This window comes from Oreochromis aureus, linkage group 4 (genome assembly GCF_013358895.1).
Source record: "Oreochromis aureus strain Israel breed Guangdong linkage group 4, ZZ_aureus, whole genome shotgun sequence".
Classification (NCBI taxonomy): domain Eukaryota; kingdom Metazoa; phylum Chordata; class Actinopteri; order Cichliformes; family Cichlidae; genus Oreochromis; species Oreochromis aureus.
In genome coordinates this window covers 13,218,339-13,334,905 of record NC_052945.1, presented here as the reverse complement: position 1 = coordinate 13,334,905, position 116,567 = coordinate 13,218,339, and the positions used below count along the sequence as shown (strand labels likewise).

Sequence of the window (116,567 nt, the reverse complement as noted above, 5' to 3'; positions counted from 1 at the left end):
TGTATGGTCTTCTGCTACTGTAGCCCATCTGCTTCAAGGTGTTGTGTGCTTTTCTGCTTACCTTGGTTCTAAAGAGTGGTTCTTTTTCAGCTCAAAGCAGTCTGGCCATTCTCACCTGAGAACTCCAGAGAACTTCCACTTATTTTGTCCTTTTCACATTCTCTGGTACTGTTGGAAAAGTTTTTGAAACAAGCCAACAATCATGCTTCCTTAAAAGTCATTTAAATCACCTTTGTTCCCCATTCTGATGCTTTGTTTGAACGTAAATGCCTAAATGCACCGAGGGGCTGCCATCTGATTGGCTGTTAAAACATTTGTTTTAATTCGGCCTATTAATGACCGAATTTCCCAAATCTATCTAATAATGTACTTTTGTATGAATTCATTTATTTCCTTTCAATTTTAACCGTACCTCTGATGACATAAATTTCAGCTCGATTACTAAAGTTCCCCATCAATAACCTGACAGGCTGCAGCTGTTTCTTTTGTGGGTGACAGCCCACTCATTTGCACAGTAAAGCAGAAATACATTAGTAGGAACTACATTGGGTGAAAAAAAGCATATTTATGGAGGTAAATGCTAAGATAAAACGATACATCCGTACAGTTATTTATAGTTTTATTTATAATTGCATTAAATTGCATATTATTGAATTAAATTACTACTTTCTTTATTAGTTTGTTATCACAAGTATATACATATTTAGATTTTGGTAGTTTCAGATATTCATAACCTCTTTGAAGTCATGTAAGTCAAACTCACGTACATCACTCTTGCATATGAAGAAAATCTGCATGCACAGACTATATATACAGGAGACCAGCAGTTTTGATTGTTAGTGCTTATTATGGCGGTCTTAAAGTTGAAAACTTTACTTTTTTCTGTTTTTGGTTAGAAGGTTTAACCAACTTCTGACCTCTATCTTCAAATTTCTGAACACACTTTGGACACATGAAATAACCAAAGTTCACCTCAAACAGTATTCAGACACAAAGGAGGAACCTCATGTGGCAAGTAAGACGTACTATTTGTTATCTTGACATTCCAGTCTGTGTTTTGTGTCTTATGTGTGTTTACATTCACTAAGGTATGCATGAATGAGGCAAGTTAGAACGACTCAAAGTCTCCCGAATGCCTTGATCTGGACTCAAGGTCTAGTGTATCAGTTTTCCCTCCTGGAAAGTATGCGGGAGTAACGCCTTTGTCTTGTGTCTGGGACCATTCGGGCACAAGGACATACATTATCCAACCAGTGCTAATGATCTGACCTTCAAGGTTTCTGGCAACATATGCTCCAAGAAAAGCTTTAGCCCATTCTCTCGTGCGAAAGGGAAATTATTGACACAAAGTTTCTCGAAGACATCACCACATATTTACCATCTTTTTCCCACGTGTGCCATATAATTCTTTGACATCTCAAACGTGTAATTTATGAATGCATGTTAGGTCAACTGGTGATTCTAAATAGGTCGGTGTAGGAATAAAGCGTTATATGGTGGTTTAAAAAGTGCTTTGAGTGGTCAGTAATACTGGGAAAGTGCTGTATAAATGCCAGTCCATTTCCATTTCCATAAAGAAGCTTTTCATATTCCCTTCACATTTAACAGAGCTGTGGTTCTGTGTACTGCTTGTGATTCACAGGTTCAGAGGAGGGGAGGTTGTGGCTGGGAGGACTGTAACCACCCTTAGTATGAATTATTCCTTGGGACAAATTTTCCAGCAACTCTATAGGGGAAGTACAGCTTCCAGTGTTTTTTTTTCTTCCTCTTTCTCTCTCTCACTTTACTATTTTTCCCTCCTGCATGGGATCATGCCAAACACAGAGCAGAATAACAACTTCTTTAACACCTGCACAAAATGCTTCACTGTTTGTCTTTAAAGTTTACACCCATGCGAGCATGCAAATGATATACCAACTCCAAACAGAACCCAAGAATTACCTCAGCGAGAAGCAACGCAGCATATCCCCTCCAGTACATCTGGTTCACTTTAGCCTTAGCATCAACAAGTGCTTCGACCGGCACAGTGCCGCTGCATGCTTTCTCTCCCTCATACGAAGAGAGAGGGAGAGAAAGCATGTATGAATCATGAAGGATGATGTGCTACAAAGCTCTGAAAGCACTTCAACTAATGTATATTTCATGAGGTATTAGATGCCGTATTATTCATGATGCTCTGCTTTGCTGTTGTGTTTGGGAGACAGAGAGCTTAACAATGGATTCATGGCATGGCGGTGGAGCATTAGAATATATATGGTCCACAAAAGCCCACAGCCACCTTTTATTCCCCACAGGAATCCATTCATAGTTGTTCTGAGCAATTTTCCGTGGAGGAATTTGTGTTAATCACTCTGTGGAATTTCTCGATCTCAAAAAGTTACTCAGGTTCAAGAGAAAGACAAAACTGAGGCGAGGAGATGAGAAAGAATTGGAAACAGTGGGTGTAGTTGTGTTCTCTTGAAGATGCTGTAGCAGGATAAAACTTTATACGTGGCGGAGAGGAATCAAACCTCCTCCAGAGGCCACGATGTGTTGTGGATTATTATCTTTCAACATCAAATATGAGTCTGGAACTTGGTATAGACAAACCTTGCCCAGATGCTTTATACGTTCATGAAGAAAAAAAAAAAACACACTCACTGAACCACCTTAACATTGACCTAAGCCCATCTATAAAACTATGCTCTCTGTGTCGTGAACAACGCTCCCATTGTTCCCCATGTGAAGACTGGAAAATGAAGGCGACCGCAGTCTCTTGCTGTAAATCATTAGAAACAGACGGGGGTCACAGGTTTTGGCTGTAGTTTATAACAGCTATGCTTACTTAGTAACACCCCTTGAGCGAACTCTTTTAAGCTGGCTGGTGATTTCCGCAGAGCTGAGCGCAGGTAGCTCGGCATGTCAAAGGTATTTAAGCTTGCAAATAGCTCTCTGTGGAGGATTCAAAACCATGCTGCCACACAACTTCTGACTATTTTAGGAGAAAATCTGCTTGAGGAAGGTATTTCTGGAATATGTTAACATTTTTAAAACATCTGCACAATTCTACCATCGCTTCTCTCCCGTTGTCTCAGGAATTCTTTATAGAAGTTTCTCTAAATTAGGCCTGAATTGGATTCAAGAATGAATCAAAAGTCTATGATTGAAGGTCGAGGCCAGTGAGACCAGACAAAATTAGATGCCTTCTATGACTAAATATATACATTAAAGAATTCACACAAATATCTAACAGGAAACCACAACGTCAGTGACGCAGTAGCTCATCCGCCTCGTGCTGCTACTGCTTACAGGTGATTGTTATGTGTGACGCACAAAAAAAAAGGTGATACATTTCCTTGTAAATGCTTGGCTGCATTTGCACCAACTAATGAAAATGAAAATGTGTTGAGAACAACCAATGTGACCTTGACCTTGATTAAATTTAGACTCGTGCAGGAGGAGTAGCGATTCTGGCAAATTGTGGACTTAAGGAAAAAGGTCACTTCGCCATGGCATGAGCTCACTGGTCGTTTAGCTTGATGATCTAAAAATAAAAAAGTGCTATTTTTATGCAGCAGGATACCAATTTTAACTGGCACGAAAAAAATATGACCCTATTACTTCAGTACTGGCAGATCTAAAGCATTTAATGGCCACGCTCCGAGTTATTAACCCCTCATGTGCCTGGGAGCTTGGTTAGATTGCTGTATGGGACTCTGCTGGGTATCCTGTGATATCACATGGTAAATAATGGGCAGCAGACCTTTGCCATCAGAACTCTTAAACTGTAATTAAGGGTAGAATGAATGAATGAATGAATGAATGAATGAATGAATGAATGAATGAATGAATGAATGAATGAATGAAACTAGAGTGAGGTGATGATAACAATCCCTTAAAAATTTGCTGTAGATCCACCAAGGTCTTTAAAGTCAACTTAATTCTTTATTGGTTCAAAAATGACAAAAAGTCTTATACTTTAAAAGCATGATTATTACAAGTGGGGTGTACATTGTCAACATATGGAAAGTATCAGAGAATGATTGAAATATCATGTCACATTCGACCTCTGACCTCTGCTTGATATTCAATAGATTGATCTTAAGGTCAACGTGATAATAGCACTATATAGAGCAATTTAAAACTTGTTTCTTACAGCCATTATTTATTTTGACAACATATAGCCATAGAGGGAACAATTTATGGGAATTCTAAGTATCTTCATTATTACTTTGGATGTCTGTCCTCTTCTTAAAGGTCAGATAAGGTCAAACTTTCATAAAATATCTCTTTTAGCTTTAAAACTATGCTTAAAAGTCTAGTTCCTTTGTTTGTATCCAATATGAGGACACTAGTTATCACATTATAGTTTACATCCAAATGTCATGCCACATTTGACCTCTGACCTCGCTGCAACTTTTTAAATCTTTAATCTTCTGCAGAAAATACACTACTATACCCTTCGAGAGAGTGACAGTGAGCTGTCGTGGTGAGGTTTGTGCTCTCGGAGTGCTTCTTGTATTTTTATATTTTTTTAAACTATGTTGTGGATTTCTTAAATGTCTTTCTGTGAAGCCCTTTGTAACTTTTCTAAAGTAAGTTCTCGGGTACACACGACTGGTTGGAGGAGGCATAAAATCGCTAGAGGGGGGTAACTGAGGTTTCGAGGCTTAATTCTCTTTAAATAAGCTGAAATATGTTTTCCTAAATTAACATCAATAATAGGCCCACTTGTATGTGACCAAGATTCCCTACAGAGAATTATTACCCAACTGCAGTTATGCAAAGCGCGATAGCATCTTTTCAGCTCAGTTTTTCATTTTCTAGCCCACAACTTTACAGTTTTCTTTGAGTCCCACTGCTCAGCGAGTGTTGTTTTTGGCCCCAGTCAGGCAGTTACTCTGGCAAAAAAAAAAAAAAAGCTTTACAAGTGCATTGCACACACAGTGCCATGCACCAAAAGGCTGAAAAAGTCAGGTGAAATACGTGACAACCAAAAACACTCCTAAAGAGAAAATTATTGGAAATGCAGTGATGCTGATAAATTATTTGCATTTGTACTTGCAAAGATCTGCAGTGATACAATGAAACCTGAGACAGAAATATATGTAAACTCACCTCAGTCTATTGGTGCGTATTAATCTAAATAAATTTACACTTGCATTATTCTTTTATTTTAAAACAGTCATTCCCAGTACTCTCAGTAAACATTTAACTATTGTTTCAGGGAGTTTTATATCTAATAAGATGTGAAGGAGACAGAACAGATCTTCACATATAAATACTTTCCTTTTTTATCATCCTGTTATTTAGTGTATCTGTGTTAAAATATGGCAAGTACTTGTGAGAGCCATCTTTTTAAAGTAGACAGTTGGGAGATTAACATCCAGAATGAGGAAAATAAATGAGGTTCACAGGATGGCACAGGAGGGAAAAGTAACATTAAGGGGAGCAAGAGGCAGTGGCAGAAAGAGAAATAATAAAAGTGAGCGGGTAGACAAAGTGAGCAAATCCAATTTAGCCATATGTGAGCCCATCTCCACAGCAACCCTTTGTGTTTGCAGCGAGCAGTTTGTGAGCTTTGGCACCGGTCGACTCTTCTCCCCATGTCAGCCCCTTGCTAACGACCATCCCTGAAAAGGCGAGCGGACAGACAGAGGGACACGGCGAAGGAAAGAGATAAAAATGGGGGGAAATGTGGGGAGAGGAGGACAACGGAGAGCCAGTGCAGGAGAGGAGGAGAGGAGGGAAATAATAAAGAGCGAGTGGGGGACAAGGAGGTGATGAAGTGAGTGGAGACTTGAGAGGACATTCCTGAGCCAGCTGTGGGTTGGAGGGGGAATTCTCACTGAATGCCTGACAAATAAAACAAGACACAGGCTATTTCAGTATTCCAAAAACCCACTGGCACATCGCGGAGCAATGAAGGGGAAAGAGAGATTTTGGAAGGAAAAAGAGGGAGGCTAATGAGAGAACCAGCAGTCTGCATGGTCCGTCAGGCAGGCCTAAAACCACAGCAGTCCAGCGGTTAATCTCTCCCTCCCTCTCCTGTCTCCACCAAAATGGAAGCAGAAACTGGCAGCAGCAGCGGCGGAGGTGGTGGTGATGGTGGTTGTTGGGCCCTGACGGCACTTACATTCCTCTTGCACAGACAGGTGGTGGGGTTGTTTAATAAATACAGGATTTGGAGGGGGTCAGCGAAGGAGGGGAGAGTCAAAGGGCATCACAGACTGTAAACAGCAGAGCTGAACAGCCATAATGCTGCTACTGCTTTTCTGGGGAAACAAAAGCCGACTCTACTCATAACTCCTTGTTAATGACTAACCCTATCTAAACACTTCTGTGGAATGACTGACTACACATGGTTCGCTTTATTAAGTGTTGCTCAAGGTCTAATAATAAGCAGTTTAAAAAGTAAACTTCACAGTGGAGTGACTCAAAAGTAGTTTCTACAGAAGCTGAGCATTTTGGCTGTCATCTTTAGAAGAGTTTCATCTCTGTCTCCTCTTACTTTATACTAGTTTAACTAGTTATTCAGCACTTGATACAGTTTCAGGTGTTGCTAAAATTGCCTTCAGCACCCGTATGTAAATTACTTCTGATTTAGCATTTCACCAATCCAGCAATTTTTAACAAGAGGCCAGCACTGTTGCCTCTCAGCAAGAAGAGTACTGCACTGGCAGCCTATTGAATGTTATAAATACAGATAATATTACTGTTAATGTTATTTGTGATAGAATAACATCAATCTATAATCCCGTTTGATTGTGAAATTACTGGAGGTGGAAAGGCTGGGCCTATTAATTATACTGGAGTGGGATAGAAACTGATGCCTTGTTCTTGCTTTCTTGTCATGTTTTTTCCTCATAAATAAGCTTTTCAGTGTCACCTTCAGCTGATGGAAACTTTTGATAAGGTCTGTGAATAACTGGTGGCTGTGCTGTTAAAAACAATATAACAGAGGCGTCCACGTAGGAAGCAAATAGCTTATCGTGCATCTCTTTGAGCTGAAGTTGACGGGTGGTAGCAGTCATTCCAGGCTCTGGTTGCCTAAGTAACCCCCTAATGCATTTGCGACCCCGTCATATCTCAGTCAAAGGGTGCCTGTGCTCTCATTGGCAGTAGTTTCAGTCAACTCTGGGCCCGCCCACTTCAAGTCGCCAGCAGTTATTTTTGCCTGCATTCAGTGGAAGTTGCTGAATGTCTTTGACTTTAGTGTGTGTGCAGCTTCTAACAGGCTTCACAATTACTTGCATGTGGGTGGGGTGGTGGCCACCCCTGACCTCTCTGTGGTTCAGTCCCTGTATGTAACACAAATAAGTAGAGCTCTACAGCTGGACAACACAGCTGGGCTCGATCATATCTCTACTATAAGATAACTATAATTCTTATGATACATTTACTTATTTTCATGTTTTTAAAAAACAATGCATCCTGCTTCTCTGATGTTATTTCATTTCTCAGAGGAGAAAAGCTTTGGTTAACATGCCGTGATGCCCGCTCAATCATCCAGGTACAGAAAATTCCAGGTTGATTCCGTTCATTCTGTACGCGTTTTCAGTGGAAGAAACGTGTCATCACTAACCCAGGTTCCTTCTTCAGTCTCAGCTGACTGCAGGTTTATCCAGCTCATTATGCAGTAGAGTTGCATGAAGACCAAAACTAGAACCACTGAACAACTAGAACAATGAGGAGTGGGCTCCGTTTTTTGATCATCAGAGAACGTCATTCCTTTTTCCCATAAATGACTCCCTCCTTAAACCAGCGTTCCTTCCCTGTCCCGGATCAGCTTAACAGTTAAAGGTTGGTTTCCATTTTTGAAAGTTTTTTTTCAGAATTTCAAGGCTTTTATTGATTATTTACCTTCTTATTTTTTATTTTTTTTTCCAACTCTCACTATAGATTAGCCACACATATACAATGTCTATTCATTTTTATTTGTTAGACAGACATTTTATCTGCTCTGGTGTGGTCAGTGTTGATCCATACAAACATTGTTCTTGTCTTCATTTTTATGAAATGTGTGCTGGCTGTTGTGCAACAAAAAACGCTGCTTAAAGCCACATCTAACCACAAAGATAAAAGCTATAACTTTACAAGAAAAAAAAAAGGCCTCACTAAGAACAATATAGCGGTAAAAACTCCCTCCTTCCTTTCTTGTAACCTTTTATCTCACCTGCACTTTGGTGACTTTCACACTTATTCACAGTTAAGAATCAGTTGGCGGTTTCCCATCCATTACTGCATCAGTAGCAGTTAAAGCTTTGTGATGCTTTCGGTGCACCCACATTCATGAGCCAACTGCACCTCAGGTGAACTTGTACCTTAACCTCAAACTTTCAGGATGTCAGTTGGTGTTCTTGCATGTCAAAAGTTTTTTTTTTCAGGCTGCTGTAGGTGGCAAGCAGAGCATGCAGAGGTTTAAAGTAAAAGAGGACCTCACAGGAGTTCGAGTGTTTGTTTACCCTCTTGCTATCATGATAAACACTGCTAACATGGCTACTGTTTCATCCGCGTGCAGAGACTTGTCTTTCCACCGCAACTAATGCAGAGTGTGTCAGAGGGCGCACTGGTAGGATAGGTTAAGCTGTCAGACAATAATAAAACAAGAAAATCAAAACATCATGTGACCGCTTGACTGCACCTTTAACGTCAGCGATGACTCCGTGATTACGGGACTCGGTGAATCTTCTGGTTTTTCCAACATCAGCGTTAACGACACAAAGATTTAGTCCAATTAACGTAAATCGGACTCAATCCTCTAAACACAAAGTTGCTAAGGCTGCTTTGAACCAGCAGCTCTGAGGTGGAGAAAACTTTGAGCCAGTGCTTTTTGATTGTGTGTGTGTGTGTGTGTGTGTGTGTGTGTGTGTGTGTGTGTGTGTGTGTGTGTGACGGATCAGAAAGACTGGGGCTTTCCGGTGAGCAGTACTCCACTGTTGCCATTTACGACCAGAATGGTGCCCATGTGTATCAGAGGGCCGCCACATCACAGCCACCCTCCTGCCCAAGTCTTTGTGATCTTCGCCGCAGCGTGCGAGCTCGCCTGTGTTTCTGCACGCGCTTTTTCCTTCCTCTGAACCCCCCCCCCACCCCATAGATGACAGGACAAGCGGGAAGAGGGATGATTATTTCATATGGAGCAGGAGGGGAATCCCACATCCTGCAATTTTATCTTCTTGTCTCTCTGAGGGACCTCAGAAAAATATGATAAGACCACTACAAACAGAAAGAAAAGAGAAAAAAAAACCAAGGGGGGCCAAGAAGCCATAAGTGACAACACTGCTTCTTTGACACCGGGCACATGCGGCTAAATGTGAAGGATGAAAGCGAAAAAAAGCTGATAAACTGTTGATCAGACTACGGCACACTTGTGCACACTTCCTTTACTCTAGACTGTATGTCAAAAGTCACTTCCTAGAGTTGAGTCACTCATTTAGGATGACAGCTGCTGGTAGACCGCTGCGACCGCGTCCACTGCCCTTTCTTTTGCATCGCCAAATCTCTTGCTATCGCTCTTCCTCAGCACTGCAGTTCCTCTGCGCACACTCCTCGGTTAAAGCAGGCGTGACGCACATCATTGACAATTTCAAAAGCTTCTGTGCAAGTAGTAGCTGCGCAGCGATCTCTCCACTTAATTCATCCAGGACATTTATGTGTACAGTGAATATGTCTCTTGGAAACAGCCCCGGAGGAGCAGGGCTTTTGTATCCCACATCACTGATGGAAATGATTAAGTATACTGGAGTGTAATTCCACCCCCCTTGGTCTGGCTCTTAAAATAGTGGAATAGAGGGGAGGGCGGCTGGCCTGCGCACATGTTCGAATTCCTCTGATTGGAGCAGAGAAGCAATTTCTTATTAGGCTGCTGATGTTGGCTCGTGACTCCAGCAGCAGGCCTTCCTTGTGGGGGGAGAGAGAAGCATGGCATCGTTGACTCAAGAGGCCCCTCGGTTTAAAACCCTCTTTGCTACTTGTGCTGCCAGTCTGTGGTTTCTCAGCACATGACTGATTTCAAAAGCATTCCTTGCTCTGAAATTTAAACATAAACATGTGAAAATATGCCTGCAAACTCATATCACACAACAAAAGAGGTGCTGACTTCAAGCTCTATGTTTTGATCGGCTCAGCGTCTCTGAAGTTTAATTTTACACTTCGAGTTTATATAAAGTATACAACAATGCTGCAACTAATGTGATATTTATCATGCTAATAAGCCACACATGTCTGGAACACTGCAGCACCCCCGGATGTTGTTTTCCCTGAAGGCTGGCAGGAAATGATGCATGAACAGGTGAAACACTTTAAGAGAAGCAGGGGTTACGCACAGAACATATACATCAACACACTATGACTTCCAGCACTGTAATTAGGTCTTCTGCAGGAAGACGAGGTGTTAAAGCAAAAACGACAGAAAAGGCTATAATAAAAACAAATGCTTCTCTGCCATTTTTGACTGTGGAAGCTGCTAACAAACAGAGATGCAGAGAGCTTTTCAACACGAGAAACTAATCTGTCCCACTGAGGTTAACCAGACAAGACAAAATTGGCCATAACCACACTGCAAATGTTAAAACTCTTATTTTTTCACTTCCAAGCAAATAAGACCGAATTGAGAACTGAGTGAAGGTGCAGAAAACCTAAAAAACTATATCTAATACCTTTAAAAAATTAAAAATGACAAAAAATCCCACCAGCAGATAAAACTAGATCATCACAGGGCTCTGAGTTTTTGATGCTGCCTCTAATACTACGTTTCAGCAGATCCACATAACCACAAAAGCTGTTTGTTTCTGAAGTGGCCTGGATCTGCCCTTGAGATCCACGAAGATGAGCAATAATTCTCGCAACCCTGTTCTTACCAAGACTGTGTCACCGATTTCAAAAGACTTGACCTCTGTTGCAACTATAAAGTAACGGCAGCTTACATTCTATAACTTCCGATCAGAGGATACAGCTGCTGCTGAAATAAGGCGCAGCCTGAATATTTACAGCATCACGTGACAGGAAGATAAATAAACTGCAGAAAGGCTTGTCAACATAATGCAAAAAAGAAAAAGAAAAAAAAAAAAAGCACACCGGCTACCATGTCATCTGATTTAAGAGTCCTGTGATGATCTTTGGGGCCCCGCGGCTGTGAATTGTCAGACTAGCTGCATGTCACAAGTTCAAGACCAGCTATGCTTCATAAACTACCCCGAGAGAGACCAAATCGGTTGCACTGTCATTAGGATTTAATCACATGCTTCAACAGCAAACAAGTGACTGCCTTTGACTGAGGTCACACTCCAAATTGGTAACTCTTAAATTTGCCAGGAAAATAATAGTAAGAACTATCTTTTGCTGCATGCACACACATTAAAAAAAATAACTGAGTCCAACAGATGTGCTCATAGATAAGGGGGAAAATGACTCATTAACTGAAACTAATAACGCATGAAACGGCGTTATCTGATGTGATTCATATGTTTTTTAACTAATGAAAAATCCTCACAAGTTCATTAGTGCATGGGAGTGCATCTTGTATTGCATCAGTTGAAGTCCTCTTTAGCCAAAACTTTTAACTTTATTAGACTTTTTTAAAATGAATTTGCTTAACCAAATAAATGTATCTGGACAGAAGGGTTGTGTAAATGCTGGCTGCCATCAGGGTTTTCTTTATCCTCACGCCACGTGCATATTTGAATAACGGGTAAAGTTTTCATCAACTGTGAAAAGAGAAACAGAATGCAAATCCAGATTTGAGCCAAGTATCTGTAATTAAAGTTAGAGCTGTCAAACACAGTTTCAGAAATGGGTGATGAACTCAATTTGACCAGGTGCACTTTTGGAGGGATGGTCTGCTGAGAATGTAACACCAAGTGTGTCTGGCCTCTGTGCTGAGCAGCACCGCTGCCAAACTTGAATTACAATTAAACTGAGTCCAGAGTTGACCCCCCGAGTTCAGAATAAGCTCGCCGCTGTGTGACAGATGTTTTTGATAGCTTTCTTTTGCAAACCGCAGCCTTAACGTACCCCAGATGAACACCTCTCCCCCACTCTCTTCTCCAACATATTGCAAATCCCACCTCCAAAACTGCTAACTTTAAAAAAACTCATGGATTTCGCTCACACTATGTGAGCACACTATGTATGTATGTACACTAGGATTTGCTCCCAGCTCTGGATGAGCACCAGTCTGCCTGCAGTCTTCGCCCTGCCAACGGCTGATCCCAGAGAACAGCCGTTAATCTGAGAGAGAACATCGAGAACGTCTCCTTTTAATTATCAGAAAACTCCAGCCGGGTTGGATAATGGATTCCAAATGGTGAGCTAAGGCAGAAGTGGGTGAAGCATTGGAGGAGGTGGCCACGGATGGAGAAGTGGATCAGAAGGAAGGGGGGGGGGATGGGTGACTCCTTCTCAGGTTCTGACCTTTGGCTGGCCCCCCTCCTGCTCGTGTGCTCTGCTACAGATTGAGACCAGATTGACTGTGTTAGGCCAGGAGATGACTGAGTGACAGAGCCCAGCACACAGTCCAGTGCAGCTATCTTCCTCCCAGGGGATATCTTTCAGGCCTGCTGATACCTTATCCGCTCCAGAGATTTCTAACTCATGCTGATATTATGCAGCGCCATCAAAAGAAAGTGTAGCATGAGTAGCAGCGCTGGAACTAGCAATTCTCTGTGTCCCCTAACTGACAAAAGCTTCCTTCAGGATCCGCACCCCTTCAGCATTTATCTTCATAGAAATAGCTGAATGAATTAGAAGCGTAATCTCTTATGTGCTGTTCCTCCTCGCTATTCCCAGGACATGTTGGGGGGTTCGACAAAGACAAAGAGAGATCTTACGGCCCGAGAGCTTAAAACCAAAGGAAAAAATAACAGAATCACACAAAAACAAAACACAAGCTAATCATCGTGGCTCCAAACACATCGCACATACATTCGCACGCATGGACTACAAGACCACCCCTGAGAGCTGACCTGGCCTTGCCCCCAACCGCTCAGCGCTGGCGTGTGTCCAGAACAAACTGGGCCTCTCCGTAGGGAACAGTGGAGGCCTGAGGCCGCGCTGCTTAGCAGGCGCCGAGGGGGCGGCAGGCTGCCAGTGGTCAGTCCCTGGCGGAGCTTCTGGGAACCGTGTCACACTCGCACCACCTCACGGCGTCGTTGCCGGGTGAGGAGGTCAAGGAAGAACAGCACTCCTACGACCAAGCAGCTGGAAGCACTGTCATGGATGAGCTCATTTTGGCCGGCGTCCAAACAAGAGGCGAGCCAGACCCCTGAAGTTTGAGCTGTCTCCATGAAGTCACTCTTCAAGAGCACAGAGCAGCAGCAGCAGGACAACCTCTGAAGACAGGCTCACAAACACAGAGAATAACTGAGGTTCATTCAAGGCCAGAACGATAACAGGAAGAGGAGTTACATCTGAACTGGAGCGGGGTTGAAACTGCTTGCCTCAAGACCAAGAACCACATGGAAGGCTGACATCGGTGAGATGGAAAGGACTGGCAAAGAGAACCCCCAAAACAACAAAAAAAACCCAGCTTCAACAGATGTGATCAGAATAAAGAGCAGAGACAGAGTTAAGATTTGTGGCACAGCTTCACCAACTTCCATGTTGCAGGAAGATGATAAGATCTCAAGAAGTTAAAGCTCTAGCAGCACATGCAGTATATATAACAACTTCACTGCCCTACCAGTGCACTTCAGCTTGCGGCCAGGAACAATGACCGACTCTAAACCGCAAGATCAAAGCCCATCCTTGTTAGTGCGTCAATGACCAATGTGCATGTTGGTCTTTGTGATTGTCTGTTTTGTATTTTTTCGGCCCTGTAATTATCCTACTTAAAATGCTGCCTGTAATATGTTTTATGGTTGTGATGAAGGCCATAAGCCGAAACTTTTTGGCCAGCCAATAAAACTGTTGTATGCACTAAATGTGTTAATGGGTCTTTAGCTTCAATACAGAGTGAGAGAGCAAAAAAGCTTTTCTTTCAAGGCTAAATTTAGTCTTGTCTTCATACTCATAACCAAGCAACTATGAATACACAACAAATCTTATCTGACAGAAAAACCTTGACAATTCTAAGTGACGTTAAGTAAGCAAGCCTGAACTTCTTTCATTAAACAAACAGTGGATGGAGGACATCGCTCAGAAGGCAACAAGAAGCTCTCAGCAGTCTCTTGATATCATTTTAACCCAAACAACATATGTGACTTACAAGCTCCTGACTTGCACTTTTAGCCAATAAGAGAAGAACAGTAACTGTCCTTCACTGCTCACAGGTCAGATAAGTACATTTGAACAATAAACACAGTTCTTTGTGAGGATGCAAGCGCGCAGAAAAGCTGCACACGCACTACAAATGGTGAATGTGGAATCTGGAAGGTGCTGGAGCCGATAACAGCTGTCAGCCTCCTCCAGGTCAGCAGCGATAAGGAAGGAAGGCTAATTGGATGGTGCATGCTCTAACAAGGGCGGTCAGTATTCAGAAGACACGAGCCTGGGGAACTCTTTCACATGCTACTGAATAAGCTGGTCACACTTTAAAAAAACCAAGAGTCCATTATTCAAGCAAATAAATGAAAATTATATGGAAAAAAATCTATAAGATAATGTTTTCTAACTAACAACTGAGGAAATTAAAAATACCGCCTTTCCGTTCCATTAGCCAAATTATCTACAAGCACATGTAAGCATTGTCGATATAAAAACACACACCACCCATTAACCTGTGGTCTACAAAAAGGACACAGGCTTAGCAATTAAGCCACATTCCCAAACGTATCCAACTGCCTCCATGTCCAAATGACTATAATTCCAAACAACGTGGTAATTTCCTCGGCAGAGAGCGCATGCCTGGTGTGCTGCTGATTATGGCTTTTTGAAAACGTATAAAGACGGTGGTTTCCTGGAGGGAGACCGCATCAGCTGTCATATTCATAATTATAGCATTTCTGCTATTTCTATCAATCTTATGATTATCGTATATCTGCTATTTCTATCAGTCATATAATTAGGTCTTCTGTCATTTCTACCTAAACTTTACTTCTGTAGTTTACTAAAGTTTTCTTAAAGTTCACGATCCATGGCTTTTATGACATTTGGGACAGTGCTTCTCTTTTTTTTTTTCCACAAGCAAGAACAGAATTTTTCTGATTGTGCAGGACGACGTGGCTGAGCACACAGTTTGGAGGATATTGCTGAACAGAAAGCAAAAATAAAGGAAGAAAAGCATTTTTGTTTTTTAGTCTACAATTTAGACTTGTGCGCATGGGGGATTGTGGATATACCGGACAAAGGATGTTGACTATGGAGTTGCCAGGCAGGAGGAAAATAAGAAGTCCACAGAGGAGGTTCATGGATGAGGTGAAAGAAGACATGCGGTGGGTTGGGTTGATAGAAAAGGATGTTAGGGATAAGACAATCCAATGTGGCGACCCTTAAAGGAAGCAAGCGAAAGAAGAAGCAGCTTAGAAAATAAAAGAACTATCACTTCTAGTTAAGCAAATTCCATCTCAATGTATGTATTTATAATATATTAAAGGTTGTTCTGGAGGCTTGAACTTAAAGGAACACTACTTGCGACAGTGGCTTCATGAATTTAGGCCCTTTACAGCCTGCCCTTCACTAATGAAGCTGACTAACAAGCAGGAGGAGGATTGTTGCTCCCTCACCAGGTGTTAAGGCCATATACACAAGGACCCAGCAGGAAAAACACCTGGGAATAATAAACTTTAGCACCATCTCAGGGCTGGGACACACTGAAAGCACAGTAAAAGCTTTATCCATAGAACATATAATATAGTAGATAGTTAAACTGCATAAATGCCAAAATTAGAGCCATGAATCTCCAGATTAAATGGCTTCTGCCGCATGGTGGTTATGTGGTTATTAGGCCACTGATGGCAATAGTATAAATCAATAAGCAGAACTGTTTTATGGGATTACTGGATTTACAAGATTTTTTTTAAAACCATTAAATATGACATTTAATATTCTATGTATTGTACTGCAGTAGTAATATAAAATCAATTACCCGTACTATGATGTCAGGTTCAATCCACGCTGCGATGGCTAAGAGAAGTACATGCTTGTACTGAAAGACATTTATATGCCGTCCAGTTCCTTTTACCCCAGAAAAGTACTGAGCAGGTCAAGAAACCAAATGAATAAACAAAAGGTTATCCAGAGGGCAATTAGTGCAACACTCGCCTCTGTGTTCACCACAGTTGAGTCATTGATTGTGAGAGGGGAAGTGAATTTTGATTATACATGCTTCTGTGATGTTGATAGCAATCACTGGATCATGAGGTAAATTAGAAACACACTGTTTTCTTTAAGCAATAACAAGTGTTCAAACAGAGCCTGACATTACTGATGAGAAAAAAAAAGCGCACAACGCCCTCACACTGTCCTCCCGCAGGGAACAGCGACATGACACACAGAAAGAGAAAAGAAGGGGGCTGAGGAGTGATCGAATTCTTATCTACGTTAGGGAAATTCTGCGATGATCTGGTGATGTTTATATTTAATCATTTATGAGTAACTCAGGGAGACTTTCAGGCAGACTACCAAGCCACGTTACATATAGACACACCTAAAAACTGCTATCCTGTCCACTTCATAATCATTACTCTAAGCAAACTGCTTTGGATAAAACCTCATGATAACCTGAACAGCGGAAAGTGCACAGGAGCTCTTTCTTAATGTCGCACCAAACTGAATCGACGAGGAAGACGCCTCCCTCCCCTCTCCACTCCTCTAAAAAAAGGCCACCATTGTATGTGAAGAATTACCATGGATACTGCCGGTGCACTGTAAGCCTTTTAGAATTATTAGCATTCCTCTCTACCCTGAGCACTGTAGCAAAGCCGCTCGCTTTACGGTCAATCCGCCTTGAGAGAAACAACATTTCTTTCATTAGCAACTACAGGAATTTCCATCTGGCTGGGAATTAATTAAAGTCGAATTATGGCTGCGGCAATATTGGCCTACTCAGACAAACTCAACAACGCCCGTGGAGGGTAAGAATGAATGTGGCCTTGTTAATGAGCAAGATAGGAGGCACGGCCACTTGTCAGAGACACTAATTCAGAAGTTATTACTCAGTCGTGATGAGACAAATCATGTCATATTTAATAGACCCATTTATAAATGAGCCGAAGTGACTGAATGGCTTTGGCATCGTTATTGCTGATTCAAGAAACATATAAAACTAATGGAAACAGCTGAAGCATGGCTTTCATATAAAATAACCTCAAACTTCATGTTATATTTCCTGATTTTGTCATGTTGATTTTCGATTACATAAACCACCACGAGGGGATTTTTTTTTTTTCCAGTCATGGTTTTGTGCCGTGGAACTGCTGTTTAGAATATTATAGAGTTCATCTGTGAAAGAATAGATGGAAAAAATATGTCACTAATGATCTGGCAGCACATGTAGCCTTGCTGAAACACAAGAAGCCAAGCAAATCATAAAAAACGTTTTTCTCTATCCATTTTAAACAGGTCAAAATACAGATCAGTTTCCACGAGAAAGGATAAATCTAGTTACATTAATCATATTATACACAGCGCAAAAAAAAAATGTAATGCAATATAGTGATTACCAGCTTAGGGAGTTTCTACACTGAGTGACTCGCAATCAGAACCACGTAATTTGAAAATAATGCAACAATTCTATCTTTGTGAAGGAAGCTGTCGCACACAATGTGGCTACTATCAGCCTCTGATGACAAAGGCTCTGTACCACAGAGCACCAGGGAGGCTCCGCTATCAGGCCCTGAGACTCCTCTAGCCCTTGGCACTTCCACCGATGCAGAAAAAGTAGGTCTGCGTAGGCCTCAGTGAGATTCCATGGTGTGTGCCAACATGGCTAAATGAAAACATCCCCCTGGAGTGTACGCAAACTACAGTTTAGGTTTCACCTATCTGTGTCATTCCAGGTGCAGGTTACAAGTAAACAGCTCTACTGAAACCAAAGTGACATTAGACTGTAAGCAGAACGCACACAAAGTGATAGAGCTATAGTCTTTATGCAGGTATGTCTTAGTAATAACAACACAACAAATCAAGTAATTTCGTTTATACATTTATTGTATTTTGACTGTTTCCAGCTGTTTCCATGTGTTTTATTGGCAAATGGAAGGGCTACCTGACACGGGATGTTCTTCATTTCCTGTGAGTGATCAGGAAACCTGGACAGGGCCCTGCTGATTAAAGACAGCAGTTAGGATCAACTTGATTCAATTTGTTTGCCTTGTGCTCTAAACTCTCAATAATTATGCTAAATGGTTACCTTTGTAACTGGTTGTGGCCTGGGGACTCCTAACCAGTCGCAAAGCTGATTCCTGTGTGGCCGAACTGTGGCAAGGTCGCTTTCCCTGGAAAGGAGCATGGCAACGTTTTACATACTGCTTATAGTCAGTTTATTTAACAGCTGCCTCCAGTATGACCACTTACCAGTTAGTGTCACTTAGCAAAGTCATGGCATCATCCAACACCTCTGGATCAACAACATCATCGTAGGTCAGAAGCATCTCATACATCTGGCTGGCTGTGGTCTTTCTTAACTACAGTTGTGAGAAAGACAAATTAGAACAAGAGTCAAGAGCTATTCCAGCAGCTCTCTGAGGCTAATTAATCAATCAGCTATGCTTGATCAGCACATATAAACTGAGGATCGGATATGTTGTGACCTGATCACAATAATCATCATCCTGCAGGTGTCCAAAGCCACATTCATATCAATTCATCCATTCATTATAAGCGAGCACGTTATGCTCACTTTTATTTTTATTCTTGGACTCTACTTGAGTATCTTTGCATGAATAACAGTTCAAAAGGATTCATATATCTAATACTGGCTTCAGTGCAGCCCCCTCTGTTGATACACTGTCTGGAAAAAAAGCTGTTTTAGCTCCTCATGCTTTGAGGCCCCTTTCTTCTGATAGGTTGCCTCTCACAAACAAAAGTTTTGATCAGCAGGTGGGTGGGGCTTATGTGCTCACTGCCAGGGCTTTTCAGAGCAGAAGAAACTAGAAACTGTGGTTAGAGAAGTCTGAAAGCCAATTGTGCACTCTGTAACAGCGTGACAAAATAAGGAAAAGCACAATAGGTCCCCTTTAGTCCACTCAAAAATACAACGTGATGGGGCTCTAGTTTTCCTTAGAGCTGGCTATAAATATACAAAAAATCTAAACAAAGCTGAATGTACTGTAATTAGGTGTTGAGATCTTTCCACCTGGATGAAACTGTTGATCAAAAAAACCTAGCTGTGCACTTTCCAAGTAAACCTACCACAGGAAATGAATGGCAGAGCAGCAGCAGCAGCTGGGACAAAACCTTCTTTCTCACCTCACCTTGGAACTGGATCAGCCCACATAAACTGGGAAACACAAACCGGCATAGTCAACATACATTTAGCTTTACCGATGTGCATCATGTGTGTATTTATCAGTGAGACAGAGACTTACACTGATATACATGCTCGCAGCTTGGAAATGTCTTTGGACTTCTTAAATTCTTTGCAAAGGGCCAAAAGGTCCACACAGAACGGATGACTTAGAAAACACAGGCAGAAAAAGTTGAGCTCTGACAAATATCCACATTTAGTTTAACACAAAGAAAGAAAAACAAATGACAGCACTCACTTCTCTTGCGTGGTGAATATTTCGAAGCAGTTGTTAGCAAGAATCTGATTGAGCATCTTAAGAAAGGAAATGGACACTCTAAAAAAAAAAAGGAAAAGAAAAGAGAATATATGCAGCTTTTACAAGTGTAATATACTGAAAACCTAAGGACAGATAAAAAAGCCTTACAAGGATGAGATTAAACACATAACTTTAAATAGACACATTAAATTGTATAAAATGGGCTTGAAAATCTAGCGTCATCACGTACCTGTCATTGTGAAGATTGTCTCTGAAGATCCTCAGCAAAGTTTCTCCAAATTGTCCCAGAGCAGCACTATCGCTCTGAATCAATTTCAGATGGTCAAACAGAGACTGGGAAGAGAAATGCACCTAAACAGAAACAGAAGAAACCAGTAAATATATATAAAAAATAAATAAAGTGTTATTGTAAAATAATATGATGTCACACTGAAGATGAAGTCTGAGCTTTTTGTATACAAAAATTTTAACTGATCATACATAATAACATCTAAGTTTTGGCCACTGAAAGGTCCATTGTTCTGGGAATCTACCCTACCTGACAAACCATTGTTTGGTAGAAACAATGACAAACTGTCCTATCTTTGTGAATGTGACCTACAAGGATACTTTAACAGCTAAAATTAAGTGGCAAATCATCCTACCCTTGTTAATGAGAGCTAGAAACATACTCTGACGGGTAAAATTAAGTGCCAAACCATGCTACCTTTGTGAATGTGACCTACAAGCATACTTTAACGGGTAAAATTAAGTGGCAAACCGTCCTGGCTTTATGAATATGAGCTACAAGCATACTCTGATGGGCAAAGTTATGTGCCAAACCGTTATACCTACTTAAATTTGTGCTGGAATTACTCTGTGACAGCAGAAATGTGCATAAACTACTTACGGTAGGACATTTTGCCAAAGTAGGATGGTTTGTCAGAACACCGTGTCTATAGTTTAATGCTTGTTCCAAATGGGGAAAAAAGTGTCTCACGGTGTTTAAGAGACAATAAATTCAATAAGACAGGACAGATTGACAACCCAAGAGTACGTGTACATGCAGTACAAAAACACTGCCATGTTACGACTCTTTTCCTGTCATTCAAAGGCAAAGGTAGGCAATGTTAATACAAAAAAACTGAGAAAAAACAGAAACCTGGACCGAAACATTCAAATTACTGTGAAGTTATTGCTGAGCGAGTGCAAACTTGAGGACCCTGGGAAAGAAAAACATCAGATATTATCAGACCACAGCGAAGAAAGTGTCAAACCTTGACATTTGCAAGATAGCAACATAATATAGTTACAAAATGTCCTATAAACAGAGTTACTTAGAAACTCTTTGGCTGAAAATCTCATCCACATTAATGCACATAAAAACTGTTATTATTTTATGTATATATGTTTCAGTGGTTAATTTTCTGTTTTACGCCTCCAACTTTTTCTGTTGCGTGGCTGCTCTTTTTCAGGGTCATGTGGTCCATCTACGTCCACACAATTCCTGGAAAGTTGGTAGATGCTTCATGTCTCTCTGGCCTGTGCGAATATGTGCCTGTGGTGTGAGAACAGTATTCTTGGCCCATGGATTGATGCAGTCTTGGCTCAGTTTTCTAAATGCAACCCTGTGCAAACATATCACTACTTCTCATCTCTGAGGATGTATCTGCAGTAAAAACCGCTGGAAGACCAGGACGAGAGCTTGATTGTCTCTTGGGGAATATATTTAGGCCACCACTGGAAGACAAGTTTGACTTTACTGGCCTCACTGCTGCTATTACAAGCATTAAACTTATTTTCTTTAGTACATCTATAAACACTAAAAGCTAAGAAATAACCTAACCGGCTCCGATTTTTGTGTGCAAGTTCTCTTCCGAGTGATTGGTTTTAACAGGTTAGGTCATAACAGACGAGGGGGGGAAACTTGATCAACCCCAGCTGAGCCTCCCGACTGATGTTGAGTAAAATATAGGGACAGGAAAATAGCTAAACTCCAGATACAACCTATGGGATGTTCCCATTTGGAACCTGTCGGTAAGTCTGACTCAACGCTTGGCCATAAAAAGACAAGGCGTAATCAGGTGGAGATGAGTAACACAACTGGTATCTATGATTCGATGGACTGCCGTAAAGGCAGGTGTTATAAGTCAGACACGAGATCAGAGTACATCAGACACATAGCTCCCCCTGCTGGTCTAAACTCAACCTGAGTATCAACACACAAATCAAAAGTCTGGACTTATTGTGTGATGTTTAATGCTGAAAAGTAAATTTCTATAATAAGCCACTGCTTTATTCTACGCACAGATATCATTAAACATCTACTGGACTTTATTAAAAACACAAAAGCCCACAATAAGAGGTGCTAAATTTGTCCCTCTTTTCTGAGACGACTGAGTTCTTTAACATCTACCGGATGATGTCTTATGAGTCTGTGTTAGCCAGTGCGATCCCCTTTGCCGTGGGAGCAGACTCAGGGTAGTGGACAGCAACATAAGCAGGAAATCATTCCTACAGGTGATCAAACTTTACAGCTCAATAGGTGAAAAACTCCACAACCCTAAATCACTCACTGCCAACCTTTTAGACGTTTATAGATTAAAACTATCACCCATCTGCACATAATAATGTAAAGATTTTACAATATTCAACTTCTCCACCTACTGTGGACTCTGTGATTCCTCCCACAGACACTGTGAGCCCCAGCAGGGTGTGGTACTGATACTCGGGCAATCCCAGCAGCTGGGCGATATACTTGAAAGCGTGAGATGGAGCATTCCAGTTCAGAGTGGTTGTGGTCTCACTGAAACACAGAGCAAATGGGTCACAAATCAGCATATAAAGCTGTCATCTATGAAACACTGTTACATTGCATGTACATGTGCCAAAACCAACCAAACACAAAAGACTGGTTAAAATCATGGCAATTATTAAAGCTCCTAAAACTACTGGTTAACTGCGGGAGTGACTCACACAGGGAAAATGCCCAACAACTCCTCTCGGTGGGGAATGTTAGGTACTACAGGCTCTGTGCTGTGAAGGAGGTGAAGGAAGATGGTGCCAGCGTGGGCTCTGTAGCGATCAATCTTCTCTGCAGATTGCTGGGCCAGGCAGCACATCATACATTTCACCCTGCATACATTAGTGTGAAATAAAGACAGTGAGCGCTAGTGTCATATCACAAACACTATCACTATTCTCTCACAGTTGTGTTTATACAAGTTTTGCTGCCATCAAGACTTCAGAAAAAGATCTTGAACAATAAGAAGATAAAAAGGCAACATTGGATATCATATATAGCACAACAATAAACAGTAAAAGTAAAGTTGGAGAGGCTAGAACATACACAAATAACAGAACATATTTAAATAATTTAAAAAAATAAAGATTCATACTCACATGTCTGGTGAAAGGATTTCTGGAGCACTGCTAGCCACCAGCATAGTCACATCCTTCAGACTAGTCATTGCCGCCTCTCTGACCCTGAGCAAGCGACACACAGAGTATATTTAAATGGCATGGGCTTGAATAAACCCCATCACTTTCTATTAAATCTATCAATCTATTACTTTTTTTAAGGTAATCTAAATGGACTGGTACCTATATAGTTGTTTTCTACTCCATTTGGGCACTCAAAGTGCTTTATACTACATGCCTGATTCACCCATTCACTCTTATTCATTCAAGCACTTTTTTCTATGCTTAAGTGCTTTCTATCTAATGTTACACACATTCACACTCTGATGGATTCATCAGAGAGCAATTTTGGGTAAGTATCTTGTCCAAGGGATCAAACCAGGGGATCAAACCACCAACCTTCCAGTCAGTATATGAACTGCTCTACCTCCTGAGCTACAGCCACATAAACACAACAGAAGACCGTTGCAGTTTTGCAGGATTCGGCAGTTTTATAGTCAAATTAGTTTCATGGCTAAAGGGCACAATTTGTTTATGTGAAATGATGATCACGGTGTTTATTCAAAACTCAAACAACTTGTGAATTCTTGATAATATGTGATGAGAACAAGGGAAGGACTGTCTTCATTTAGTGTTATTACGAAAGCAAAAAAAAAAAAAGATCGCAGGTAAACAAGGAAGAAAAGCGATTCAAGAGAAGGAAAGAAGGAAACAACAAGATTACTAGACAGTGTAAAGCAAGCAGCCCATCCCTTGTTGGAGACAAGTGACAAGCCTGGTGACATTCCAGGCGTGTCGGTAACCGTGGCCTGGAGCTACCTGTGAGACGGGCACGTCCCTTTGTGGAGGGACAGAAGAAGACCAAACGTCTCAATGGGGAAGAATTCTTCTTCCCTGAGGCGGTTAGAAGAACATATGTGCCTTTGAGGAGCAATTTCACTCACCAGGCTCCGACATCCCCTCTGCTGTCCGTTGTGTAATCAATCATACTGGAGAGGAGAGTGCCATACACCTCATCTACATTCGAAGAGCACAGGGTAGAGTCCGGAGAGCCTTCAGCACAAGCGCCTGCTTTCACACTCACTCTGGTGGAAAAAATGAAAAACAGTTTGCAAATCAAAACGTAATTTAAAACACAACTAGAAATATACATGAACCACAGCAAAGAAATTACATTTGAATTTTGAGGAAACACGCTATCAGAGAAATGGCCAGACATGCCCTTCAGGTCCTGCAGGTATAGTCGGCCGATTGTTTATTTTAGCACCACTGTCTAAATATACACATGTTTAAACTAGCAGTCAAAAAGCCGAGGACGCACAAGCAAAACATAACAGTGCACAAATAGTGAATGAATACTCACTGAGCTATTGATGTGATTGCATCTCTCCTCGCCTCTGTAAAAGCCCCTTCCTTCTGGGTTTCAGCGCACATCTGCCGGAGGCCTTCAATGATCTATCACAAACACACAAACCAATTTATAGAGACAGCTAAATGGAAAACAGCTTGAAAATGAAAGTGTGGACACACTTCAAACACACCTGCTTCAATTTGCCATGGATCATAAATTTTGGCAGACAGCCAAGGGCCAGGGCAGATCCGCAACGAGTGAGCATCTGTGGATTGTTAAGCCCTTCAGTGTACTGAGACACCAGAGCATCTAAACATGTAAGGACACGGACATGTTACAGACATTAACCAAATCATACAGATGAAATCCATATTTGGTTACAGAATAATGAGAAAACCATAGCTAAGCTACCTTGCATTTGTGGGTCAGCCTGGCCTGGACTGGCCTGGTAGTACTCCTCACACAAGGCAGACAAGGCTGATACAAGTGCAGCCTGCAGACATAGGAAAGGGAAGGCCAGAGAGTAGTAAACAGAAAATAGTCCACAAATAAACAAATGGTGACATTTTTGATTCCACAGCTTTGAAAATGAACAAATTACTACACACTCTGGTGGAGCAGCCACTTGAACTTCTACTACTGTGTTTTGCTCTATTGGCTGGTTACAATACACGGATATAACTGACGTATAAAAATGAGCATCATGCTTTCCTTTTTACCACTGGAAAAACTTAAATACAAGGTTTTCTCATCACAACAAAAATTCTCTGCGACTTGGAATCCATTTATTGACTATATAAAAATCTATTTTCCAGATGTGTGACGTACCGGATGTGGAATAAACTTTTGAAGAATGTTTTTTTTTCTTTTTTCCTATCTTTGTGCTTTATTTCTATTTATATTCACAATGTTCTCATTTTATTGTGACCACGATTTGTGTAAAGCGAATAAATAAAGTTTAAAAAAAAAAAAATGAGTATTATCATTCTCACTGGTTCCTGGAATGACCTCAACGTTAGAGAAGAATGGAAAGGCATTAAGCTTACCAAAATGCCATCCTTTGCTCCACTGGAAACAAGATGAAGAGTCTTTATGGTGTCGTCTATAATCCACTGCCAGCCAGCTATAACATAATACATACTGTTAGCTGTGATGCTGGGGAAAAAAAAGAAAGCAAAACCTCAGTGCTGTAAAGAACTGGCTTACTAATGATGGGGTCGTTCTTGAAAGGCATTTTGGACAGGGACAGCTTTTCTATAAGACTACAAACTGTGGAAAAATAAAACATGGAACAATCAGGAATCATCAGCATTTCATACAACTATTTTTTTTAAATTTCAACTTTGCATTTAAACTTACTTGCTGGTCTCATCAGCTCTCCACCAAACCCCCTATGTAACAAAACAAACATAATTTTAATATGAGTAATATATTACTGATCTGCCATACTGCAAAGTTAAACAGATTATTTCAGCATACCTGTACTGTTTTCGGTCGTGTAGCTGAAAGTGGGTCAACAAATTTAAATGAGCAAAAAGAACAACGTTTTTTTAACTTGAAGTTAATCTTGAAACTACTTGTAAGTTTATGCACTTACCATTTGGTAAATGTTCTTTAAGGAATCCACACATTCTGGAGAAATCATGTCCACCACAGTCCTATGGGACATACAAGCCCAATTTTAATAGTGCCATCATTTAATTTGGCACGAGGACGCAGGTGAAATTTGTGCCAAAGGCTTACAGGGCATTGTCAAAGCACACTGCTCAAAAAAAATTTAAATGGACACTTTGAAAACACATCAAATCGCTATGGGTAAAAAAAAAAAAATATATCATGCTGGATATCTATATTGATTAGACTCGGTAATGTGTTAGGAACAAAAAGATGCCACGTTCATGGAGTCAATTTTACTGAAATTTTGTATGGACCTATGTGCTTCCATGCATGCCTGACAACATCGGGGCATGCTTCTAATGAGAAGACGGATAGAGTCCTGGGGGAATCTTTTCCCTGATTTGAACCAGGGCATTACTGAGATCAGATGGCATCATATGGACAAAAATATAATGTGCCAAAGGTGCTCTACTGGATTTAGGTCAGTTGATTGTGGGGGAGAGTCAAGGGTATCATCATCATCCTGCCGGCATACTCTTGCCACATGAGGTCGGACAATCTTGTCCTCCAGGAGGATGCCAAGACCCAAAGCACCGGTATAGGGTCTGGCAATGAGTCAAGGATTTCATCCTGATACTTAATGGCAGTCAGTCAGTGTGCTGTTGCTTAGCCCAGCGGTCCCCAACCTTTTTTGCACCACAGACCGGTTTATGTCCGACAATATTTTCACAGACCTGCCTTTAAGGTGTTGCGGATAAATACAACAAAATAAAACCAGTACCGGTACCAAAAAAAGGAGATTTATTCATAACACATGGGAAAAGACTCAGGGAAACGGAGTTGACGATAAAAACGATTTAAAAAATAACGTTAGAAACCCTGAAAACCACAAATTTTACACCCGAGCCTCAACTCTCGCGGTCCTGTATCAAACATCCGGTCCGTGGCCTGGCGGTTGAGGACCGCTGGCCTAGCCTATAGAGGTCTGTGCATCCATCCGTAGATATGTCTCCCCAGGCCATCACTGACACACCACCATATGCTAGATGATGTTACAGGAACCATAATGTTTTCCTTGGCTTCTCCAGATCTGTTCACATTTGTCACATGTGCTCAGGGTGAACCTGCTCTAATCTGTGAAAAGCACACAGGGGTGATCCTGCCAAATCTGGTACTTTATGGCAAATGCTAATTGGGCAATGAGCACGGGGTGCTACAGGATGTCAGGCCCTTAGGCCACCCTCTGACCAAACAATCAGAAAAGGATTCTGATTGTTTGGTCAGAGATATTCACACTAGTGGCCTGCTGGAGGTCATTTAATAGGGCTCTGGTTGTGCTCATTTTCTTCCTGGTTACACAAAGAAGCAGATATCAGTCCTGCTGATGGGTTAACGACCTTCTATGGCCCTGTCCAGCTCTCTTAGAGTAACTGTCTGCCTCCTGGAAACTCCTCCATGCTCCTGAGACTGTGCTGGGTGATATAGTAAATCCTCCGCCAGTGGCATATATTGATGCGCCATCCTGGAGGACTACCAGTGAAACCTGTGAAAGGTCCAGTGAGGTATGGCCTCATGCTTACAGTAGTGACACTGAAGCTAGCAAAATTTAAAAGTGGCCTCCACCTGTAAAACCCTAGTGCACCTGTTGTTAATTAACACCAAAGCATGAGAATCAAACCAACAACCCCCTCTGCTACTTAAATGACCACTTTAATTTGCCAGAAGTTTAACTGACTTAATGTTTTACTCTGATTAAAAAGTGTTTTTAACCAGTGTATATTAAGGATATATTATATAAAAAGAAGTTACAGTTCTAGACTAGCCCTACTTTATGCTACTTTTATTGTGTATATAAAGCCTACCTGTTGGTTTGAAGGCCCACTTTGTACAGAGCATGTGTGATCTGCCCACAAGCCAGGATGGCTCCATGCCGGCCATGGAGATCAATACCCACGGCCATTTTCAACAGCTGTGGCAAAACTGAAACCGAGCAGGGAGGGGGAGTATAAAATTTCCACTCATTATTTTTAATTGAAGGTTTCATTCAGTTTCATAAAGCATTTATCTTAAGCAGTTGAACTAAAAGACAAACATTGGCTGAGGAACAGGTAGGGTGACATTGTTTACCTGTTGCTGCCATATAATCAGGCACTTGAGGCGTCAAGTTGTGGAGAGCTTTAGTGGCAAGCTCTCGAATCATACTGCAAAATACATACACAAAGATAAATAGATAAATAAATAAGTGAAAACAAAACATTTTCTTTTTCACATTTGGCGGCATTATTAATGCAAGGACTTACCCATCCCAGTGGTTGATCTTCATAGCTACTAAATGGTCGATCATGGATTTGGTGTACTCTGGGAAACCTGCTATATAGACACTTTGAGAACAGTAATAAAAAAAAAAATTAGCAACACACATAACAGTTTTATGCATGTTTTGATAACCAATCAAATGCAAACATCAATTTAGCCACACTTAAATCACATCTGCTATCACTGTGCTATGCTCCTTCCTCGTTCTGTATTCAGTCATGCCCTGAGGCTAGCATCTTTCTTCGTTTTCACCGCTTAAATGTTTACTCTGTTGGTGACACATTCCTGCCAAAGATGCAGATTCTTGTAAGGGTTAAAGTTTTTCTACACTGGCTTCAATATACACTTCATCAAATGCGTATGTGTATATACTGGGTTATAAAATTACGATTTTTGGTCCCATTACAACTTAGTTACCTTAACCCCAGGTCATGTAATGATGTGATGATGGACCGTACACTTTACGTAAAGGTGAGCGTGGACCCTCTGGTTCATTTGAAGCGAGTGAGGAGTTGAGCCCATTGACATAGCAAAGATGAAGTATGCTCGTGTTATGGCAACTTGTCAATCACAAGGTAGCCACTCCCTGAACCTGAAGCATACCGTGGTTTACTCTCTATTTCACTCTGAATAAGACTGCAGTGCACACAAAGACCAGTTTGCTGTATTGAATAGGTCTTGAAACTAATAACCAAGAAATAAGGAAAATGTTTACTATAGTATAAAAGTGAAAAAAGTGTAATTTCCTTGTAGACATAATAAAATGTGACCTTATTTTGTCATCAGTCACAGAAGAATCCAGGATTATGACATTTCTGGGCAAGTTTCTCTTTTTAGAGTGGGAGGTAGAGTCTATCTTTAAAGAGGGAGTACACCGCACACTTTTGGCCTGAATGACTTTTTTTCTTGCTGTCACTTATAGTGAAATAAGATATTTTTAACCAGGGACAACACACATAAACAGCAATGTTAGAAAAAACTGAGATTTAATTGTCTGTTGTGCCAATGAGAAAAGAAAACGTATTACCTGTTTCTAATATTTATTATTTAGGCTACTGTGATTTGTGCAGTTTCTTACCTGATGTTCAGGTAGCAGTTGTTGAGATTACCAACTGCATAGTAGTCAGCTGCTGTTAAGATGTCAATACCATGAGGAAATGTCCCCTATTGAGACACAAGGAACCAAAAAAGTGCTGAGATGTTTCTACTGTATTTCATTAATTAAAGGTTGCTCATATTATTAAACACTGAGCTCATGATTATGAGATGGAAAACACACGGTTAGGTTCTAAATTCAAGAAACGATCTCACAGAGTTATGGCTCGAGGTCTACTTGCCAATCAAGCTTTTGCTGGTGCCCTGCAGCCATACTGGGAGGCTATTTCTTTATTTGCAATGATTCTCACTAACAAGGCAAGTTTGAGCATGAGCTAGATATTTGGCAACAAATAAGCTTCAAATCACAGCGATTCTGTTAGTCACAATGTTCATGTAGTCAATACTGAGGTCACAAACCTGTCTGCCGACATTCTCCTGGAAGGCAGCCTGGGACAAAAAGAGACAAAATGAACTCCTGTCCTGTAACTGTATGTCTTAGTTAGGAAAGCATGGGATGTTGAAAAGAGAACTTACAGACGCAGCTCTGCGGCAGTTAACATTTCGATCAAACACCGCTGTGATCAGCAAACCACTGCAGAAAGACACAAAGTATGTGTTAAATATATTCAACCGCCACCAAATGTGTTGGAGAAGGTAATAACTTTTTCTTGTCACAGGGCGTTAATTAAAGATGAATCAGATTGTATACAATGTAAAAAATAAAAATAAAAAATAAACCAACATGGCTGTTTTTCTTTTTTCTATAATTCACACACAAAATTCTGTAGTTAACGCTTAAATACAGGTTTTATGCATATGCATTAAAAATATACTAATATAAATGTCAGACTGCCCCATTCCTGTGAAATTAACCTCAATCTTCACCAACAGTGTACAGATTCTTATGAGCGCACAGATGAGTCAGATGCTAGGTTTCAATTACATCATTTTTACAAGCTGTGATTGTGAACCACAGGTTCTCAGCACAGACGGTAAACCATAATATGATTAAGCATGACTGCCTTCTGACCTAAATATCCCCACACCACGTTTAAGTGGGGGCCAACCTGTGACAGCCTGAGACTGACTGCTGTTGTCATTTTGTGCTTTCCCTTCATGTACCCAGCTTCAGCAAGATCCCAGCAAGGAGATTTACCAACTGCCCAATTTGGCTATGCTAACTGCCCTCACCCTGAGGGTTTAGAAAACAAACTTCCTGGCTGAACTCTAGACATAAAGGTTACTCCAAATTACTTTTACCACTGCTACAATTAGTATATAGTTTATTTATTTAAGTTAGTAAGAATACAAGTGCATGAGTGTGCCCCCAAGCCACTTAGCCTCACACTGACAAAAGTGAGTTTTCTGTAAATGTCATCAAGCTTTGATGAATAGAGCAGGAACCAGCTTGTCTTAGCGCTACTGGCAAACGGCGACCGAAACCTACAACAGCAGGCGAAACCTGGCAGTCCTGTAGGCTAGAGAAAGGGAGGGTGTTGTCGCGACTGCTGATGATAATTTGCAGGGGTTCAAACTGACACTGCAGAGCTGGTCTGCACAGTCACAGGCCACAGGTTCATACATGCACACCAAGAAAAAGAGCTCAAGGATGAGACAAACCGTTACTATTAACAAAGACTGAACGCACGTCACTGGGTGATGTCGTACTTCTCTGCATGGTGCTTCTCTTGCTCATTAGATTTGAAAATCTTCCGATCTTGGTTTTTATTTTTAGAGCTAGTTCTGATTTAAAGTGAGGCATATAAAACATTTTACTCAACAAGTACCGTCTGTTAATGTTCATGTAAAAACAAACAAACAAACAAACAAAGATTTCAGTACTTCTTGCCATGCCAGTATAAGCATGCTGCATGCAAATGAAGTCTTAACTAAATGCCTGCAGTTTAACATAGCGGCTGCTGCAGCAACATGAGGGGAAAACATGCAGAAAGAAATGCAAATCTAACAGACTTATTGCACTCTAAGGTAACAGAACATAAAAATCAGTTTTATAAATTTGATGAGGACTGTAAGAAAAGACCAGATTTCGGTTCCTTGTCTTTCTAACATAAATTTCCCTTCATGCTGCACCAGGGTTAAAAAACACTGAGATAAACCTTTCTGCACCAAACCTATAAACCTTCTGTTTTTCAGTCAAACACTAAAACAGAGCAAAACATGCTCTTTAGCAGATATGCTAGATAATGAAAATGCTCCAAATCTCAAAGTCTGGCAAACCAGGAATGCAGATCTTTAGATACTGGATCCCATTTCAAAACTGCAATGTAATATAAAAAGTTCTATGTACAAAAAAGGACTACAGCCTTTATTTAGCATATAAAGCCATTTGCCATTTTATCTTTACATGTGCATCCTTTCTGCACATCCCTGCTCTGTTATACACACAACTATACAAGATTTTTTTGTTTTGTTGTTTTTTTATGCAAAACTGCATTTTACATACTCAAAACTCAAAATTAGCTTTCTGTTTTACACTCACCTAATTACTAATTTACTTAAAGTAAGTACTTTTCCCATCCACTGCCTCAGATAATTGGAGCTTTATTGAATCTATTTGATTTTTACAACATTAAAAGCCAAACTTGTAGCCTATTCCAAATTGAACACATGAAAACATTACCAAATGGGGATGTATGTTGCCTGTGTGAGGACATGCAAGACTGATATGACACAGAAAAACTGGTTTGAGGCAGTAAAAACACCTTGCAGTTTCTATGCAAATTGTAATGATAATGTCACTTCTAACAGCTGCAATCAAATGATTTGACTGATTACTTGACGTGTCACATTATGTGCCAGTCTCTATATTTCAGCTGGTTCTTTACAAAATTTCTATTTTCCAATTTGAACTATATTATATTTGTTTGAATATTAATTGAAATTAAGTCATTATTTAGCATTTTCCTAGTGGAAGACTGATAATAGTTTTCCTCTGGGGAAATGAGATTTGTTATACATTTCTATAACAAGTGAAATTGCCCCTTTGGTCCACAGATAGGCTTAAGATTCACTACACTATGTGTAGCAGTGTGTAGCATGTGTGTAAGGGAAGGTTACCTGGCAATCTGAGTGACAAAAGGTTCGAGCTCCTTGGGTTCATAAGCCCTCGCAAAAGACCAGCAGACGTAGCAGGCAGCATCACGCACATTGGAACCAACACTGCACGCTCCTCTCTTTTCCTCGTAGATTAGGGACTTGATAATAACTGGCACAACTGCAAGCAGACACCGCAGTGAGATGAGTTGCCAGAAATGTCCAAAATATATATATTACATAAACTGCATGCAATGTTTTTGGTAAGCAAAGATCACTACTTTATCTTCACAAAGCTTGACTTTTGACTGTGCAATTCCAGATTAAAGGAGAGTAATACAACATGAATATTCATAATAACAGAACATTTGTTTGAACAGAACATAAAAGGACTAATAGGAGAATGAATGGCCCGCCTGCTATTAAACTTTATTTAAAACTTCATATACATTTTTTGTTCAGTTGGAACCAGAAAGAGGAAGAAGGATTGCAAGCCCCCCCCACATGTAAATCATTGCTTGAGGCTTGACTAATACCAGGTACATCAGTGTTGCCTGAGGGCCTTGCTGTTTAGATGAAAGCTCCACCCACAGGTGAGACAACTCCTCAGAGAGAGAAACTCACCACACAACAAATATCAAACACATTCACGATCACACACACGCTCACCCACTCTGAACTCTGAGCACGCACCGACGCAAGTGTCCTGACCAGAAAGTGCCGTGCGGCGTGAAGCGTGGAGCAGCCAACTGGAGGCCGAATACAGAGGAAAAGATACTGACCCTGTGGCTAGAGAAGGTAGGGGTTGTTTGTTTTTTCTTTTTTTGTCTGTCTTTTAGTAACACTAAAATTTTCGGGACTCTATCAAAGCGTTTCTGTGCCAATGGATAAGACTGACTGTGATTTGTAATGGTGTTTCTAACCATTTTTATTGGCTGCGTTCAAGGGTAGGGATAACTGTGCACCTGCTACCTCTTGATCTTAATTAGTCCCTGCACAGGCTGCAGTAACTGAGCCACAGGTAAATATCTGGGCTCTGCAGGCAACCTTTTAATCAGGTCTAGAATACTTATTTAGACAGCAGACAGATGGCCTTCTTTTAAGAATATCATCTTTAAAAAACTAAACTTACCTGATCTCACTCCATCCAGATTTATTTAAAAAAACAAGTAAGTTTAGATCCTTTATTTTGGTTTTTTTGTTTTGTTTTTTTAAAGCTGTATTACAATAAAGACTTGTTATAAGAAGACTTTCGAAAGACTTTTACTTCTTAAGAAGGGAGTGGTTTTGCATGCTACCACAGTTGGACAGAAACTCGAGTGGCAACTTCTTGCGACAGCGCATGACAAGCAGGTTCCTCTGAGTCCGCCCAGCAACACTGAACTTACAGCTTTAGGTGATGATTCGTTTCAGAAGCGTGCTACAGATGCCATCCTCGTTTGCAGGCTTACTAATTGCTGATATTGTTCAGCTAGCGTGAGCGCCGTATCACAAGAAAAACTATTAAACAATTACTTCCCATACTCGTGCGTCTCCTGAGCTGGTGAGCTCATCAAGTGATAAATTCATCCCGCAGGTGTAGTCATGGGAAGCAGGTGGCTGGTGGTTCCCACGCCGACAGCGCAGAGTTTAGTAAGATTGAGAGAGAGAGAGAGAGGGAGCGAGCTTGTCTCTACATGCCCTCGAGGTTTGTGCTAGAAAGTGTGTAGTCTAACTGTCTAGTGGATTAGTGGATTAGTGACTCTCTAATATTAGAGGCGTGATGAGCAAAGCAATCGCAAAACGGAGTGCCAGGTGAAAGTGCGAAACATGTGGAGGTGTTTGCGGGCTGCTGTCAATCAACCAAAACGAAACTAGGACACAACTGCATCTATGCAAACGTGTGGTAACATTTTTGCATATTGTAGGCTACTTTACATATTTGAGTATATTTCTGTTCTGTGTCCAAAGCACTGTGAAGTAACAGCTACAGAAATACATTAGCCCGAGGGCTCGGTGTTTTGTGCAGCTAGAGATTTTCTGGCTGAGCAGCTGAAGAAACACTCAGCAAAAAATCAACCACTTTTACGGTAACCAGTCAAACAACTTCAGCAGCTTGACAGCAAGCTTGAGAATCTGGTACAGAGTAGGGTTGGGCATTTGGATGGATTTACTGGCCATCGGCAACTGGCCTAGTCCATTGGCAGTTGTGATTTTTTTTCTAAGAGGGGTGTGTTTTGTTTTTTTTGCCGATTTATTGGCATGTTTACTTTAGAATAGAGGTACTTCAGTAAAATCTAAACCATTACTAAATCCCCAACTGTGGCACGCTATACTCTTCTTTCAGAATCGAGATGGAGACTCTTCAAGAACGCAAGCCAAAAAGACCCCACTATATTCCCCGACCACCAGGCAAGCCTTTCAAGTACCAGTGCTTCCAGTGCCCATTCACCTGCAACGAAAAGTCCCATCTTTTCAACCATATGAAATACAACTTGTGTGAAAACTCCATCTCCCTCGTGTCACAGAAAAGTGGGCAAACAGCTAGACAGATGAAGGCAATGGCAAAAGCAATCCCTCCTAAAACTAGGGATTTAACAAATGCCCAACCAGCAGTTCAGAACAACACTCCGGAGCAGCAGGGAGCCGAAGAGAACAAAGCTGAGAGCACAGATGACACAGAAAAAGTCGATGTGGGGTGTGACAGTCCAGTCATCAAGGACAGTCAGAGTGCAGCAAAGCCAAATACGGTTTCAGAGACAGAGAGCACGGAAAGCAACGAGGAAAAGGATCAGACGCGCCCATCTGCCTTCTCCCCTGTCACACCCAACCGTGACGGAGCAGAAGCTTTCAAGGCACCTGTGAAGCAGACCGAGGATTTGCAAGCTCCTGTTCCCACTTTCAACCACCCACGCTTCCAATGGGGCACGGTTTCATCATCCATTCCCTTAAAACCATTCACGCCTCTCTTGGTTCCTGAATATTCTCCTTATCTCCTGCCTGATCGACCCCTATATCCACCTTACTATCTTCCAGGAAATCACCATGTGAATGAGCCAAACTCTCCTTCCTTCCAGGCAGATTTTCTGGATCCCCAGAGGCCTATGGTACAACAACCAGTGACCCCAGCTAACACTTCCCCATTTCCCTCTTTCCCATACAGGTACTGCCATCCTCTTCACCCAGGGCACCCACTGCCTTACACTCTGTACAGACCCCACGAGCTTTCTATGCCAATTGCAGGACACAGATATATTCCTTTGGATATGTATGGCCCAACTTTTGGCCATAAAGACTATGACTTGTACATACATTCACGTGCCAGTCTGAACCACCCACACACTTCTACACAAGCAGAGAGCCACCACGGGCAAAGTGGAGACAAGGCAACAAGGCTGAGTCCCAAAGAGGGCAGCTCAGCTCTGGGATCCCCTGACAGACCCAGCCAAGCTCACATCATCCAGCGAGACATAGAGGCGCTGCAGTACACCAACATCAGTGAGTCACAGATCGGCCGACAACTAGGAAACGCGTCTACAGCGGTCCAACCCATCAAAAATGACTTAAGACCAGAGGAGTGTGCAGACATGTCAGCTCAGCACGTAGGCAGAGGGTAAGCAAAATTCAAAATTTTGGATGTATTAATTTAACAATTTGTTTCTACTATTGTATTGTTATGTTGTGTACTTTATGGTTTTGGCCTTTCTGTTTCAGATTAGCTGAGAACAGCAGATTTTCCTTCATGCCTGATTCTGATCCACATCCTGAAACTTCATCAGAGCATCACCAAGTCGACAGTGCAGATGATGTGGCTCCCCTCAACCTCTCAACAAGAAACCAAGACAAGGAAAAAATTCAGTCTGTCGACAGATTGAGCTGCTCAGACACGGTAAAATCAGCAGAGCATGAGTCGCCCCTGAACCTCAGCCTCAGAACTTCTCAGACCAGCCCTGTATGCAGCTCTCCAACAAGCACTTTAGAAGATCTTCAGCAGAGCTCCATTGAAAAGCTGGATGAAGAGCCTTGTGACCAGAGGCAGACTGCAGCTCTGGCACTCTGTCAGCTAGCCATTGCAAGCTCTGCAGCGTCTTCACGTGACTTCAGTACTATAGATGAGCCCTTGACAGATTCCACAGAAGCTAAAAGTCCTGTTTCTCAAGAGAAGAGCAAACAAACGACCAGGGCCAAGGCAACAGCCATGAAAAGACCACACAGTGGCAAGGCTGAAAACAAATGCCATAAACCAAAGAGAGTAAAAGCGCCCGGACGGGTACTGAGGAGGAGATCTCGTTGCTGCTAACAACTAATCTCTGACTATAATAAGGACTATCGCTGATCTAAAGTCTAAAAGCCTCATTGATAATGGACTTCTTATTGTATTGCTTTAGCACTGAAAGATTTGACTGTTTTAGCCAATAGCACTGCTACAAGGTTAAAAATGTAAAATGTTACACTTTTCTTTTTTTTAATCTCAGAAATGACTTGAAAAAGTGATGAGCAAATTTTGCAAGTTTTCTAAAAGTTGAACGATTTTGTAATGCAGACAACTGTAAATGTTTTATGTCATGTGTATAAAGATGCTTAATAAAATAATAAAAGTTAACTTGTTTACAGTAGTCTGTGTATCATACATTAAGTATTGAAATATTAAATCACCTACCATCTGTCAGTCTGGAAGGCAGCAGCAGTCCTCTTCTACCCAGTTCAGCAAGTGCCAGGCAGCCTCCATGCCAAGCGTTGTCTGTTTCCTGGAAGCTTCAGGATCAAAAGACATGCAAAGCATATCAAAACGCAGAACATTGGCCCTCCATGATGCTTGGCAGGATAAGTAACAGAGAGAGCCGAAATGCCCCAAGCATGAATGTACCTGAAGCAGTCCAGCACTGATCCAACCACCTCATCTGCCAGCTCCTTGGGAAGCCGCCCAGTCACCCTCCCAATGCTGAGGAGTTAAACAACATAGATTACTGTAACAACTCTTTCTCATGATCTGCTTTTGACATGTCAAAATACCAAAGACAAGTAGCAACATGGATACTTTTTAATAAACAGTTCAGGTTTTTCAAGTGTCATATGAAAGTTTTGTTACCCCTTTGCTGCAGACCAGCGCACGATAGTTTCCTTATCTTTCAGTCCCAACAGCAGATGTTCTGTAGAATAACATGCAAATCAGATTTTTGTTAATTTTATTATTATTTTTTTGTAATGACAAACATTTTAAGTTAATTGGAGGCAGAAACTTACCAATGACGGTCTCCACTTCCTCGGCAATGTCGTAGTCCTCCTCCTGTTCTTTTGTCTCCACTTCAGAGGTCGCACCAGTACTGGCTCCAGCTGACTGGGACATGGAAAGGTTTGCTGCTAAGGATCGGCTGCCTCTCTGATACCTGAAAATTTTGCATATTAAAAAAAGCACACACAACAAACGCATTTCTGCATATTTTAAAAACTAGCTGGTACTAAATCTGACCTCCAAGCGGCCAGACGGGGCTTTAAGAAGGTAAGGCCGAGCCTCTGGGTTAATTTGACACCAAGCTTCCTCAGCATGGCCTCGCTGCTCTCTGACAGATGCTTCTTTTCCAGACACTGTAGAACTGCAGGAGCTGAGGAAATTTATCACATGAGCGAACACGCAGGAATATATAAAGTTTGTGGAAATTAATACTTAAGAGTGAAATATTTTCCAGGTAGTGAAGCTATTAAACAATTAGTTAAACAACAATCACATGCCAGTTATACAAGAGAGCATGTCAGTGATATACTGAGAGGTATTTTCATATATAGGAAGGCTCAGTTATCAATGACTATAGAGAGGTAACAGTTAAAATGTAAGTACGTCCTTAATCCACAAAAAGCTGGGATGCAGTATAAAATGCAAATAAAAGAGAATTCAATGCTTTATAATTCTCATAAACCCATATTTTATTCACAGCAGAACATAGAAAATGTAACAAATGTTTAAAATGAGACATTTTACCATTTCTAGAAAAATAAAATGTTATTTCATTTTCAATTTAATGGCAGCGACATGTCTCAAAAAAGTTGATATGGGGCCAAGGTAGCTGGAAAAGTAAGTGGTACTAAAGAAAACAGCTGGAGGAACATTTTACATCTAATTATGTTTTAGAGAGGCAGTTTCTAAGAAGTAAAGATGGGCCGAGGTTCACCAGTCTACCGAAGACTTCATCTGCAAAATGTGGAACAATTTCGGAATAATGTTCCTTAACGTAAAATTTCAAAAGCTTTGAATATCTCATCATCTACAGTCTACATAATATCGTCAAAACATTCACAAAATCTGGACAAATCTCTGTGCATAAAGTTCAAGGCTGACAAAAGAAAAGGATGCTCATGATCTTCAGACCATGAGGTGACACTAATACCAGAATCATGATTAAAAACAGGTGTGATTCAGGCATGGAAATCCCTTCACAGGCTCAGGACGCTTCCAAATGATTATCTGAAAACAGTTCATAGAAGAGTCTGGGTGCTGAACTGACCCGCTTGATCTTTCACCAGTTGAAAACAGTTGGTGGATCATGAAACAAAAGATACCACAAAGAAGGCCCAGGACCAGCTAGAATCCTATACCAGACAAGGATGGAGAAACATTCCTCTCCTAAAACTCCAGCAACTGGGCTCGTTAATTCCAAGACATTTAAAAAAGGGGATGCCACAGAGTGGTAAACATCATCCTGTTCCAAACTTTTAGAGGAGTGTTGATACCATCAAATTCAAAATTTCTTCATTGTGAACAAAACACAGGTTTATGAATCATTGCATTCTGTTTTTGTTTACATGTTTCACAGTGTTCCACACTTTTGGGAATTGAGGTTGCCAATTCCCCAAAGTGTGGAAATGCATCACAATAATGAACTACAAAGCGCTATATGAAATCCAATCCATTATTAGTATTATTATTATTAAATGTTTAAAAAAAAATCTCAAGCTCCAGTGATTCGTTTTATTTATTTATTTTTGTCCCCAAAATGAGACTGTAGAGCAAAGTCTTGCTTTTTTACTTTGTGGATGAACAGAGAAAAGGAACCTACCATACGGCAAGAGGTCATCTCGTTTTCCATGTTTGAAGAGCTTTGCCTGTAACATAGTTTTTTTTTAATGCAGCTGGTACATGACATAAGTCTCAATGCACTTTTAAGCATCTCCAATTAACCACAAGAACATGTAAGCTTGAGTTCTGAAGTCTTGAGACTAAATGCACAGAGCCAGTTTTGAACGCCCTAAGCAACACCTTGGCTCCAGGTTCATTTAGCAAACATTAAGTGCAAAGCAACGCTTTTTAAAACATGCTATACAAGTTTATGCGCCAATTATACAACATTCATGTGCATGCTTGTGGGATCCATTAGATCACCTTAGATTAGACAAAGTGATCTAAACGTAGCTTATCAATGAAGGTGTAACATGGGAAAAAACGTCTGTTGTCTTCAAAAAAAAACAACAAACGTCTTGCTTAAATCATTAGATGAAATTGAATTAAGTCACTTGAAGCAAGAGATCCCACACACGCAGCAGGTGCATAACACACCTGCTAAAACCACACAGGCTATTGTGTGAAGCATACCAGTCATGTCAGCTCTTGTAAGTCCCCCTCGACAGGTTTTTATACACACAGACTAAACTGTCTTCAAGCATACATACACACACAGACAAGTATGCACACAACATACAGGCTTGAGTGTGAGTGCGCATGTTTACCAGAGACTGCAGAGCACCATCCAACACCACAATGTTTCTTAATGAATGATCATTGGTCTGGGATATAGTGGCTAGATTCCAGTCCAAAAAGTCTCCGAGGCGCTTCTGTTTCACATCAGGGCGAGTCATGAACCTGCAGAGTCATATAAAATAAGACAACACCATGAAAGACCGAATCGCTGATACTAAATATAACAAGAGCAATCTTGCCCTCTACTGGTTAAAGACCTGATTACAGATCAATAGTTTTAAATTGTTTGTTGGAATTTACTTAGAACGAATTTACTTAGAATCTGAGATATATTTGTAACCATAGGCAAAAATGCTTTAGTAATGATTTTGTATGGTTTTCAATTAAAAACATATTTTCACAAACATAAAGGTGCAAAATTAAAAACATCATAACTCTGTTTTTTAGCTTCGCTTTGAAGCAACACACTGTCACACAGTAATTATTTAAAATAATTAAGATTATGGTCATTTGAAAAATATCCTGGTTTCCACAGGGATCACACAACTGTTTTATCAGCAACCTTTGATCATCCCAGAAATAAGAAGAACACCCGACAGGGTGCAGGCTGCTCGGCCGACCGGAAGTGCTCAAAGGCGGCGCAGAGACCGTAAACAAAGGCGTGGGAAACGCGGAGGGCTAACAACTAAGCTAAGGCTAACACAGCACCAGGGTGTTCTGGCCCCACCTCACAAACCATCCTACCGGTTGTTTCTGCGCATTCGCACAACACAAACTTAAGTGTCAAACTGTCCTGTCTTTATGAATATGAGCTGGAAGCATACTCTGATGGGTAAAGTTAAGTGGCAAACCGTCCTACATACTTAAATTTATGCTGGAATTATTTTGTGACAGCAGAAATGTACGTACGGTAGGACAGTTTGCCAAAGGAGGACGGGCTTTCTCTACCCGGCATTTTCCTCGCTAACGTGCGGTCCCTGGTGAATAAAATGGATGAGTTACGACTGTGGATCAACGACAACAGGACACTTATGGATTGTAATGTCATGATACTCACGGAAACATGGCTACACAGTGGAATAGCAGGCAACGCTATCGAGCTAATCGAACGCAACGCTCCACGGGCGGACAGAACAGCTGATGATCATTTGTGTCAACAAGGCTTGGTGTATGAACTTTGTCATTGTTGGAAAGTGCTGCTCAGCTGACCTAGAGTATCTCATTGTTAAGTGTAGACCGTTCTATCTGCCAAGGGAGTTCACCTCCACCATAATAACAGGTGCATATATCCCACCCAGTGCTAATGATAAGCTTGCTACGAGCGAAATCCATGCGGCCATTAGCAAACAACAACCTGCACACCCTGAGGCTGCATTTATTGTAGCGGGTGACTTCAACCTAAAGACAGTATTAGCTAAATTTTATCAACATGTCTCCTGCCACACAAGAGGGGACAAAACCCTGGACCATGTGTATACAAGTACCATTCTTTTTCTGATAACGTATTTTATTTTATTGTATATAGTATTTTATTCTATTCTATAATATATAGTATCTTATTCTTATTATCTTATCCTACTCCAGTGTTTTTCTTAATTTTTGCTACTGTAACTTTACACTGTTCACTTTCTGCTGTGGTACAACAAATTTCGCACGTGTGGAACTAATAAAGATTATCTTATCCTACAAACATTGTTGGAGCCTACACGGTAACGCCCCTCCCCCACCTGGGACAGCCTGATCACCTTTCTTTGTTTCTCTTCCAAATATTCACCGCTCATCAACCGTTTGAAACCATCAGTGAAGGCAATCAAAGTGTGGCCAATGGGAGTAGGTTATGTACTCCACGACAGGTTTAAAAACATGGACTGGAGCATGCTTACCTCTCAGGCATGTTACTAAGAACACTGTTTAACTTTAAGTTTCTGTGTGGTATTTGTCCACTTACTTGGATACCAATACAGATGCAGCATTTCTTGCACTGTCGCTCACAACTAGATAAGACTGTGGAAGAAAAATAGTGCGATTATTCATACTGTTTAAAAATACATTATTTTTATTATGCAAATTCGAACAAAGTGACAAAAATCTTAAATAACAAAATTAAATCTAGTGCCAATATCATGCTGCTGGATTTTCTTGTTAAGGATTCTCTGGTGGATCAGTTTGTACAGGAAGGCATATATATCATCAAAAATCAAGCCGCAACCACTACATAGCGATTCCCAAAGTGTGGGCCGGGACCCCCTGGCAGGATGCAAAGGTACTGTAGTAATAGAAATTCACTTTAAAGTTACTCACAGGTATGTACAGTTACATATTTCTATAAATTAGTTTATTTGTATAAAAACAACATTAAAACTGGTAATATGAGATGGTTTACTCCTTATTCTGACCTAAATTTACTACTCTTGCACTGAGGTTTGTATCTCAGTGGAAGATGGGTCACACATTGGCCTTAGCACTTTACATATGACTGAGTAGCATTAGCTATCTATAACCAACAGCCTTTGTTATGTTTCTTTAAATAATTTTTTCAAGGAAACACATCACTTTCTTTTTTATTTTGATTTGAGTTAAAATTTAAGACTAAGTGGGCCCCATGCGATTTTCTTTTTTAAGTAGGCCACAGCACTCTTGACTTTGGCAATGGCTGTGCCAAAACATAAAAACATATCACATTGGTACAACTAACCTTGGCAATAGCTAGAATGCGATCCATGATAGGCTCCCTAGCCTTACCACCATCTGACTCGAGGTGGCCATCCAGACGAGAAAGATCGAAGGGTATGAGGCAGGTCATAGACAGCCATAACAACAACATGTACCGGGTTTCCCAAGTCTGGAACGAGTACATAAATAAAGATCAAAACAATATACACTATTGCCTATAGGTATATGTAACTGATGCATCAGTGTGAAGCTATTATTTTTCCCTTTAAACTAAAGCCTTACCTCAGAGTCACTGGGATCCTGTCTGGACATCAGGTCCAGAACTGGCTGGACATTGGCCACCTCATGAGGAAAAAGCTGCATGAAAATTTTGTAGCCTCTGACCTAACCAGAAATAAACAAACAACGTGCAGGATTAGTGAATTTGCTGCATAAGAGATGTGAGAGTGCAATCACCATTGCGGCTTTCATTCAGTGCAGTCAGGAGGTTTTTAATGAGAAAACTGACCTTGCAGATTATGTAGAGGAACTTGAAACTCAAATGAACCAGTGAAGGTGGAGACTTTTCACTCCTTATAAAGTCCAGTATCATATTTAACATCCATTCTAAAATAAAAAAAAAAGGAAAGAAAAAAAAATAAGGAAATAAGTGTTTTTATAAGCTGAGTGATTCTACTTGTAAATACGCTGTTGTAGTGTACCTAGATGAGGGTCCAGCAGATGAGGCTGCTCTTGATATCTGTTCATTATTACTGCAGGGAGAAATTAGCAGACCATCACGTCTCCAAACCAATCACTTTAAATTGCTTATCTTGGGGAAGCTGATTTATTTGTGACCGTCTCACCTAGGAACCTCTCTGTAGTAGACTCCCTTGGCCCCAGGTCTCCGTGGACCTCCGACAGGCTGGAGATGAGGGCTGTGGTCTCGCCTCTCTCACTGAAGCTGCCCAGCACACAAGTCTGGACAATAGCGTCCGCCTCTCCTCCTCCTTCACCACCGGAAAACCCATTCTCCGTCTCCGATAGAGCCATTCTCGCAGACCTTTAGCACGAGTATCTGTTGCAAGTTATGACAGGTTAGCTAGCTAATATTAGCACTTGTGCCAGCAAATAAAAGTGGAAAGGTGGAAATTATTCCAGGAAACTGGTGAATTACTGATGATTAATTATCATATACTGATAAGATGCGTAGGAGGTTCAGAGAGTATACGCGCGAAATATGGCAGCTCTCAAAATTACATAAACTTCAGTGGACACAGCTATTGTTGATGTCGTTGAAGACGCAGCTAGCTGTTGTACTCCCACCCCGCCCCGGTACGGCAAGTGAGATGGCTCACGTGGTTCACAGGGGCGGAAAGAAAAGTCGCAGGTCACGTGTTCTCTAGACCGTATCAATGCAGGATATGTTTACTAATCATTTACTAAACAGTTATTTGGGCTGCTGTGAAGCTGATCTAATGATGAAACATTTCCATCCAAATGGGAGTGTTTTTCTTTTCCATGCCTCCATTCACAGGGAATTAGGTGTGTAAAGGTTTTCACACTAGATAAATAACAAATTCAGCAGGTCTGGATAAACACAGTGGATTCACTTAGGATTTAATACTGGTTATACCATGCACAACAAGGGCTTGCAATGACTCATTGTTATACAGTGATATTTTGTAGGTGTAGTTAGTATGCCAACCTTTATTCCATTCGTAGCCATTCTACTATAATGTAGATAAAATATAAAACATTGCATCCATAGTGAAAGTCAGATTCTGGTTTGTTCAACCTGCTTATAAAGGATTCCTAAATATTAACATAAATAAACAAAAAACATTAATTTTTAAGTTGAATCATGGGTGTGTTGTACAGTCTTCTGATTTGCAAGTTTTGTTTAATGTATGTCTGTACACAAACTACACTTAATTCACTGTAACACCTTGTGCAAAATACAGTATTTATTTGCAGATTCTGTTATAAATATTAGGAAGCCGGACAGTGTCAGATGAGCTGGCAGGATGCAACAGTTTTTGCTATGTTAGGTCAGCATTTTCTACACAGTACAGAAGACATTAAAGTGTTAGATGTGTTGTTTAGTGTCTTCACATACTGTTTTTGGTCAAATAAGCAAAATCGCATAATACTTCAATTTAAGACTGCAATGCTTTCTAAGAGTGCCTGTGAGTGTGTTTATTTCAGCAGGGTCTTCATAACTCTTATGGAAGAACCTTTGTAACCACCACCAAAGTGGTTCCAGTGATTCAGGTAGTGGAAGAGTTGGTAAAGCTGGTTCCTCTTTGCAAATCCTGGTGCTTGGGGAATCTTGCTGTGGTATGCAGAGTAAAAAGCGCTGTTGAAGCCACCAAACATCCCAGCAATACCCAACTCAAACTCAGAGTGGCCGTAGAAGGAAGCAGGATCGAAGATGACTGGGCCGTCTGCACACTCTGCCACGTTTCCTCCCCATAAATCTCCATGTAGGAGAGCGGGGACTATCTCCACATCTTTGAAGAACTGGGGGATCTTCAGCTGGAAATAAGAGACACAACATGCACATTACAATGCTGAAACAATCATAATGTCTTGTGCAAAATATGTTTAATTTCAAACAGAATCAAAGGGAGGTTGCACCTGTAACTCAGCCCATAGTTCTCTGGTCTCCCTGTCTCCATACGATTTCTCCACCACGTTAAGCTGGTGCTGTAGCCTCTGCTGGGTGTAGAATAGCACCCAATCACTCTGCCATTGATTGTCCTGGAGAGGTAAGAAAGAGAAGAAACTGTGATGCTGCTGAAATTCACTTTAACATCTTGAAGATTTGGAGACCAAACATTTGTAACACAACTTAGAGACATCAATACTGTACACCTTCCCCTAGAATGCAGACACAGTATATCGACACGTATACATTGGCTTTACCTGTGGCAGATATCCACAGCATGTAGTTACATGGAAGCCAAATTTTTCAACAGCAGCCACATCTGACTGACCCGCTCCTTTTCCTGCATATATAGCCGCAATATTAATAAACAGTCATCACAAACGTTTTACCTAAAATATGACACAGTTCATTATTATTATTCATTGGTGTGTGTGTGTGTTCTTGTCTAGCTATCTTTGTGAGGACCGAAATCTGCATTCTACTATACTTGTGAGAACCAGCAGTCACTTGTGAGGACACACAACCCGGTCCTCACATTTTTGAAGGCATTTAAAGCCATTTTTGAGGCTTAAAACGTGGTTTTAGTGTCAGGGTTACAATTAGGTTATGGTTAGGTTTAGGGTAAGGGTTAGGGTTAGGCATTCATTTTTAATGGTTAGGGTTAGGGTAAGGGGCTAGGGAAACCATTATGTCAATGAGGGTCCTCACTAAGATAGCTGAACGGGTTGTGTGTGTGTGTGTGTGTGTGTGTGTGTGTGTGTGTGTGTGTGTGTGTGTGTGTGTGTGTGTGTATTATCCACATTGTGGCATCCTAAAATTAAGTTAAACTGAATTACCCACTGTCTGTTGCTCTTTATTTAATTTTTCCAGTTGTTTCTTGTTGTGAAGATGCAGATCTGCCATCTTCTCTCCTAGCTGTTTTGAGTACCTGCTCATTGCATTTAAAAATAAAGTATGTCATTGAAAAAATATTTTGCTCAGTGTTTCTAAAACTAAATTCATCTGCCCAAATTCTGCTTTAAACTGCACTAAAGAAAAAAATGTAGTCAAGAGCTCTCTTACTTGCTAAGACTGTTCATGTCCAGATGTTCCATCACAAATACAGAGCCTCCCGTGTCAAGCTCAATCACCTTTATGGGCTTGGGGACTTTCACGGTTTCTGTCTTTACAATAGCCTCCAAACTGGCCACTTCTCCATCAAACATCAGTTTGGCCTGGATAAATTAAAGACAGGACAACACGGTCTGGTAAACACAAGCTTCAGTAACTGTAAATATTTGCATCGTTCTCCACTCCACAACACCTGCACAAAGTCCACGGACAGTAGTGTGGTGCAGCTGCTGGATCATGTCCTATTCACTTAAGTCCCGAGTTGAGCACACGCCGAAAGCCGACCATGAACTAACTGAATGACACAACAGTTAAAGAAAATGAAAAACTAACAATGGCAGATACCTCACTCTTGTGATTTGTCTTTACAAACACTTTCCCAGTGTCAGTATGATAACTCTGTCCCTCGCTGATGCATCCACCTCCAGCATGACCAGCTGATTTCAGCATGGTTGTCCCCAACTCCTTCTTTAACTTAGCTTCCATGATTATTTATCATCAGTTCCAGGACAGTTACAGCAGGACTAAAACCAACTGCGCATTGCAAATGCGGGTATGAAAGTCTTTCTGACAGTTTCCGTTGTGGCAGCCAACCAGGACTTTGTCCCGAAGCAGGATTTTGTTTTGCTTCCGGTATGTAAATAATGATAGAGTAGTAGCCAATCATAAACAAGTCTGGGTTGATTGATTTCTACTTTGTCCAATAGTTGCGACGTCTGTCCAGTCACGTGAACGTCGCCATGGTGCCAAGTGAGGCTACAGCTATACGCTACGAGTTTAACTATGGTTCTGCAGAAAAACCGGCATGACCAGCAAAGAAATGTGTTTACTCCTCGGAGCGACCGGTGTTGGTAAGACGTTGTTGCTCAAACGTCTACAAAATATCCTTTGTGGCCATGTGAATTTCTTTGACGTAAAAGGAAATACTACCAAATAGCTTAATTAGCTAACTAATTTAGCCTATGAGCTTGTGTAGTACTTAAGTTGCTAAGTAATGGACGACCAGGGTCTGTATATCGCCTTTCCCAATTGCCAAATGTCGATACCCAGTGTTATTTTATTTTGCATCGGTATGTGTACAAATTCATTTTCATAATAAGACCTCTAAGAGAGATTATTATTACAATATAGAAGCTATGATAGCCCTTATTAGTTTGGAAATTCGCATTACAGCAGAAATTAGTGCTGTACTGTAATGTGAAATTGTCAATGGTCAGAAAGTGGATAATAACAATAATAATTATAATTATATAAAACAATAGGAAACATGTACAAGGTAGAAGTATAATTTAAATGTGTGTACATATATGGCGCAGTGATAAAATATAACATCTTTAGATGCCTAGAAGCAACAAAACAGAACCCCCAGATGATGCTAATAGGAGATGGAGTGTTGAAAACAGTTGCACACTGTTATTTATCAGTCCCTAATGTGTGCATGTGTAAATATACATGTGTTTTACTGCTGCGGCTCTGCTAGATGGAAAGACCTCCAATATTGCTCCTTTACACACCGTGGGTCCAGCAGCCTGACGCTTAAGAAGCTGCTCAGTGCTGTAAGAGTGTCCTGAGGTGTTTAGCTACAATGCTACCAGTCACTTACTACCTCCACTGGGTCAAGAGGGCATCACGTTGGCACTCTTGGTCTACCTGTTTCAATTCTTTTTGTCCCCAGTAGAGATACTGCTGCCCCAACAGACCAACACCATTACAGATGGCTGTTGGAACCACAGAGTCATAAAATGTCTTCAGGAGCTTCTCCTGCACTTCAAAAGTCCTTGGCATACTTACCAGATACAGCCTGCTAGCTATTTCTGTATTTTTCCAGTTGCTTTTATTCTAAAAAATTATATTTCAGAGATTGAAAGGGAAGTGATCTGCAACAGCACAAGTTAAACACTATCCTCCAGTTGCCTAGATTACATGCATGGGGCCCATCGCATATAAACTTTGCCCAAATTGGTGGATTATTAATAAACTGTCATCTGAGCAGATGACATGATCTCATTTGTGAGGTGACAAGTGAACAGTAGTCTCTCAGCTGTGACATCACCAACCTTACTCATAACAAATATTCAAGTTCTACTTTCATAGCTCATAAAATATTGCATAAACATTTCAAAATGTTTTTCTTTAAAGCTGATAGCAATGCTGGCTCAAGTCAATTTTCCTATCAGATTTCATTTACAGTTTATCGTACATGGTTTAGATGAATTAGGGACACCACCTTCAACTCTTCCCACAGTAAGTACTAATGGACAGTTCAAATTCTCTTACACCTTATCCGTGTAATTTCTTCAATCTCCAGTCTTCATTCTTTGTAGGTAGGAACCAATCTGACAGACCTGACCGTGAAGAAGAAGAAGGTGACTGTGAGAGAGCTGGGAGGCTGCATGGGCCCTATATGGCCCAGTTACTTCAAAGACTGCTCCTCTGTCATTGTATGATCTTTGTATACATGCTGTTTATATTTGTAATATTCAATATGGGTTTTCTAAATTGAAGTGTTTGAGTAGATTTCTTTTGTTTACATTTCTCCATAGTTCATGGTGGATTCAGCCAACATTGCTCAGATATCCTCCTCCTGTATCCAGCTGCTGTCAGTACTCTCAGCTGAGCCTCTGAGCAAGGCCTCTGTGCTTATTCTCTTCAACAAGAGGTGACACTCCTAGAATACACATCAGTCTCTATTAGTGTTTTACTATATTGTACAAGATCTCTAGCAAGTTTAATGCAATTTGTATGTAATAAGGAAAGCTAATAATACCACTAGGAAATTTTTGATTTTCTTTTCCAATTTTAAATTTTTCCCCCAGGGACACGCCTTGCACTATGAGCCTTATAGAGATAAAGTCACTGTTCAGGATGGATGACATTGTTGCATCTGCGACTCAGCCAATCACAACACTGGAAGTCAGTGCCAGATCTGGAGAGGGACTTAAAGAGGTGATGAGCTGGCTGGAGTCCGTCACAGTCAAGTGACATACGCTTACTGACTACTTCATTAGGTACACATGTACAATTACTCTTTCATGCAAATATCTAATCAGCTAATAACATGGCAGCAACTGAATTAGTTTAAGCATTGAAACATGGTAAAGATGATCTGCTGAACCGAGTTCTCTGGCCTTGTTGTTGTAGATGGTCAGAGGAGAAGGAGACCAGAGGGGCTAAGAACAGGAAACAGGCTACAGTTTGCACAGGCTAACCAAAGTTAGACATCAAAGAATTGAAAAATGTTGCCTGGTCCAGTGAGTGTCAGTTTCTCCCGGGAATTTGGATGGTATTGTTACAATTTGGCATAAATAAAATGAAAGTATAGATCCACCCTGCCTTGTATCAGAGGATCAGGCTGGTAGCGGTGTAATGGTGTGCCGGATATTTTCTTGGTACCCTGCACCCAGCAGGATAACGCAGTATGTCACAAAGCTCCAGTCATGAACTTGACAATCAGTTCACTGTACTCAAATGGCCTCAAGAGTCACCAGATCTCAATTCAGTGGAGCACCTTCAAAGTCTGGTGCAAACTCACACCATGGTTGTGCAATATGACAAATCTGCAGCAAGTGCATAAGACTGTCAAGTCAATATGGACCAAAATCCAAGGAATGTTTCCAGCACCTTGTTAAATAGAATTAAAACAGTTCTGAAGGAAAACTAGTGAGGTATACCTAATAAAGTGGCCAGTGACTCTGTGTGTGTGTGTGTGTGTGTGTGTGTGTGTGTGTGTGTGTGTGTGTCAGTCTCTGTATTTGTATCTTATAATAGTGATACTGTTTATACAAAACTCTTAAAAATGTTCTGCCTTTTGGTCTTTATCAGCTTATATGCTACTCTGTTGAGGTTTTCATGGTGTGTTTCTCGCGTAAGAGTGTTTATCTTTGGTAACACAAACACATAACTGTACATTAGGCAGAGTGAAGAGGACGAAGTGATAGTATAACAGGATCAAATGATTGTCTCATTTGTAAAGGTCTTACTTTCATGCATTTGTTATTCCACACAGAGTGGGAATCTGGGGTATTCCTGATTGATAGTGTGACTTATCAAAGTTCCATGGCTGTTTTCCTTGGCTGTAAATCACATGAACTCTGTCTGAAATTAAAAAAAAAGCTCTTTCGCTTCAGATTTAATATAAAAAAAAATGAGTAACAACTCTTGAAGATTTTACAGAATATTTTCTCATGTAAGGCATTCAGTATTTACCTTTGTATGTTTTTTTTCTTAATGACAGTTTGGATTTTGTGTATGAACTTTGTTTTCAGTGTATGTGGATTGTTATGTTATGTTTTAATTGAGAGGAGCAGTTTTTTGTGTTTCTTTTTTGGCTTATTGTCGCTTTTTTTCTGTTTATTCTGGTAGTGGTGTAATGTAAGAACAGGTAATATTGCTGACTTCATTACCAGCAGGGGGCGCAAACTGCTTATGAGACAGCGATACTGGGTGTGTTCCTGAGTCGTCATGATTTCATGTGACATGTATTGATACCAAGGGAAATGAGTAAATGCAAGTGAATAAACCCATGTGAAGAACTGAGCAGTGTTGTAAATACACTCCTATATTTGGTGAAGTCAGTGGTTTGCAAGCAATGAATAAACTCATATTCATACATTTTCTAAGGTTACTTAATATGAATTATTTGCTCACAGTCCTCCCAAACTATTACTTCATTCGCCACTTGAATTTCATAATAGCAGACTGGTATACATTGAGTTTTCCCCACCAGCTCTGTTCCAGCATAGCATCCATATACCAGTATGATGCAGTACTTCAGGCAGGGAACAGGTAAATGTGCACATACTGAGAATGTGTAATCAGCAGTGACCACCTAAACCCATAATGCATCTTCCCTGTACTTACAGCTTAGTTTGTTGACAGCAAAATATAATCAGATCTTTTGTTTCTACGTTGTAGGGTATGACCTTGAAATTGTACTTGACACTTAGTAGTTTGATTTTTTTAAAAAGGTGTTATCTCTGTTGTAGTCCGTTCATTAAAAGAGGAGCAGGATATGTTGCTGCAATGAAGAGCAGATTCAGCTTGCGTCTACCTAAAGGTTATTGTGCATTACAAGAATATAAAAACAACTAAGAATAGCTTTTTCATACAAGTCCATCGGGCTGTAGTTTGGTGTGCAGTTAGAGCAATATTTCAAGAGGACAATTTAGTGAATTTCCATTTTTCTAAAATATTTTCTCCGGTTTAGTTTGTCCTCATAAGAAGGGGTTTTGACTGCTCTGTGCGGCCTGTGATCCCTGAGCACTTGCTGAAGAGAAAGGCAACAAGGGCTCAGGGAGCCTCACTGGCAAGTCCAGTCCAGGATGGGTGGGGTGAGTATGTGACGACGGGATGCTGGCACCCGGATGACTTGTAGGCAGGGGCAAGGAGGCACTGTATGGAAGAGAAGTGGCGTGGGGAGCCGTCAAGGCGGAGCCAGAGCCCATTTGATTGAGACTTAGCTTCGGCTGATCTGTTTGGAATGGATTGCTGGGTGAAGGAGCATTCAGGCCTATGTAAAAAGAAATAAAAAAGAGAAAAAGTCTGTTTTTAACACCTATTCAAAGTTTATTTTTTCTAAAAATGAGCCTTGAACCTGATGAGTCAGTGACTGCTTTTTGTCTCTCATGACGCTACAGTTTCAAGCACACACCGTTCCCAAAACTCATCTGAGATTTAAAGGCAGGAGCAAAAAACTTTAATTCTCATTCACAAACCAACTGGAGAGTACAAAAAAAACAGATACCAGCAAGGATAAATGGAAAAATGGAAATATCTAGCACTGCACGTGGGGGTTTTACTGCAGTCGTTAAATGGCAGCGGATTATCACTCGCCTGCATTTACCAGTACATGGCACACACTGGTAAATGATTAACACGGCCAGGTGGTGGTTGTGCTCATCTTATGCACAACCAGCACCTGGCTGATTTAAATACAATGTTTTAACTACTCTGCATGTCCAATAAGAAAGCACAATGACTGCACCTGCAGACAATAATGCAAAACATACCTGATAAAAACGGGTTCTTGTTCTTGGCTGATGGGTTTGCTGGGATCAAGCTGTCCAAGTTCACCAAGGAAGCTGCCGAAGAGTCCAGGAAGGACTCGGGTGTCCGGCATGTTCGAGGGCTGGGGTCATTCAAGCTTTCTCGAAGACGAGAAAGGTCAAAAAGCTCAGGGCTATCCTCTCGCCCACTAGCCCCGTTCACCTGACCACCATCCATAGCGTCATCAAACAGATCAGCATCTGTCAGCAGAAAAGTAGAAAGACACAGCACTGTAAGTGGAACCAATGTAGAAAAAGTAGAACAAGAATAGCAAATAGTGTATTGTTTACCTGAGGGACTTAGAGTTCGGGGAGGAGGTTCTGTAGGTGCTGATCTTCCTGAAGGCGCTGTGAACAGATCAGCTCCTGAGGAGGGTAAAAACATGACAGAAATGCTATCTAACTTTCTGTGGAACATAGGTAGTTTTTAAGATCTCCAGGTGACGTCTTTATTTTAGTTACCCTACTTGTAAGTGAAAACACTCACCTGTATTTGCAGGCAAAGACCATACTCGGCCTACAGGACTGAGGCTGGAGACGTTGTCCTGCGGTGGATCCCAGGGGTTGGCTGGAGGTTCCCACGGTGGGGGAGGGCTGTTTGAAGGTGGAGGTACCATCCATGGAGAATCAGCTCTTGGAACGCGGCTGCCTTCTTAATTAACACACAAATAAAAGAATCTGTTAGCCGGTGAGCAGTTAAAATGATTTTGTAGCTACAAAAAGCAAAGTTTCATGTAAAAAGAAAAAAAAAAAATTCTTCATCTTCATATGACTCCATCTAACATAATATACCATGACCAAGCCAACTCAAGGCTCACCGAAAGAGTCCCAATGGTCTGTACCTCCAGCCCCAGCAGCTGCCTGGTGTGAGGCATTATTCCACCGATGGTCACTGGGAGGCAGATCTGTAGGTACTGCAAAAACATCTACCAGGTCCATAAAGGCCGTCTGACCACATTCATCAAAGAAAAAACACAAAACCAGGAAAAAAAAAAAGTTTATATTTCAGCATATATTTTGATAGTATTATTGAACTTTTTCATAGTCATATACTACTGTGCTTATGTTTCAAGCTTTCATACCCCGCCTTTTTTCTCCATTTCACGTTTGCTCTCGTCCAGAGCTTTCTGGAGCAGGGACTCATGTCCTTGGCGGCTGAGCTCCTCCTTTCAACAGATGACAGACACACGTAAGCCTTTATGGGTCACATATTGTCACATCACGCTATATTTATCACTCAGTGACGGTGCACAGGAAAAATAGATGGCTTGCATTTTCCCTATGCAACATATGTACACAGTTGGCAGAAACCAGAAAATTCCCTGGCCAAAGAGAGGACAGAAAGCAGAGCATCCCTGTGATCTCTAACAGAGCAGTTCTATTGTGCTACTATATAGGAGTGTAGACAGAGAGGGTAAAAAAGGGGGAGGAAAGAGACAAAGAGAGTGAGACAGGACGAGGGGGTCCAAAGGTTGCAGAGATAATACAACAAAGTGAACGTTATACAACTTTTTCAAACAAGGCAAAGAAAAGGAAGCAGAAAGTGTGACAATAAGGCACTGTAAAGGTTGTATGGGGGAAAATCTCATTTAAAAAAAAAAATACAGAGAGAAAGGATGATTTAGGACAAGTGGCACTGATCATATAATGGCTTATGTTGTAACAGAGGACTGAAATGAAACAGGTAATATTCTCCTGAGCTGTTCAGGAAGCAAGTCTGAATTTACATTATAAATACAGTATTGTGTAAAAGTTTTAACCCACATTTCATTTCCTTATATATCACTGGGATATAAAGAAGTAGGCGAATTAGTAATGTATTTATTTCTGATTTATTTATTTAAGATGTTGGCTGTCTTTTCTTGTGTCCTCTCTCTCTCTCTCAAGATGATCCCACACTGTTACGATAATGTTGAGGTGTGGGCTCTGTGGAGGCTAATTCATGACTGATAGTGTTTCCTTGCTGGATTTTTCCTGTTTCTTAAGAACATGATAAACCCTGAGACACATTGGCGACCTGCCCAGGGTGCACCCTACCATTCGCCCTATGGCAGTTGGGATACACTCCAGCCCCCCCATGACTCTGAATTGGATAAGCCAATGAAGATGGATGGATGGATGACTTTCAGATGCTTTCCATTTCCTTTTTTAGTCCTTCCACTTCTTTTGTCCTCCACTTGTCTGATTTCCTTAAATTTAGAATGAACACACCGCACACCATGCTGAGATATGGCGAGTTTTAGCTAATAGCTTTGTGGGAATCACCTTGTTGGTGCAAAATGATTCTTTTTTGCTTGTCAAACCGTGTCATCTTTAGTACTTTTCATAGATTCAACTAAAGAAAATGGAACAAACTTGATTTTTGTGATGGGCTGTAAGTGCCAAAATATACAATTTAAAATTGATCTTTGCTAAATTGTCTGTGTTTACACAGCACTGATTCATCACTTGAGCAAGCTGCCTTTTTTATGCCTAAATTATTGTTTTTTAAGCCACGTAACACTACCAAACAAAAAAATTCCTTTAATAATGAGTGGAAAAAACAGTCAATGTCCAAGGAAAAGCTTTGAAAGACCTCCAAAAAGCCTTGAGAATTATGGCTTAAGACAACTTTAAAAGTAAAACAGTTACAAGAAGTCTGTTCCGTAGAAGCCAGAAATGAGGGGGTGGCTCAAGTCTTTTGCACAGCACTGTAATTCACACTAGTGACAAGTGTGGTCATCTGCACCTTCATTTTTCATAAATTACTTGTGAAAAATGTCACGACAGTTCTTACTGTCTATTTCAAAAGTGCTTACGAAATGGTTCAAGTCCTCTCACCCACTCCCCAGGACACTCTACCTGCTGGTGCTCCTCCTTGCTCAAGCTCAGGGCCAACTGGAGCTGAGTTTCCTCGTCCATATCCAGGTCAGCCGCAGCAGGAGCGCGTTGGACTGGCTGTGAAAGTGTAAACCAGTGAAGGATTTATAGTCAGCTTCCATTTTAACAGAAATAACGTTGGGCATCCTCACAGTACTTCGCAAGCAAATTTAACAGGTTTCCCAATCAATGTGAAGGAGCCAGTCCTTTGCCCTTCCCTGACACCACACCAGAAGGTCAGCAGCACCAGGTCAGAGCCTGAGATGTGTGTCTCATACAAGTGTACTCAGAGGAAAGAACTTATGGTTAGTATATTTAAAAAAAAAGAAAAAAGGATGAAACCACAATTGGTTAATTTTTGAAGAAAGTTGCATATCTCTTTGCTGTTCAAAAGTGAGTGAGTGAAGGGGGGCACAGTTCAGTTGTAGGAAGGAGTGAAAGTGAGTAGGCATGCAGTTGCTTCTGTGAAGGAGAAACACTGGAATGTGATACTGGGTTAAGTGTTTAGACCAAGGGACTAAAAAAATGCAAAGGTAGCTGCATCCCTCCCAGTATACATGTACCTGGTGGGCCTCCTCTTTGCTGAGGCTCATAGCGATCTGGAGCTGGGTCTGCTCATCGATATCCACTCGAGGAGGTGGCTAGAGTTACACATGAGGGAATTGGAGGAAGGCAAATCAAAAAATTGGTAAAATGCATGCTTGATTTTGCTGTAATGATAGGCTATGCTGGAAAGAAGAGAAACAGATCAAATGCCTTGGATTTCTTATCAAAATCACAGCCGATTTGTCTGATTGCTGAAGTGGAAACTGATATGCACTCTAATATATTCCTACAGGAGCTGAAGCAGGAAGTCTCCGAGGGCAAAGCTGCCCTTGGCATGGAGACCGGGGCAGGCTGTGGAAGCTTGAGAGTGGATCAATGCACACATTCTGTCTGGCTTCTCACTCTTTCGCTCCCAGCTTCCTCACTCTGCTCGGTCATTATTGGCTACATCAGAGGTTGAGCTGATGATATCATTTTCTGACAACAGTTCTGGGAAATACATAGTCAGGAGCAACGCTTCACCACTGTGGCAGCTGTTTAATGTTTTACTACAGCATAAAATGTCAGCAGCAAAGCGAAGAAGCCTCTTTCTGTCTGGCGCATGTGCCTGTAAGCGTGAAAGGTTTGTGCTCACTGAAAGAGCGAGTGTGTTGTGTGTTTTTGTACCTTTTCACTTTCTTCTCGGCTCATAGCCAGGGCCAGCTGCAGCTGTAGCTCCTCTTCGCCACTGGTTGCTGGTCGTGCTTGTTCCAGGTCTGGAGCTAGTTGAGGAGAGGAAGAAGAGGCTACAGAGAAAGAGCAGAGGGGAGTGGGTTTTAGGGAGGAATGGGGAGCCATAGGATGGAGGGAGAAACATGAACAGATGGAGGGAGGAAGGGGATGGAAAGCCAAGACAGAAACACTTTAGGGTGATTTTTAAGGTCAGAAACGAGCTGGCACTGTTTTTGCATGTTAATTTTCCATTGCCTGTTGTTAAGGGCCTTTGATCACATTGCTTGCCACAGTCTGCCTGCACTGAGAACAATGGTGTGGCTGTGTGGAGAGTTCGGCTGGTGGTGGGGGAGAGGAATGGATGGATTGGAGTGGGGCCCACCATATTACCCCGAATCCTCTGGGCGAGTTGGAGGATTCAGGTCCAGATTTGAGAGAGGGAATAGGGAAGGGGGTGGGGGGGAGCTGGCAGCTTACCAGTCTGGGTGCCAGGCTGTGGGTCACAGGGCTAAAAGAGGGAAGCAGGCCACACGCTGGAAAAGTCAGGTCTCGGAAGCCAATCTTTTCCACCGCACTGCCCCTCAATATCCCCGTCTGAGCTGGAATGCTTTCTAGCAATTAGCTGCTGACAACCTAGTGACCCCCTCCCACGGTACTAATCATTATCATTATCATTATCATGGAATCTTCTGGAAATCACCAAAATATCCCCCCATTTTATAGTTAAAATCAGCTAGAGAGAAACAACAACAGAGGAGTGGGGGGGTTCTAAATCATCTGGGGTTTCCTTATCCAATTCCTTCCTATGATTTCTGGAATGGATAGGATAGCCTTCGTCAAATAAACCATGCTATTTTTATAGTATCTCTGAACCACAGAACCAGAGCTAGGAATTGGACGCTGGCCACGTGCTTCCGCTGGCACTCATTCTTGCTCAGAAAAGTATGCTAGTAATTTCTATTAAGTGGAAAATCTGTTGAACAAAAAAAGAAAGAAAGAAAATACAGTCATATACCGTCTTGCGCGTATGTTTACTTTTCCCCCATGAAGCAAGCCACAGACATGAAAAGATAAAAAGAAACATCTGCCCTTGAGACACCACAAGAGCAAAAGTTACTAACAGCCTTTTTAAACAACATTCCCCACAAAGACCACACATTTACCAAAGTATAGTACAGACCAGTAACACCACATTTATAAATGATGCATTTAGCTTTCCAGTTAGAGCTGTCACCTGTAGCTGATAAAGTCAGTGATACCATCTCTGCTCAGTCGCACACTGAAAATTTCAGTCTTATATCATCAACCCATCTAATGACCTAAACACTTAAGTGGCAGATGACAGAGTATCACCTCAAGCAAACATGCTGTAAACCTGTGGTTTTGTGTTGGAGTGAAACAAGCACACATTCGGCCTCCTCTCTATCATAAATCCAGTTTAGCTGCCAGGCAAGTGGAATGAAAGGAATGCAGATGCCCAACAGTGTGAAGAGAGCAAAACTGAAATGAAATCGCAGTCAGTTTATGCATATCAAGGCCCAGAAAGGTGGAGCCTGAGTATTAAAACAGCATCAAGGTAGTGTTCAGTTACAGGTGAGAACTAATAGTGTTTTGGAAACTACCTTGAAAACAGGTTTTGATTCACTTCATCATACATAAGAGTTCAGGGAAGTTATCAGATGAACTCATGACCATGTTAACTTGTGACTTGCCATGTACGTAATTCAGAGAAGTGGCAGCTCCCGTGCAAAAGGAAATATTGAAGTATTCAATGTAACATATAAAGTCTGTAGTTACACAACAACCCCTGCTACTCACAGCGGAAGGAGGAAGGAGAGCTTCTGCACCTGCCGCCGTCATCTATCGGGTATCCCGGGTAAGGAGGAGGCAAGGGACTCGAACCTAAGCTACTTGTGACCCCCGTCATGCGTGTTTTGGTCTTCAGTGCCTGGTTTCGCTCCTTCTTCAGCTTTTCTTCATCCCTCAACAGAGCCACCAACTGTTTAGCCTTTTCCCTCACATTGAGACCCTGGTCACGTCCATCTCGATCTAAGTACTGGAAGTCTCTCAGTGTCTGAATGCTGTATATGTTGTCCCGGCAATCCCTGGCTACGCGCTCAGACCCTGTTTTGATTAAATAGTCCAGCAGCGTGAGCGCCTTGTAAACATGCCTCCAGTTTTTGCCGTGATCATTGAGCCTCTTCCAGACCATACCCATAACCTCGGTGAAAGCCACAACATTGAAGGTCAGATCTGCAATTTCAGCCATGAGCGAGCTGGAGGGTCCCCAGGGGTCGTTGGAGGTGGCCTCTCTAACCTTTATCTCGGCCTCTGTGTAGTTGTTGACCATGTTTTTCATTTGGCGGCGGATCGATGATGTCTGCATGATGGCAGCGGTGTTTAACAGGTAGAGGAAGAAAATCTAGCAGCAGCAGGCCAGCCCACTGTGTTGCTTCGAGGAAAACGGCTTATTCAGCTTAGCAAAAAAATGCGGTAAAGTGAAGGCCTCTAGGTGACTTCAGCAGTGTCCACAAGTGTGCTCCTTCTGAAAGAACAAAAACATGATTTAAGCATGTGTATATGTAAAATAAGAATTTAACATAACTTGTCGGCTTTATAACTCCTTATACATCATCTTCTGTCTGCAATTACCAGCAGCATTAGTGAGCTCGCCTAGCTCTCATTGTTTTCCAACCCATTATTAGTGTTTGGAAGGAGAGAAATAACTCCACACCTCTGAGCAAAGTGAAACAAAAAACCTGATCTCGGTTTTCCCCGAATTTACTTGAAGACAGGGGCGATGGCTGAAGGCATGCAGTGCACTGTTCCTGGCAACCACCAGCTTGACAAATATCTGATATATCTTATTTCACTCATGACTTTTGCTGCTAATAAAAGCACAGTTTTGTGTCATACCAAACTCACTGTATCTGATGGGACTACTGTTTAATCTGCAGGTGTTGGGCATTATGAGAAAAGGGAGGGGCTCCACCTCCCCTGCTGGTCTGCCCTGGTTACATCATCATGACAGCGGTGGTGGGTCTCGCATAACTAACAAAACACCCAGTGTCCTGTACATTTAAGCATATGTCTATCTGCCTGAATCACCAAAATGTTTTTCTGCAGCAGTTACAGAAAATTATGCTTTTTGCCTTACGGTACATGTCACTTTGTCCTGAACTTTGGATTGCTTTATCTTACATAGTCAGGGGAATCATAAGCTAACTGATAAGCTTCCTCTCCCCCACATAAAGGAGTACAAAGATGAGTGACAGCCCAATCACATCAGTAGGACTTACCAAAATAAAAAAGTAAAACAGTAAAAATTACGCTTGAAAATCTATTGTGTTACACTAAATATGAGCATACTGCTACTTTTGTCTCCCAAAAGCTTTAGCTGTACCTCTGACTGTACCAGGATAAGAGGGAGTGAGTGAGTCTATTTCTGGTTCGAAGAACAGCAGGTTCAGTGATCAATGCAGGCCCGATTCACTGCTTAGGCCCTTCTTGAAACTACATAGCTGTGCCCAGAAAATAAGAGAAATGCGTCCTTCCTGTAACTTTCTGTCAGTGGAAGTCAGTTTAAAGGAAAAGGTGGTTTTATGAGGGCTAGCAGAGGAGAAATGCTTAACAGAAGTCAGTTAAAGTCTCTCGGGACAGATTTCTGCCTCTGTTAATGTGGCAAAATGAAGACGATAAATTCTGTTTAAGTCTAATTTTGGCACCTCGATTTCGTTAATTATCACAAAGCTCAAAGTACAGCCAGGAAGAGAGGCAGGCCCAAAACATTAACATGCACAAAAAACACAACTGATTTTCCATTTCTGACCTTGACTTGACAATTTTCAAATTTGGAGGATTTAAACAATTAAAAAAAAGTCCTGCTTAAATTAAAAGAACGTGATGTATCTGTACTTATAGGACGCAACCCCCCCGCCCCAAATAAAACTGCTCCCAGATCGGGCCTACATACCCGCCCAGGTATTCTTCAATGCGGGCTACAGTCGTGAGAAAAATCACTGACCCGCTGGGGGAAAGCGCGGCTCTTTTCCTGACATGCTCTTTCTGTCCCAAACTCGGAAGACCGGGGCCATTATTGCGTCAAATGCGATGATCGGGTAGGTGAAGTATGTGAGCGTGACTCAGCCATGTTTCCGAGTTTAAAAGTTAAAACCCCGACAAAACGAAAAGAAACCACGAAAAACATAAAGATCACTTCCCCCGCGTCCACTTTCCCTCTTACCTTCATGTCATAGCGCGTCAGTGGGGTCCCAACTTGGGGCAGCTTTGGGTGGAATAAGGAACGCCTCCGCCTCTCGGCATATCCCGTAGCTTTCGCACAGAGAAGAACTAGTGGAGAAAGATATTTAAAGCCCAAAGCAAAGCAGTCAGCGAGAAGCGCACGGACTGCGTAAGAATCCCAAACTACGGCGCGGTGGCGGAAGCTGCTGTTTTGTTTGTTATCAAACTAAGTTGTGTGTGATTATCACAAATCCAGGCACTGAGCCTGCAGATGGCACAGTCCCCCTATAAACACGCGAACACACACACACACACACACAGTAAAAATGGATGGATGGAGAGAAGGGGAGGGAGGGAGGCCTGCTCGGTGCATGCAGAGTCAGACTTAACTCTTTCACTGCCTGACGGAAAATCATCTGTGGTAACTGAAGCAGGTGATCACAGCACATGCTGAGGAATCTCTCTTTCTCTGCCACAAACATTCACAGGCTTAAAACAACTAGAACTGTGTGTTATTTGCAAGTGGTGCAAACACACAGCTAGACCGATGTACAATGTTGTACTGTGAAATAAGAACAAATAATCTAAGCCAGGCACAGATCTTTTCACAGAAAGTCAGCGCTGCAACACTTTTGAGTGAACATGCTCTCCCAGGGGGAGTGTACAAAGAACTACACTTCCTTCCCACCAGCTTCTTCCATGCATTCCAGCTCTTTACTTATTTATTAGCACTAATGGGTTCTTGTCTGAACTCCCATCATGTGCATTAAGACCTCAGTCTGTTCTGTATTCACTCTGGCTTGGACTCAGTCAAATGCACAGTGTAAACTGAGGGTGTCTGTATGAAAATACAGTGAGTGCAAAATGATTATCTAACTAAGGGAGAAGCTGCTGGAGAGAGTGGAGCGGGTCTTGTGGTTGACTGAGCAGGATATACAGGAAATACCAGCTCAACCTTGTAACAACAAAGACACTCCTGAAGACAACTGAAGGGCAAAGTGCACAGGAATTAAAATGTCATCAAGCGAAATGACAAATGCTGTTATGATTTGGGGGTTAAAAATAATGTATATATCTGAAATAAGTGTGTACTGCCCAGCCCCTTGTGTAGGAATGTACTATTGCTTGCTGCAGCCGCCCTGTTCACTTTCACTGATCCAGTCAGTCAAGCTCATTTCATATACCTCTTTCAGCCCTCCTCCTCTCTGTCTTTATTTCTCCTCAAAACAGATGCCTGAACATTCTTTGTTTCCCAACAAAGGCGTGATGAGGTCAGGACAGGGGGGACATGCAGGCGAGGGCTGGGAAAACAGAGGGGGAGGAGAGAGGACAGCCAATGATGACGTCATGCAAGAAAAGCAATCAGACTTCAAGTGTGTGTGCACATGTGTTACTTCTGGAGACATTAATCTATTGATATAGTCTTATACCTCCTGGGGACACCTCCATTACAGTAAGTGTGTATAATGTAAATCAATACACTGAAAGGAAGACTAAGGTTCAGGGTTAGGCATGTAGTGATTATAGCCATAGTAAGTCTCAGGGATATTAACATGACATCCTATTTCATTAAAAAAGCTGGATGTCTGTGTCAAATGTTAAAAAAAAACTGTAAAGTGTAATACTGCAAAGAATTTAAATATAATTTAACCATAAAGTTTATTAAAACTGATACAGACATTATTAAAACTAAGAATTTGAGACACAAGCCTAATTCCCAAAAGTTACCAGACTCTGTAAAATGTAAATAAAAACAGAATAAACACATATTTTATTCACAGAACGTAGAACACATATCAAATGTACAATTATAAGAACAAAATTGGCTCCACTTTGAATTTGATGGCTGTCTGTAAAAAAAATCTGGAACTGAGGACATCAGTCGCTGGACTTTTGGGAGAGGAATGTTGTTCCATTCTTGTCTGACAGCCCTTGGTCTTGTTTGTTGTATTTTATGTTACACGAAGAATCAAAGATGGCAGTGTGTCTCAATGATGTTCACATATGGCTTCTTCTTTGCACGACAGAGCTTCAACCTACATGTGTGAATGGCACATGTAGGTGCTTCCAGATTTCATGCCTGTTTTTAATGCAGTGCTACCCGAAGGCAGATCGTGAACATCCAGTATTGCTTTTCAGCTTTGTCCATTTCGCATAGAGATTTCTCCAGATTCCCTGAATCTTTTGATGAGCTCATGCACTATAGATGATGTGATTTTCACAGCTTTTTCAATTTTATATCAAGAAACATTATTCTGAAATTAACAGTCAGACTTTTGGGGTTTGGGGGGTTTTTTTTGTTGCAGATTGGTGAACCTCCGCCCATCTTCAGCTCTGACAAACTGCCTCTCTAAGATGTTCTTTTTATATCCAATCATGTTACTGACCTGCTGCCAGTTAATCTAATTAGTTGAAAAATGTTCCTCAAACTGTTTCTTTTTAATATCACTTACTTTTCCAGCCTTTTTGTTGCACTGATCACAACTTTTTGAGAGATGTTGCTGCTATTAAACTCTAAATGAGCTCAGATTTTCACAAAAAAGTCAAATGTCTTTATAGTTTAAACATTTATATGTTTTCTGTTCTACTGTGAATAAAATGTGGGTTTATAAGATTTGCAAATCATTGTATTCTGTTTTCATTCATAGCATATTTAAAAGTATTTGAAAAATATATGCTTAATTTAATTCAGTACCAGCAACATATTTCAAAAAAGCTGTGTGCTGTGACATCAGAGCTTAGGAAGAGAGCCTTGTTTTCAGTGCACAGTTCTAAGGTTACATCTGTGATCATTGCAGTGTGCGTTGCTGCAAACAGCATGGGTAACTTGCTCATTTGTGAAAGGACCATTAAACAATAATACTAAACAATTCAAATAGGTGTTGGAGCAACATATGCTGCTTCTCAAGGAACATTGTTTTTTTGGGGAAAGCCTTGCTTATTTGAGCATGACAGCACCAAACTACATTTAGCACTACATTTAGCATGTCGTAAAAGAGTCAGCGAGCTAAGGTGGCATCCAGACCAGACCAATCACAAAAGGAACACATCAGGGAGGATAAAACATTCTGACTAAGAACTGTGACAAAGGAGGGCTCAAACTGTTGTTTAGGTAAACTGCTACATCAAGCAAAGAATGCTAAGAAAATGCTAAAATTAGAGGTCATGCAAGACAAAAGAGCAGGGTTTAAAATGGGTGTAGTGTCCTGAAATGTGTATGAATTGGAATAATAATTGACTTTTAGTTAATTGCTGTTGCAACAAAAGCAGCATGATATGCATAACCATGATCAATTCATTTCCACTGGTTAATCAACTAACTTCATGCTATCTGTTTGTCTCTGGTGCCCTCTAGGGGCAGTGTTTTTGTCTCCTTCTTATACTTCTTATATCCTGAAAGGAAGGACGTGTCTTGAAAGCAGATAAGAAATAAAAAAGAAAAAAAATCTGCAAATTTTGCACAATGTTAATCTCAAGTACATGCTCTCATCAAAACCAAAGACGCACTAAAATAAGTGGATTCGTGTTTCTGCTCACTTTATGAAGCTCACTGTAATTTTTATTGGAAAATTTTACAATATAATTTCGAAAAATGCAAACTAGCTAATATATTCATGAGCTCTCGCAGACGTTTGCACCTCATTAGTATTTCTAAAAGTATATCAGTGTTCCATTATGTACTGCTGATAGCACCGATTTAGAAACCAACCATCTACTCGTACATTATCAGCTACTATGGCTGTTTATATTACATTATCCATCACAACATGGTTTTCAGTTGTAGCACTAAAGTGCACTTATTAGAGTGAGACTTCAATCTCCATGGCGATCAGCTAGTCTTTTCTATATAACTGCATGTTTTTCAGGTTAAAGAAAGAAACCTTTATGTGAGCTGTCCATTCAAAGTGTCCTTGGATTTTGAAATAGTTTGATGGAGGGAATAAAAGGCTTTGTATGTTCTGACTACTGCATTGGACACACAAATGATTTGGTGTGCTCCAGTGATACACCTTCTCTCTAAAACATCAGCATATCTCTCCTCCAGAAATACAAATTTGATTTTTGTTAGTGTACAGTGGAAAAATAACATCAGCTTTCTGACGCCGCCGGTTCTGCAGAGACTCATCGCCAGGCTCTGTGATTCATAAAGCAAAGAGTTGCTCTGTTTCAAGCTTCAACACTTGGAAAAAGTCGTGAGCAATTCAGAAAATAAAGGGTCTTCCAGAATATGCAATCACAGTTCAGGAATAATAAAATCCGTCATACACAGATTTATGTCAGGCGGTGCAGGAATGTGTTGTTAAGTGGGATTTGTTATGAAAACACTGTGGAACTGTTAAATAACAGATATAAATACATATACGGCAAATGGCTAATGTCTCCGTGACAGCATTTCAGGAAAAGAGGATAAGAGGATAAACAAAATTAATTTGCGCTCGCACGTCACACCTCCAATGTCCATGATATGGGCAATTATCTGTACTCTGTCTACCAAACATTTACCCAGAATTAGACAGGAAACACCTGCAGGTCAAGTGCTAAAAATAGAAGCGTGCCAGAACAGATCAGAGTGTTTCGTGCCCCCCATCACACACACACACACACACACACACACACACACACACACACACACACACACACACACACACACACACACACACACACACACACACACACACACACACACAAACACGCACCCCACCAGAACAAAGTAAGATCGTAATTTAAGACAGTTCGGATAACTTTCAGAAAGCTGCAATGCACCAACTGAAAAATCTACTGTATATTTCTAGACCAATCTAGCACTTTTGTCTTCCTCGAAAGGAATATTTTTCACAAGCGGGGGCCGTGGGGGGCTCCGTGCTTCTATAAAAGGAATGCATTTTGAATTAGCCTGCTGACGCAGAAACTGTGGGTGTATAAGAGATGACACTCGGCTCTGTCTCGCTGGACACATGGGGAAGCAACTGGGTTGGTGAGATTGTGATTGCCTCTCGGCGACTGGAGACTCTTGAAAGAGCACAAGAGATGAACACAACAGAGAAGTTTTACCTTCCCGTTGATGGCATTCTCGAAATGTTGAACTCTCTCACCGGGCATCAACAATCAAGCATTACGCACCCAGATCTTCAGAGCAGCTCACTCGGTCCAGTGCTCCAGCACCCCAAAGTCTCAAGCATAGCGACAGGCATGGGGCTCGTCAAAAAGGTTAAGGGGTGCTGGAGACAGCAGGATACGAGGATAGTTGTGAGTAGATCCTCAAGTTCTGGCAATCGGCAAGTGTCGGCTGATCGACTCCCGAAGAGGTCCGTGGACCTGCTGGAGTTGCGTTTGACTAAGCCCAGAAATTGTCATAGAATAGTTGTGCTTGGTGCGCCCAGAGTGGGTAAAACGAACATCCTCCGGCGGTTCATGGGAAAAGACTTTGAGGAGAGCTATGAGCCCACAATCGAAGACTTCCACAGAAAGCTGTTCCACATAGGAGGAGAGGCATACCAGGTCGATCTTCTGGATGCGGCAAGTGAGAGGGACTTCCCTGCCAAACGCAGACTATCTATCCTGACAGGTTAGGAATCAGTGCTGTATTAAATTTGTTTTAAAGGGATGGTGGTTTTTTGTATTTTGAAAATGAAGGCTAACTACCTTAATTTACATCTGATGTTCTTTGTCTCTCCAGGTGACATTTTTCTGCTCGTCTTCAGTTTGGATGACAGAGAATCTCTGAGTGAAGCCTGTGAGCTGCTCAGCGAAATCAAAGCTGCTAAGGCAAAGTTGCTGAAATTAAAACGGCCAATGAGAGTGCCGGTCATTGTATGCGGCAATAAAGGGGACTTAGACTCAGAGAGAGTCGTGAGACGGCCAGACGTGGGGAAAATCCTCGGCGAGGATATCCCATTCTTCGAAACCTCTGCTAAAACCGGTACCGGGCTGGACGCGATGTTCAGAGCCCTTGCCTCTCTGGGTGGACTACCTCACGAGACCAGTCCATCGCGACATCAGGTCATACCCATCCTCACCTACCGGTCGCTGTACGTCGGCCAGCGAGGCAGGAGGGGTAGCCGTACGCGGGTACTCTCTGCGCCCTGTGCCGCAGTGGACCCTCTGGCGCGCCGCCCGAGCTTCAACAGCGACCTGCAACTCGTGCTTGGATCAAGCACCAAACACAACAAACCCGAGAAGTGTCAGATTCAATGAATTGTGAGACTTCTCGACAAACAAATTGTAGTAGTACGCTGCAATATGGTATACGTAAAGAGTTATACTCTGTAGCACCTGGCTGGACCAGTGCATTCTTATCGTGTTTTTTGTATATACCTGTTCTATAACCCTGTAATAAAAGCTAAATATTTCTATCTATCTGTTTTGTGTCCTTGCTTTCCATCATTCCGTTTGTTACAAAACCTTTAAGAATCTCCTCACAAAGAGACGGGCACGGCCAGATTACGCACACTGACGTAAGCAGTCAATTCTCTTCGAGTGATGATGTAAAAACCTCGCGCGTGGGAGGGAGTTCAGAGGCATGGGTGGATGATTCAAACGCAGACCTTCAACATCTTCCAGTATCTGTTGTCAGTCTCGAGAGTTTTTGCACGGTTTGTTTAGAACGCCCACGGCTTAGTGAATGGCTTAAAGTACCGAGGTGCTACAATGCCTGGTGGTGTACGCGATGGTGTACGCGCTTGTGTGTCACCATGGTAGTTGGAGGAAACAATGAGTGATAGCGCATGATTTATTAAAGAGGGGAAGGTGGGCGAAAGGAGAGAGACGGAGTGAGATCAGCACCATGGAGAGAGCACAATGATTATTCAACTCGGCATTTAATATTACTGACACTGACAAGAAGTTCAGTATATTTGCTTAAAATAAACCTCTCCAAACAATAAAACTGAAGTGGATCAATAAAACCCACTTTGGAAAGCTAAACTAAAAGTCACGATGAAATAAAAACACAAGCTACTGACAAAATTGTCTGGTACATTCACAAATGAGCATCAGAATGGGGAGGAAAGGGGATTTAAGTAACTCTGATCACAGTGAACCCATATTTTAATGGCTGCTAAGGCTTAAATCATCTCAAATTGGTGGTCAACATGCCTCCACGGTCAGATTTCAATCTACTAACAAGGTTTAAAAGGTGCGATGTACCCGTAAGTACTTTTTACGTGACAGGGCACTAGCTGGGTTTTCAGTACACAGTTGAATCATAAAGATCTGTATTTCCAGACCAAGTTCCTGGATAAATAATAATGTTCTGAATATGTCTCATGACAGTAAAGTCTTAATATGATCAGTTCCTTGCGATAGCACTCAGTCCTTTTAAATGGACTAAATATTTATTATTTATTCTCTCATGATGGTGAGTTTTATTGTATGCACAACACAAATGTCTCTCTAGAAGTACCACATTTCAAAGATCTTTATAAGCAAACTCGACAGTGACTATGAAATTTAGAGACTTAGAAGTGAGCTGGGATCAGTTTAAAGCTTTATATATCTAGATATCCCTTTACTCACCAGGAAATTAATGTTCATCCATCTGGTATGATTTCCAGGGATTTGATAAGACATGCAGCACCTGAACAAAATGATTGCTTACTCAGAGGCTTTTCTTGGTATAATATAATTTGTTCACCCTCTAAAACTTCCCACTCACCGTGGACATTTGCTGAAAAGACTATGACATCAAGCCATAACAATTTCCTGTTTATTGTCAGAGATATAATTATGATTAAACGACAGCAACAGCAGCAATTAAAGCTTTAGTGCAAAGTGCATCCGTTGTAGTAATGACTGCATGAAAGCATCTGGAGACTTAAATCCAAGACTCGTTCTAACCGGTGGGAGAGGCAACACAGAGATAACACAATATGCTCGATCGCTGCTGGGCTGCAGTCATTAAAGATAAAGTCAGGTTTGCAATGGTATGGAAAATGATGAAGAGCCTTCACTAACATGTTTAAAAGGTGTAGCAATCAAAACTGTTGGTTTTTATATGTTTTGACAGCCACAAGCTTATCTGCTCTATAAACATTTGTGTCATTGAAGGTTGGAGGTGTTCTTTGTTCGTCTGCCAGCAGACTCAGAGTGGTCCCCGTGAGGCTTTAGGGGAAATTTGTCTCTCCAGCTCCACCAGGAGAGCTGGAAGGATGCTGTCCAGTAAGGCCAATCCTTCCCAGGAGCACCTCAGACCCCTGACAAGGAAAAAAGAAAAAAAGACACAAATGATTTAACCTTCAAGCTGTAGAGACGTTTTAAATACCGTGTGCTGGGGAAATCAGAACAGACTATTCCCCTTATTTTCTGTCACATCATGCACCAAACCGTTATATAATAAAGGAAATATTAGCGAATAATGAAATTAATTGTTAGGTTGGCCTCCACACAGGTGAGGAAACTTAAAGAGAAAATTAAACATGATAAGTCACCTGTCATCAAGAATCAGCTGTCCGCTCTGTAGCAACTCTTGGACGACAATGGATTCACCAAAAACTTCATCAAGGCCATTTTGTGGGCTGAACATCTCCCAGTGCTGTTAACATAATTAAAACAAAAAAAAATGTCTCTGCGGACTGAACATTATCTGCCGTGACAGAAAATACAACGAAGGGTTTATTTTGTGTGCTTTACCTTGTGATTAATGCCCTCAGTCATTCTCATTCCCATTACCAACACCTCCTCCAATCTGCCAAGCAAACATCTTTCATAACTTAAACTGAATACAGAATAGCAAGGACAGAACAGAAAGAGTAAAAGGCTTGAATACAAGTCTCATAATAGCATCTCACAAGGACAGAATGTTTGAGAGAACAAGCACATGTGCCACGGCCTCAACGCTCACTGTGTTAAAATACACTGTGGACTGGCTCAGACTTCACTGCTACATTTCACATGCTGAGAGCATTTCTGGGCATCTGTCTCTGCCTGGAAGTGCAACGGCATACAATTCAAGATGGCCAAGCGGAAGCCGCCTCCGCGTCCCGTGTCCCCTCTGCCGCACTTCACGGATCCACACGTCAGGCTCCAGAGTCTGGGTCCGGGCCTCTCGAACAACACCTCCCTCCCCCAGAGGAACAAACCGCCCATGTGCTCCTGTGCCAGAGACAACAATATAAAAACCACCGTTTCCAACAGGAGCATAACAGGAGTGATTTAGTGCTTTAGATCCAAGTATTACCTGGGCCGACACCGATGTATTGGTTTCCTTTCCAGTAGCTTATATTGTGATGACTCACTGAGTTCTACATTACACAGAGAAAAACATTTACTGAGTGTTTATGAGGGAGAATAGTAAAACTGTCATATTATGGAGATTTAATGAAGACAGAAAACCAAACACAAAGTTAAAAGGAGCTTAAAAATAGAACTTAGTAGACTCTGCTGGGGAAAAACAATATAAATCTTTGGTTTTGGATAGAACTGCACATATAAATCTCGCTCAATAACCTCGAAAACATCTGATGACTCTAAATTATACAAGAAAAATATGGATGCCTATAAAACAGAGGACTGAACATGTAGTTTGTGGTATTTTGTTTTACAATTAAGAATGAAGGGAGACTTTTTATTGCATGAACTGTAAACAGTGAAGCCACTATCAGTCAGATTGAGATGACTTGAGCTTTGTGATATGGCACGTTATTCTGAAAGCAGCCATCAGAAGATGACGACACTGGTCGTAAAGTGATGGACATAATCAGGACAACACTCACATAGACTGTGGCGTTTAAACAATCCTCAGTCGGTACAAGCATCCTCTTACACCATTATAAAACCACCAACAACCTGAACTGTTGCTACAAGGCAGGATGGATCCATGCTTTCATGTTTATGTCAATTTCTGACCCTACCATCTGAAAGCTGCAGCAGAAATTGAGACTCATCAGATCTGGCAACATTTTTCAATCTTTTATTATCAAATTTTGATCAAACCAAATTGTAGCTTCAGTTTCCAGTTGTTAGCTGACAGGATGGCATCTGGCATGCTTCTTTAAGATGTGGTGTGGTGTGCAGTCAGAGATGCTCTTCTGCATACCTTGGCTGTAACGAGTGGTTATCTGAGTTACTGTTGCCTTCAAGTCAACTTGGTCATTCTCTTCTGACTTCTGAACATTAACAAAGTGTTGCTGAGTGGTATTTTCACTTTTTCAGGCTATTCTCAGTAAACCCTAGAGATGGTTGTGTGGGAAACTCGCAGCAGATCGGCAGTTTCTGAAATACTCAGACCAGGCCGTCTGGCACAAATAACAATGCCACATTGTGAGTCACTGAAATCAGCGTTCTTCTCTTAATTCTGACGCTCACTTTGAATTTCAGCAGGTCGTCTTGACCGTGTCTACATGCCTAAATGCAATGAGTTGCTGCCACTTGATTGGCTGTCTAGGTATTTGTGTTAATAAGCATTTAAACAAGTGTACCAAGGAAGTGTTTTTCTTTTATTTATTTTCTCTTTTCATTCTCTGAACCTTCCTTTGATTTAACATATAATTTTGTGTATAAAACGGATGCATCATAAGGTGAAGCGTTAAAGTACGGAAAGGAGAACGTTCTTGTTACAGCAAAGACTTACGTGTCTTGCAAAATTCGACACCTCGTACTGTTGAAAGCCATGCTGGTGCAGAGTCTTCCTTGCACGCTGGTACATTTCCGCTGTCACATCCTCGGAGGGCATCGTTACTGCACCGCACTCAACCTGTTTAAACAGCTGAGTGCCTCGCTCCAGGGTCAGCTGGTACAGAGACACGTGATCATCACACACCCTCAGCAGCTCAGACAACTCTGTTTCCCAGGATTCAACGGTTTGTTTGGGACGTCCGAACATGACATCCACCGACACCCGACCAGGGCACAGCCTCCTGGCCTCTTCGATAGTCTGCAAAGCCTCGTGAGAGTCGTGGTCTCTTCCCAGACTTTTCAAGTCCTCATCCTGCAAAGACTGAAAATAGAAAGTTTGATCAGTGTTGTTCCATAATATGAAAAAAAAGTTCTCACCTTACCCCTTCAGAATCAAATGATTAACGGAATTTTCAGAGTTACATCACCTCGAAGTACATATAAGTGGGTCAACATTTTTGAATTGTGTTATTTTTCAAATATTATCGAGTCAGGAGATAGACAGATGGAAACATTAAGCCCTGAAAAAAACATTTCAGCTCTGTTCCAACTGAAATCTACAATATAAAATCCAAATTGCAATTTTTATTGCATGCAATTTAATGTCTATGATGCAGAGCAAAAGAAACAAGCACTGATGTGTGATTTGGACGTGACAGGACTAAACTTCAAAAAGTGCGTTTTGAGTAAATGTTAAAGGCCATGTCATCACACAGAAGAGGGGATTTTCAAAAAAAAAACATGAACACAATGATAGGCCTGGAGTGTAAAGTTGCAACCACTAAATGCTTTGAGTAAAACAGCTGGAAAGCACTGCTTTTCCATAGGCTTTCATGAACACCCGAGGATTACGCTCACCTGGACACCGATGGAAAATCGGTTCACGCCGGCACGGCAGTAGTCCTCTAACCTGGACTTTCCCGCAGGAGTGGGGTTGACCTCGAGGGTGACTTCGGCCTCATGTGAGAGATTCACCTGCCTGGAAACAGTCTCAAGGATCGCCGCAAAGGTGGAGGGGTGGGCCAGGCTTGGAGTCCCACCACCAAAGAACACTGAGGTGATGCTACAAATGAAAACCAGAGTACGATCTCAGCTACAGGTTACAGTTACTGATTGTCAGGTTTAATAAATGCACATACCAGGATACTTGACTGAGTCGCAGCAGTGTCTCAGTCTCCCTCTGAAGGCACTGAGTCATGATGTGGTCATTGTTCTCTTTGGATATGTACTTATTGAAATTGCAGTAGGAGCACCTCCTGAGACAGTAAGGCCACTGGGGGAGGAAGAACCTTAGAGTCATGACACAGCCCACTTATGCTTAAATCAGGTGAGTCAACATGCAGTTACGGATATATGTGCGCGTGATGTTCTCAGAAAAAGAAAAAAAGAAGAAGCTATAGCTCACGTGCACATAAAGAGACGCCTGTTCTGTGATTTGTGGAGATGCCGCACATTCAGACACATCTTTGGTTACTTCTCCGCCCGAGAAGTGCCGCAGTCGGGGAGGGAAGACACGACTGACCGCAGTAAATGTGCGTGTCATCATTTTGGAGACTGCGTTTGTTTCTCCACGGGAGATTAAATTCTCTGACCCGAACCAGAGGTTGCCTCACTACCCGGCTTCATCACTCAAACGGTATGCGTAGTAGTTACAAAATAGCGTAAAGCCACTTTGTATTTACGCCGTTTGAAGGTGCCGTCAAGTCGCTCCAACCGGAAATACATGGAGCGATTTCCTCTTCATGTTCCCAGTTTGGCCACAGCGGGGCGCTGTTTTACCACAGTAAGAGATACCCGAAGCACAAGAGGGTCAGCCAGGTTTGTTTTTTTAACCCCTTACATACTCTTCATATTTCATACTTTCCCAGAATAGTTACTGATACTGAATTTTGAATTAAAGCTCAATTTATAATCTATAAATAACCCGTCTGACATAAATTAGTGGATGCTAAATCCTTAATTAATGTTTCATAGAGCAGGGAGAACATTTTAGTTTTTTGGGTTTGCAACACTTGCTTTTGGTGAAAAATATCTATTTTCACACAACATCGTCTCCAGTTTTACCCAAAACATGAAAATATTGCAGCGATAATGATTTAAATATATTCTAAAGCGAAAGCAGAAATAGAAAAGAAACTCCTTGAACTCTTGGGATTTATTATATAACCATGTATGACCTTTACAACCATTAAATACTACGATCAATGTTATGTCATAAGAAATCTGTATAAGTACCATCTGCAGTTATCATTATTAATGCAACATTAATCAAAACTTGTAAAAGAAAACTTGCAGCGGATGTAAACCTTGACTGTGTGGGACTTGCACATGTGTTATGACACTATGAGACTATCAAAATGAATAATTTCTTTGTTTTAAATTTTTTTTTATATATATATTTCTTGTCCAACTGTAATACATTCATATTTATATAGCATTCGTCCACTCTTACTAACCACAGTGCCTTTAAACTCCACCCGGAATGGCCCTAGCCAGGATTGAACCAGGAACCTTCTCTCTGTAAAAGTGAAATAGGTAATCAAGGCACTCTTTGACCTCCGCTTGTCATGTAGGTGATATATTATAACTCCTATTCTGTCTTTGCACTAACCTGGTTAAATGTGGCCCTTGAACTCTGTCACAACAGACAAGGCACACACAGTTTTGCAGTTTCAAGATCCCCTAAAATTCACAATTTTCCTTGATTTTACTAATGGTAGTGAATCTGAAATACATTTGGATAGATACAGGTCAAATTTGACCCCAAATAGCCTCACTATATATAAAATTTGCAAAACCATCAAACAGTATTAAATATTTATAACAGGGTATTTTTTGCTGTTGTCAAAGTTTAAAATGGTTCAAATTTGACAACATGCTGGAAGGTGAATAGTATTGTTGGTAGTCTATGATTTAGAGATTGATTTTAAGCTATTTCTGACTAAAATATGATTTATATGGGGCTTATATTGAAAATGACGCAGCTTATTTAGGAGCCTAAGTAATCTTTGTTGGGTGCACCTGTTCAACTGCTTGTTATTACTTCTAGGCTCGACTACTGTCATTCAGCATTATCAAGATGTCCTAAAACTCTCTGAAAAGGCTTCAGCTGATCCAAAATGCTGCAGCAAGAGTACTGACAGGCTCCCTGTTACATCCAGAATTGAATTTAAAATCCTGACCCTCACATTCAACGTCTTGAATACTCAGCCCCCACTTTGTCTTAAAAACCTCACAGTACTGTATCACCTCTACAGAGCACTCTGCTCTCAGACATTGGGAGACAGGCACACTCTCTACTTTTAAGATTAGGCTTAAAATTTTCCTTTTTTGACAAAGTTTATAGTTAGGGCTGGATCAGATAACCCTCAGTCCTAATGTAAAACTTCCCTTTTTGGGAAGGCTGCTGGGGGATTCCCACAATGCACTTTCAGTGTTTCTTCTTAATTCACCTTTTTATGTGTTTCTAAATCACTCAGCATTTAATCATGAGTCATTAGTCATTAGTCATTATCTAGTTCTCTTCCACAGCGTGTCTTTATGCTGTCTTCCTACCCTCACTCCCACCTGGTTGCGGCAGATAGCTGTCCCTCCCTGAACCTGGTTCTGCTGGAGGTTTATTCTTCCTAAAATGAAGTTTTTCCTTTCCTGTCACCAAAGCCATTGCTCATGGGTTCATATGATTGTTGGGGTTTTCCTCTGTTTTCTCTGTATAGTTGTATAGTCTTTACCTTACAATATAAAGCGCTTTGAAGCAACAGTTGCTGTGATTTGGCGATATATATAATTGAATTGAATAATGCAAATATCTGGCACCAACTTAGTGGACTGACACATGTAGCCATAGTCAAGACAACCTAGAGACTTTCAAAGGTATGGTTGGGCTGATCCACTGGTAGATTATGTGGGAATTCTTATGAGCATAGCTGATACATTAAATAAAGACACGAGTCTATATTTGGAAAATAAATGTGTGTCCCACTAACACATGATGAAACTAACTAATGAGGTATTGATTTCCCCGAAGCCCAGCACACAGACAGTAACACAGCGTAGAACAGCTGCTTTAAAAGCTGATTATTTTTAAACAAAAGATTAAAAATCTAAATCCGGATTATAGGCAATAAATGTCTTCATCACTCTGATATAACTGCAATCATCGATCCCTGTCAGTGCTACTCATCTTCAGATGAGTCTGATCCTCACTCGATAATTCAAATCAAAACAAAGAATACATGCACGTATAACTGTTCTTATTTACTGCAATATAATTTCCAAAATAAGACAGTGTGCATACATGCAATTAGTAATAAATCTAAAGCTTTAATTACACATAGATTAATATTAATGTCAATAAATGTGAATATGTTCACTGCTAGCATCCAGCCCTGAGGTCATTTTCCACTTAATGTAAAATCTAGTGACCAGTTATCTAATCAGCAGAGACAGTGAGGCAGACAGACGGAGAGACGGGAAACACGCAGGAATATGTTTTCACCGAACTCAAATGTGTGAAGTCGGTTCAAGGAAAGGTTTTAATAATTTCCAAATTAAAAAAACAAGCAAACTACTGAATCTGTGAAGCTGCCAAATGGATACAAGGAAGAAAGGTAAGCTTTCCAATAACCATGCAAACATGACAAAGAAAGGATTTGATGTGGTTTCTCTTTACTCTAGGCACAAAGGCACAAAGGGGAATATTCTCAAGTTGCATGTCAGGCAGGGACTGTGGGAAAATAACTAAAGGTGGAGAAGGAGGAGTTGAACCTTGGGTTTAACTTTAACAATAAAAAACAAACTACCCTACCTACTGTTAGTTAGATTTTACTGCACACATGTAGCATAAGTCAGTTGTGAAAGTAGGATGAAACAGACACATGCATGCACACAGCCCTTTTCAAAAGTGCTTTGCATTGCACTGATATCAGAAAAAGTATAAAATAAGCCAAACACAAACAATATGGTGTTAATGATGTTAATTGCTGATATTTTAGCTTCTTTTGACATTTTTATTGTTTTCTGTAGAGTTTATTACACACTTTTTTCAAATATCTTTATCAATCTGATCCCAATTGAATGTTTGTTTTTTAAAATTTTTAAAGGTGGTGCCATAGAATTAAGGCTCATGGTGGTTGGTAGCAGTGGACCTTCTCAGTTCCTACTAACCAATTCCATACTTGGGAGAGAGGTGTTTTCTAAGGATGTCACCAGCCTTTCTGGCAGCATAAAGAACAACGGTGAGCTGGCTGGTAGACGAGTGGCAGTGATCAATGGACCAAACATCTATGATAAGGATATATCTAAAGCCAAAAGGAAGATGGAGCTAAGGAGGTCCAAGTGCTTATCTATACCTGGTCCCCATGCCTTTCTTGTTGCCTTTGACATGGAAAAAATCTCCCCCAATGATGTGAGAACCTCCAGACTGATGAGGGAACGCTTTGGAAGACACTGTCTGAGACACGCCATGGTCCTCCTGGCATATGAAGGAAATCAGGATAGAACTGCCTTGGAAGACAGGGTGAAGAAGAGAGATTGGCATCTGCGAGAACTCATCGAGAAGTACGGCGGACGCTTTCACCTTTTCAACAAGAACTGGAGAGATCGAAGTCAGGACAGAGAGCTGTTGAAGAAGATAGAGCTGATGGTTGCCTCGTTAGGAGGGGGCTGCTTCTCCAGCAGAACTTTCCAGAAGGCAGAGGACTGTGTAAAGAAGGAGGAGAATAAGCTTAGAAAGCAGCGAGCAGCAGAGATAGAAAAGGCATGGGCTGAGATGGAAAAGCAATACATGGAAGAGGAGTTGTATTTCCAGAAGGATGCCTATACGGCTAATATTGGCGCAGAGATTAGAGCTCAAGCGGAGATCGACAACAGCTGGCTCAGGAAGTCCCTAGCCAGAGGCCTGGGGACGGGTTTTGTTGTGGGGGCTGTGATGGGTGCGCTGGCTGGGTCTATAGAGGGGCCAGGAGGGATGGTTCTCTATGGGATCATAGGTGGTGCAGTGGGTGGATCAGCAGGGGGAACAGCACAGGTGGCAATAAAGCATATGGACAACAGAATGGCTCCGAATGCAAGACTGAACTTCAACTCAATCTTTATCAACCGCTTCTTTGCAGCTCCTCGTACATGACATAGAGAACTGACTGGTGACCTGATGAAAACAAGAAACTTACTCTTTGTATCCAACTTCCGTTTAGGTAGCTTTCTGACTTACTTGATAACAAAATAGATAGCCGTCTCAAGCCCTCTTTCATCTGAAACACATTGTAACTCTCTGTATAGTATGCCACTGTTTTGACAGAAAACTTGAAAGGTTTCTTGTGGCATCAATTCAAACTGTGACATCCAGTTTAAACTATAAATAGGCCTATTATAGATAAATGAAGCTGTGATTTTAGCACATTTATAGTAGATTTGTGTGAACCCTTTACATTTTATTCAACCTCCACCTCTTCCTGGTGCCTTGCTGTGGATTAGTTGAAGTGCAGCTCAAATAACATGTAGGGCGGAGTCTTAGCTGAACACGCCATTGTCTAAAGCGCTGCCACTTTCCTAGACAATCCGCATACCTAAGTACACCTGTTCAGTGTGAACCAGTGAAGTTTCTGTGTATTATTAACTAAAATCACAAGCCGTACAGACACTGCTCCTACCCAGAAAAGATCAACTAAGTAAAGGTAAGATCATATTTCCTTTAATACTTTTCAACAAATGTGTCTGTTTTCACAAAGTTACCTGTGTGCTGATTTCCTGTTAGTCCTGTCAATCTTTTATGGGCGTGTTGCATAATCTTAAACTGTTTCCTTTGTGAGTAAAAGGGAGACCGAACTGAGGATTGCACACTATATTAAAACGATCTTGAGAATTTAGTGGGTTCATCTTTGCTTTGAGACGTAGCTTCCTCATGACACAAGAAAACTATTTGGCTAATACCAGTTTGACTGCATATTTTGCTGCCTCTGTTTGTTATCTATCTGCTGTTGCTCACACTGGCTGTGGCAATCAAAACACGCAGAGATAGAAAGGGATAACGGGGTAAAGTTCAATGACAGGGCATTAAAATATAATCATGTCCAGTTGTTTCTGCCTCTTTACTCTGTGTAAAATGAGAGTAATCCATTCTGTATGAGAACACAATGTTAAAAGTACATGCCACCCTGAATTCCAGTGAAAATATTTCTGCCATGAGTAAATCCACCTTCTTTCACGCCTTTACGTTGTCAGCGAAAAGTGAACTGAATACTGAATATTTACTGTTGTTTAATAAGCACAGAATTTAAAGTCAAACCTTAAGTATCTGTGTCTAAAATCTTGGGCTGTGGTGGTACTAAGGGGTCTGAAGTGTGCCTAGAAAATATCCCACAGGTCATTGCACCAACACCACCAGCCTGAACTGTTGATGCAAGGAAGTGCGGATCCATGCTTTTGTTTACTCCAAATTCTGATTCTAACATCTGAATATGGCAGCAGAAATTGAGAGTCATTTGTCCAGTCTTTTCTTGTCTAATGTTGGTGATCCTGTGCAAACTGTAGCCTCCGTTTCCTGTTCTTAGTTTACAGAAGTGGCACCTGGTGTGGTCTTCTGCTATTGAAGCCCATCTGCTTCAAGGAGATGCTCTTTTGCATACCTTGGCTGTAACAAGTAGTTATTTGAGTTATTGTTGCCTTCCTTGAAGTAGCCATTCTCCTCTGACATCTCACTGGACGATCTCTTTTTCAGACCATTCTCTCTTACCTAGAGATGGTTGTGCAGGAAAACCCCAGTAGCCCAGGGTGATTTTCTGCCACCAAGTACTATGCTACCTTGAAAGTCATTTAAATTACATTCTTCCCCATTCTTATGCTCAGTTTCAACTTCACATCAGTCTGACTATTTCTACATGCCTAAATGCATGAGTTGCTGCTATGTGATTGGCAGATTAGATATTTATGTTAAAGAGCAATTAAATGGGCGCACCTAACAAAGTGACCAATCAACGTATGACTGATACACTTGAAAAATCATAAAACATATGATAAGCATCTTGCAATATGAGTAACAGTGACTAGTACTTTTGATACTTGTGTACCGTCATGGTGCTTAAGTAAAATCCTGAATGCAGGATTGATCTTTTACACAATTATGTGTTAAAAACACAAATTTACTTTATAGTACTTTTAATTACTATAACTGTTAACAAGATGGTTTCATTGCATTTGTTTATCAAATGACTTCTGTTGGCACTTCTCACTTACTCTTAGGTATCACTTTTGGTTTATTCTTTGCTTTGCTATTCAAACACAACACTCCCTCACAAGACTTCAATATGCAGAGCAGGAAAAAGCTCTGTTTCTTACTTTTTCTGACATAATTTCTTTTTCAGATTATGGCCTCTACTATCTGCTTGCTCCCCGAGAAGCACTTCTTGTGCTTTCTGTGTAGGGACATCTTTACCAGCCCTGTAACCATACCATGTGGACACAGCTTTTGCCTGTCCTGCCTGTCCAAATACTGGACACGACATCAGTCGAAATACTGCCCTCACTGCAGGAGATTGTTCACAGACAAGCCTGACCTCAGTGTCAACCACATACTCGCAGACGTATCTGAAAACTACAGGAAGTCTCGACCACAGAAACCACCAGATGAGGAAACGGTACTCTTTTGTCTGTTATCTAATAACAGGTGATCTAATCTAATAAATCTAGTGTATTTTTGTGTGCTGATACAAAGTGTTTGCACATTCACAGGTTATAGATGTTAACCAAATGATTCAGGAAAGGGTGCAAAAGATAGAAAGACTGAAATACTCTCTCGGGCTACAAAAGGTGAGTGGAAATATCTATAAAACTTAAACATGAATAACATAATTTACATTTTTTCTTTATTTTACTTTGATCTGTACATCATTAAATGATGTTGCTGTCCAATCAGAACTCTTACCTCAGAGAGGTGCGAGAGAGTCAGAAGATCTTCTCTGCCCTTGTAAATGCTATGGAGAAGAGCCATAAAGCAGTTGTTGCTTCAATTGAGGAGAGGCAGAAAGAAGAGGAGAGCAGGGTAGAAACACTGGTCAAAGAGATCGAACAGGAGATTGAGGAGCTGAGGAAGGAGACCACAGAACCGGACCCTCAGATCTCTGGTGATCAGAGTGACGACGTGAAGCGACCTGCCAAGGTAAGTTATCTCCATCTACTGCCGAATGCATGATGATGATGATGTGATTTGAAGCGTAATTGTAAAATCTTTCCTACACTGTGAATGCTATTTAGCCCTGTGAGATGAAGGACTGGTCCAAGGTTACCATAGAAACTGATCCTTGTATTGGGGTCACCAGAAGAGCACTGTCAGACGTGTTGGAACAAATAAAGTTAGAAGTCAACAGACTCTCCAAAGCTGGTGAGTGATGCTTTTTTAATCTTGCGTGCGTCATATCAATCTTATAGGATAAATTAATTGACATTCATTTTTTCCCCCTGTTGTCCATCTTTAGAACTTAAGAGAATCGAGAAATACTCAGGTAAGGTTCTCGCTGTGCAGAAATACATTTTATCAAATTATTAGGGATTGAAGATTATTTTTGTGGATAACATCAAAAACCATAATTCAGCTTCATTTTGAGTTCAAAATTAAACTGCATGAATTTTCCGCTGTTGTGAATAGCTGAAAATGGTAGTGCACTGTTTGACTAATTCTTGACTTTTTCCTCTTTTTCTCCTTTCTTTGCTCTTTTTTTCTTTTTAGTGGATGTTAACCTAAGTGCTAAAACAGCCCACCCTTTCCTTTGGGTCTCAGATGACAGAAAACAGGTGAGGCACACGGATAAGCTTCAGGAAGTACCGGAGAACCCGAAGAGGTTTGACAGAGTGGGAAATGTTCTGGCCAAAGAAAGCTTTGCTGGCGGGAGGTGCTACTGGGAAGTGGAGGTTGGGGAGAAGATAGAATGGACCCTAGGTGTTGCCAGACAGTCCGTAAACAGGAAAGGCAAGTTCACAGTGTGCCCTGCAAATGGTTTCTGGACCTTAAGCCTGAAAGCTGGAGGCCAGTACATTGCAAACACCTCTCCTGTCACCCAGTTGGCTCTAGACCAACGACCCAAGAAGTTTGGAGTGTTTCTGGATTACAACGAAGGTCGCGTGTCCTTCTACTGCGCAGACTCTGGAGTCCACATTCAGACCTTCACGGATAAGTTCACAGATCGGCTCCATCCATTCTTCAGTCCTGGTCGCATGCATGGAGGCAGAAATGGAGCTCCTCTAGTCATCTGCTCAAGTTTTTGCAGCATCTAAACCTCATTCCAGTTTAAAAAGAGTTATTTGTTGGTTTTTGTTATCTCGTTAATATTCATCCAGCCTGATTAATGTCTTTATTTATTTACAAAGCTATTGAACAATGAGCCACATTTTCCCTGTCAGAGCAGGCTACTGAACAAGATGGTGCGAAAGGACTACGTCAGTACACTTGAAAACTTCAATGAAACCCATAAACAGACTGAAAAAAGAAAAAAGTGTGGCAGAAAATAATAGATGGCTGTCATAAATGAACAAGTGAGTGAAAGTAGAAAAAAGAGGATTGCTGAGTTGGATGGATGCGCGGGGCTGCAGGGTTGGGACAGAGGTTGACGAGAAGCAGGGAAAGCGGGGGGGAGGGCACTGTAAAACAGCAGGGCATTGTGCCCGTACACCAGGCACTGGGAGACACACTCAAACACATTCACGCATTCACACACCGACACAGTCGTGCACAGAAGCGCGTGCTTCAGCCCACCGCCACACAGACTCACACTGGCATCTCGCAGGGCAGCCCCATCTCCAGTCCTGTCCTGGGTGTTGGAGCTGATCGTCCCTCTCTGCTGCAGTTCACCAAACCTCAGAGAAGAGAGAGAGAGACGGAGAGAGCCTCCCCTGCTCTCTGGCCGTCCTGTTGACTGAACTGAATTCTCAGGGTTGTCATTCACAACTTCAGGCATTCATAGCTGAACTACAAAACCTACGGAGCTTCAGGCAAACCGTAAACTGTGGATCATCTCCGGGAGGAGCAGTGAAGGTTCAGCGACCTCTATTTCAGGTAAATATTCCTCATAATAACCATTTAATTAATAATGTTTGGATATTTAAACATTTTCTAAATGTCAGTAATGTCTTGACTATGACTTAAAAGCAAATTTATGCGATGTGCTTTGTTAGTTTGTTAGTTTCCAGCACATGTATGTACTGGAAGTGGCTTTTCTTCCATTGTATTATCTGCAGAACTTCCTAGGAATGAAATGGACATTTTAGTAATGAGATCTGGGAATATTCCAGGGCCCTCTGTTATTTTAATATGGGTTATCCACTGTCATCTGCACCCAACATCACAATAATCTTTCAGAATGATACTTACTGGAGTCAAAACTCAAACTAAATAACTGAACTAAATAGTAAAATGCATCCCATTGGTACTCAGTGTCCTGCTACATGTGTATCGATATTGTTATGAATGGATCGTATAAACAGTATTAGTAAAATTGTAGCTGTAATAAACAGAAGACACAGGTTCTCCTGGCCCACTCGACAGGCTTTCATGAAAGCTGCTTGTGTTCCGAGTCTCCTCATGTTTTTCTGAGATAATCCACCACCCGGCAAGGCGTAGCTCGACACCCACAGTCGTGTCAAAGAAAGCTATTCTCTGCGTTTCTCACTGGAATCCAACAGGCCTCCCAGCCTGATTCCAAATATTTATGATAACTATATGCTCCAGTAGTCTTTTCATACTTTACTAATGTTATGCTAGTGGCTGTTGTGGTAAATAACAACAGCCTGTGATGTAATATCCAGTGTGTCTCTGAGAGTTTTCTTGCACTGCTTGATTGATTACGAAGAGAATAACCCGGCTGGTGCGACTATTTTATGTTTTGTTAATTTTAGGATATCAATCCACGTCAAACTCAAGCTGACCTCATCGACGTCATCATCCACAGGCGGCGGAGTGGACCACGGCATTTCTAGCAACATAGACTGTCACATTTCTTTGTGGGACTATAAGTTTGGCCTGTGCAGAGACTAATATATCAGAGACAAGTCCATCTGACTCAAATAACACCTTTCGCCATGGCTACCACGGGCATGCAGTTGCTGGGTCTGATCCTTTCCATAGTGGGCTGGGTGGGTGGGTTAATAGTTTGTGCCATCCCCCTGTGGCGGGTCACCGCCTTCATCGGTAACAACATAGTGACAGCTCAGATCATTTGGGAAGGCCTTTGGATGAATTGCATAGTACAGAGCACAGGTGAGATCCAGTGTAAGGTGTACGATAGCTTGCTGGCTCTGCCCAGCGACATGCAGGCTGCCCGTGGCCTCACTGTGTTGTCCATCCTGCTCTGTGGCCTGGCTCTGGCTCTGGGGGTCCTAGGAGTCAAGTGCACTAAATGCATCGGCATAAACAGCCTTAAAGCCCGCATTGCTCGCATTTCCGGCTCTCTTTTTGCCATTGCGGGGTTCCTTTACCTTGTGCCCGTCTGCTGGACTGCCCACTCCATCATCAGGGATTTCTATGATCCACATGTGGCAGCTCCACACAAGCGTGAGCTCGGCCCTGCCCTTTACATCGGCTGGGGGGCATCAGCCTTGCTTCTAATTGGGGGGTCACTGCTCTATGCGGGGTCAAGTCCTCCCGGAATCCCAGGCTCTCCCACTTTCAGCAGTGGAGAGAGCAGTCCACGCAGGGCACCTGCCACACAAGTCAAAGGTTATGTCTAAAATGTCTGAAGGCCTTCCACAAATCCACCCCAAATGATGTCAAACCTGTCTTTTCTCCTCTTGACATTGATTCATGTCATTATTTTTTATTAAGTGTCACTTTGCTTTTGTTTTCTTTGAGAAACGTCACAGGAGGCTGAAAACTGAACTTGTTTTATTATTTCATACCTGATACCCTTCAATAACATTTTTTCTCTGTCTGCCAGTTAAATACAATAAAAGTTGTATCCTCTGTGGAGGAAAAATGGTGTGTGTTTACATTTGTACCATTACATATATAAAAGCTCCTCAAAATACTTGTTTTACAAGGAAAAACCTTTGAGTTATTTATGTAAACACTACGAGGGGTTCTGCTGAATGGAGAAGAACAATAGAACAATGGAGATGTGTGTGCATTTGCATGTGGTGCCATATTTTTCAGTGTGTGTGTGTTGTCCTGTCTTCCATCTCGTTTTCCTTATCTGAGTTACTCTACACGGCAGGAACAGAGAAAATTACATGATCCTTTTTTCACTTCATAAAGCTCCTGCTATTCCTTCTAATAAAATCACACATTGCTCCAGCAGATAACTGTATGATAACAAGCAAAAACCAGATCGAGCATGAATCACTATCTGCCTTTGCATGTGTTCATGTAGTACAATTCCAACCACCATCTTTATTCATATTATCCTTGTTCTTAAACCTGATTGATTGCACTGTAGGTGACTGTAAATGAAATCGTAGTTGTGCGGGCATACATTAATCTATCAGTTCCTTTGCTTTCTGTCCGTGACAGCAGAAGACAGAGCAACACAATGCCACTCTATAGAGCATTACAGCACCATGATAACAATAGCCACTAGTGTTCCAAGTGCCAGGTAGTGACTCATACATGACCTAAGTAGGCCTATACCAGTGCTGGTAGAGTAATGATGTGAATACTGTATGTCTGTGGTATTTTACTGTACGCTTACAAAGAGGACAACAGAGGGAGACGAGTGCACTAGTTACATTGTAAATAATGAATGGAGTGCTTCAAAATGGCTTCGAGGTATGGTGTCAATGCAATTCTTAACAATGACAGTAACAAAGAGTTAATGCAGAGGTTGACTATATGAAAATGAACTAATGAGCTAATTAGTGTATCATTTACAAGGAGGCGATAACTGCACACGTCACTGATGCATTTGAGACAGTTCATCTCAGATCTACTTTCTAGAGCTCTAGAGTTCCCTGAGTAAATACAAACACTGATAATTGTCTGTGAAGGCTTTTGGTGTGAGCACTGCAGTACGTGTGCAGTGGGGTATATTTTAAATCAAGGGTACATGTGCAGAAAATGTGAAATAAAGACAAACAAACAAAAATTATATTGGGATTTGGTTGTTTCTAAAGTCAACATAACCTTAAAATAAATGTAGCCTAATGAATTGAAGAAAAAAGAAATGTTTTTTCCTAAAGTTTTAACATAATTTAAAACCACTTTCTTAAAGTCAGATTCTATTCATCTTCCTCCATTTATCCAATTCAAGTTCTGGCTGGCTGGAGCCCATCTGTCTTAGGGCAAGAAGTAAGGTGCACTCTGGACAGGTCACCAGTTCTACATAGGAAGGCCCCAGTTGGCCTGTGGATTTGAACCCAAGATGTTGCTGCTGTGATCATCACATCCCATTGCTGCCAAAGTCAGATTCCTACATGCAAACTTTTACTCAGATAAAAGGTATCAAGAAATAACTCACTGTTTGTCTGTGTTAGACCGTTACATAGAACTGGAGGATTTTGATCAAGCTTTTAAGTGATTTGCTGCATGTCAAAGTGTCCTCATGAAAATCTAAACTGCCACGGTTGTTTAATTACATTTTTGGATGTTGTTGTGCCTTGAGCACCAACTAATACACATCACTTTACACTTATGAAAGTTCAGTTTGCTTTATCAAAGAGCATAATTCATACCTGCTGCTTCTTCTTGTTCTTTTGGCAGCCAGTTCTTTTCCTTCTGCCTAGCATCTCCATATTCAGCATCCTTTGTCTTATATAGCCACTATCTGTCCTCTGCACGTGTCTAAATCATGTCAGCCATATCTTCAAACTGCTCAACCTGAGCTGCCCTGTCACTATTGCCTCAGAACCAGTCTCACCTTAAACCAATCTGTCACTCCCACCACACATCCCATCAATGACTTGCTGATAACGCATATTTTATTTAGATTTCTAAAGCGGTAATCATCATGTAAAGGTTTCGCTTAACAATAAATAAATAAATTCAATAGATTAAAAAAAAATGCACCCGTCATTGCGCATACCCGCCGCGAGAGGGAGACATTTCATGCGTGTCGCTGTTTCTGCGACGGAAGTGGGAAGTCAGAGGCTGTACCTGCTGTACAGCTGTGCTCCGTGGCTAACAGACGAGCTAACAGCTAACCTCCGTTGTGAAAGTATCGGGATCCGCTAATTAAATAAGTCACCTCGACAGCCACTCTGAGACTCTGAGTTTAACATGGGAAAAGGTGGAGGCACATTTGAGAGGCTTCTCGGTAAGTTAACAGCACATGCGTAAGTTGAGAGTAAAATAAGCAACTATAAGGCAGAGTGCGATGTTTTCCAGCGTATTGTTTTGACAGTCGATCGGGCTGTGGCTCCTAGGCCAGCTAGCTTTTTTTTTCCTTAGCCTGCTAACAAATTCGCTGCTATTGTTCGAAGGCCAAGAAATGCTAAGAAGTTAGCTGAAGCGAGCAGTTTTAACTCAAAGTCTGGTCCAGTTCTTGTGTTATCGCCTTGCTTTTAGTTAAGCTAACCAAGGCTGTTGTTGTGTTCCTGTGCGTGTCATACATGGTAATATACAATTAGCTGTTACTTCACACATTAACTACCCCATATCCAAGGAAACCAGGCAGACAAACACAACGCTGGTATTCGTGAGGCACTCTGTTGTCCTGAGTTTTTTTTAAAGACCACAACAGGTTGATTAGCTGGCTGACACCTATCTATAATTAGCGACTGAGATACTTTGTGATCCATGTATAGACCGACGGTAACGTCAAATGGCTAATAGTTGCTTTTACTCCATGACTAATCATAGAAAACAAGGCGTCTCTGTCGTAGCATGTTTCAACAGTTACCTTGGTTTAAAACGAGTCCCAAGTGAATTTCCAGTTATGCAACAACAAGTTTCTTGGGCTACAAGAATGGGCAGGTTAACTAGCGAACCTGGATGAAAAATGCATTCACCCAGTAAATATCAAATTATTTTGTGAAGTGTCAAATGAATACGCAGCTGTGCATATTGATTACTATAAATCAAGTTCCAGACATTTTAGTTCTCTTTAGTTCAGCTGGAGAGTTTTGCCTGCTCTGCCAATGTAACCAGTAATAATTTAAAGTTTGAGGCATAAATATCAAAGTGTTTGTATTAAAACCATCAAATAGGTTATAAATCTTGTGTTTGATTCTTCTCATCAGTGATGGAAATGGTTTCAGAATTTGAATCCATTAAACATAATACCTGCAAAACTTATCGTTGCGGTCCCAACTTGTTTTTCTCAAGGATTCAAGGATTTTTACTCCATTTCAAACGTGTATTCACATGAGGTGAAACTAAATTTAGCACTCAGATCCCTGTTTAAAGCCAGCAAGAATGAGAACACACGAGAGAACAATATACAGAAACAAGGAAGAGAAAACATATTTACAGTGTCATAGAGAATGAATAATCATTTTTTAAGGGCATGGAGGATATTGCAAATACACAATTGGTTTCTTTGTTACGATTGGCTAGGAGAAGCAGACACAGAAGCAGTCTTAAAGCCTGGTGGTTCTGCTCTTGATACTCTGTGGCCTCCTGCCTGAGGGGAGGGGAACAAACACTGCATGTGCTGGGTGAGTGGGGTCTTTTAAGATAGAGGAGGCCCTTTTCCTGTATCTGCTGGCGTAAATGTCTGTAGTGGTGGGGAGGCCCTCAGCAGAGGTGTCTTCTCTGCCGTTTTCATGCCACTCAGTGATGCAGGAGAACAGGACACTCTTTCCCCACAAATCTGCAGAATAAGTTTAGGACTGAGCTAACAAGTTCCCCGTAATGCAACCTCCTGAAAAAGTGGAAGCGTTGGTGTTTCTTCTTAACCAGGACGGAAATGTTGTGACACCAGATAGGGTTTTCAGTGAGATGTACACTAAAGCTGGAGACCACTTCCACACTTGTTCTACTGATTTGCAGGGGCGGAAGCTAGTCTTTGTCCCTTCTAAAAAGCAAACTCATCTCCTTTTTTTTTCTTGAACTTGATGCAGAGATACTACACCTGCACCACCTCTGCAGTTGTTTAACCCCTGCCCGTAGTCAGAATCATTGTTGTTGTTGAAGCATAAGTTTTACCCGACTTTCAAAAAAAGTCTGAACTGAGTAACGCACACCTCTAAACCTATGATCAGATTCACAGTTTTATAGCAGATGTCATGTGTATTTAAAACATTTAATCTTTTTAAAGATATTTAACTCAAAATGAAACCACCATTATGTGTGGGGGATTGCTTAATTCACAGCACACATCTTTCAGTTTAACATGTAATAAGATGATATTTGGTTCCTAAAAATTGGGCAGGTTTTTTTACTTTATGATTTGCAAACAGGTCATTTGTTGCGCTGAAAGTTGGATTATATTCCACTTGTATTTAGAAATGCAAATCAAGACCAGGTTTCATCTATTAAATGCATCACAATCATATGCCAAACAGGATTATCAGTTCGTGCTATCAGTGCTTTCCTGTTTTCCCCACAGTTCCACAGGACATAACAAATGTCAGACCCAGGACTGCAGCACTTTGACACACCTGAATCACATGCAAGGCTATTCTTTTCTGGCAGCAGAACTCACGGAAGCGTCTGTAGCAATAAAATATTTCTAGTTATCCCGGCTGATGATGATGTAATAAATAAGTAGATCTCTATTATATCATTAAGGTTTGACACCTCAAACCTTTTGTGTAGTAATAGTTTGATATCATACAAAGATTGATCTGGAGTCCTACGTTAATAGCAGGAGTACAGATGTTTCTGTACAGCTTAAAGCATGTGGAGGAAGCGTTTGTTCATGTGTAACTGCCGGTGCAGTTTTGTGGAGCAGCTGTTGTAGATGCCATTTGACAGACATGCATGTTAAATCTTTCTGTACTCATGCAGATAAAGCCACCAGTCAACTGCTTCTGGAGACTGACTGGGAATCCATCCTGCAGATCTGTGATCTCATTCGACAGGGAGATACACAGTGAGTGATTCTGTCTTCTTCCCCTCTACATTCACATCCTCCAGCAGCTGAAGATTTAATACAGCTTCGACTATTGTCTTCAATGTTTTTGAAATAAACATACTTGAGAGTTTGCTTATTGAATTTATGCCACTGATTCTGCATTAAGCAATATCTGTGTTTTTGTCCTTGCAGAGCTAAATATGCCATTGGGGCCATTAAAAAGAAGCTGAATGACAAAAATCCACATGTGGCGATTTATGCACTTGAGGTAAGATGTGTGGAAAGTATACAATCAATAATACAAAATATCTGTTGCCTGTAAACATAGATAGTTTGATTTTTGCTTTGGTTGGTGTGTTCTCTTGCTTTGTCACCTAACTGTGGGCAAAAGTAGGCTTGGCATCTGGTGCGTTGGGTTATTGAAAATAATGCAGCCTCACCCTTCAGGTCCTGGAGTCAGTGGTGAAGAACTGTGGCCAGACGGTGCACGATGAGGTGGCGAGTAAGCAAACCATGGAGGAACTGAAGGAGCTACTTAAGGTGACATTCATTTTATCTCTTCCCTGTTTGCTCAGTTCCCACCACACTCTTCTCAATGTCATTCAGAGATGGCCTGTGTTGTCTTTTTACTGTGAAGCTTAATTTGTTGGCAGAGGTCGGGCGGAGCGGTTGCTTTTGCTTAATCAGTGAAGAGTTTAGTCTTTAGTCAAACCGTAGTGAAAAACACCGGCTCCAGATTCTTGGAAACCCTCCTGAAAGGGTCTCAAAAACCAAAGGTGTACATGTTAGAGTGATGTTAAAGTGAGCAGCCACACAGTGGTCTGATATTAAAGTAGTTGATACTAAATGAACTTTTTAAATAACAGGTTTAGAGTATTTACAGTGCTTCAATTATATATTTTGGCTGGAGGCTTTATAAGCTTTCCCCCTCTCCTATGACTGCTCACTCTTTCAGCTGACTGGATTACAGCAGGAGCTAGCAATATTTGATTGGATCCTTACTGTATCATGTGACACAGGCTGTATACCTCATGCTGGTTTCAACTTCCTGGTGATGTCATTGCCTTGTGACAGGAGTCCTTTTTTTTTTTTTTCAGATGAAAACAAGGGACTTCCCACCTCACAGTGTTGATGAATTCAGTGTGTTATTTGACAGTAGAATACAGAAACAGGAGAAGTAGGCCTGTTTGGTTTTTTTGTTTTAATTCTGTGGAAATTCCTTGATTTCCAGAAACAGACGGAACCAAATGTCAGAAACAAGATTCTTTACCTGATCCAGGCCTGGGCTCACGCCTTCCGCAATGAACCCAAATATAAAGTGGTTCAAGACACCTATCAGATCATGAAAGTGGAAGGTAAGTTTGAACGAGCCGAGTGCTCTCATCTGAAATGAAACCAAATGATCTCTGAACGCTTACTGACCCAGATAAATGTTTTCTAACAGGCCACTTAAAACTGGGTGATACCAGTTCAGATGATTTGTAATGATAAAAACTGAATCAGATGGTTTCACTATAAGCTGCAGAGCTCATTTCATTGTCAAAGGTGCATCAGCAGTTAGCAGTTATTGCCTCTTTGTGATTTTTGTAGTTGTTGTAAAAAGATTTTCTGCTTTTGTTTGTCTGCAGGTCACGTTTTCCCCGAGTTCAAGGAGAGTGACGCCATGTTTGCTGCTGAGAGAGTAAGATATTTTGTGTTTCTTGTTTTACTGGTCTGTGAAGAGGGTTATGTTTTTGAGGTATGAACCCCATACATTGAGATGTAGTTGAGTAATGTGATGTCTGCCTTATTTATCCAGGCCCCTGACTGGGTTGACGCTGAGGAGTGCCACCGGTGCAGAGTCCAGTTTGGTGTTATGACAAGAAAGGTAGGCCGGGCCTGTTTATAACTAGGCCACTTGGAGGTTTTATGGTTTCCTTCATTCATTTGATGCTGTGGGTGTGTGTCTGTATGTATGCGGTACATGCTCACGGCGCATGCGTGGAAATCAACCTCATTTTGTGTTCCGTGCTTTCCCAGCACCACTGTCGAGCCTGTGGCCAGATTTTCTGCGGCAAGTGTTCGTCTAAGTACTCCACCATTCCGAAGTTTGGGATCGAGAAGGAAGTGCGTGTGTGCGAGCCCTGCTTCGAGCTGCTTAACAAGTGAGTCCACAGATGTGGTGATTAAAATGCCAGAATTAATGTGAAAAACAGACTGTGTGTAACATGGTGGCCCTGGATAGTAGAAGTGTTTATGTCTCCAGTGACTGTTTCAGTGTTTCACAATTATCTAGGGTGCAACAGATTAAACACAATGAACACGTGACTGATTTTATTCAAGGTAAAAATGATATGTAGATGTGATATGACTTGGAAAAAATGATAGATTAGATATGTGCAGCTGTGGTGCTGAGGTGGAGAACGTGTTATGGAGAGAGGAAAGAGGGCAAATAGACTTTGTGGTGGAATGAGGAAGTGCAGGAAAATATTCAAAGGAGGAGGGAAGCAAAAGAAAAGTGGGATAGTCGGTCGGGGAGATGAGTAAAGTAGACAAGAGTACTAGGAGGTTAGGGGTACAGCAGAGGTGGAAAAGGCAAAGGTTTAGAGTGAGCTGTATGTGAGGCTGGACGCTAAGGAACGAGAAAAGAACTTTTATCGACTACCTAGGCAAACAGATGAAGCTGGAAAGGATGTGCAGCATGTTAAGTTGATTAAGGGTGGTGATGAAAATGTACTAATGAGTGAGAGTGTGTTTTGAGAAGTTGGAACAAATACCCTTAAAGAGAGACATGGAAAGACTTATAGTAAAAAATGGTATGTAGATATTTTAAGATAATGCCGGTTTTAAAAATAAACTATGTAAACCTATGCAAATTATCTCTGCAACTGTGTAACGTGTTCTGAGGCGTGTTTGCACATTTTGACAGCTGATATTGAAAGACTGCTGGTAACACTGGGTGAAACATGCTGTGTAGTCAGAATTTGCTCCAAGCAGTTGTTAAATTGTCTCACTCACAGCTGGTAATTCACAGGACAATGCAGAAAGATTTTAGCTGGACGTTTCAAGCTAAAATCGGGAAGTACGTAGTGTGTTGCAACATGAGTAGTTATGTTTTGTTTTTTCTAAAAAGAAAAGAAATAGATGGATTGTGAAAACATGCAGACTATGTTTGTGGGCCTGTCTAGTAAGTAAGTAACGTTTAAGGCTTTTCACAAGACACGTTGTCACAAAGTGCTGTGCAAACAGAATAATTATAATGAAATATGATAGAAAATTAAAATACAGTTCATAGCAATACAAAACCAGGCTCAAAATAAAATGGAGATGATTAAAAAACAGTGTCAACAAGAATCTCAGCAGAAGGCCTTGTTAAATATGTTTTTCACTGATGTCTATCAGAATGAACCGCTCAGAAAGCAGTTCAGTTTCCTTCTTTTGGCATCAGAAGAGAGTAAGAAAAGCCCTGGCTTTTAAAATGGAATGAAGCAAAGTGGAAAAATGTTCTGTTGTGTGCTAGAGAATGAGTGAATATGTGTGTGGGATCCTTTAAAAGAGCATGTGACGGCTGCAATGAAGCAAAGTGATTATATCAACAGTTGTGCTTTGAGGCCATTTTTCCTGCAGCAGAAAACAGACATTCTGATGATGATGATGATGATAATCTTATTATAATGATGATAGTATATGTATGTATGTATGTCTGTATGTTCCCTATAAATCAGACATTACAAGATTTCAGCTTCGACTTCAAGAAATCGTGATATGCGTTTTCACTGTTTCCTGTTATTTGTACATGAGCCAGATCTATTGATAATAAGGGTTGTTGTTTACTGTTTTTCTCTAATGTAGCAGCTTTCTGTATGTTAACTGGGGAAAAATACTTAAACAAAAATATAACAGAACTTTAGTGAATAAGAACGATAAACTAAAACAAAGGTGAGTACCATACTTGGAAGCATTGTTTGTCAGTATGTCAGTATCCAAATGGGAGTAACTTGAAAGTGTTTCCCATGATGCTTTGTTGTATTGTTCTGTCTTTGGAGTGCTACTGTTGTTTCAAGCAGCATGCTTGAAACTCTGATTTACAAGGTTATTTGTCCTCCCTGATCCCTCTTCCTTACCAGCCACCCCTCCCTCTCTCCTCCACTTAGGAAAGCTGAAGGAAAAGCCCCTTCCGCAGGCTCTGCTGAACTGCCACCTGAGTACCTGACCAGCCCACTGTCCCAGCAGTCACAGGTAATAATTTTTAAACTCTTTATATCAATCACTGGTTTTCTGGATGTTTTGTTTTTGTTTTGTTACCTGTTAAATATAGGACTTAAATGATTTTCGAGTTATTATATATATATTTTTTTTACATTTTAGACAGCCTTCTAGCCTTTTTGGAAAAAAGTTGCCAAAATTGTCACACTGGAAATAAATAGTCATGTACACCCCATCATTCATTAGCTTAAAGAACCACCTTTACCAGCAATCACTTAAAATCAGTGTTTTCTAGCTGACTTTATTTTTACCATATTGCTGTGGAGGAAATTTGTCCCACTCTTCCTTAGAGTTGCTTTGGTTCACTGAGATTTGCAGGCAGAGCTCTCTTAATGTAATTCTACAGCATTTCAATCAAGCTGAATGTCTGGACTTTATTTGTGGACATTATGAAACTTTTAGTGTTTTCTTTTTCAGCTATTCTGTTGTAGATTTGTTGTAGTTTAGATGATCCAGTTGCAGCCAAGCTTTAGCTGTTGGACTCTCCTGCTATATATTTCTCCCGCTCTTCTTTCTCACCAGATGCCCCCCAAGAGAGATGAGGCTGCCCTGCAGGAGGAGGAGGAGCTGCAGCTGGCCATAGCCCTTTCTCAAAGTGAGGCTGAGGAGAAGGAGCGAATGGTGGGTCGCTAAGCTGAAATGCTCATTTTTGTGTATGGGTGTTTGTTTTCAGCTAGTATATAGAATAAAAGCTGAATGCTCACACACAGCTGAATGCTCAATTGCAGAGACATAAGAACTCGTACTCGATGTATCCCAAAACCGATCCCACCCCAGTGACTTCCTCAGCTCCCCCAGTCAGTACCCTCTACACTTCCCCTGTGGTAAGGCTGTTTCCAGCAAAATCACTTATACTCTACAAAAAATGTTTTCATGATTTTAAAAGCATGTTTGAAAGATTTTTATTATTGTTAAGCAAATTTTAAAATGCATTTTTTGACTATTATGAAACACATTGCAGAACTCCTCTGCTCCATCAGCTGAAGATGTAGATCCTGAGGTACATGTGGTATATTACTCTTCTCAAATGTTAACAGTATGGCTGATTAATGGAAATGCTACACCATGCTTTTAAAGCTAATAAGGAAATATGACATCATTCCAGCTGGCCCGTTACCTGAACAGAACATACTGGGAGAAAAAACAGGAAGAGGCTCGCAAGAGTCCCACCCCCTCAGCCCCTGCCCCTGTGACATTGGCCGAGCCACTTCCGGCAATCAGTCAGCCCGTGGAAAGTCACGTCCCTGTCCAGCCTGCCAACATAGTGGAGGTATGCTGAAGTTGTGTGCTCTAAAAAAAACAAACTAAACACAAATGAGCCCCTGCTCATGGTTTGCCCTGTTCATCCCCTCTTTCAGCAGCAGTACCAGAATGGCGAATCAGAGGAGAACCATGAGCAGTTTCTGAAGGCTCTGCAGAATGCTGTCACCACCTTCCTGAACCGCATGAAGAGCAACCACATGCGTGGGCGAAGCATCACCAACGACAGCGCCGTGCTCTCACTCTTCCAGTCCATCAACAACATGCACCCACAGCTTTTGGACATCCTCAACCAGCTAGATGAGAAGCGATGTAAGCGTTGGCCTTGTTTAATTGTGTCCATGTTTATAGATTTCTCTCTCCCCGTGTCCAGGCTCTGAACTGTGATGATCTTTGTCTTGTCAGTGTATTATGAAGGGCTGCAGGACAAGCTAGCTCAGGTTCGTGATGCTCGGGCCGCTCTCAACGCACTCCGGGACGAACACAGAGAGAAACTGCGTCGCGCTGCAGAGGAAGCGGAAAGGCAGAGGCAGATCCAGCTGGCACAAAAATTGGAGATCATGAGGCAGAAGAAACAGGTACTGAACTGAATCTGTTCAATGAGAGTTCAGATATAATAGGTCATTACCGTGCTCACAGGTATTTCTTTGGACCGCAGGAGTACCTGGAGATGCAAAGACAGTTGGCCATTCAGCGCCTCCAGGAGCAGGAGAAAGAGAGGCAGATGCGTTTGGAGCAGCAGAAGCACACCATCCAGATGAGGGCCCAGATGCCTGCTTTCTCTCTTCCCTATGCCCAGGTACACATTTTATACTCCATCTGGCCTCAGACTGAACTCAACCCAAGGATAATCAAGTCAGTAAATTCACTTGATATCACAGTAACCAAATGTCTCAATAATAGCAGAAATATATAAACTTAAAGAATAAATTTCAGCTAATGAATTTCAGCGGGAGACTTTTTATGTTGTTTTTGAATCTTTTGGAGAAATTTTAATGCTGTCTTTATTTGTTGATGTGTAGATGCAGTCTTTGCCCCCCAATGTTGCGGGAGGAGTGGTATACCAACCCGGTGCTCCGCCCAGCTACCCAGGCACTTTCAGCCCCGCTGGTTCTGTGGAGGGTTCACCTATGCACAACATCTATATGAATCAGCCAGGGCAGACTGCACCAGCACAGTACCAGGCTATGCCTGGTCCTACCACAGGTGAGGAGGTTAACAAGAAAAAGGATCAGCTGAAAAGACAAGAAATCTACCAACTTTGGTCATCTGGTGTTACAATTAGCGATATCATCTAAAATCTTAATTGTTCACTACAATGTTTTTTTTTTCCTCCCTTTCTTTCAGATCCCAATATGGTTAATGCATACATGTACCCGCCTCCAGGAACTAATGGGCAGCCCGCTCCTCCGCCTGGTCAGGCTCCGCCCACAACTAGTCCACCCTACTCCACCTATCAGCCCACACCTACGCAGGGTTACCAGGTCTGACAAAGCTCCACTTAAATTTTCTGATTAATACATGAAATGCCACAAAAACGTTTAAAGATGAATGCATCTCACTGTTCTCTGTGTTTTGTGCAGAATGTGGCCTCTCAGGCGCAGAGTATGCCCCCCATGTCCCAGGCACCCCCCACTAACGGTATGGGTTATATGGGTTACCAGCCGTACAATATGCAGAACATGATTTCAGCATTGCCAGGACAGGACCCCAATATGCCCCCCCAACAGCAGTACATGCCAGGCCAGCAGCCCATGTATCAGCAGGTCAGTCGTGTATTTATACATTTGAAGCTTCTGACAAACTAAAAGTTCATTGGTTCAACTGTCATCCACAGTTAACACATGAAAGCTTTCTTTATTTTTATCTTGGGTATTTTTATTTAGGTTATTTAAATGTCAATCCTGGCTAATCTTCCTATTTTTACTTGTGCATTAATGCTGCTAGGTTGCTCCCCCTGGTGGCCCCCCGCAGCAGCAGCAACAGCCGCAGCAGCAGCAGCAGCAGGCACCTCAAGCCGTGCCGGGCAGCGCAGAGGCACAGCTCATCTCCTTCGACTGAAGGGCCTCACGCTGCTGGGTCTAACACACTACAGCTCCTCTCCCTGTTTGGTCTCTTTCTTCCCTCTCTGGACTCTGAGGATACCCTCTGGAAACACACACATAATTCCCACTTTCCACCTCGCTGTGATTTTTGTGGCAACGTGAAATATTGTGATGATGTTGCAGAACTGTTGCTCTCCTTGCCTCTCCCCCGCTGAAGTATAAAAATCAGGAGGGGTAAAGCTGCAATGGGAAGCGCCATAGCCAAGAACCTTCACCCTCTTCCTCCTCCTTTCCAGCTGATATGTATGTAGTATCTCCTTATTAAATGATTAACTGAAGAGCAGAAATAGTCAGTGGTATTAAAGTTAAAGAAAATATGACCATTTAGGAGATAAAAAAAGAAGACACAACCATCCTTTGTCTCATATTTTTCTAAATCTAAATTTGCATGTTGAAATTTCAGTTCTTTTCTGGAATGGAAACTAATTATTTCAGTGTGTTTTAACAGTTTAGGAAGTGACTGAGAAACATCTGTATTCACTGTTTAAGATGCTGTTGGTATGTCTCAAGAGTGAAAGCACAGTCAGACGCCTGGAAAAAATCTCACTAATGCACAACCAGTAGTTTTCATATCATCCCTTCTCATAATTACAAATGAAAGTCTTCTTTTTTTTAATTTGGGGGGATGGGGGGTGGGCATTTATTTGTTGTGTGCTGCTTCAACTGTGTGTTAATATAGTTTCAGAGACGATGCAGGGATTAGCACATTATGGGAGAACTGTTTAGAAAATTAGCTGGGTGGTTGTTTAGTCTTCATCAATTATATTTAATTAACTAAATCATTAAAATCCACAATTAGTAACAATAAAATATTCATACTAAAAGCAGTCCAGCAGTTCTAATAGCATCTTGCATCCCTTCTGTTGAAGCGACTGGTGTTGCTGAACATCAAGTGCCATCACAAAACAGAAGCATATGACCTTAACCTGTAATAAAGTTTCCTCTAGGAGTCCCAGCCTGCATTCTATTAGTTGTAATTATCACATATATAGATGCCTGTATATGTGGCACTCTTTCGAAAGTCTACTTGAGTATCCAGAAGTGAAGAAAAGCTTGCCGAGCAAACATGATGTGCTGCATGTATGTATCACACACCCAATCAGTGGTTTCTGTAACTCTTCAGTTGGCGTCTGTGAACTTCTTTATTCCAACATACTGATCTGACTTTGAAGTAATTTTAAAATTATATTTAATAAATATCTGGTTCTTACTGTCCATGTGCCTCGACTTGTGTTTTGTAACCACACACAGAGGGTTTATTAAAGCTTTTATTCAACTATATTCATTATCACATCGCAGAATTGTCTTTTACAAATATAAAGACTATAGACTTACACTCATAACTGATGTGAACTAATAATTTAATGTCCTTTTGGTATTTTGGCTTCTTTAGAGTTTTCTGAAGATGAGGCATTTGTAGTATTCTTCCATCTCAATCTAAAAGAAGGAAACATAAGTGTAAAAGGCATGCTGCTGGGAGGTGGAATTCCCTCTAAGCCGAGATACGTGACTTACTATCCGCTCCATACGCATCCCGTTCCCATAGGCCAGCTGTCTGAGCACGTCGATGTCTGGAAGACCCCAGTCTGGATTCCTGTATGCAACAGAACCAAACATGGTTCATATCTTATCCTAACAGTCAACCACATACACATATTACCAAATAGCTGCTACTCACAGTTTTCGTAGCTCCTCATCCAGCTTTTCATTACAACTTGGTGTGATGATGCCATTAACAGCATACACCTGAGAAATGTTTTAAGTTGACATCAGTTAGTAGGTTCAGGTTTATTTGTAGTGTAATTAACTATCATTACGTACCCCATATGTTATCAAAAGGCCGTTTTGTTTGAGGATCTGTCCTGCTCCACTGAACACTCCCTGAGAAAATCATAAGTAAATAAAATACTCTGTGGATTTATCTCAATCTCTTCAGTTGATTTACAAGCGACCAGGCCTACCTGGGCTGTTTTGAAGGAGCTGTATTGCAGTAAGTTAATGGAAATAATAACGTCACAGGAGTTGTGACTCAGTCCTGCCCATTTCTCCCACGGTTCACTGGCATCCAGGTGAACAGGTGGTAGCACCGTCTTTGCTTGGGTTGCAGCAATATATGCCTTGATACTGCCAACAAGGTAGATTTAATCCGAAGACTTCAACAAATCACTTGTTTAAATAGATCATTGATTTAACTGGAATATGTTCGTAAATCTTTCTGTCACACATAACTATACTGACACATCAACATGGCAAGCACTTTCTGAAAGGTACAAACCTCTCTAGAGAATCCTCTTTGATGTCTGATGGCTGCCAAATGACAAAGGGCATCTTCTGAGCAAACCGTATGATATGCTGGCCAGTTCCAGAACCAAGCTCTAAAGCAAATAACTGCCTGTGTGACTGGCTCTCCAACACATCTTCGAGCACTGAACAAACACTCTCCCAGTTCCTTTCAGCCTGAGGAGACAGCAGCATGGCCTGGAGGAAGAAGAAAAGAAAAGATGTGTGCCTCTTTTATCTAGCATTGCACTCCAATGCATTGTATTGTTCTCTCAGGGGATTCTTCTTACCTTTTATTTGCACTAGCTGATAAAGGTCAGTGGAGGGAATGGCATGTTGGTGGATGACAGCAGCAGATGGGTGGAGAGATTACCTGGTTAAGAGGATTTCCCTCATGCTCCTCCCCAGTGTCCAAGTGCCCAGCATTGGTACGCTACAGGTAGGACATACGCACGTGCACATGCACAGCAAATAGTAGGACAGATATAGTCTTGAGTCACCTCTTATTTCTTTCTATTTTGCTTGCAAGGAGACAGACCACTTTAAATTTTTTAAGTAATCTTGACCAATAATTCACCAATTCTGAATTTTCACTTATTTACTATTTTTTCTTTCTTTTTGTTAAGCCTCTTAACACTGACCTATTAATCGTTCAAACAAGAAAAGGCATCTAAGGTCTTGAATCTGCACATAACAGACAACCATTAGTAATTGTATCTTTAGGCACTTTGCAGCCTGTTGCAAAAACACAATTTCTTCCATTCCTTTAAATGATTATATGGAAAATGTCAAAATATAACACAGTTTGACAGGCATAAAGAAGTATTTTTGCAACAACAAGGTGATTTCCAAAGAGCTATTATTCAAAAGCTTGGCATATTTCGGCATGCTGTGCAGTGTGTCCTTAAAAAAGGAAGAGGAAACTGACAAGCGGAGGGCAAGAGAATAAGCGGGGAGGTGGGATAAAAACCAAATCTGCAGCAGATGAAAATGATCTGAAAGACTTAAGAAACAGGAGAAAGTACAAACACAGGACCTCAGATCTGGATCTGACATGGTTTCGGGCTGAATCTGAGCCAGTGGTGTTGTGGATAATGTCAAAGCTGATGAATTATGAACACAGCAAAATACTTTCAGATGTTGATCCACAATGCAATTCCATCTGGAAAGGATGTGACTGTGACAGTTTAATTTTGGGGCATTACAATGATCCCAACCGCACTGCCAATGCAGTAAAGCACACCTGGCATTGAAGTAATAATGCTAGAGATGGGAAGATGAGACTGGATATTATTATTATTATTATTATTATTATTATTTCAAACTTACTTTCTTTATGTCGCTCTCTCACGCACAGTCATTGTCCCTTGTGGGCTCCCGTAGCAGTTGAATTGAGGTTTTTTAACAGTTCACGCAATGCATTGTGGGTAGGTCAGGAGTAGAGGGGACGCCATGTGCTTTTGAGGCAGAGGATCTGCTGGAAGGAGACGTGTGTGTGACAAACTTGTCTGTTTTCTCAGTGAGAGGACCAACGGCTCCATTTACCGTCGGCATGTTCTGCACCAGCCGCTGCCTCCGCACCGCGCTGCGGGCCGCAGCCAGCACGCATCGGTACGTAACAGGCTCAGTACACCTGTATCCGAGTGTCTGCGGCTTCAAGGGCAGAGAGCCGGCCACTGCTGCCGCTTAATTTTGATGGAGAACATGATGTTGTCTTTTTTAATTCGTCTAAAGACAGACGATGCGCCTTGTGTGAGCACAGAAATGAGGTTAATGGTTTGCGGCTGTGTGCTAAGTAGGTTAGCCGGTCTTAAGTGTTCCCTCGCAGGCTTCAACTTGAACACCGTGACCAAGTGAGCCCTGCTGTCCGACTAATGACACAAAACGCAGTGTACCTTTTATGGCTTCGTCTTAAAAAGAAATCTAAGAGAAGCATGGCTTTGACTTTTTCTGTCTTACCTACACTGGTCAAATGGGACTTTTCTGGTATTTGACAGCAGTAAAAATACCCTGGATGATGTTTTAAAACATTTTTTTATAGCTTCACGGGCTACATTATCCTGTTAAAACCGACTTTACAGCCACCACTGGGGTTCAAATCGACAAATATTGTGGTTTTAGGGAATCTTGAACCTTTCCATGCCGTGTGTAAAAGAGACAGTTGTTTCTTAAAACAGACATGTCCAGACTGTCAGCTGGAGATTTACTGATGTAAGCCACCGTGGCTTGTCCTGAAGCGCTTCTCCCTCTTCATCCTTATCAGGACCTCTCAGCCAAAGCTGTAGTTTCCTCCAGTGTCGCCCTGGTTACATGGAGGCTGACTGCCCTTTGTACCAGGGTGTTTTTTTATTTTATTTATTTATTCTTTTGCCTAAAAGTACCTAGGGGGTTTGTTTGGGGGTAAAGGGGCTTAAATTTTGTAATCATAAGGAGAGTGGGAAGCTTTGAGGGGGGGCTGTCCACATGCCTGACAGTTTGTTGTAACCACTATAAGGGCTTCGTCTGTGCGTCCCTCATCCAACTAGCCTCCATGCAGTCTATGAAGAGCAACTGTTCAGCTGAGCTGTCCACTCTGTCATTGTAAAATCTGAAGTCTGAGATGTTTGAGAAGGCATGCAGAACCGCCATGCTGTCAATTTTACTAACAGGACTGAGCTTCCTGGTCTCCCCCCCCCCCCCTTCCACACTACATTTCTAGGTCTACATACTTTCTTTGATTACATGATTACAGTCCTGCATTCATAGATAGCGAGGCTGCTAAACAATGACGGGTAACAAAGAAGAAGATTGAGCTGATATATAACCTTTGTTATATAATGCGATTGTAACACAGAACGGGTAAATAAATTGCATCTGTGAGGGTTATAATTCAGTGGGTATTATTATTGCACATTCTGCTTACATGAAACTTGATCGTGTTCCAAAGGTTTTCAAGTTGGATATTCGTGTTGCAGACTTATGCCTGAAATCTCTGTCCTTCCTGACAGAATGTAATGGTTGATTTCTTAGCTCACAGATACTTGCCATAATGTCAACCAGTCCTGCCCACCCTAAAGTGACTGCTCTGCATTATTGTGCCATCTTGCATATAACATACAACAAATCTCTTCTTTCTCTTCTTACTATTCTTACCAGGGATGCGTGACTCTCCAACCAAAGCTAGCCAGTACCTGCAGAATCCTGCCAAATCCTTTGTGGTGTTGTGTTTTTGTACAGCATTATTTGCTGATGCAAAACTGGAATTTCAGGGTTTTTTGCTTGCCAAATTACCATAATTTACTTGTGAGCTGTTAAACTGCAAAGCAATAAGCATAAAGGTGTCCTCCAGGTGAAATAAGAAAGCAAACTCATCTCATAGTGATAGCTACTGTCTTTACACAGTGAGAAGCTTGAGGAGTTTGGTGGTTTGCAAATTGAGAAAATTAATTATGCATCATTTAGGCAGTCTGCACTCTAAATGTAAGAAGGATTGTTTTGTAAAGCAGTAGACAAAGTCAGAATAAGGCAGTGGATGATGCCAGGTGTGATCCACGCCACACTGAATATGTGGATACATGGTGGCTTCTAAGGACCAGATACAGTCTGCCGTTTAGCTAATCAGTTTTCACTTTCCCAGGCAACAGCTTCAGTGGCAGACACCAGCCTTGTGTGCTCTCAGACTTCTGAAAACCAGTCCAGCCTCGTCTTCAGATGCCATCGCCACCCCTCCTCTAGATGGAGCCCCCAAACAGTATTCCCCCAAAATCCAGCAGCTTGTCAGTGACATAGCCAGCCTCACCTTGTTAGAGGTGTCCGATCTCAACGAACTCCTCAAGGTTTGTGGGAAACTTGAAACCACGGTGCAATTTGTCTGACCTTCTTGCTGTCCTTTTGTGTTAAATGTTGAGTGATATAACTTGTTTTTCTTCACCACAGAAAACTCTGAACATTGAGAGTGTCGGAATGATGCCGATGGGGGCGATGGCGACATTAGCTGCCCCTGCAGCTCAGGTATTGATTAATGTTTTTAAAGGGAAGTTCTGAAGACTGCCTTATAAATCATTAATGGCTTAAGTAGCAACATACATCATTATTGTTCTTTTTCAGATGTCTAGCTTAGGAATTTAAAGCCACTCATAGTTGATGTGGCCAACGAGGCTCTGTGCCCACAGTTAAATACTCTTGTTTCTTTTGCAACTAGGCTGCAGACGAGGAGGCAGCACCAGCAAAGAAGGAGAAGACTCATTTTACAGTAAAATTGACAGAATTGAAAGCTGCTGAAAAAGTAAAGCTTATAAAGGAAGTGAAAAACTGCATCCAGGGCTTGAATCTGGTGCAGGTAAGTCTCACTGTTGGAGCTATTTAAGGGAGCTCATTGTAGCTTTTGGCAAAAAACAGTGTTAACGGGCCAGTGTTACAATGTGAGATATAAAATGTTTATGAGATGACGCTTTGGAGGTAATAATGTGCATATATTATTACATAATATTATGCAAAATCAGTCCAATTTATTTTGTGGAGCAGTTTCAGCTGCTTTGGTGCAAATGAAAATGTCAACAGGTGTACTTTGTCACTGCTGGTAGCATAAAACAGTACATGCAGTCCAGCTCATCCAGGATGACACATCCATTTGTGCTGTCATGAGAAGGTTTGCTATGTCTCCCAGCATGTTCTCAAGAGTGGTGAGGTGATGCAGGTGGGCTGTTACACAAGGAAGGTTGAACAGGGCTGTAGATGGGTATCAAGGGCATCAGTGTCTGCTCCTCTGAGCAAAGAGGAATTGCCAGTCCTACTACATGACCTCCAGCAAGCTCGTCATGTGCATTCTTCTGACCAAACGGTCAGAGTACATGAGGGTAGCGTGGGTTGACGTCTTTTAGTGGGTCCTTTGCTCACAGAGGTTGTCTGTTGTGTTGGCTCTGCAGTGAACCTGTTGTCACTTTATTTGCACCAAAGTGGGTGAAATGCATTCAAAACAGTTTCTAACTTGACAGATTGATATGAATTTGTTGTATTGTGGTGATCAAGTGTTCCTAATTTCTTTCTTTCTTTTTTTTTTTTGTGAGCAGTAACTACAAGCAAACATTTTGTGCATCTTGCAATTAGTTTTGTCTGCAGCTACATTTTGCATTAAAAGTGTTAAAGCTTCTCATAGCACAGATTTATTAGCTTCACTAATTGTTTTCTTTTTCTCCCCCCTCTTTATTTGAAACAGGCGAAAAAACTAGTGGAGTCTCTTCCACAGGAAATCCGGGCCAATGTATCCAAAGAAGAGGCAGAGAAATTAAAAGCAGCCCTGGAGGCAGCAGGTGGCACCGTGGAGTTGGAGTAGATCTCGTCTGCCCTTATGCCTAAAGTTCGCCATCATTTGGCTACTCATGCACTTCATCCTTGAGTTGATTTTTTTTTTTTTTTTTCTGTGTTTTCTTTTTTTTTTTTTTTTTTTTTTTTTTTTTGTACGACAAAGACGTGGATCGTAGGAGAAATGGAAACAAATGCCTTCTGACATTAACGCCGTCCCCTTACAACGTCAGGCGGGGACGGTACAGCTGAGACTGAACTCTCCAGCACGCAGCCTTCGCAGATGTGCCCGCCACACTGTTTGGTGGTTTGCTTGTCTGATACGTGTCACAAACAAACTAAGGAGATTGGTTGGGTGAGAGTAACGCCTTTTTCAGACATGGGACGAATAACATTGCAGTAACGGCATTGTGCCAATCGGCCATTGATCACATTAATGTTCCTCTGGTTTCTATCCGACGTACCTACGACAGACTGAGAGAACCCCACAGTAGTCGTGTTGATACTAACTGTAGGCAAGTGTAACCACACTTTTAAACGTCTCTCTCTGTCATTGTTACAAAGAGCTGCATGTGCTGCGTGGTGTTGCAGAGAGAGCTGTATCCTGCTCCCCCCCACATGCATGCTCTTAAAAGATCTCTTCTGTATTAGGAAGAATGCTTTAATCATATTCCAAATTAGAAACGATGTAAACTTTTCTGCTTTTAATTGCATTCTCTTGTGAGCTGAGTAACTCGCCAAAGATGCATGCACAGTTGGTCAGCTACTGTTGAAATTTATTGCGTCCAACCTCCAGAGGAGTGATCAGGGTGCTGATGGACACGAAACCATTACCACACCAAGATGCTGTCAGAGCGCATGTCTGAAAGAGGCTGAAGTCAGTTTGTAATTCTGTTTGTGTTTAATCTTCTCACAAGATTAAATCTTGTGGTTTCCAAACTGATATAGATGACTGATGTTGAGGAGCACCAGATACTGTGTGTAGTTCAGAGAATGGCAGGGCTGAGTCCAGATAAATCTCATCGAAATGTTAATAATGTGATTAAAGTTGAAATACTTATTTTGCTCTTATGTGTTATTGGTTGTGTGGCTGAATTTATGGAAAACTTGATGAGAGTGTAATCAAAAGATTTCATGTGTGCTGTGTTGACTGAACATTTATAGTGGAACAGTGAATTTCACTAGATTATGCTTTACTGTGGTTGTCCACCAGAGGTCATAATAACGCTGGATAACAGCACTTATGTCATTTTGTTTCTGAGTAAACCTTAGTGTTGAAATGAACACAAATGAGTAGGTTTTCCTAAAAGAGAGGAAAAAAGCTTCAATATCTGTGGTGACTTATGATTTGGAGAGAAAGTAATTTATGCCATTTACACTAACTCAAGGGTCCCCAATCCCAGTCCACGAGAGCCGGTGTCCCTGCAGGTTTTAGATCTCACCCTGGGCTAACACACCTGAATCAAATGATTAGTTCATTACCAGGCCTCTGGAGAACTTCAAGACATGTTGAGAAGGTAATTTATCCATTTAAATCAGCTGTGATGGATCAAGGACACATCTAAAACCTGCAGGGACACCGGCCCTCGTGGACTGGGATTGGGGACCCCTGCACTAACTGAACACTTAATTAGGCATACCTTTCTCTGAACCCCTTTTGCCTTCGGAACAAATAACAGTTTTCATGAGTCCGTGCAAACTCTACTTTTAGTTTCCTGCTCTTATCTGGCATAAGTGGCGACCAGTGTGGTCTTGTGCTGCTGTAACCCATGTGCATCAAGGTCTGATTTGTTCACAGATGCTCTTCTGCATACCTTGGTTGTAACAAGTGGTTATTCAAATTATTGTTGCTGCTCTATCAGATGAAAGGAAACTGCTCATTCTCTTCTGACATCTCAGTGTGAGATGTCAGAAGAGCCCTTAGAGATGGTCATGTGAGAAAACCCCAGCAGATCAGCAGTTAAGTCAGGGGTGGGCAATCTCAGTCCACGAGGGCCAGTGTCCCTGCAGGTTTTAGATGTGTCCTCGAACCAACACAGCTTATTTAAATGGCTAAATTAGCTCCTCAACATGTCCTGAAGTTCTCCAGAGGCCTGGTAACGAACTAATCATGTGATTCAGGTGTGTTGACCCAGGGTGCGCTCTAAAACCTGCAGGGACACCGGCCCTCGTGGACTGAGATTGCCCACCCCTGAGTTAAGTACTCAGTCCAGCCCAGCTGTCAATACGAACTATGTCACATTCAAAGTCCTTTAAATCTGCTTCCCATTCTGCCCGTTTTATGTCTACATGCCTAAATGCATTGAGTTGCTGTAGGTAGACACTTATTTTGTCTGCAACTACTTGGAAAAACACAGACTTTTTTAAAAGTATGTTAAAGTTGGTCTGTAGTTGCAACAGTCAGCATGTAAAGAAGAAAAATTATACACAGTTATTTTAAAACTAGTGTTGGATTTCTTTTCCTCTTGCAGAATCTGTCTCTTCAAAGGGTTCACATAAGGACCATAAACTGCTAACCCTGCACAAAATCACATGCAGACTGCTGATTGTAAAAAACTGAATATAAAAATAAACAATATCTGATTAATTATAATTATAGGAGAAGGTGAGGAGGCAGGTGCTTTGTACTTATGAACACTAGAGGGTGCAAGCAGGAGCATGTCAAGAAGTATGTAGAGAATATTAAAGGGGTTCAATTTCCCACCTGCTATCATGGCAGTATAATGCTAATATAACAGTTTTTTATAGTGCTTTTTCCCCAGCAGATATGTTGGCTCGTTGTTTTAATCATGTAGTCTCAGTAACTTTTTGTGACTGAAGCATCAGGAAAGATTCAGGACTTGGGAACTGACGTGTTTTAGCACACAGAGTGCTGAGAATAAACAGAGTATTTCACTCCTGTTGGATTGGTGAATATTCTGGGCTTATTGATCCTTTTGGGCTCCTGTATCCGTCCAGGTGTTGAAGATTGCTCTTATATCTTTTCACTGGTGGAATATTCCACTTTGATCCTTGGTGGAAGCTTATCATTGGGGGAATGCCATTAATGGGAAATCCCTAATGGTGAAACACCACTGGAAAGTAGAAGGATCGAGTGATTTCATTAACTCTGTTTCATTCCATGATGAAGGTATGTGTGCCAAAACATGATGGAGTTTTGCTTTTAGTTTATTTTTTTAAGGCTAAACCTGACTGTAAATTTTAGTGCTTTGATCATTTAACATGTTTAGTTTTTATGTCAACACCCGGACTTAATCTATTGTGACACATCTAAATCTCCTCGGAGAGAAAACAGTCTGTTTTTACATCTGTCACAAGAACAAATGCAAAGCACAGATGGAGAGCAGGAAGAATGAAGACAGATGTGTACAGATGAAACATGAGAAAGAGCAATGCAACATAAGTGATTAAAAACTCTGTGAAGAACATGTAAAAGAAATGGCTTGTCAACCCTTTAGTCCTGATGAGAGTCATAGGAAATTGTCCTGGAGAATGAAAATGATACTCTGCTGTGTTAGTGATGATGGCTTCTGGCTGGGTCATAGCATTGCAAGCCTGGCCTGGACTGCTGAAGGAAGTCACCACATTAAATCAGTCACAGGTTTCGTTTTAACGCACTTCATGATAAAAACAAAATCCAGCTGTACACAATTTAATGCAGCAATTTACCATAAAGCAGAGGTCAGTCTCCTACACTTCAAGTGACTAATGTCAGCCTACGGTCCACCAACTGCAACCTCCAGCATCAATGCAATATAACAACCATATAGACCTAACTCCTAGTTGGTCCTTGTTATTTAATCTCAGTGTAACCTTAAAGATTTGGATTCATGTGCAGTAGATTAATGTCTGCAGTCTGACTTGATTGCAATCTCAGTTACCGGTGTAGCTACAGCCAGCAGAAAATAATGGAGCAGGCCTGCAATAAATCCTATCAGCATGAAGGTTAAGCCTGTTCTTCATTCAACTTCATTTTTATTCTGGACCTTGCAGTTATCGTTTTGCCCATCTCATTTATTTCACAGACGGTAGGCCAAATTGCAACCACCCCCAATCTGATCAAACACAGCTCTCTGAAAGAGGCCCAGCAACAGCAACTCATGTTAAAGCATGGGACAGAAACCTAAATCTCAGCCCTAACTATTGCTAGCTGTCATTACCCATGCCTGCCTGTGTCTGCTCACATCTTACCTTTGCTCCAACTTGGAGTGGGTATCCAGTTGCTGTTTGTATCATCTGTCATGAGTGCCCTCCCTCTGAGTCAGCCCGCGTGCTGCTGTGCCAGGCTGCTCATTCATAACACTCATTTAAAATCATGTCATGTTCAACAACCCAAACGGTTGCATTAGCTGTAGAAACTTTCAGAAAAGTATAAAAATAATAATGTTGCTGTGCATCACTGACCCATTGTTCAAAATGTTGTAACCTTGTAACCTTTTGTGCGTATGACCTGGAGTCTGAATGCTATAATTAGAAAAATCTATCCTTGACAAATATTTGTTTAAACTTCGAGACCTTTGCTCCATGTCGGTGTGTCGGTGTGTCGGCATGCCACAATTTCAAAACTACAGCAGCGGTCAAGCCCGCTTACTATTTTTATATTGGTCACGTACACTTTCTCCCATGAACCAGCTGCACCCCTCTTCTTCTTGGCACACAAACATGGAGTAAGTACGGAGGCACACTCATTATATTTGTCTGTCCACTGCTTCAAAAGAAACCAAAATACAGATTTACATTGAGATGACTCCCGTTGACTTTTAAGATGAGTTGTGGCCACGCATCACCAGAAGTGCTGAGGGGAAAAAAGATGAAAAGAGCACCCTCGGGCAAAGTTGTCCTTTGAGCCTCTGAGAAGTCGACCCTTTGCCTTTTTCCCCCTCTGGAGCTTGCCTCACTGACAGCATGCAGGAGAACCGCGTCTCTCGTTGGTATTTTGGTGGAGTCTCGTCCAGTGCAGCAGCCTGTGTAACCCATCCACTGGATTTGATAAAGGTAAATTATAGAGCTTATTGAATTTGAATTAACACCAGAGGACAATCCTTCCATTCAGCAGAGACAAAATAGATCCAGGTAGGCCTCACTGATGTGTCTGAGATGTTTTTTCATCGTGGCTCTGGGCTATTTTGGTTTTCTATTTACCTGCTGATGATAAAATTTGGAATAATGTGTTGTGGCAATATTCATTTTAGCACTTTCTTAGAATTTCACTAGGCTGACGAGACTATTATGCAGCCAAATTGCCTTTATTATGGCAATCATTAGGCTTGCTTTGATTCCTTAAGGTGCTTTAAATGATAGTAACATTTGTAGTGTATGTTTAGTGGCACAATTTTGCATTTCTTGCAGCTATTATCCACTTATTGCATTGGTTTTCTTTAATTTAGGATGCGGACTGAATGGTGCTAGTAATATCAGGGCGTGAGATATATTTTCAGACTAGATATTAACGGTTTTAAAGACAGGAACTTTACATATCTCTAAGGCCAATTCTCACTAAAAGTGCCACTGATTCTTATTGCTTCCAGGTCCACTTGCAAACACAGCAGGAAGTGAGGATGAGGATGATTGGGATGACACTTAACGTAGTGAGAAGAGAGGGTTTTCTGGCTCTCTACAGCGGGCTCACTGCTTCCCTCTGCCGGCAGGTCAAAAACAACACTCATTTCCATAAAATCTTTATCAGCTGTACGCGCTTCCTCTCTTTGACATAGCTGTTTTTATTTATTCATTTGTCCAGATGACATATTCTTTGTCACGATTTGCCATTTACGAGACCGTCAGGGATAAGATGAAGAGAAAAAACAAAGGTCCTATGCCTTTCCACCAGAAAGTCCTCCTGGGTGCCTTTGGAGGTAAATGGTGCAAAATACCTTAAATTTTATTTAAAGATGTTGTTTCATTTTATACTGAAAATTTTATTTGAAGATGTTGTTTTTCCTTCATCAGGTTTTACAGGTGGTTTCATTGGAACCCCAACTGACCTGGTGAATGTCCGGTGAGATACAGTGTTTATGTCTTTGTATCTGTTTGCACTTCACGTGTAGAATCTAATGTATTTTTGTGGTTCATAATAATTCTATGAATATTCAATATACATTTAAATGAAGATTAAATTAAAACTGAATCATGAAACATATTACAAATAAAAACCTACATTTATTTTTACTTTCTTCTTGTCCATTTAAGTGGCTGTTTTATTATCTTGAGCATTTTAAAAATGTATTTGTTTTTAACTTTTGCAGTTTTGTGGTTTCTGTCCACCGTACATTTGTGTGAGCGCTTGATCACCAAAAAAACAAACAACAATAGAAAAAGAAAAATACCTAAAAGTAACAAAGGACACACGAACACTGACCACTTTATTAGGTACACCTGTCCAACTGCTCATTAACACAAATATCTCATCAGCCAATTACATGAAAGGAACTCAGTGCATTTAGACATGTAGACGTGGTCAAGATGACCTGCTGAAGTTCAAAGAGAACATCAAAATGGGAAAGAAAGATGACTGACGCGACTCTGAAGGTGGTATGGTTGTTGCTGCCAGATAGGCTGGTCGGAGTATTTCAGGGACTGTTGATCTTCAAGTAATTCATTGTATTGGAGAGTGGCTACATAGGCCTTTACCAGAATTGCCTCAGTTGTGCCTACTGGGAGCTTGGGCTGTTTTACCCCGTGCTTCAGAGGTTATTCTTTGCCATTGGAGGAGCCACACTAAACCAGATTTATAGAATTGTTAAAGACACTGCTTCCTTTGAATCACTGAGGTTAAGGACTAATAACTGTCAATGAAAGTTTCAGCAAGAGTGGATTGAGGTTCCTCTCCGTGAATCGCTACCTTATCGTGGTGGAGGGGTTTGTGTGTCACAGGGATCCCAGGGGCTATGTTGTCTGGGGGCTTTTGCTCCCTGGTAGGGTCTCCCATGGCAAATTGGTCCTGGGTGAGGGACCAGACAAAGAGCGATTCAGAAGACCCGTATGAAAAGAACATCGAGGGAACAGTTTACCCTGCCCGGGATAGGGTTACAGGGCCCGCCCTGGAGCCAGGCCCGGGAGGGTGCCCGAGGGCGGCGTCTGGTGGCCGGGCCTTAGTCCATGGGGCCCGGCCGGGCACAGCCCGAAGAGGAGACATGGGCCCATCCTCCCGCAGGCCCACCACCCGCAGGAGGCGCCATAGGGGTCGGGTGCAATGTGTGTCGGGCGGCGGCCAGGAGCGGAGGCCCTGGCGGACCGATCCCGGCTGCCAAGACTGGCAATAGGGACATGGAATGTCACCTCTCTGGTGGGGAAGGAGCCTGAGTTAGTGCGTGAGGTTGAGAAGTACCGCTAGATATAGTCGGGCTCACCTCACGCATGGCTTGGGCTCTGGAACTAGTCTCCTGGAGAGGGCTGGACTCTGTCTCAGTCTGGAGTTGCCCCTGGTGAGAGGGCGGCGGGCTGGGGTGGGTATTCTAATATCCCCCGGCTTGCTGCCGGTGCGTTGGGGTTTTTCCCAGTGGATGAGAGGGTTTGTTCCCTGCGCCTCAGGGTCGGGGAACGGGTCCTGACTGTCATCTGCGCTTATGCGCCCGAGTAGCAGTTCAGAGTACCCAGCCTTCTTAGAGTCCCTGGGGGTGCTGGAAGGTGCCCCACCTGGAGACTCTGTTGTCCTACTGGGAGACTTCAATGCTCACGTGGGTAACGACAGCGAGACCTGGAGGCGTGATTGGGAGGAACGGCCTCCCTGATCTGAACCCGAGTGGTGTTTTGTTATTGGACTTCTGTGTAAATCACAGTTTGGCCATAACGAACACCTTGTTCGAACATAAGAGTGTCCATAAGTGCACGTGGCACCAGGATGCTCTAGGCCGCAGGTCGATGATCGATTTTGTAATCGTATCACCAGACTTGCGACCATATGTTCTGGACACTCGGGTAAAGAGAGGGGCTGAGCTGTCAACTGATCACCACCTGGTGGTGAGTTGGATCAGGTGGCGGGGAGGACGCTGGACAGACCCGGTGCACCTAAACGCGTGAGTGAGGGTGTGCTGGGAACGTCTAGCAGAGGCCCCAGTCCGCGAGATCTTCAACGCACACCTCCGGCAGAGCTTCAACAACATTCCGAGGGAGACGGGGACATTGAGTCCGAATGGACCATGTTCAGCGTCTCCATTGCCGGGTTGCTGCATTGAGCTGCGGCCGCAAGGTGGTTGGTGCCTGCCGTGGTGGTAATCCCGAACCAAATGGTGGACACCAGAGGTGAAGGGAGCCACCAGGCTGAAGAAGGAGTCCTATCGGGCTTGGTTAGCCTGTGGGACTCCAGAGGCAGCTGACAGGTATCGACAGGCCAAGCGGAATGCGGCTCGGGCAGTGGCTGAAGCAAAAACTCGGGTGTGGGAGGAGTTCGGAGGCCATGGAAAAGACTTTCGGACTGCCTCGAAGAGATTCTGGCAAACCGTCAGGCGTCTCAGGAGGGGAAAGCGGTGCTCTACCTGCACTGTGTATAGTGCTGGCGGTGCGCTGCTGACGTCGACTGAGAAAATTGTCAGGCGGTGGAAGGAATACTGAGACCTCCTTAATCCCACTGACACGTCTTCCGAGGAGGAAGCAGAGTCTGGGGATGAGGGAATGACCCGCCAATTTCTGGGGTCGAGGTCACTGAGGCAGTTAAACAACTCCTCGGTGGCAGAGCCCCTGGTGTTGATGAGGTCCGCCCGAGTTCCTGAAGGCTCTGGACGTTGTAGGGCTGTCCTGGTTGACACGCCTCTACAATGTTGCGTGGAGATCAGGGCAGTACCCCTGGACTGGCAGACCGGGGTGGTGGTCCCCATCTTTAAGAGGGGAGACCGGAGGGTGTGTTCCAACTATAGGGGATCACACTCCTCAGCCTCCCTGGGAAAGTCTATGCCAGGGTGCTGGAAAGGAGAGTTCGTCCGTTAGTCGAACCTCGGATACAGGAGGAACAATGCGGTTTTCGTCCTGGTCGCGGAACACTGGACCAGCTCTTTATCCTCTCGAGGATACTTGAGGGTGCATGGGAGTTTGCCCAACCAGTCTACATGTGTTTTGTGGACTTGGAGAAGGCATTCGACCGTGTCCCTCGGGTGTCCTGTGGGAGGTGTTGCGGGAGTATGGGGTGTCTGGCCCATTGCTACGGGCCATTCGATCCCTATACAACCGTTGTAAGAGTTTGGTTCGCATTGCCGGCAATAAGTCGGACTTGTTTCCGGTGGGTGATGGGCTCCGCCAGGGCTGCCCTTTATCACCGATTCTGTTCATAATTTTTATGGACGGGATTTCTAGGCGCAGCCAAGTGGCGGAGGGCTTCCACTTGGTGGCCTCAGAATCTCATCTCTGCTTTTTTTTGCGGATGATGTGGTTCTGATGGCTTCATCGGTGGGGGCCTCCAGCTCGCACTGGAACGGTTCGCAGCCGAGTGTGAAGCAGCAGGAATGAGGATCAGCACCTCCAAATCTGAGGCCATGGTTCTCAGCCGGAAAAGGGTGGAGTGCCCACTCCGGGTCGGGATGAGTTCCTGCCCCAAGTGGAGGAGTTCAAGTATCTCGGGGTCTTGTTCGCGAGTGATGGGAGAAGGGAGCCGGAGATCGACAGACGGATTGGTGCTGCGGCTGCAGTGATGCGGACGCTGCACCGGTCCGTCGTGGTGAAGAGGGAGCTGAGTGTAAAAGCGAAGCTCTCAATTTACCGGTCGATCTACGTCCCGACCCTCACCTATGGCCACGAGCTGTGGGTAGTGACCGAAAGAACGAGATCGCGGATACAAGCGGCAGAAATGAGCTTCCTCCGAAGGGTGGCTGGCCTCTCCCTTAGAGATAGGGTGAGAAGTTCGGCCATCCGGGAGGGGCTCAGAGTAGAGCCGCTGCTCCTCCACATCGAAAGGAGCCAGTTGAGGTGGTTCGGGCATCTGACAAGGATGCCCCTGGGCGCCTCCTGGGTGAGGTGTTCGGGCATGTCCCACCGGGAGGAGGCCCAGGGCAGACCCAGGACGCTGGAGAGATTATATCTCGGCTGGCCTGGGAACGCCTTGGTGTTCCCCGGATGAGCTGGAGGAGGTGGCTGGGGAGAGGAGGTCTGGGCTTCTCTGCTTAGGCTGCTGCCCCCGCGACCCGACTTCGGATAAAGCGGATGAGGATGGATGGATGGATGGATGGATTGAGGTTGTGGAGAATACAAAGGACAGAACCTGACGGATAGTTGCTCTTTCTCTTTTGTGCTTCTGCTAAGTTTTACACAACCCCTTATTTATTTTGTTCTTAGTACTTGGGTACTTTTCTGTTTTTGTATTTCTCCTTACTGATTGCACAGATGTAACCATGTCCAGTGTATGCTATTTTGTGTTTAGATTGTTATGAAAATTGAAAATAAATAAAAGAAAAAAATGGGCAACAGAAGGTTGGAAAAATGTCTAGTCTGATGACTTTTTCCGCTTTGACATTTGGATAGTAGGGTCAGAATTTGGCATAAACAACAGGAAAACATTGATTCATCCTGGTATCATCATGCTGCTGCTTGTGGTGCAAACGTTGGGATCCTTATTACCAGCTGAGCATCATTTAAATGCCACATGCAACCTGAATGTCCAGCACGTACTGTATCAAAAAGGCCTCCAGGGCTCATTTGGGATGTGGTGGAACAGGAGATGCAGATCATAGATGTGCAGCTGACAAATCTGCAGCATCGGACACGATGCTATCTTGTCAACGTGGACCGAAATCTCAGAGCAATTTTTCCAGCTCCTTGTTGAATCTGTGCCATGAAGAAATGAGGCAGTTCTGAATGCAAAAGTGGTCAAACATGGTACTATCTAACAAACGTCTATGAGTGAATATATATTTCTAAACACAAGTTAATGGGTTTTTTAACATAACATCCAAAGTAGGTACCTGCAGAAATGTTGTGAAGTGAAAGAAAGACAGCTGGGAAAAGTACAAACTACAGAAGAAAGAGAAGAAGAGTTGTGGTGGCACAAAAGCCTTCCAATTTTAGATGGTCAATTTTCCCAGAGTGCAGAAGCATGACAATCAGTGTTAAGGTTACACGTGCTGACAGACAACCGGCTTTATAATCTCTCATCTTTACAGAATGCAGAATGACGTCAAGATGGCAGCAGAGTTCAGAAGAAAGTAAGTGCACGAAAAATGGGAATACATCCCGAATCATAATTACAGACAATTATAGTTCTTTTCATCCAAATAACCATATTGTAAGATAGTTTTTTCCCTTTTTACAGTTATGCTCATGTGTTTGATGGGCTCTTACGTGTCTGTAAGGAAGGTAAAGTCCATAAAAGCTTCCATAGATTACGTGCCATTAAAGCTTTATTTTTATTTCCTTTGTATGTTCTGTCACAAGTTTAAAATCCACAATCCTTAAACTCAAGAGAACAAATACTGACTAAAGATTTCTTTCCTTCTGAAATGTGCTTTTTAGAGGGGCTGAGGAAACTGTTCTCAGGTGCTTCAATGGCTTCTTCTAGAGGTGCATTGGTGTCTGTTGGACAGGTAAAGTCATAAACTGCCCTACAAGACAGCAGTAACTACAAATGTAGGGAAACTGTGAATTTTTGAGCAGTAACAGCAAACTGTAAGACAGAACCATAATAGCCTTAATGTTATCATTTTCATGCCCGACAATAATTGCCATAAATAAATCTGTAATGGCGAAATATGCAGATAGTCAGCTGATTAAACTGTGTTTATTCAGTTTTTCTTAACGGGAAATAGGGAATAGGGAAATATATTTTAGAGGCTACACGTAAAGTTCAGTTCAAAAAATCTATACATTTAAATGTTGGTATTTTTTAAATTTTAAAATCGGTCAGTATAATCCTAAAAATTATAGTGCATGTAATTATCATGCAAAATGCCA

At 41.8% G+C, this 116,567-nt stretch overlaps 13 protein-coding genes across 29 annotated transcripts in view; 8 read left to right on the top strand and 5 right to left on the bottom strand.

Moving 5' to 3' along the window:
• Positions 1–18,048: 18,048 nt before the first annotated feature.
• tbcd (tubulin folding cofactor D) lies at positions 18,049–44,151 on the bottom strand. 2 transcript variants are annotated; one of them, XM_031736560.2, is made up of 39 exons: positions 43,666–44,151; positions 43,522–43,572; positions 43,329–43,426; positions 43,103–43,204; positions 42,843–42,989; positions 42,096–42,151; positions 40,177–40,309; positions 39,510–39,555; positions 37,928–38,060; positions 37,702–37,844; positions 37,547–37,607; positions 37,325–37,399; positions 37,118–37,212; positions 32,503–32,659; positions 29,959–30,016; positions 29,842–29,871; positions 29,405–29,490; positions 28,311–28,391; positions 28,138–28,211; positions 27,873–27,990; positions 25,991–26,051; positions 25,873–25,895; positions 25,753–25,784; positions 25,600–25,662; positions 25,440–25,516; positions 24,805–24,886; positions 24,584–24,702; positions 24,406–24,497; positions 23,987–24,127; positions 23,025–23,108; positions 22,599–22,757; positions 22,290–22,428; positions 19,873–19,994; positions 19,623–19,700; positions 19,446–19,532; positions 19,270–19,357; positions 18,433–18,542; positions 18,269–18,353; positions 18,049–18,182 (listed from the first exon to the last, which is right to left on the bottom strand). In XM_031736560.2, the coding sequence occupies exons 1-39, from the start codon at positions 43,850–43,852 to the stop codon at positions 18,159–18,161; spliced, it is 3,597 nt and encodes a 1,198-aa protein (XP_031592420.1). In that variant the 5' UTR covers positions 43,853–44,151; the 3' UTR covers positions 18,049–18,158. The 2 variants fall into 2 exon arrangements, with proteins under 2 accessions (XP_031592420.1, XP_031592421.1); XM_031736561.2 differs by having other exon boundaries at positions 18,049–18,179; positions 43,666–43,852.
• Positions 33,045–37,066, top strand: znf750 (zinc finger protein 750). Its single transcript, XM_031736562.2, has 3 exons — positions 33,045–33,276; positions 34,805–36,070; positions 36,172–37,066. Exons 2-3 carry the CDS (start codon positions 34,812–34,814, stop codon positions 36,755–36,757), a joined length of 1,845 nt encoding a protein of 614 aa, XP_031592422.1. The 5' UTR covers positions 33,045–33,276; positions 34,805–34,811; the 3' UTR covers positions 36,758–37,066.
• Positions 44,152–44,402: 251 nt separating the features above from the next.
• Positions 44,403–47,196, bottom strand: LOC116317664 (fructosamine 3 kinase related protein). Its single transcript, XM_031736505.2, has 6 exons — positions 46,926–47,196; positions 46,533–46,684; positions 46,307–46,398; positions 45,728–45,810; positions 45,440–45,562; positions 44,403–45,337 (listed from the first exon to the last, which is right to left on the bottom strand). The coding sequence occupies exons 1-6, from the start codon at positions 47,064–47,066 to the stop codon at positions 44,999–45,001; spliced, it is 930 nt and encodes a 309-aa protein (XP_031592365.1). The 5' UTR covers positions 47,067–47,196; the 3' UTR covers positions 44,403–44,998.
• Positions 47,197–47,308: 112 nt separating this feature from the next.
• arl16 (ADP-ribosylation factor-like 16) lies at positions 47,309–51,191 on the top strand. Of its 2 annotated transcripts, none has more exons than XM_031736531.2 (6): positions 47,309–47,431; positions 48,758–48,824; positions 48,905–49,021; positions 49,124–49,239; positions 49,397–49,588; positions 49,722–51,191. In XM_031736531.2, exons 3-5 carry the CDS (start codon positions 48,974–48,976, stop codon positions 49,560–49,562), a joined length of 330 nt encoding a protein of 109 aa, XP_031592391.1. In that variant the 5' UTR covers positions 47,309–47,431; positions 48,758–48,824; positions 48,905–48,973; the 3' UTR covers positions 49,563–49,588; positions 49,722–51,191. The 2 variants fall into 2 exon arrangements, with proteins under 2 accessions (XP_031592391.1, XP_031592390.1); XM_031736530.2 differs by having other exon boundaries at positions 47,318–47,461; positions 48,769–48,824.
• On the bottom strand, positions 51,118–61,383 carry epn3a (epsin 3a). 8 transcript variants are annotated; one of them, XM_031736503.2, is made up of 11 exons: positions 60,984–61,383; positions 58,559–59,285; positions 56,696–56,790; positions 56,047–56,124; positions 55,466–55,561; positions 53,707–53,790; positions 53,443–53,572; positions 53,112–53,276; positions 52,916–52,990; positions 52,589–52,825; positions 51,118–52,089 (listed from the first exon to the last, which is right to left on the bottom strand). In XM_031736503.2, exons 2-11 carry the CDS (start codon positions 59,124–59,126, stop codon positions 51,794–51,796), a joined length of 1,824 nt encoding a protein of 607 aa, XP_031592363.1. In that variant the 5' UTR covers positions 59,127–59,285; positions 60,984–61,383; the 3' UTR covers positions 51,118–51,793. The 8 variants fall into 8 exon arrangements, with proteins under 8 accessions (XP_031592363.1, XP_031592361.1, XP_031592362.1 ...); XM_031736501.2 differs by having other exon boundaries at positions 53,112–53,273; positions 56,696–56,814; positions 60,984–61,382; XM_031736502.2 differs by having other exon boundaries at positions 53,467–53,572; positions 56,696–56,814; positions 60,984–61,380.
• A 4,525-nt stretch (positions 61,384–65,908) lies between these two features.
• On the top strand, positions 65,909–67,177 carry rasd2 (RASD family member 2). Its single transcript, XM_031736485.1, has 2 exons — positions 65,909–66,548; positions 66,660–67,177. The coding sequence occupies exons 1-2, from the start codon at positions 65,909–65,911 to the stop codon at positions 67,175–67,177; spliced, it is 1,158 nt and encodes a 385-aa protein (XP_031592345.1).
• A 1,493-nt stretch (positions 67,178–68,670) lies between these two features.
• Positions 68,671–73,320, bottom strand: rsad1 (radical S-adenosyl methionine domain containing 1). Of its 2 annotated transcripts, XM_031736443.2 has the most exons (9): positions 72,999–73,317; positions 72,733–72,866; positions 72,452–72,656; positions 71,550–71,915; positions 70,158–70,221; positions 69,925–70,072; positions 69,611–69,665; positions 69,409–69,512; positions 68,671–69,174 (listed from the first exon to the last, which is right to left on the bottom strand). In XM_031736443.2, exons 1-9 carry the CDS (start codon positions 73,137–73,139, stop codon positions 69,063–69,065), a joined length of 1,329 nt encoding a protein of 442 aa, XP_031592303.1. In that variant the 5' UTR covers positions 73,140–73,317; the 3' UTR covers positions 68,671–69,062. The 2 variants fall into 2 exon arrangements, 1 of the variants encoding a protein (XP_031592303.1); XR_004199258.2 differs by lacking the exon at positions 68,671–69,174 and having other exon boundaries at positions 69,430–69,512; positions 69,822–70,072; positions 72,999–73,320.
• Positions 73,301–81,874, top strand: btr02 (bloodthirsty-related gene family, member 2). 2 transcript variants are annotated; one of them, XM_039611382.1, is made up of 7 exons: positions 73,301–73,411; positions 79,954–80,226; positions 80,321–80,398; positions 80,505–80,747; positions 80,843–80,969; positions 81,064–81,090; positions 81,315–81,874. In XM_039611382.1, exons 2-7 carry the CDS (start codon positions 79,957–79,959, stop codon positions 81,857–81,859), a joined length of 1,290 nt encoding a protein of 429 aa, XP_039467316.1. In that variant the 5' UTR covers positions 73,301–73,411; positions 79,954–79,956; the 3' UTR covers positions 81,860–81,874. The 2 variants fall into 2 exon arrangements, with proteins under 2 accessions (XP_039467316.1, XP_031592397.1); XM_031736537.2 differs by lacking the exon at positions 73,301–73,411 and adding an exon at positions 78,103–78,267.
• A 1,771-nt stretch (positions 81,875–83,645) lies between these two features.
• Positions 83,646–84,555, top strand: cldnk (claudin k). The gene has a single exon (XM_031736538.2). The coding sequence runs from the start codon at positions 83,660–83,662 to the stop codon at positions 84,305–84,307; it is 648 nt and encodes a 215-aa protein (XP_031592398.1). The 5' UTR covers positions 83,646–83,659; the 3' UTR covers positions 84,308–84,555.
• A 2,083-nt stretch (positions 84,556–86,638) lies between these two features.
• On the top strand, positions 86,639–98,351 carry hgs (hepatocyte growth factor-regulated tyrosine kinase substrate). Of its 5 annotated transcripts, none has more exons than XM_031736465.2 (20): positions 86,639–86,823; positions 89,460–89,544; positions 89,719–89,794; positions 89,974–90,066; positions 90,758–90,881; positions 91,155–91,207; positions 91,325–91,393; positions 91,546–91,670; positions 93,633–93,744; positions 94,294–94,392; positions 94,500–94,595; positions 94,733–94,771; positions 94,877–95,041; positions 95,133–95,343; positions 95,437–95,609; positions 95,690–95,830; positions 96,054–96,237; positions 96,379–96,515; positions 96,615–96,797; positions 96,979–98,351. In XM_031736465.2, the coding sequence occupies exons 1-20, from the start codon at positions 86,787–86,789 to the stop codon at positions 97,090–97,092; spliced, it is 2,316 nt and encodes a 771-aa protein (XP_031592325.1). In that variant the 5' UTR covers positions 86,639–86,786; the 3' UTR covers positions 97,093–98,351. The 5 variants fall into 5 exon arrangements, with proteins under 5 accessions (XP_031592325.1, XP_031592326.1, XP_031592324.1 ...); XM_031736466.2 differs by having other exon boundaries at positions 86,640–86,823; positions 90,764–90,881; positions 95,130–95,343; XM_031736464.2 differs by having other exon boundaries at positions 86,640–86,823; positions 95,130–95,343.
• Positions 97,388–100,819, bottom strand: zgc:103625 (methyltransferase-like 26 B). 2 transcript variants are annotated; one of them, XM_031736460.2, is made up of 8 exons: positions 100,746–100,819; positions 99,707–99,849; positions 99,412–99,614; positions 99,098–99,260; positions 98,958–99,017; positions 98,815–98,882; positions 98,652–98,730; positions 97,388–98,573 (listed from the first exon to the last, which is right to left on the bottom strand). In XM_031736460.2, the coding sequence occupies exons 3-8, from the start codon at positions 99,609–99,611 to the stop codon at positions 98,526–98,528; spliced, it is 618 nt and encodes a 205-aa protein (XP_031592320.1). In that variant the 5' UTR covers positions 99,612–99,614; positions 99,707–99,849; positions 100,746–100,819; the 3' UTR covers positions 97,388–98,525. The 2 variants fall into 2 exon arrangements, with proteins under 2 accessions (XP_031592320.1, XP_039466840.1); XM_039610906.1 differs by lacking the exon at positions 99,707–99,849 and having other exon boundaries at positions 100,746–100,794.
• Positions 100,820–100,837: 18 nt separating this feature from the next.
• Positions 100,838–105,756, top strand: mrpl12 (mitochondrial ribosomal protein L12). The gene is made up of 5 exons (XM_031736526.2): positions 100,838–101,027; positions 103,033–103,231; positions 103,332–103,406; positions 103,597–103,734; positions 104,611–105,756. Exons 1-5 carry the CDS (start codon positions 100,969–100,971, stop codon positions 104,725–104,727), a joined length of 588 nt encoding a protein of 195 aa, XP_031592386.1. The 5' UTR covers positions 100,838–100,968; the 3' UTR covers positions 104,728–105,756.
• A 3,511-nt stretch (positions 105,757–109,267) lies between these two features.
• slc25a10 (solute carrier family 25 member 10) overlaps positions 109,268–116,567 on the top strand; it is a 9,053-nt gene continuing 1,753 nt past the window's right edge. The window contains exons 1-8 of the mRNA XM_031736535.2: positions 109,268–109,363; positions 109,462–109,691; positions 110,225–110,344; positions 110,437–110,551; positions 110,646–110,694; positions 115,781–115,822; positions 115,930–115,973; positions 116,130–116,200. Of these exons, the coding sequence (XP_031592395.1) occupies positions 109,602–109,691; positions 110,225–110,344; positions 110,437–110,551; positions 110,646–110,694; positions 115,781–115,822; positions 115,930–115,973; positions 116,130–116,200 (531 nt within the window). The 5' untranslated portion in view covers positions 109,268–109,363; positions 109,462–109,601. The remainder of the gene's footprint in view (positions 109,364–109,461; positions 109,692–110,224; positions 110,345–110,436; positions 110,552–110,645; positions 110,695–115,780; positions 115,823–115,929; positions 115,974–116,129; positions 116,201–116,567) is intronic.

What these genes read in the sequence shown, in the direction of transcription:
- znf750 (XM_031736562.2), top strand. Translation starts at nt 34,812, where the DNA reads ATGGAGACTCTTCAAGAACGCAAGCCAAAAAGACCCCACTATATTCCC. An exon ending in GCTCAGCACGTAGGCAGAGG is followed by an intron (nt 36,071 to 36,171) that starts GTAAGCAAAATT and finishes TTTCTGTTTCAG; the next exon opens with ATTAGCTGAGAACAGCAGAT.
- tbcd (XM_031736560.2), bottom strand. Translation starts at nt 43,852, where the DNA reads ATGGCTCTATCGGAGACGGAGAATGGGTTTTCCGGTGGTGAAGGAGGA. An exon ending in ACTGCCGCAGAGCTGCGTCT is followed by an intron (nt 29,872 to 29,958) that starts GTAAGTTCTCTT and finishes TTTTTGTCCCAG; the next exon opens with GCTGCCTTCCAGGAGAATGT. An exon ending in AACTGCTACCTGAACATCAG is followed by an intron (nt 28,392 to 29,404) that starts GTAAGAAACTGC and finishes CTGTTCTCAAAG; the next exon opens with TGTCTATATAGCAGGTTTCC.
- LOC116317664 (XM_031736505.2), bottom strand. Translation starts at nt 47,066, where the DNA reads ATGGAAGCTAAGTTAAAGAAGGAGTTGGGGACAACCATGCTGAAATCA. An exon ending in GACATGAACAGTCTTAGCAA is followed by an intron (nt 46,399 to 46,532) that starts GTAAGAGAGCTC and finishes TGCAATGAGCAG; the next exon opens with GTACTCAAAACAGCTAGGAG. An exon ending in GCTGTGGATATCTGCCACAG is followed by an intron (nt 45,563 to 45,727) that starts GTAAAGCCAATG and finishes TTACCTCTCCAG; the next exon opens with GACAATCAATGGCAGAGTGA.
- arl16 (XM_031736530.2), top strand. Translation starts at nt 47,386, where the DNA reads ATGACCAGCAAAGAAATGTGTTTACTCCTCGGAGCGACCGGTGTTGGT. An exon ending in CACCTTCAACTCTTCCCACA is followed by an intron (nt 48,825 to 48,904) that starts GTAAGTACTAAT and finishes CATTCTTTGTAG; the next exon opens with GTAGGAACCAATCTGACAGA. An exon ending in AAGACTGCTCCTCTGTCATT is followed by an intron (nt 49,022 to 49,123) that starts GTATGATCTTTG and finishes ATTTCTCCATAG; the next exon opens with TTCATGGTGGATTCAGCCAA.
- epn3a (XM_031736498.2), bottom strand. Translation starts at nt 59,126, where the DNA reads ATGCAGACATCATCGATCCGCCGCCAAATGAAAAACATGGTCAACAAC. An exon ending in GCCGAGAAGAAAGTGAAAAG is followed by an intron (nt 56,125 to 56,695) that starts GTACAAAAACAC and finishes GTGTAACTCTAG; the next exon opens with CCACCTCCTCGAGTGGATAT. An exon ending in GTCTTTGCCTGCAAATACAG is followed by an intron (nt 52,991 to 53,111) that starts GTGAGTGTTTTC and finishes TACCCTCCTCAG; the next exon opens with GAGCTGATCTGTTCACAGCG.
- rasd2 (XM_031736485.1), top strand. Translation starts at nt 65,909, where the DNA reads ATGACACTCGGCTCTGTCTCGCTGGACACATGGGGAAGCAACTGGGTT. An exon ending in CAGACTATCTATCCTGACAG is followed by an intron (nt 66,549 to 66,659) that starts GTTAGGAATCAG and finishes TTGTCTCTCCAG; the next exon opens with GTGACATTTTTCTGCTCGTC.
- rsad1 (XM_031736443.2), bottom strand. Translation starts at nt 73,139, where the DNA reads ATGATGACACGCACATTTACTGCGGTCAGTCGTGTCTTCCCTCCCCGA. An exon ending in TGTCGAATTTTGCAAGACAC is followed by an intron (nt 70,222 to 71,549) that starts GTAAGTCTTTGC and finishes TGTGTAATGTAG; the next exon opens with AACTCAGTGAGTCATCACAA. An exon ending in ATACATCGGTGTCGGCCCAG is followed by an intron (nt 70,073 to 70,157) that starts GTAATACTTGGA and finishes TCTCTGGCACAG; the next exon opens with GAGCACATGGGCGGTTTGTT.
- btr02 (XM_039611382.1), top strand. Translation starts at nt 79,957, where the DNA reads ATGGCCTCTACTATCTGCTTGCTCCCCGAGAAGCACTTCTTGTGCTTT. An exon ending in AACCACCAGATGAGGAAACG is followed by an intron (nt 80,227 to 80,320) that starts GTACTCTTTTGT and finishes GCACATTCACAG; the next exon opens with GTTATAGATGTTAACCAAAT. An exon ending in ACTCTCTCGGGCTACAAAAG is followed by an intron (nt 80,399 to 80,504) that starts GTGAGTGGAAAT and finishes CTGTCCAATCAG; the next exon opens with AACTCTTACCTCAGAGAGGT.
- cldnk (XM_031736538.2), top strand. Translation starts at nt 83,660, where the DNA reads ATGGCTACCACGGGCATGCAGTTGCTGGGTCTGATCCTTTCCATAGTG.
- hgs (XM_031736464.2), top strand. Translation starts at nt 86,787, where the DNA reads ATGGGAAAAGGTGGAGGCACATTTGAGAGGCTTCTCG. An exon ending in CCATGTTTGCTGCTGAGAGA is followed by an intron (nt 91,208 to 91,324) that starts GTAAGATATTTT and finishes TTATTTATCCAG; the next exon opens with GCCCCTGACTGGGTTGACGC. An exon ending in AGCCTGCCAACATAGTGGAG is followed by an intron (nt 95,042 to 95,129) that starts GTATGCTGAAGT and finishes CCCCTCTTTCAG; the next exon opens with CAGCAGTACCAGAATGGCGA.
- zgc:103625 (XM_031736460.2), bottom strand. Translation starts at nt 99,611, where the DNA reads ATGCTGCTGTCTCCTCAGGCTGAAAGGAACTGGGAGAGTGTTTGTTCA. An exon ending in GCTCCTTCAAAACAGCCCAG is followed by an intron (nt 99,018 to 99,097) that starts GTAGGCCTGGTC and finishes TGATTTTCTCAG; the next exon opens with GGAGTGTTCAGTGGAGCAGG. An exon ending in GATGAGGAGCTACGAAAACT is followed by an intron (nt 98,731 to 98,814) that starts GTGAGTAGCAGC and finishes TGTTGCATACAG; the next exon opens with GAATCCAGACTGGGGTCTTC.
- mrpl12 (XM_031736526.2), top strand. Translation starts at nt 100,969, where the DNA reads ATGTTCTGCACCAGCCGCTGCCTCCGCACCGCGCTGCGGGCCGCAGCC. An exon ending in TAGCTGCCCCTGCAGCTCAG is followed by an intron (nt 103,407 to 103,596) that starts GTATTGATTAAT and finishes TTTTGCAACTAG; the next exon opens with GCTGCAGACGAGGAGGCAGC. An exon ending in AGGGCTTGAATCTGGTGCAG is followed by an intron (nt 103,735 to 104,610) that starts GTAAGTCTCACT and finishes TATTTGAAACAG; the next exon opens with GCGAAAAAACTAGTGGAGTC.